The sequence below is a fragment of the Rissa tridactyla genome, chromosome 1 (assembly GCF_028500815.1).
Source record: "Rissa tridactyla isolate bRisTri1 chromosome 1, bRisTri1.patW.cur.20221130, whole genome shotgun sequence".
In the NCBI taxonomy this organism is placed as follows: domain Eukaryota; kingdom Metazoa; phylum Chordata; class Aves; order Charadriiformes; family Laridae; genus Rissa; species Rissa tridactyla.
In genome coordinates this window covers 119997762-120141940 of record NC_071466.1, presented here as the reverse complement: position 1 = coordinate 120141940, position 144179 = coordinate 119997762, and positions in this window count along the sequence as shown.

The window sequence follows — 144179 nt, the reverse complement described above, 5'->3', positions numbered from 1 at the left end:
GGCTGACCGTAAGTGCAATACAAATAAGGTGTATGCCTAGGAATTCACATGGCTTTTTTCCTAACTTACATTCATTATTTGCTACCTCTTCAGAGCAAATGTGAAGCTAAAATGGTATCTTAACGGCTGTTCAAACGAAGCCACTTGAGCAGTGAGGAATGTTGCTGACAATCTCAGCGTGATATTTCCTTTACCTTATGCAATATATTTTCTGAAGAGATGAAATACCACTGTGAAGCAAGAAGAGCGGCAGCAGGTTGCTGTTTGTGTGAGAGGGACTCTGCTCTGCTACCTGCCGTATCCGACCGAGGTGTTCCTGTAATGGAGCTCCCCTGTTGCCTTCTGAAGGCAAGAAGAGACTCATGAGATGGATGGCACCTGCAGTAGAAGTAAGCTTTGCTCAGATGAGTCAACATCTAATTCAGTGTCGCAATGAGTATATGTTGTAAGGAAGAATTTGCGGATATTTTTATATCTCTGGTTTTCTCAGCAGCTGGATTTGTTTCCTTATCTGAAGTAGTCTTTCAGCCATTTTAGGTTTTCTTCCTCCTTAGCTGTGGAAAGCAGTATGTTTCTTGAGAGTTGTTAGAGCACTACTTTGATTATGCAATCAAGCACTAATTGGATAGGCAAGCCAGGACTAATTAGCAGTTTAGCTCAAGATAATTGGTTCATAGCAAAGGCCTGGAGTGATATTTTTCTGTTTAAAGATTATGAGTCCTCCCAAAGCTTCTTAAAAATGGCCCTCCCCCCAAAAACTGGTTTACCAATTGGGTCAAAATTGTCTCAGAATTCAGGTGCATACTCGGATGGATGAAACACCATTGAAAATACGGCATCTTCTCCCTTATGACACTGTACAGAAGATGGGCATTTATACCTTTATCTCCAGTGAATAAGGACCTTTTCATAAAGCTATGTAGGAACGGGCATGGTGATTAACTCAGTCTAGAACCATGTCTTAAGCAATGGCCTGGAACACGTCTTCAAGGGGAGATACAAGAAACACCGTTTCAAGCATTTTTTTTCCATCTTGGGAAATCCTTCTTTCCTCATTCCCATAGTGCAAAAATGCCCACCTAATTCACTTGTGAAGTGTTAAACAACTTAATCTAGAGAGGCTGGTTTATGCTCTCAACGTCAATCATAGCTTCTGACAAAGAGTTTTACAAGCTAATTGTATATTATGTAAAAGAATAATTCCTTTAGCTAATTTTAAATTAATTGCTTTCATTTTCATTATATATGCTTATCTAATACTATTATAAAATGTCATTTATGTTTAGTAGTTCCTTTGTGCTTTTTTTTTTAAATTGGTGGCTTGATCATATGTCTTTTTATTGTTTGTTTGGTTTTTTTAATGGAAAATAAACATCAACATTTTGTACAGAAGTCTACTTATTTCTGTAATCTAAAACCCCCATGTTTATTCTAAAGGGACATGACCAAAATTGCGCTCTGTATCACAAGATCTACCATACCATTAGAATATTATAAATATATAAAATATATTGGATATTATATTATACAATCACTTCGGTTTGTGTGTGCTTTTTTTGAAACCCTACTTAATCTTCCTTTTTATGTGATTTTCGGATTTGTCAACTTGATATTTGCTCCATTTTCAACATCCCATAAATATTATGACAACGCTGAGTGTCACTTTTTGAACAGAAAATATTTGCAATGATGAGATGTTGACAATTGGTTCCTGTTTAGATAATTTTTTAACACCAGTTTTTGGTGTAAAATCTATTTAAGCTTGGGATGAAAATAATGTTGTCTCAAAACTCCAGACTTTTAAAAATCATGCCTCTGTAATGAAGAAACCATCAGGCCACTGCCTTGCTACTAAAAAGCAAAATATGTTGTCTATACATGCATCTATTTTAGCTGTGGATGCAGTTTCAGTGTATCCGTAGCAAGCGAGAAAGAACAAAAGAATCCACAATTGCAATATTAGTTTTCTATACTAACAAAATGAAGTGGCTTTATAAATTACATAGAACTACTGATCAAGTAACGTTTGAATGCTGTTTCAAACTGTATCAGGTCCTTACAAGAGACCATGTTCTTTAATAAACCAGAGATGACCTACTTTAAGCAGGAATCTCAGTTTCGCTTGTTCTGGTTGAAGGTAGAAAATGTCTGGCTCCACTTTCTCATTAGCAGGTAGTTCAGAGATTTCAAGAGACTGAACTGTAATCAGTTTTGATGGCTATATTTGAATAAAAATTCCTTATATCCATAATTATATTAGCAATAAAATTAATAAAATAGTAGTAAATATAAAAATAAAGCACACTACAGTATATCTGTGACCCCTTTAACTATAGGAGCATTAAAAGCATAGATAGTATTAGCTTGTGGTCCTAGAGCTCTGCTGATATTGAATATTACTTAATGTGTGTTTCAGGACTGTTAACAGACTGAGATTATGCACAAGCATATAAGAGAAAGACAATGTTTGCCCTAAAGAAATTACAGTGTTCAGATAGGTAGAGGGACAAGCAGTAGCTACAGACAAGAGAAGAAAAGGTAACAAGGCAGGATTCGGCAGCACAAGGGGCAGTAGTCAATAGCCTGCCAGCTTTCCGATGAGCACAGGCTGATAAGAGTTTGCTTTCCATGTTTGCTTGGGAAAAGAGGGGAAATCCTTGTTTAATTCCAGCTGTGTTAACAGCTGCCTTACTGGCACCAATATTTTAGCTCTGCCATTTTCTAAAAGTTCCTGTATTCTGGTATGTTGCATTATAAATCGAACAGTAACAATTTCCACAAAATACAGACTTAGGCCCTTAATTTCCCAACATATACTTATTTGAGTAGTTCTGTGCACATGAATAGTTACAGCCACCAGGATTCCTTAGCGGAATAAAAATTCATATACATATATATACACACACGTATGTATCTGTAATTGAGCATCTTAGGTTGGATTTGAATTAATTACCCTGAAAGAAAATGATCAATCCTCTATTCCACCAGTAATTACAATCTTTTATATCACCAAATTTCCTCCTTGAATTATTAAAAATTCTGACCTTTCTTGTCCTTTAGCACCTTCAATATTCTTGTAGATAAAATAAAAATAGATAAATTTTGCATAAGCAGGATTCATTTAAATAAAACTCAGTGAAGTCTTTTAAATCTTTCTGAAACAGGTGGTCAATTTATTAACACACAGTGTTGGGAACCTATGTGCATAACTAAAAGGCATGCCTGTCTAGGTAGGTATGTAATAGGAAAAATCTTTATCTTCCAAGTGTTGCCTGCCGTTTTTTCAAAGACAACTCTGAGTGGTAGATGGCAGAATCATGTTTATTTTTGAACAAAAAATATTTTCCCTGCACGATCATCATACAACGTCACATTCTCAAGTTATGAGTACAAAGCTTACATTTGAATCAAACATTTTTTAATTACAGGGGAAAATATTGGAATATATTTGTCCAGGGACATGGAAGGGGTCGTAATTATTTTTTTTAATTTGCAAAGCAGAGTGACGTCTAAGAAAAACGTGATTTAGTACACTGGACACATTAACAGACTTCACAGACTTGGTCAGAGGTATCAACTTCACCCAAAGGATAAAGATTCTCAGTCCCTCAGGCAGCTTAAAAAAAATCTTATTATTGATCGTTTTTAGGAAAAAGAAGACAAGAATAAATCTGCACCAACTTCTATCTAAAATGAATAATCACTCTACAACTTGTCCTGAAACAAGAGATTTTAAAGTTGATTTAGAATGACATGTTATCATGCTTAATGTCCTTCCTCATTCTATTGGTAAGGTGACAATATCCTTGACTACACACATACATGACTGCTTGAGGGTATTCTGAGTAGCCATGGCCTAAACTTGAAACAGCACCAAGAAGGAAAGTCTTTCTTTTGTCATTGAGAGGGGGAGGACATTTACTCTCTTCCTGCCTAATAAGTAAAACAATGATCAGAGGCCAGGAAATGCCCCAAACCCCACCCCAAAAGTCTTCAGACACAATAGTGATCCTCCTGCTGTTTGAGTCGCGAGGGATATCCTCAGTAAAAAGTGGCGCATCTTCAGTTACTGCTTCTAGTAACACTGCCAGACCCCCAAAGCCCTATGATAAAAAGGATTTTGAATGCTCAGCTCAACATGCCACAGAGATTCCTGATTTCCAGACGGTACCAGGCAGAGACTGCCTGTGACCCGAACACCCGGTGCACAGAGGCCTCAGAAAAAAAACCCAGAAAGGCACACCCATCTCCAAGCCAAAATACATTTGTTGCGTCTAAGCAGCTGATCTTCCCATCTCACAGATGCTGGTTCCCACAAGAACACCCCTCCTGGATGTACTAAACACGGAGGGTAGCCTTTTATCTGTTCTGACATTTCCACACAGCTCCATAAATTATCTTCTGCCTCCCTGGGGTAAGTGTGGCAGGACAATCGGTGTGCTGTCAGCCTGGGCCAGATATTCGGTGAGATAGATGCATTGCCTTTTGGATTCCTTCATCACCGTACAGAGATATTATCCCTCAGAAAGTCAAGAACTGCTGCAGCACCCTTCTCTTTTTTTTCCAAGTTACATAATAAATTAAAAGATGGTTATTAATATTTAATTAAAAGTAACTGGGCATCCAAAAGAGATAAAAAAAGAATGAGATAGCATGCAAGGTAAAATTAATAATGTATTGGAAATAAGAAGTAAAATGAATTGCCAATAAGGAAATAGAAGTTTGAAAATAAGGTCTATAATTCTTGTTCCGTAATGTTAATGAAAATTATTATAGTTGATGAAAATGACCATTGTGTCAAGCAGTTATTCCTAGATAATTATTTTTTCTCCAGAAAGCCTCCTTCCCATTTTACCTCTAAGCTTTCAAACCTCCTGGCAGGATTGAGCCATGCAGCTCAATTTCTGTCCAGCTTGTGAACTCCACGTAGGTGCCACCATGCTGCTGGGGTTACAGCACTTCATCTGGAAGCCAGGGAGACTTGATTCACTCTTGCTGTTCTACTTCAAAATGGGTTAAGCTAGAGGTGAAGAAAGGCTTTAGTTTTTTTTAAGCTACAAACTAGACACAGTGCATAACACTGACTAATGTTAAAAACTGTATTTTCAAGGTGAATAACCCAGCTTCATCGTTACGCAGAAAGGTGGAAGAGTGTTGACCTGCGCCGGCCAGCTTTGGAGAGGAAGAGGAAAATTGAGCATTAACTCCTGCCATGACTGGGAACAGCAGGGCCAGCGCTGTCCTTTGGTGGCTGTGCAGTACGCGTGACTGTGAGCCTGCCTCCCCAGTATAATAATATCTCAGAATAACAAATGAAGCATCCTACCTCATGTGCTGTGTGACTTCCTCTAGAGCCTTTAAGCCCTAAATTCCTTCCCCACAGACTCCTTCAGTCTTTCATGTAACGGCAAGCTACACATGAAATAATAATGAATACAAAATGCCCTAAATATCTCAACATCCCCAAATTGTGTTTTTTTAATAAATATATTATGAATTTAAATCTTTCTGACCTTCTTTATATACAATACAATTCTCCACTTCATTTTCATCAGACTTTATAGGAGAATACGATTTTAGAAAAGAAAGAGGCAACTTGCCAAGGCTGAGGGCAATACACACATAACAGTAATAAAAAACATTTTGTTTTCTGGAGCTTGAAACTATTGGACTGAACTGACATAATCAGATTACCTTTTAAGTATACCATGCTAGGAGACAAACTGTGCCTTACTACAGAGCTGTTGTGTCAGGCAAAATTAAGGGGTGAGGAAATGCCATTGCCAGGGAAAGGCAACTCCTTTCGGCATCCCCCTCACTGCCTTGGGGTCCCCGGTGCCCTCGAGGCTGTGCTCTCCTGCCGAAACTCAGCAGCCCCTGTGTGGTCTTGGGGGCAGTTTCAGCCCCTGTGGTCTCCATGGGATATGAGAGAGGAATTGAGGGGAGTCCTTGGTGGCAGTCCTGAGACACCGTGAAGTGGGAGAGCAGGAAATCTGCGGAGATTAAGCCTGGCAGAATTGTCTCTCGAAGTTTTCTCCCTTTTTCCTTCTCCCCTAACCTGTGGGGCACTGCACCTGCTTGTTTCTCCCGTTCCTAGGGGTTGCTGCAGATGTTTCTTCTTTCTTTTCCTTTTCCCCTTCCCCATCCCATCACTACAGAGGTCTCAGATCTTTGATAGTTTTTCTTTTGTACGTATGACGCTTGTGCCTAATTTCCAGTCTCGGATTTCAGAAGAGCTCAGCACCAGCTTGTACTTTCAAAATAAACTATGGTGGCAGCCGGCCACTGTAATCAAATGAATATTTTTACTAGCAGCATGGATTTGAAGAGGATACATTACAGTTCAACTCTAGAACATGTTTCCTCCTTTTGAACTTGAGAATTGGTAGGAGTTGTATATAAGAAACTGTTAAAAGCCCATTTAAATAAAACGTTGGCAAGGGGCCCAAGCCAAAGCCCAGGGATGTCAATGAGAGACATTTTCTTGGCTTTAGTGCACTGCATGTCTGGCTTTAGAGAAACAGAGTTTTTTTGCAGTTATAAGAAAGCAATTCTGGGACAGTCATTTGGTTTTCAATAAAATCAGTCTTGCATGTCTGGTAGCTTGTCTCATACAAAGCTCACAGGTGAGTGCATGACCACCCACAGGTTGCTAGAGAAAACAAAGGCCACATGTCAGGCTAATAATGAGCAGAAGTAAAGTATGTGTCACAATTCATTAAACACCCAATACTTAGAACACTTTTTTAAAAAAAAAAAAAGTAAAACAAATGAACAGTAAAAAGATTGCATGTCAGAAAATATTTTCAGAGTACACTTTAAATATGGCAACTACAGAAGATGCTTATATGGAAATATTGGAGAAATTATGCTTTTTCAAACTTCTTTGTTGAATTTGGGCAGCAGCACCTTAGGAGATGAATGTCAAAACAGGTCTGTCTTGAGCGTTCCTCCATTATTCTTGGTGACCTGTACTCTAATTGGTATTGATATTGGGACATGTGGTAGTGATATGGGATATATTAAAAGGAAGCTGGGGCTACTATGAGTCTCCTCAGGCTGTTATACACTGCTTCATGCAAGGGTTGATAAATCTAGGTGGGTCACCCTATTAATATAGTTAGACTTCTGATCACTTTTCATAGTGGCACTAAGTTAGATCCCCTCAGATATCATATTAATATTCTGGGGAAAAAAAAACCAACTGATTTTTGGAAAACCTGGAGAATAAATCCTAATGTCTTGAAGTCTTTTGACTCATTTATGCTGCGGAAAACATCCCTTTTTTGAGTACAGGTTGCTAAAACTGCCATGAAGAAATCACCTGGTACGGATCAGTAGTGCTGATTGATTAATACAACCCGTGTTCGTGTACTTTATAGCCTTTTGTGGGTAGTCTGATCTGCAGAATAGACTCCTGTGCTCAGGAAGATGAAATTACTTAATTTTGATATTCAAGTTAAGTTACAGATTCCAGTCCGTGCCGCCATTGCACTCAGCAGGCTTCGTAGTAAGGGCTGCATATGAAGGGCTAGACCTGGCTGTTACAGCGTATGCACACGGGAGGGTTGCAAATAATGATGGCACTGCCTTTATTCATGTGAAAGTAATAAAAGCAAAAGTTACTGTGTTACTGCTGGTGTTTGCCATACGGCTTACATTGCATATGCAGAATCAGAAGAACGAAACCCCTTTGTTGGTTGTACTACAAGCTGAGGAATTTTGCATTCTTCCTTGTTGCCCCCGGTGTGAAAACTGTGATAAGAATGAAATAGAATAACCCCAGTGCTTGGCCAAAAAGGCTGTGTTGCCTCAACGTCAGTTTTTCTGGCATGTACTCAATGTTTCAAACTTATCAGACATGAAGGTGAAAGCCTTTTCATTACAGCACCTTATGAGCTTTGCAGACAGGTTTATCCTGCCTCATCGTGCCTGACAAGTACTTGTAGCTAGATTATTTCTGTTACTGGGATAAAAAAACATCCCAAAGGGTCATTATGGTGAAATCTACAAACGTTTGGACTGCCTAGTAATTAATTTACAATATTATTTCATTCGCATGGTATATTTCACTCTGAAGGCACTTTGTACGTTTTAAGGACATATTTTCAAAGCGTTTTTCTACGTGTTTCATCCAGGAGGTTTGAGCAGGTGTTTTTGCAGCTGGAATCCTACTTATGGCTTTGAATATTGTCTCTTTTCACATGTGCACAAATACCCCTGTTGGGTTGGGTTATAACATCCTACAGCTGCGCCAAAATTAATTAAATGCCCTTCCTTCAGGGATTAGCAGAATAATGGTCTGAATGAAAACAAGACCGATATGTGGATGCAGAGAAAATCATTCATGGAGGGTTTTTACAGAGGATGGGTGTTGTCCCATTTTCAAATGACATTTCCTACAGTATTTCCTGTACTGACATCCGAGGGAGAAGGCATGGGGACGACACTACTCAGGTAGGGCTTCTTAGTCATGCTGGGGGGAGCAGTGGGGGACAGCACCAAATGAGACTCCCCGCTGTGGGTCTGGAAGCCCCTGTCTGCCCACTGGACCCATGGACAAGGAGGGATTTCTCACAGAGGCCAACCCTGCAGCCCCGCTGACAACATCTTGCCACCATGTGTCCTGTATCTGGGGAGGAATAACTGCCAGCACAAGTAGAGGCTGGAAAGGAGCTCTGCAGAAGAGGACTTGGAGTCCTGGTGCACACCAAGCTGACCAAGAGCCAGCAATGCACCCTCACAGCAAAGAGCCTCCTGGTCTGCAGTAGGAAGCGCATTGCCAAAAGGTCTGAGAAGGTGATCCTTCTCCTCTGTCCAGCCCTATGTGCTGGGTCCAGCACTGGTCTACCCAGTACAGGAGAGAAACGGGCATGCTGGAGTGAGTCCGTGCCCATCAAGATGATAAAGAAGCATCCATCATATGATGAGAGGCTGAGAGAGCTGGGACTGTCCAGCCTGGAGAAGGGAAAGCTCGGGGGATTTTATCACTGTGCATAAACACATGAGGGGAGGGAATGAAGCAGAGGAAGACAGGGTTCCCTCAGTGGTGCCCAGTGAACAGACAAGAGGCAATGGGCACAAACCAAAGTATAGAAAGTTTCATTTAAACATAAGAAAAAACTTTTATTTTTTTTTACTATAGAGGATAGTCAAACACTGGCACAGGTTGTCCACAGAGGTTGTGGAGTCCCCATCCTTGGTCCTGGCAAGCAGCTGCAGGTAGCCCTGCTTGAGCAGGGGGTTTGGACAGGATGACCTCCAGAGGTCCCTTCCAACCTCAACGATTCTGTCATTCTGTAATATTTTCATCAAGCATCCACAAAGAGTCTTTAAATGCTTTCCAGTTCATCGGGCTTTTTCCTGATATATGAATGCAAGTCACCCATGCAGTGAAAGAGCAAGAGGAAAGCTCTTCAGCAGAGGAGCTCCCATACCAAACCTGTCTGCATATTAAGAGGCCAGGGCAGAGATTCATGAAAGCTAAAAATCACTCATTGTCACAGAAATAGTTGTGTGTGAACTGCCTGTGAATAAAGTTATTTTGGAAACTTGAAGGTGATCATTATCACAAAAGGAAGGATGTTCACTTTGCCAGCTTGTTCAGAGAAGCAAAACTCCCTAACCATTTTGGAAATGGTGCCCACTGCGCTAATGAAGAGAATCAGAAAAGTCACTTGGTACCATACCAAAGGCTAGGTTTCACAAGCTCAAGAGATGATTTTGAGTCCTTTGTTTCTGTTACACAGGTAAACATATAAAGCAATATATAACAAAGTTGTAGAGCCACATGATGATTTGATAATGTCTTTTTAATGGTTTGCCTTCTGTATGAGAACAAATCCTCATGAGGCTTCAAGCAATCTATCATTTTTATGTAAATCAATCTGCCACAGAAATGTTAGCATTTCTATTTAAATTTGTACATTTTTTACCTCTTTGTCTGACGTATTCCTGCCCTGAGGCCAGTAAGAAGTGTGATGGAAGAGCAAGAAATTACTTATGCCTTAAAGCTTCTATTGCTTGAGAAAGTTATTTGCTTTTTGGGTTAAATTTTATCAGAATGTTGTCACTTTAAACTTTTCTCAGCACTGATAAAGAGTGCAAAACCAGATATCAGAACGAGAAATACAATCTTGACTTCAACACTAAAGGGCTGCCACAGACTCCTTTTGCAAAATGGGTCCTTGTTTCCAGTCTTGGAGGGTGCAGATGGAGGGTGAAGTTTTATATGTGTGTCCCTTTCACATGTGGATATAAAGTTTTAAGCTGCTTCTATAAGCTTTTAGAGTTCCTTCTGAGAGCTGAACACTGGTGATTATTTCCTTGTCTTTCAAAAAGGAAAGTTCTAAAAAATATCTTGAAACTGTCAGGTGCTCCTGGTTGGGTTGATTTGTTTTGTGTTGTTTTTAGAGAAAAGAAGCATTTGCAAAAGTTGTAATGTTGCAGACACATCATCAGTTATAACCACTTACTTGCAATGACCTGCATCACTTACTCTTGGCTTTAATGCTCTGGAGTATTGCATCCACCCCAAACTCAGTATTCGAAAAATTTTGCACCATGCTACAAACTGTATGTGCACTACTTATATACACACTATTAACTTTCTCATTGCCAACGTTTAGTCACCTCAGGGGAAAGAAAGTGGCAGCTGTGTTACACTACATGTAATGAAACTGCACATGCAGATTACAACAGAGATTCCAGTTTCAATATAAAGATATTTCAATTTGCTTCTTTAGTGCCTGTTGATGAGCTACAAGAACAACAGAAGTCCTCTTCTCTTTTCCCTTGGCTGATTGCCCAACAAATCTTGCTCACTCACAGCCCTGAAGACAGCTCTTGATTGTGTTTTGATGTTTCTGCCGACCTATTACTGTATTGACTGTATGGCAGCCAAAACATACATTTGTGTTCTCATTTTTCCCCTGCACTCCTTCCACTCAATCAAACAGGCACACAAACTTCCATTGAACATGAGAATGCTTTTAAGTCATGGTGGTGCTCCTGGGAACAGTGTCGTAAGAAATCTCTTTTCTCTTTAAAGAAATACACTTAGCTAACTGCTGAGACTTGCCATTTTTGTCTTTCTTTCCTTTGGTTTTGCTTCCTTTTTTTTTTGCTTCTCCCCACTCTCAGAATATAACACCAATATTCACCTTGGCATGAAAATTACCATTGTAAAAAAATATTTACTCTGTGGCAGCTCTTTCCACCCTATGAAATATTTAGTGGGAGTGGTGTCTTCCATGGTGCAAAGTACTGTATTTTTAATTTGGAGTAGATTGCTGGGGATGATTTTTTCATAAGGTGCAACTGTCCATTTGAATTATCATCGGGTGACATTGCTTGCTGCAGACATGAAGGACCCAAATATGTCTCCAAAGCATTTCTCATCCCGTGGGGCACATACAAAATTAGACCAAAGTTTCCCCTAGCTCCCTTACATAGCATTACATCCTACCATGCTTTACGTTTTTAGCACCACAAGGTTTCAGTTATGAAACTTGCGTTCCTGAGAGCTGCTGCGTATCAGCAGAATTCCTTCCACTCTATAAAGACAACTTCATTGCCTTGCCCTTGCTTTATCTCATTTTCCTCTCCATATTTAGAATCATTTGCAATATACCTCTGGCTGTATCAAAAGTCCTCTCGGTGCCTGCCTTTTCTTCTGGTGATCATATAACAGCACCAGAGAGTACCTGTGGTGACATTTCTTTTTAGATGGAGGGACTGGTCACTTCTGGATGTGGGATGGAGCTGAAGTGTCTGTGCCAAACACTGCGCACCTCAGTTCAATTTTCAGCTCTGCTACTGGTTTCCAGGGTGACCTTGACCAAGGGCACTTAGTCTTTTGGCTGGACAACACAGATTAATCCTGATCTTTCTGTTTCCCTATTTTAATATCAACGCTTTAAGGCAGGTAGAATATGCTGAAAACCAGTCCCAGCTGACAGGGTCTTGATTACTTGGGTACTGCCAACTTTCTTTGCAAAATCAGACTTTTAGTCTGACTTACACCAATATTGCAAGCAGAACTGGAAGCATTCAGTCTATCTGGAACCGTTGCAATTCTGCAGTCTCTTCATCAGTAGGCATTATCCATGGTTCATTACTAGAAAGAGTTAGACACATCTGCATACATAATGCTTCTAATAGGCACTTACTCAGTGTTTCCTAATGACTCTTTGCTGAAATAGCTAGATCTGATTGTACACTTTCATATGTTAGACATAGCTGGAGGCACAGAGCCTCGAAGCAGGCACTGTTAAACAGTTCAGCACTGACACCTAATACCACACTACAAGCTGGTTGCCTGTACACTGGGATATGTTGTAACATTAACATTTTAAGACATCTTGTTGTCAAGGTCAACAAGAAGGGCTTCTTCAAGTACATCAGTAGCAAAAGGAAGACTAGGGAAAATGTGGGTCAACTGCCAAATGAGGCACATGCCCTGGTGAAAGAGGATGCAGAGAAGGCAGAGTTACTGAATTCCATCTTTCCTTCTGTGTTTACTGCTCAGTAATGCCAGACCCTGGAGGTAAGAGAGAGAGTCTGGAGCAAGGAAGACTTTCCATTGGTAGACGACAATTGGGTTAGAGATCATTTACGCAAACTCAACACCCACAAACCCATGGGCCCTCATGGGATGCATCCAGGAGTGCTGAGGGAGACAGCAGATGTTCTTGCGAAGCCACTCTCTGCCCTCTTTGAAAGATCAGGGAGAACAGGTGAGGTGCCTGAGGATAGGAGGAAAGCCAATGTCACTCCAGTCTTCAAAAAGGGCAAGAAAGAGGACCCAGGAAACAAGAGGCCAGTCAGCCTCACCTCCATCCCTGGAAAGGTGATGGAATAACTCATTCTGTATGTCATCTCTAAGCATGTAGAGGAAAAGAAGGTTATTGGGAGTGGTCAACATGGATTCACCAAGGGGAAATCATGCTTGACCAATCTGATAGCCTTCTACGGTAGCATGACTGGATGGGTAGATGAGGGGAGAGCAGTGGATGTTGTCTACCTTGACTTCAGCAAGGCTTTTGATACTGTCTCCCATGACATCCTCATAGGCAAGCTTAGGAATCGTGGGTTAGATGAATGGACAGTGAGGCGGATTAAGAACTGACTGAATGGCCAAGCTCAGAGGGTTGTGACCAGTGGCGCAGAGGGGCCTGTAGCTAGAGGTGTTCCTCAGGGGTCAGCACTGGGTCCAGTCTTGTTCAACATATTCATCAATGACCTGGATGAGGGGACAGCGTGTACTCTCAGCAAGTTTGCTGATGACGCAAAACTGGGAGGAGTGGCTGACACACCAGAAGGCCATTCAGCAATAGCTGGACAGGCTAGAGAGTTGGGCGGAGAGGAACCTAATGAAGTTCAAGGGTCCTGCACCTAGGGAGGAATAACCCCATGCACCAGTACAGCTTAGGGGTTGACATGCTGGAAAGCAGTTCTGCAGAAAGAGAAGCACCTGTGGAGTCCTGGCGGACAAGTTGACCACGAGCCAGCAATGTGCCCTTGTGGCCAAGAAGGCCAACGGTCTCCTGGGGTGCATTAAAAAAAAAGCATAGCCAGCAGGTTGAGGGAGGTCATCCTCCCCCTCTACTCTTCCCTGGTGAGGCTGCATCTGGAATACTGTGTCCAGTTCTGGGCTCCCCGGTTCAAGAAAGACAAGGAACTACCACAGAGAGTCCAGAGGAGGGCTACGAAGATGATCACGGATCTGGAGCATCTCTCTTATGAGGAAAGGCTGAGAGACCTGCGTCTGTTTAGCCTGGAGAAGAGAAGGCTGAGAGAGATCTCATCAATGCTTATCAATATCTCAAGGGCAGCTGTCAAGATGATGGGGCCAGACTCTTTCTCAGTGGTGCCCAGGGACAGGACAAGGGGCAAAAGGCACAAACTGGAAGACAGGAAATTCCTTCTCAACTTGAGGAAAAAATTCTTTACCTTGAGTGTAACAGAGCACTGGAACAGGCTGCCCAGAGAGGTTGTGGAGTCTCCTTCTCTGGAAATATTCAAAACTCACCTGGACGCGATACTGTGCAACCTGTTCTAGGTGAACCTGCTTTAGCAGGGGGGTTGGACTAGTTGAACTCCGATGATCCCTTCCAACCCCTACCATTCTGTGATTCTGTGATCCTCATAGAAAATCAAGACTGGTGGAGAGGCGCTGATATCACAGCATAACCCATAATTTTATCTGGCTTGAAATGGTTCCTAACTGAAGTTCATCCTTTAAAGATAATGGAGAATATGGGGACTCTTACCTTCTTTGCAAACAAAAAACTAAGAAAATAAGGGAACTGGGAACAAGTGCAGGGAATATGGGGAACATTCATTTTGTCCTAAATCTTGGACCACATCCTGCTTTGCATTATGCAGGATTTCCTTTTGTAGATCATTCACGCCCAGACTGAGCACGTGTCAACTTTTCTGTAGACCTCTCTTTGTAGGCAAATGCTCCACTAAGAAAAACATCACATAGCTTATCAATGTTGTATTTTGTAACTGAATTTCCTCAGCAAAAGCACTCAATGATAAAATAAGCACATCCTTGTTCCTGCTGCATCTGCCAAGCTCACCGTAGAATTTGTTCAGTTCCTGAAGGTTTCTTGACAAATCCAGTTTCCATGGTTTATTCTTTCTGCTGAAAGTGGGAATACATCTACTTTTTTTTGACCATTTTGCTAGTCCTTGCTGTTTAAGTTGCCAGAGCTGTGGGAAAAGGCATTGATACAGTATCTTGAACAACAGAGTGTCCATGCAAGACAGGTGCTCTTTGGAGCTATTGCGGTGCAAACAGTAGCAATACTCTCACCAGCACAGAATTAAGCTTCCTGTTTTTTCCTTCATGAATATTTGAGCTTTTCGTTTGCAGGATGAACTTCTTTTTCTTATACCTTAATATCAGCTGGTCAAAATGAGAAGAAATGCCTATACATGCCTGTGAGATATGACTCTTGTCCATATCACATTTATTCAATTAAAAATAATAAAATCAATCTTTTATAATTTACTTTATTAAAGAGAAAAAATGCCCAGGAGAGAAAGAGGCACGAACCTTCTGCTGCTTAGCAACTGCTAAGTACCTGAGGGCTAAAGCAATAAATGCTTTAGAGTCATTTCTCTAGTCTATTTATCCAGGAAGGTAAATCACTTGTCGTTATTAGTTTTACCAGATATCACAGATGCAGCAGACCTAGTCTCCTAACTTTTGAATTATACAAAACCTGTGACATGGCCCATGATGTGTCTAGTAAAAACCTTGCTAGAGCTGCTGAAACAGTTTCAAACCCTACCAACTGCAGTCAAATTTCGGGGTCGCAATCTTTCAGGGTGTAAGCCCCAAGCAATGTAGCCAAAATTAACATTGTGTTATATAAACTCAGAAAGTTATTGTTAAAAATGCAAGCCTTCAGAAATCAGGATGTGTCAGGGTTAAGATTGCCTATGAGCCCCTGACTGTTCATGTTATGGTGCAAATACTGACTGATGTAGTATCGTTTCCCTATAGACATTTTCACAACAGGCAGCTGGACGTTTAGCCCTACTGAGGTGATGGTGCCTGGGTAAAGCCCAGAAACACACAAATCAGGGAATGAAATATGCTAAATAAAGCCAAAACTCCAGGTAATTCAGGTTCCAAACCTGCAAACTGCTGCTGAGAGTGCTTCTCAGGGACATTCATCACAGTCAAATTTGCATGGCAAGGTGATAGGTGGCTTCCCAGTGATAGAAGGGCTCTAAAGAACTAAAGCATCAGATTTCTTCAACAAAGTAGGCTTGGGTGTTAGGGGTTTTTTTTGTTGTTCATCTGCTTGCTCGTATCATTTTAAAATACTATCATGTATATAGGGTAGATATTTAGAGAATATTTTTGCCCTTCTTTTATATATATATATATATATATATATATGCCCTCCTATTATGTAGCTTCATTGAATGCACTTTATTTGGAAGTCCCTCAAACAATTCCACCTTAAGCAGAGTCTCCACACAGCAGATTTCACCCCCAAATGCTATGGTGTAGGAAAATGAAAGGCAACTAAAACTGTAGTTTGTGATAAGCATTAGATAGCAAGTTAAACAATCAATACTGCTTTTATATAAGATCAAGAACAGTAACTTGGTAAAAAGCTAGAATAACTGCAATTAGTTACAGTCTGTTTGAACTAGAGGCAGGGTCATGGTACGTTGTATTTATACAGCCTGATGTTACCACATATATAAATAAGGGGTTTTAATCCTGCTGATTAACAAATTTCTATCATCAGCCTTATTTTCCCCAGAATTCAACAAGGTTAAAACATGACAATTGTCCACTTTTTGTTAGAAATAATATTTTAAGTTAAGTTGTTTATGAATAGTTCTTCTTTTTTTTTTCAATCCAATGAGCTGCAATAGTAGCAACCACAATTGCTAAGTAATAATTGTATTCATAAAGCCAAGATGGAGGAATGTAAGTGTTTGAGATATTGAGCTTTGTATTTAACAACAGTTATTCTCCAGGCTTTTGAGTTATGGAATAAAAGAACTCAAAACAAAGCAAATAATAAAATACTGTGTCCCTATTTCAACCCCTTTGACACTAACATTAGGAAGTCAATTTCTACCCAGTGACAGTACAGATACTTCAGCACAGGCCGGCAGACTGATTTGAGAGTGAGTTCTACGGCCACAGAGAGAAATGTGGGGGTTTTTTTAACTTTGAAGATTTGTGGCCCTGATTCAGAGCAGCACCTCTAGGTGTGTATAAAGCAGGGGCTGATGTCCCCTTCAGGGCTGGGTAGCCTCTGCTCAGAGTCTGGCCCTCACAGACCACCCAGCACAGTCAGGTCGGAGGCCAGTGCCACCTACAGTGTGATCACAGGTCTGGCACACCATAAAAAAGGGGCTCCAGGAGAATCTGCGTGCTCTGCTGAGGTCCCTGTGCTTCAGCAGGCTGATTTGAAATACCATAAATGTAAATTCAGGCCCAATATAATTGCTTGAGAAATAGGCTCCTTGGCACGCATAAGGCTTAAGAAATCGCAGAAAATATTAGCGCATAATTATGTAGCTGACAGCCTTTTATTTTAATTTGGATTTGCCTCACACAGCTACAAAATTCTCCTTGTTACAGCACAACCGGGCGAACTGGTATTATTACTTTGCAATACCCAGGCGACAAATAAAAAAGGAAGCCTAGTAATTTTCACACAATTAGAAGAGACTACAAAATTCAGGACAGGGAAATTATGTGTTTACAGCAAAAAACAATGCAGATATGATTCTTTCTTGTGTCCCAAAGCTTACAAGAAACAATCCTGAGGCACACAGCTCTAAAATGCTGTTTCAATTGAAAACAGAAAAAAACCACAAACTTCAACAATGCTTTCAATTTCAGCTAAAAACATTTCACAAAAAATAGCTTGAATTTTTAAAACAGAATTAAATAAATTTTGATTTCTAAATTACAGATTGCTATACTCTGTTACTACTAACTACATCAATTACCACCAACTAGAGAAAAACTATACTGTAAAGTGGTGATGGTAACACAAAGATTTATCAAATCTCAGTATGACTCCTGTAATATAATTTGAATGTATTTTCTGAGGAAAATTTTCTATGCAATGTTCTTTATGATAGCATTTCAATATTAAAAAAAAAAAAAAAAAGATTTGGCATGAGATAATGAAGTTCAAGATACCCAGAATAATTTGTAGCAGTCATTATCATTTGGAGTAGTTCTTAATTGTGTATCCACTACAGAAATTGTAAAGGCGGAAGGCATTTGATCAGCAGCCAACAATAAAGTATAGGCTCCTCCAAATAAAACACAGTGTGCAGAAGAATTTGTTTTGATGCCAAATAATATTTTATTCTAATGAAACGTACTTGTGGTACGTACATTTTCTGGAACAAGTCCAAACTTCAGGTTTTCCTCTGCAGACCTGGAGGCAGAAAGTGAGATGGTACCAGAAATGCGTACTGAACCATAAAGTTAGCCTTGCTCTGCCCTCCCTTTTCAAGAAACAAACAGCTTAAAAGCTGGTTAAACCTTTTTTTTTTCTGTTTTCTGAACGGCTCTCCTCTGTGACATCCAGTCCGAAGCCTTTCATACTCAGAAACATACTGAGAGCTGAAAAAGGCTACGACTGGTAACTCCCTCCTGCTTTTATTTCAGTAGTGCAAGTCCTGGTTGAGTCAGCCACTCTGCAGAGAAAGTCCCTGCATTTTATCATTGATAATGCAAATATTTTAGGGACAGGAATATCCCTCTGTAGTGGTGTAGTTGCAGTAACAAAAGTACTCAGCATCTGCGATTAGCCTGCACAGTGCTCCTCAGGCATTTGCCTAAATCAGTGGTGGTTCTCCCACCGAACTGGCTTTACAGAGAGGCTTTATAATTTGCCTTACCTTTTGTGCTCCTTTTGACTTCCCATTTTCAGTAACATTAGTATTAAATTACTTGGTGTTCATTAGTTTTCCTTCTGGCATCCCACCCATTTAAAGTGATGCTTGCTTAAGCACTGTATTATACAAGGAGTTTAAACTCTGCTTTCCTTCTTATTCTTAACAGGGAGGCAACATTCCCAACTCCCACATTAATGCAGCCCCATATAGCTAGTATCTCCCGCTGGAAACAGACCCCAGGAAAAGCATTCTTAAAACGATAATGCTTGTGAAAAAAGCCCCACTGTGTCGTAACAAAGATTAGGGATAGATCACCCACAATTCTGAACTTTTTTTTCTATGCAGACACAGTCCTTAAATCCTTCCCAGAAATGGAGTGGCATTCCAGCAAAGCTAGCGAAAAAAAATCCTTTCCTTTGGAAAGAGACTCCTCCATTTTGCCATCTGCCTTCGTCACACTTCTCCTGGCCAGAAGCATTTAAAATAATTTCTCTAATAAAGACCCTTGGGGAAGCCCTGTCGTGGTGTATGTTTGACTTTGAAGCCAGTTTGTTGGTGGCATATAGTGAGCCAAATTAGCAGATGACACCCGGAGGGAAATTCTGCTTGTTTCCTCAAAGGTCAGTTCAGTAAAGATGGCAACATCTTCATTTGGGCACGTGACTTGGGTACTCAAAGGCACTGCAGTGACAACTTCACTGTTGCCATATGCTCTAACCATCTGGATTGATCATGTGTGATGGATGTGGTAAAGGACTTTTTTTCACTTAGTATTGCTAACTAGAACCATGCATCTTTTGCAAAGAAATATTCGTTACCAGGAAAGTATATTTAAAATCACAACATAAACCCATTCACGTTTATATCAAAAAAAGATACAAAAGACTTTGTGGTGGCTCATTGGGCATTCAGCTACTTGGGCAGAGTAGTATTGTTAAATGCCCAAAACAGAAGGTAGGAATGTATTTCTTAAAAGTTCAGTCATTTATAGGCCGTGATTTTAATTAACTTCATTAGTTCATGTAAGTTTTGTTAGCTGATGTAGGCATTTAAAATGTTGCTGTGGAACAAATACAAAATTAAAAGTTCAACCTCTCTCAAGTCCAATAGTGTGGACATGGATACTGATAGTCCAGATCAGATCAGCAAACTGACCTACAGACTTTTGGGACATTTATTACAACCACCTATATTTCAGCAGGCTTTTACACAGGAAAGAGAGAATGCAATAAAGTTTGGGGCTAATGCTCGAAGCAGAAAAGAATGTCAACTGATTTGCCTGATATATTTGCTTAACTGTGTTTCATAGTTACTAAAAAAAACCCAACAAACAACAGATTTTTTTTAAAAGGAGTATTTTTAAAAGGATACAATATCTACAGTTTTTAAGAGCACTTCCTTCCTACAAATGACAGCTGGAGTTATGAGAGACTTCAGGTTTAATAAATTAATTGAGAAATTCTTCTAAATATTATTGTCATACCTAATTTAAATTGTTTTTAAAATAAGCATTTGCATGTTTGACAGGTTACTGGTCTATGGTTCCAATCCTGATACTACGTATGTTGAACTCTACGAATCTCTCACGAGCTCTGCTGGGATTGAATAGGCAAGAAGTTGCTGCCCAAAGAATAAAGGTAAGCAAAAACAACCTGATGTGTACAACTCCGATGACCCAACCACAAATACTGATGGAACTGTGAGATTCTTAAGATTCAGTTTCTTTCTCCCTATCATTTATGCAATCATCCCTCAGTGAAATTTTATAATATTTTCTGGCAAGCCAGTTTTAATACTTCGAATTTCAAAATGGCATCTTCACATCCCACTAACTTTTTTCCCCTCCATTTTTCTTCCTTTTTTTTCAAAGATTTACTTGTCTGATTTGTTCTGTACCTTTAAGAGAATGTTTTGGTAATCTAAGATGAAAACGCTAGAAAAAATGGATGAACAGTAAAACCAGGACTTAGATCTTGGCTTCATTAATTTATCATTAATAAAGCATGCATATATAAAAGATAAAGACAAAAGGGAATGTGGTGATCTGGATGAATCATGTTCACCAAAGAAAATATTGTGAACATTATCAGTTATTCTAATTTGTATTTGAACATATTTAACAATACACATAATCTATTATTTTCAGAGTATCTGCAGGTGACATTTACAGGTTTATAGTGAGTCATCCAAACCAAAGAACGAATACCTGCATTGAAAGAGTTCATGATCAAGCTCAATCACAACTATCACGCAGATGATTTGCATTTTCAAATTATTACTTGAAATCTATGCACTTGAGATTCTGATGAGTAGGGAATAATTATAGACTGCCTGTACAATAAAAGAACCAAGGAACATCAAGAGACAACGGGAGGTGACAGGTTCGAAACAAACAAAAACAGTCTCTTCTTCATACTGTGTGCAATGAAGCTACTGAATTCCTTGTCAGAAGGTGTTCAGGATGCTTAAAGTTTCTAGAGATTGAAAAGCAATGGAGCAAGTTGATGGAGGAAAAAAGAAGCTATTGAATTTAAAAGGATGCTCCAGTGTTTTCAGAAATGCCTGAATTAGAAATTCTTGAAGCTTCAGAAAATATTTCTGAGTTTTCAAGAAAAAGTACATTAACACTCATTCTGTACTTCCAGAGGCTTCTGCAATAACCATGGTCAGAGGCAGACCTTTAGTCTGACCCTATACAGCTGTTCTTACGGGATGTCTGCCTCTCATTTCATTTCAAACGTATTGTAAGATGGTGCTTCAAAAGCAAGGCTGTGCATCATAGGCTCCTAGACTTAGGTTTATGAAACCTCAGGTGATTTTTACTAGATTCAAAGCTGCGCAGGCAAAACCTGATTTCACAGCAACCAGTCAGTTATGTGGGGCAGCAGCTAAATCAGCAAGAACCATGTCCATCTCAGCGAGAAGATCCTTGGGCATATGGGACGCTCAACTCTACAGCAGCCCAATTAGCCTCGGTACCACCAGGCAGTGACCCCACTCTTCCCAGGATAGGACAATTTTAAGCACCTTTCCTTCACAGTTTCTCAAATATAAAAGCACCTCACCCTCTGCCCCAACAAAGCATGTTGTGAACTGAAAGAAGCAAATAAACGGGTGACTCCAGGAAATCTAAGAGAATAGCCAGATGACAAAATTTAAACTACGTTTATATTGTCAGATCAGCAGAAACTACTATTAATTCATTGTAGGCTGCTCTGAGGGGATGCTAGCAGTAGGTTTAATATACATCAGGTCTTTGCTAGTTCCAAATCAACATCTCTTTGGAAGAACCGCTAAAACCACAAGCTGCAATAGCTCTTTCCTGAAATAATATAAGTTGTTATAATAAGGTGCAATAAAACATTTGAATCAATCTTTGCATGCCAAATGCACGATTAACCACATGGGAGACAAAAAGAAGCATTATATATTTGTTTAATAACTTCTTTCTTATTAAGAGAACTAAATATATATTGCAGTTCTTCTGAAAAAGGAAAAAAGATTTTCTAAAGTAAATAATCTCTTGTAACTGTGTAATATTTGAACCTTTATGATTATTTATTTTTTAAAAGTATCAGAGAAAATACTGTGCAATTTGTAAATCTGGGATATTTTGGCTTCCGATTTAACAAACTGCTTTAAAACTAAGGATCTGCTTAAGCAAAGGGGAATTTAAGAAGTGTGTGAGGAGAGGCAGGAACTGTAGCCATGCCTGATGTGATGTGGAAGTCTGAATCACACAGCTTCTCTTGTGGCCTGCCTCCAGCCCTAGCTTTCATTTTTGTCATGTAAAGGGACCTGATCAAGAAGCGAGCAGTATCTCAGGTCTGTCAAGTCTGCTGCAGGTAAATATCCTATTACTCCAGCATCCTTGGTAGAAAAATTAATCAACATCCGTGTTGGTAAACATTATTTCCTCTCGTGGTCAGCCTTACAGCACTAAGATGCTGGTTTTGCAATCACATAGGCACTCTCCAAGTCACAGGTTCCCATGCTCTGCAGTTTGCACCCAAACCTCTGGCGCTAGCAATGAATAGCTTCCTGGGTGGCAGCAGTAGCACAGCGTCTGCTCATGTGCTGAGTCACACCTGCAGCCTTACATCCCCCTCTTCCAGGGATTCAGTATCAGTTTTAGCCCTTAGTGTTATTTCCAGCTTTTTACAGGTGCTAAACAATACATTTTGGTGCAAGGGCCAAAGGTATCCTTGAGGAGGGTGTGGTGGCCATAAATATCTCCATACCCATGGCACAAAAGGGCCACAGAGAATAGATGCACCACTCCAAATTGTTCCATGTGTTTCCACTTGCATGAGATGGTTTGCAAACTCTTGTTTTAAAAGCCATGAGTATATGTGGAATATTACGTGGTTCCAATGACCTACTGGAAGTCTTTCAGTTAAACACATGTCAAAATATTTGTAGGAACATGGCATTAGTTTAATGTCACAAGAGTCAACGCTCCAGTGTCAGCAAATAGTAACCTGATTCACATCTATTTAAAGCTGAAGGAAGAAACAACTCAACACTGAAAATGTAAACCAACAACAGGAGAAAAAAAGAACAAATTGATTGTTATGGCCTGTTCCGACAACAACATGCTACTACATCCCATAAAGCTCTCACTTGCATTGCCAACAGCTATCTGACAATATGTTCCTCACCATTAAAATTTAAGCTCACAGAAAACCTTCATGTGGACATTGCATGCTTTTATACCTCTACGTATGTATATCTGACGGTCACAAACCTTTCATTTGAGAAGCTATTCTGATTTAATGCTGTTGAAGTCACTTAGCTTCTCTTAAAACAGAGCTGTAATACAATCATAACTCCAAAGCAGTTTAAACACAGTATTTCCAGAATCACAATTAATGTTTGAATTTGATGACTCGTAAAACCTCTATATTCACAGATCTCATGATGGCTCTTGATTCCTTGAAAGGGAAATGCCGTGTAGTCTACCTTAGTATTTTGCTAGCTGAGCTGTGGAGTAAAGCAGAATTCAGAATATCAGGGCAATGAGCTTCTGACTGCTTCTCCTGAAACCCACAGAAAGCCATGGAAACCCAAAAGCAGAGAGACAGCAGGCTGTGCTGAAAAGGGGGCAGCATGCTCAAAGCATTGGGAAGTAAGTAAAAATACAACTTTAGAAAGAAAAAAGAACACCTATTTATTCAAAATTAGTCAATAAACTGCCTTATGTAAATATTGATTAAAGTCATATTAATCAATGTATAAAGTCATATTAAATCAAACTTTTAAATGTTTGGTTACCCACTCCTAGGAGACGATGTCCGTAGACATGTTCAACTCTTCTGTTTTTGAACACCTGAAACAAAGTTGTTACTGGGTTTTACGACATGCCAGACCATTCAGAAACTTCATACAGTTTTTCCACATCAGTTTGCACATTGCAATTCCTTTCGCTAAAGTACCATACCAAGTGTTCAAGACGTGCATTGTGAAGGCTCTCTGCTTCATTGCTATTGCCATCAGAAACGTGCCATGGAACTTCCCGCTGCCTTCACTGACACCAGACAGGACTTACAGAGATTTCGTTGGAACCGACACCATTATAGGCAGCTGCATTTGCACACAGGTATGATATTTATTAATTGTGAAGTCAGCTCTGCAGGCCACAGATTTAAAAAGCCTTCCAGTGAAAGGCAAATTCAGCTTTTTGACAGAAATCATGTGCAGCCTACATAAGAAAAGCCTTTAATCTGATGCCCCATCATTTTGCTCATCTTTGGATTTCACTTCAAATATGATTATATCAATCAAATATGATAGCTCTCCCGGACTGCTTCGCACTTGGGAGCCTGAGGGAAGCATCTCATAATGTTGCATGGCACACCTCACAAATATGTTGCTTTCTTCTTTAGTCTGACTTGCTGGAGTCATAAAAACTTTCATTGACTAAAATAGCCAGTTTATATAGATTGAGTAGTGCCATGGAAGAGAAAAGCCTATTTCATGAAAAATAAATCAGATATGAACATAATGGCATCTCAATGGGTTTTATAAAGATTCATTTTAACCAGATGATTTAACACAGTGAATGGAAAATAGGTGGAGAAAAGGGAAAGAGATATGAGAAAAGAGGGAAATAAAGTACTTAGGTGACTAAATGAGAACATGAAAGAAATACCAGAAGCTTTGGAAAGCGGATAGTGGCACATGGGCTTACCAAACACGGGAAACCTGCAGGCATATCTTCCCTCAAAAAAGCCTTAAACCTCCGCAGCAAAACAAACATTCACATGCAATCACGCTATGCAGGAACCACTCCTGATGACATATTGCTCATTGCTTGCTACATGTTTAACAGATTTCCCTCACTTCATAAGCTCAGCTGCCACTATTACACGCTTCATGCAGTTACCTTGATAGTTTTCTTTTTTTCTCCCCATTTGAAATGAAAAAACATAACTCCCTAGTCGCAGAAATTTGTATTTGACTGCTATGTAAGGAAAATAAGTAAAAGCTATAAGAAAAATAATTAAACCCCGAGTGTTGCTTTTGGCCTGGAAAGTATCCCTAGAATCTAAATTTTTATGGACTCTGACATAAATGCCTTAGCATCATGAAATCAGCTGGCCTTTGGGCCCCGACTCTTCACACTAAATCCAACGTTTTCCCTTCACATTTGTTTTCAGCAAGTGGCTTTTTCCCTTTAGCCAAAAATAAAGATTGTCAATAAGCCTCATCTGTGTTTAATTCTCAAAGTCCATCAGCAGAAAGAAGCATATTCGAACAGTTCCTTCCCTTCCCCTCCACTGCTGGTTCATTCAGAAGGAAATATCTGAACTCTGAAAGCCAGATACGGTACTTTCGATGAGGAGCTAGAAGCATGGTAAGCACACTGCAAGCGTACCGCCCTTTGAACATATTCGCTTTCTGTTTGAGGGGTGGCTAGTTACTAGAAATCGGACGATACTTTTCTATTTTACCTCTTCAAACAGAAGCATGTGTATCTTGAGTTTTAACAAAACCAGCCCACTTATAATTTAGAGACCTCTTTGCAGGTTACTTCAGTAATTTATACGGACCTTAAAGAAAAAAATTAATCCCTGCTCCTGCAAATTCTGAGATAGGTGCCAAACCTTATGCCTATGGTTAGTCCCGTCAGTATACACATATACACCACATAAAGTATTTGAATATAACTTTTGCAGGACTGAGAAGTGAAAGAAATACAGATCTTCATATCTGTTTTTGAATTTGATGCATACGAGATGAAGATCAAGAAAAGAGCAGAGCTGATATTGAACAGTAAAGCTTTTTTATTTACCTTTCTAACCTAAATTTGAAGGTTAGAATCTTCTGCCTTGCCTTGCCTTGCCTTGCCTTGCCTTGCTTTCCTCTTCGAAGCACGGCAAGAATGATTAATATGAACAAGATTATGTAATTTAAAAAAGATGACACAAGAGAGAAGAAGTAAAATATATCATGCTTTCATTTAATAGAAATCCAAATCACAGATAAGTTTGTATCATGTTGTCAAAGTCACAGATTCCGAAGTTTTACAAAAATAATCCTGAGTTAGCTGAACTCTATTCTCTTTGAGGGAAAAATACCATTATCTCTATTTTAAAGATAAACAAATATAGAGAAAAATCAGCGGATCTTAAATGACTCATGCAATGCCACAGAGGAAGTCTATGTCAGAACGAACTAATATCTAGATGGTGCCAAAACACTATTTAAGGTACTGTTAGTGGAAAATTTCCCACTTTCCCGAGTGTAGCAAGATACACGATCCATTGTGAAATGCATCCAGCTCACAGACCTTTGTTTAATGCTAGTTTAAAGTGTTAGCTGCAGTATTACGATAGCTCTTATTATAAAAACACTGCTGTGCAGAAGGACTCCCAGATATGACATTTGATCAAAGCTGAATGTCACAATGAAGTTCTGTTCATTTCTGCACAGCGGAAAGGCATTTGAAACAAGATTTTTTGATGGCCACCTAGAGATTTAACCAAAATGATTTCTTTTGAGTCTTCTGTCATGATTTTCACCCTCAGTATCTCAAATTACTCGGGGCAGAGGAAATATGTAAACTAGATCAGGAGATTGCCAGAGGATAACTGGAAAGAAAAGGTTATTGGAAAAACTTAAGTGCTCTACTCTGCAAGAAAAGAAGTCTGGTTATAAAAAAAAAAGGTAGTTATGTAAATATAACTCGATTTAGAGATATTCACAAAATAGTTGTATCGGACAGTCACCTATGCTATCTTTTAAAGGAAACCATGCATTATAGCAAGGGAATAATTGCACAGAGTGTTTAAGTATTTGCCTATCTGCTGTAATTAACCCTATCCCCTAAACTACCACCAGCAACAGAATTAAAAAGTTTATTATTGCATAAGGATACTTCCTGCTCATTCAGAATAGCCTAAAGCTATCAGAACATGTTTTACTGGAGCGATTCCTCACAATTTTCAAGACTACTCCCTTCCATTAAGCTAAATTTGAGCTGGTAATACAACACCTGTAGATAACCCAGTCACATGCACACAGTGACTGTTTAAGAAGAATGGAGGAATAAACAAACCTTTCATTTTCTATCCACTTTCCAGAATTACAAGATGCAGAACGGTGAAGGGTGGTTTCATGGATGATTCTGCATGTTTTGATCAGCAAAGAAAACTGTATATTCACTTTCCCACCATACGCATTTAGTACTATATACATCTAAATATAATATCAGTAGTTAGAATATATTGTTTTCAAACAGGTTTAGGGAGTCACTGCTCTTCTTGCTCTGGTGTTTTTGATAGTCAGTATTGTTCTGCACAGAATTCATAAGCTGTGAAGAAAGCTTCAGTGGAACAAGAATGTTAGCCAAGACCTTGAGTCCAAAATGAGGTATTGAATCTGTTCTGACTGATTACCAATCCAGACATATAAATTATGCACTGGACCTTGTCAACAGTAGTGAGAACATGTACCGTATTCTATGTAGGACACAAAGATGATTTTGTGAATGCTGGTTTTACCATGTTCCCCAGCCTGCCACAGAGCGTTCTTCGTATCACATAGAAATTAAGCGCTGTAGAGACAAATCAGTGATGGGCAAGTGGTGCTTACAGATAACATTTACATTAACCTCCAGGACTCACCAGTCCTCTTCTCCACTGTTAATGCAGCAGTGGAAAACATACAACAAAGGCCTCTGAGTCAGGCTGTGCACCAGCACAAAATCTAAACAAGAATTTAGGATAACTAGAGGACATACATGAAATCAGGGCCTCATTATAGAGTGGCATGAGATACATTTTTATATGGCAACATTTATCTCCTTTATAAATATTTAATAGCGCCATCTGATTCATCTTTCCATAGACACCTAGACCTAAAGGGAAAATGGTTAATTTTCTCCAGTTCTCCAGTTTGAAAGAGCAGCCCAGAAGTCATCCTGCATCCCTTGACGTGAAAGGGAGACAGTTTTGCAGGCTTTCGAAAGAAGACCATTTTAGCTTCAGGCTGTTGAGTGAGGTTTGGAAAATGAAGATCCCCAGTCTGACAGTAATAAGCGAAAAGGACACGCTCCAGTTCTCTTGAGGCAGCATGGACCATGGGGTTTTTTACTCTTTTAAAAGCTGCAGTAAGAGGCAAACACTGTAAAAACCTATTCTGTAAAAGGAAGACTTTTTTTCCCACATTAAAGTGCAAATTAAAATTTTCTCTGTGGTGGCACTTTTTAGAAAGGTGTAAGGAATGCCCAACCAAGTAGGCAATGGACTGAGCATTACCAAGGGCTTTAAATATATTTCACAAGTCCCATATGGTGAGAAAAGCTCTCCTGACAACACATATAAGAGGCAGATGCTGAAAGGAACAAGTACAGATAGGACATCTGATCCTGCAGTTCTCACATGGGGAAAACTCCCTTTGAAGTCCATAGGAATGTGAGCAAGGATTACTGCTTCTATCACTATTCTGTCATCCTCTATCATGCATCTAATTTAAAAGCACAATTTCCATTTGAAAGGCTGATTCTCATCTTTCTTCGCATCCTTATACCATTTTCTCCTTTAGTTGCTATTTTTAGTGTCATTCAGCTGCCTATGTGATGTAACCAGATCATTTGGCAGCTGCCATTCAATTATAAAAGGGAAATTTATGCAGGGAGATGGGTTACAATTTAAAGATAGAATTTATACTTCTCGTCGTTTAACCCCAGTCAGCAGATAGGAGCACACAGCAACTCTCTCACTTCCCCCAGTGGGATGGGGGAGAGAATCAGAAGAATAAAGTGAGAAAAAACTCGTGGGTTGAAATAAAGACAGTTTAATAGGTAGAGCAAAAGCTGTGCACGCAAGCAAAGCAAAACAAGGAATTCACTCACTGCTTCCCATGGGCAGGCAGGCGTTCAGCCATCTCCAGGAAAGCAGGGCTCCATCACGCGTAACGGTTACTTGGGAAGACAAACGCCATCGCTCCTAACGTCCTCCCCTTCCTTTTTCTTCCCCCATATTTCTATGCTGAGCATGATGTGACATTATTTTGGTATTGAGTTTCACAGCCTCATAAGGATTTGTGGGATCATGGACTTTCTTTTCTGTCACTATTACCTTATCTGGCCAGAAGTGGATTTTCTAGCGTTTTAGAAACTGTAACATTAAACCGTGAGGACTGTAGTGCAGGGTCCAGGGGTATGTGGTAGCAAAGCAAGAATTTTGAACATAATGACTTGAAATTTCGGCACCCAATTCCTTCTGTGGATGTACTCTCTCATAAACTAAAGGCCCTCAGGAAACATTATATTCATTCTACTCTAATTAGCTTATGAAGGCTGAGTTCCCCAAGCTTGATTATCTCCACATATCAGGGTAGAGTTCACGGGATATTTTTAATCCAAATGCTGACACCATGTTGATTACACTTAATCAAAGAACAAATAAAAGCACACTCATTATTGAAAAAAATAATGCATATAAAATATTTATGCTTACTTGAAATTTCATTCCTTTTCTATTATCCATATTAAAAGCAACATTAAAAAAAGAATTCATGCTCCTTAAGATTGAATTTTGAAAGGACACCCCAGAACCTCCAGATCAGAATTCCTACATCCCCTTCTACTACAAAACTGGAGTGGCAGGGTTCTGAAGGGGTGTTTTGCTTTTATTATGATTACTGTTATTAGATGTTGTTACTATTACTATCACTAAAAATATTTATTTATTTAAGAGATGGCCCTTATCTGACAAAATGACTTCCCTGGATGTGTTTGAACAGTGTCTGCCCTTAGAAGACTGTAACCACGATAATCAACATCCTACTTCTATTATTTCTAGCACTCCTCTTGTGCTATGTGGAAAGATGAGAAATCAACTTGTAAATGGAAAGGAAAAGATGTATCTGTATTGAGCGTATCTGTAATTTTTTTTTTGGTCATACTTAGGATTTCTTTCCCACAAAAATTTCCAGATCTATGGGTGAAACAAAGCAGGCAGCAATTGTATTTGGAGTTTCTAGTGATCGATAAAATGGGGGCTTTTGACTGATACTTTCTTAATTCTACTTCTAATACAGCCATAATTGTGAGGAGGGACATTGAGTGCTGAAGATGCTGTTCAGCTAGATTTAGTTCAAGACAGATTGGAGATGCCTCTCCAAATGACTAGGTTGTCTGTTGTATCAAAACACAATAAAAGAATATGAGGCAAATTTAGCAATTTTTCTAAAATGCCAATCAAACTAAGTTTGCCAGGTTATTGCCATACTATAGAAAATAAATATGAATCAGAATCAGGCAGGCCAGACTGACATGCAGATTTCTACTATAAAAAAATTATAGGATGTACTTAGTCTTTGACAAAAGCTCTAGAATGTGCTGAAAAATAAATTCACTAATAGCGGATACAATTTAAATGGCATTTCAGTATGAAATACAAACAGCATGATGCCTCAATAAATCAGCAACCTCATATTCAAAACCAATATAATCTTCTTTTTCAGTAAAAGTTGTGATTTTTTGAGGGTATCATAGACTATGAAAATAACGCTGAGGACGATTCTCTAGCATAGAGTCTTCGTGTTGAAGGTTTTACGTTCAACTTTTAAGGTAGCCATTTTAAAGACTTTGAGAAAATGACTAAAATGTTTTGAACACATTAAATCTGGTGCTGATTATTTAAAATTGAAAATTATTTTACTTCTCAAAATTTGACAAGAAACACAAGCTTTAAGGTGTGTAAAGCTGTTCCTGTTTGAGCCTGTCATTCTCTATGCTGTAATTTCAGTGTCCTCTTAGAATAGTACCTTCAGCTCACCCTATACTGGGATAAAAATTATACAAGACCCTTTTTGGGTGTTTCCTGCAAGATAAATGAGTCAGCTTGGTGCAACATCTGCTGTAAGTAGATGATCCAGCCTAGTTTCTCTTTCCAATAATAATAAAGTGTCGTGTCCTTCACCACATTTTTAGTTTACCTAGTGGGATACTCTGTGTATGCTATGTATTGTTCAACAAAACCAAATAAAAAATACAACCAAACAGAAGCTTTCTACCTTCAGGGCTCCCACACAACTTTTCAGTAAAATTAGGGAAGGTGCAACTTTACAGGAAACACAGCACGAACTTTGCCAGCTTCCTTCCACAAAATGTATGCCGTTTGCAACATACTGTCATAGTGAAAGATGAAACTTTCCAGTAGTTCTTGTTAAGAGAAATTATCTGGCACAGCCACATGTTATAATGATATTGGCTTAGAAAAAGAGATTCAATTCTAGAAGCAATCGCTCTATTTTGGTTCATTAGGTAGAATTGATGGCCATTGCATCAGGAAGGACCTGGGCCACATCTGTTTGTCATGGTTTCAGCTGGGATACCGTTAACTTTCTCGCTAGCAGCTGGTGCGGGGCTATGTTTTGGATTCAGGATGAAAATCGTGGTGACAGTGCACGAGTGGTTTTAGTTGTTGCTAAGCAGTCGAGACCTTTTCTGGTGCTCACACCACTCTACCAGCAAGTAGGCTGGGAGTACACAAAAAGTTGGGAGGAGACACAGCCGGGACAGCCGACCCCAACTGACCAAAGTGATATTTCATGCCATATGACATCATGCTCAGTATATAAAGATGTGGGAAGAAGAAGGAAGGGGGGAGACATTCACAGTTACATTTTTTTGTCTTCCCAAGTAACTGCTATGCGTGATGGAGCCCTGCTTTTCTGGAGACAGCTGAACACCTGCCTGCTGGTGGGAAGCAGTGAATGAATTCCTTGTTTTGTTTTGCTTGTGTGCACGGCTTTTGCTTTACTTATTAAACTGTCTTTATCTTATCCCATGAGTTTTCTCCCTTTTACTCTTGCAGTTCTCTTCCCCATCCTAACTGGGGGAAGGAAGCAAGCAGCTGAGTCATCCTAGCTGCCGACTAAAGCATGACAAAGTTATATGACTAGCAGAGCGGAATCTGCTAACTAATTAATACTGTTCTAAATTCATCTCCTCAGCTGGTGGAGGAAAAATTGTGCCTGTTCCGATTTCACTTCAAACTTTGAAGGTGGTTGGGTGGGAAAGGAGTGGACTAATTATTCAGTGTAGACAGTCCTGGAATAATGACCCCAAAACAAAGTGGGGAGTTGTTATTTGAAAAGTGTAGATGCCCCTTAAATTCAAAAACCTAAAATACAGTTCCTTTCCGAGTTGACAGGTCACCCTATCTGGATCTCATTGCAGGGAACATGCTTTTTCCTTCTCTTACCCTCACCCTTGGGATAGTGTCACACTACCCCAAGGCCAGAGCACTGTAACGTCTCCAGCGTGGCCTAAAGCAGACACAAATTCAATGAAAATTTTTGGCTTTAAAAGGTTAAAACCCACTTGATCAAGGATTTTGAAGGTCGTAAAAAAAAAAAAAATCCCAACATTTTTACTGTGTAGTGTAAAAAACTCCAAACATTTTCACTAAGCAGTTTAAAAAAAGTAAGGTTTAAACAGTGATTTTGACTAACTTCAGGCCAAAGAGAGGTTTGTACCAGAGCCCCAGGCATCTCATGCCAAGGTAGACTCCCTTTTGAAGACAATATTATGCCTTATGACCTGCATTTATACTCAAATCAGGGGAGCAGTTCCTGGGAGTTTGGTCAAATTAATATTTTCTTACCAAGTTATTTGATTTCCAAGGAAATGCAGGAGAAGAAATAAGGCTTCAGCCTTTGCCAGCATGATATGTTGTACTCTTTTTAACAGGCCTGGAGTAAATAACTATATGTAAAAATAAAACACTAGCAAGAAGGTCACACGAATTCAGATATCAGATTCATCTTCACCAACTATATTAGTGACAGGGTTCGCTCCTTGAATTTTATGCTATAAACATGTCATTAATTTAAAGTAATAGAGTATAAAAATAATTTTGACATAATGAATCTGAAGCTTGGTGGGAAATAACAACACAACATCAACATTTTCTGGAACATGTTTTTAAGAACACTGAATTTCATTCTTTTAGCTTGCACTGCATGACTCAGAACCTGAAAAGAAAAATAACCTTTTTTCTTTCATAAAATAGTATCTGTAAGCTCTGTCTATTTTAGTGCTCCCATCTTGGTCTCTCTCTGGCAGCTGAAAGCACTGCATATAAAGTTATTCTTTTGTTATCATTGCTTTTTAAACTCAGGAAGAATCCCAAGGTATTTTTCCATTATCCATGGAAGTATATCTTCATTTTTTATGGCAAGATTATTATTGGTTTTTCCTTTCTTCTACTTTTAAGAAGTGTAAGATTTGATCCCGAAATTTATTTTCAAGCAGCCAATTATACATGCCATTTTTACATTTTTCTAAATCCTTTCTTCCACTATAGGTCTATTTTTATACACTGAAAATTGTCTTCCTATAGCACTGAATTTTGCTAGATGAACTTTGGGGAAAGCATATACTCAAGTGTAGTCGTCATCTTAGATACTGGACATTGATATGTTACTTTTGATTTGCAGAAGTAGTTGACAACGTAATAATGTGAAGTCAAAAACCTCATATTCTTCTGTTCTGACTTTTGTTTAGGTATTCTGTGCAAAATGGTGAGGATTGACAGTTTACTTGCTTTGAAACATTTCTGAGCAGCTTTTAGCTAAAATGCATTTTAAAAATGTTCAGTAGATAGGCAGGAATAAAGAAAAAAAACAAAGGGTGTATTTGTTACCTCAGTAATGCAACAGTTTTTCATTAGTGCTTTTCTATTAGTGAACAGTTAGTCACTGTTCATATTTTTATTCCCTATAAAAACTAAGTAACAGTAGAGAAAGCAATGGGGACACTCTTTTACTGTTAATACTGTTGATCTTGAACAGACAACACGTAACAGTAGCATGTATTTCTTAAGTAAAATTAATGTTTCCATGACTTCACAGGTATTCCCTCTTCAGAAACTACATCACTGCTAAATCACTACTAAATAAAGGTATACTTTAGATGTAGGCATGTAATTATATAATAAATTAGACTGAAGTACACTGAAAACACAGCTAACCTTCCACGGACAAGTCGGGAGATTCTGGTGAGGATTATATTGAGTGTTTAAAAGTCATGATGATGCTTCACGATGCCATTCTTTCAAGGGAGAGGTTCTCTACAGCTCTTGCCTCTTTCTATAAACAAGTGGCACGTAAAATCTTGTGCAGATCTTCTGGAGCACTGTGCATGGAGAGAACAAACATCTGGAGAGAGAGACGGATGAAAGGCTGAGCCCTGTTCACAGGGTGTTCATGACCTTGGGTTACGGCTTTCCCTGGAAGAAAGGGGAGTATATTCCTTGTGAATGCATTTGGTGCAGTTCATCTTTTGCGAATAATAGCCGAACACCATGCATGGAATAGATTTAATTTCTAACTGTCAAACGGCAAAATCTCTGAAATAGAGTAAACATGTAACAGTCATTCAGTTACATGTGTAAGGGAGAGGTTCCTGTTTTTTTATAAAAGTATAAACAGATAGTTCAAAATCATTCTTTGCTTTTCAAATATCTTTTTAATCTTATGACCTATACCTGCATTTCTGATAGAGAGACCATGAACTGAATTGTCTACTAAAATTATAGTAATCTAATGCAGCATTCTGTAATATTAATAAAGTGCACACCATACAATTATGGTGATTAACTTAAATTCCAATAAAGTTGTGTCATTAAGGAGAGTGTACTACATTATGCAATTGGTTCTTCCTCTGCTACAAAAATTATCTTTTAAAATACACATAATTATATTAAAATGAAAGCTCCGATTTAAAAAATGTATAAAGCAGCCTTTAACTTTCAAATATATTCTCTGAAGGGCTAATTTCTCAATAGTAATCTAAAATTGATAAAGAATCTGTTTCAACTTTACCATCAGAAGACTAAGGAAAGTCAGGGTTTATATTTTTGATTGTGTCCTGATTTCAGAAAACCAGAGGCCATTTATCCTCCTACAGGAATCCTGGTTCCACAGATGTCCATCAAACAATGACTGCAGGGTCTGCTAGAGCAGGTAACTGCAGTAGCTCTTGCCACGTCCGGTTGGGTTTTGAACTTCTCCAGGAGTGGAGACCCCACTGCCTCTCTGTGCAACCTTGTTTCACTGTCTGACCACTCCCACAGAAAAAAAAACAAACAAAAACAAACAAATATATTTCCGTCTGATAGTTTCACATTGTTGCCTGACAGTCTTTGGGAATTTCCTGAAAAAATTCACAGATAGTATGTTTGTGCTGGTGAAGCGGTCCCTGACTTTCAGGAAGGTGATGCCAAAGATGCCGGGCAGTCTTATGTCAAGTCTAGCAGCAGCAAAAGAACTCCGAGTCCTTAACCGTCTCAAACCACCCATGTCTATCTATAGATAGAAAACACTGCACTTTCAGAAGAAGTATGTCTGTTTACTAACCGTTTTTCTAGCCTGGACTTAGACTATGTTAAGCAAGCAGCCCTTGGCTGCCAAACCCAAGTAGCTGGCAGCCAAGTGTGGCCAGTGAGAAGGGGTGGGATTTGCTGACTGTGCTGCTGGGAGGTCGGGGACAGCTGTCGAGAAGTGGGAGAGAAAATCCCTCAGACTTTTGATAAGCAAATTGTTTTGGCCAAAACAGAGCAATGAGAGCGACCGCTAGCAGTAGACTCTGGATGCAGATAAATGGCCACAGTCCTTTGATCCTATAGTGCTAATTGAAACAGAATGAATACTGCTTCACATGTACTAGAAGTGACCACCTCTTGCAAAGGATGCATTTGAGTTTGCCGTGACTATTCCACATTGCAGGCTTATTGTTATTCTGTGACTCACCCATACATTCAGCTTCTTTTCCCTCTCTTTTGTCTTACAAGTGCAAGACTATTCTTTGCACTATTTTATTCCATCGCATTTTTTCGCTCGGATTCTTTCTGTGTGATACTTCAGTCCTTCTCTGAATTAACACTGCCTTAGAACCTAGTTTTGTCAACCAACATAACCAGTAATTACTTTTTTTTAATGGAGGTTTTTAAGGAAAATAAATGAAGATTAATTTCAAGTTTGATCTTGAGGAATTCAAATTGTAACCTTCTCCCAGCCTGAAAAGTTCTTTTTCAAAGCAGTATGCTCTTGTCTCACCTAACTTTTAGTCAATTTTACCAAACACTTCTTGTTCTGTTCTTCATTTATTGAATGTTTTCCTATATAGCACCACTTGCAAGTTCAAATACTTAGAAACAACTTTATTTTCCTATTTAGAAAGCAGCTATCTCTACAATGGAAGATAACAGGATTTCCTCATTTAGCACCTGATATGGCTTGTCTCAAGACAGAAAAGGATTTGATTATGCTGGTTTATCAAGGGCATGTGAACTTCAGACTAGGCAGGACAAAACCTGTGCAAGTGTAGAGCTTCCTATGGTAGTCATGATCTGGTAGCCTCCTGCTTCTAACAAGGGATTTACAAAGAGACAGTTTTCATCTTTAAAATAAAGAGAAAAAAAATATTAAAGAAATCCTATAACATAATGGCTGAGCCTGAGTCAGATAAAGGTAACAACACTTGGGATCCTTATTCAGGCATTTCTAGAGTAAGAAAGAAAAGAGAGAGGTCACAGTCAAATGTCTCTTTTGTATCTTTTCATAGGAATACAAGAGGGATACAGGACACCTAGGTACTCCCTTTAGAAACAGCAACAAGAAGAAAAGCAAATTCCCTCTCATCTGTATGTACTCCATTGTGGATTTGCAAACACCACATTAAGAAACAGGGATCTACATCGTACGTTAGTCTGGCTTGTAAAGCTGGAACTGACCTGTATAATGAAGTAAAACTTCACAATTGTATGGAAGTTATCTGAATATTTTCAGACCCAATAATTAAAAGGATAAGAGCTTGAGCTCTTTGTCTAATTTTCAATATTCATAGTAAAAATTGACACAAACTGTAAAGTCTGTGATAACGTTCTTATCTGATTTTTTTTGCTATCACCAAGGCTTGCCAGTAGCTAATTCATCAGTTTGAAAATTTAAGTGAGTTTCTAAATTTACCTGAATTTTTTTATTAATGCTACCTTCCTTTTTTTTTTTTCCCATGCAATGGTGAAAAATGAAACAATTTTCTGTATTGTAAAAGCAAACTAAAAAGTAAATAGAACGAAGCAGAGAGAATCAAACAAAATTTATAAATGAGGTACCTTCAACTTCTTCTTAGCAGTCCCTGATCAGCTTTCTTCTCTGCTTATGAGATTTGTACCCACACCACGCTTGTGCCCGGGCTATGTCTGAGCACCAGGGAGTTGAGTGAGGCCACCTGTGATGGCACTTCCCAAATCCCTTCTGTCAGTGAATGTCCACTTTGCACAGAACACTTAAATATGCAGCGGAGCTGAGGCTGAAGCTCAGGTGTTTCATCAGGACAAGCAGTGCCCTAAGTATTAAGTTACAAAACCATTCTCACTTTCAATCTCTGTTGGTTAATGACACTCTAAAACATTCTGCTCAGAATGGGAAAACGTCAACAGGAGGAACTCCACGGCATGGAGTGTTTTCTCTAGCAAATGGCAGCCCTAAAACTGTTCGGTGCAGGAAACTAAGGTGGGCTTTCCATAAGCTTACGCAGTCCATTTGCCAAAGCTATTGATAAGGCAAAAACAGCAGCAGAGTTTTAGAAGTCTAATGCAATCCTCTTCTTTTTCTGACCAAAATAATTTCATAGATTTTTGGTCATCTGGAAAAAAGCACTGTGTGGTTTAGAAAATAGACTATTACACAATTATTTTTAAATCATCCTTTTTTCTTCTGGGCAAGTATTACAGTACCTCTGAGTAAGCATTCTGTAAATGTTAACTATCTTTTTTTTACCAGTAGCAGTGTACCTATAATTACACTTGATAACAACACTTGATCTTGTAAAGAATTTTGTTAATATTCTAGGGAAAGAATAACGGACTACTCCTTCTCCTGGCACTTGAACAATACAGCCAGCGCAAACTTGTGCTTGCAAAATGGTGATTTTATTTCCACCGGGTCAAACTTTTTCAAAGCTCAGAGAGCCCTTTTGCCATATGATTATATCAGAATTTCAGCTTTTCTTTAAAAAGCGAATTTCTAGCCTCAGGATACCGGAGACAAGACTAAGAACTTAAACCTCAAGATCTTAAAAGATAAATAAAAAGCCACTCAAAATTATAACTTTTATCTTCTCCCCTGGGTCTGACTCATATTTGAAGGCTGGTACTACTGAGATGACTTGAAGGACAAAAGAAATGAAGACAGTATCTAGTCTAGCTTTTGCAACAAAAGAGACGTACAATTTAACTCAGTAACTCCTGTGTCTTTCCAGTTCCAAAAGCCTCGAATTCCTGTCTTCTATGTAGAGAAAAAAAACCACCCTGCATTTGTTTAGAAGTTTATGACACACACACATCTGCAACACAGGCAGTTTGAAATGCAAGTGAATGAGGTTAGAAAATGCGCTTTTGCTTTCCACAGATTTGGACTACTAAGCTCAAATTACAGGTCCGTGGTGTCCCTTTTGGAAGCTCTAACCTGACAGCACACAGGGAGTGCACCGAGAGGAGCAGACTGCCCTGAGAGAGGGCTGTGGGGCGCTGAAGAGAGACAGCTTACACGTGCCTCCCGTGAAGCCTCTCTGCATGAGTAGGAGGCATATTTGATGAGCATCACTGGAAAACAAAAGTCTGAAGCTGAACATTAAGTGTACAGGCTAGTGTGGACTAGGTACGGACAGATACACATGAAGAGCTGAAATGGGTCTGAAGAAATACTCGTTATAAAACTTATATGAGAAAAAGCCTTATTAAAGCTTTTTTGGTTACAGCTCATTGACCGTGAAGTAATTAGCATTAAATATCACTTAGGGAAATTGCTAATCTATGGTGTCTGACACAGTAAAAGAACAAAAGAGGAACTCGCTCTGACTCACGTAGCTTTGAACTTTCCTTTCTAAATACCACGCAGCTTTCCAATCTAGTAGCTAGTAACCCATGAGGTGAACTCTAGCCTGCAGGATAATGGAGTGAGGAACGGGGCTCCTGCCTTCTTCGCAAACAGGGCTACAAAAAGCTGTCACTGTGCGTAATTATTTCACTCACTCCGGTTTGGCTGAACGGCACTGCTCTCCTACCTGGCATCCTTAGCAACTGAAGTCATTGCTTCTGACAACTCAAAAGCCAAGCAAACCAGCAGGTGGAGCAGCGGAGGATGCTGAGGAAGCAGCCAGAAGAGGCTGACAGGGAGAAACATCCACTATGTCCACCACTGGATATATTAAGGGGTTCACACGTCTCACACCAAGTGATTTGTGACACATTCCATTGAATCTAGGACAGCACAGACGTCTGTATCTCACCCATGAAAGTCAAGACCTCAGATGTGACCAACGGGCCTCAAAAAGAAATCCTGCAACTTTATATCTGTAAAGGTTATATAGAAAACATATGTATTTTGGCTGTAGAGAAGGAAGGCTGACTTTAAACGAGCTAACAACTGTTTATAGAGATTAGCACCTGAGCAATTTTTCCCCCACAGGTTTGTTTGGCTTCACGGTAGTAGCTCTTTTGCTGTACCATGTTCGCAAATGACAACCTCCCTGAGATGTAAGCTGCTGTGTGTGGTTCTGAGATACTAAAACCTCACTGCTGTTTCTGCGTAAGCACGGGCATACTTCTGGCTGGTGACACTTTTGTCAATATTGCATCACCCAGGAAATCCCATTTTATCCTAGAATCACTGAAGTTAAGATCTACCAGAGTGCAATTCCTACTCATTATCACAAATAAGTTTCAACAGAGACTCCTTTACAGCATGCCTTAGCTACAACAGAAAACAAAACCAGCTTATTCTTTCTTTTGAGCCAGAGGGTCCGACAAAAAAAGCATCTGGTCTATGAAACAGACAATGGGAAAGCAGACAGTTCTTTAGAACATTACAAAATCGACTTCTGCAAGAAAAGGCTCACATGATCTACAAGTGCCTCGTATGACCTCACACTCAGAGTGCTTTTGGCGGCTATTTATTTAAGCTTTCATTTCAATCCAATGCTTCATTGCCAGGGTCCTTACACGGTGGGTCCTGTCTTGCTACTTTAGCTATTACTGACAAGTAAATGAATCTGTGCTATACAACCCCACCTCTCCCTATCACCAGCCCCATTTAGTGGGAGACGTTTTCCCTGCTTCCTGGCTGGAATCTTTTCCTCAATCGGTAGCACATTTTTTGAGGTCTCTATTCAGATTTTTTCTTGTTGGAAAAGTCCAAGAAGGAGAGATTTCTCGTACCGTATGCTTTATTTGTACAAGGGTCTGCGACCAGGCTTCTAAAATATATCTGCGAACACAACACCAATTTCTTAAAGTCACGAGCTTTTTATTAACCTTTGTGGTGGCACTATTGGGTGTTTTTTTGAGGTTGCTTACCTCATTTTAGTGGTATCAGTGTAATCCAAGGTAACTCTGCCGAAGTCAATGGAATCATCTAACATAAAACCCCCCACACGAATGGAATAAAAGCCTCTGAATCACTGGAATAAGTCTGCAGCTGTTTGACTAGGCTGCCTTCAGCTAACAACTGGGTAATAAAAATTTTCTTTGCTGTGAGATTGAATCTGTTAGAGCTTTTCTTTCTCAAATCCCATATAACCTGAATAGAGAGCTTTTTACTCTTCTGTGGTGCATTTCATCCCTCCCTCTGTGTGAATTTTTAGATGTTAGATCTTTGTAAACCATGATGACAATTCAGACATAGGACAATTCAAAGATTTTTGTACCCTCAGTACAACAGATCTTTGTTGCAGGTGTGCTGGCTAGACATTTTCCTGAGATGGCTTTTTGTATGTGATATACTGATGTGTGTGTGTGTGTGTGTGTCTATATACTACTATTTGTAGTTGTTCACCTCTCACGATGACACTAAACAAAACCAGTTGCTATTATCACTTTCTTTGCATACATTGATTATTTTCTAGAAAAACGTAGCTACTTTAGACTATTCTGCTAAAATCTATTGTAATTCACTGGTAAATTAAATATACTCATGCCTGATATATTCATGCAATATTTTTAATGGAAGACTGGGGGCAGGAAGTAGGTTGCTGGAATTCCCTTTTTGCACCAGTAGAGATGATCCTGCTCGGCTATTGTGATATCTACCACATTGCAAACTACTTCCCACAGCTGTGCTTTCTCTTTTTTTTTCTTTTTGGTGAGACACTGCAACAGGTTGCCCAGAGAGGTGGCGGAGGCCCCATCCCTGGAGACATTCAAGGCCAGGCTTGATGAGGCTCTGAGCAACCTGGTCTAGTTGAAGATGTCCCTGCTTACTGCAGGGGGGGTGGAATAGATGGCCTTTAAAGGTCCCTTCCAACCCAACACATTCTATGATTCTATGATTCTTTTATTTCTCATTTATGCTCAGTAGATATGAATGCATAACAGAGAAATGTCATCTTTGTACATTATAATGCCACTGAAATCACAGACGCTTAACCTTAAATGAGAGTTTCTACATATATTTTGAAAGGAGAAGTTAACCAAGTTGCTCAGTTTGGCTCTTTTGGACAAAATTTGTCTTTTTAAAAAGACCTCAGTGTCATTTGACAAAGATCTGAAAGTTACTCATTTTAGAAAAAGGAATACATTCACTTTATAACCAGCTGAATGTGTTAAGTGTATTAATTTATCCCTATAATACTTTCTTGCCTTCGAGGTTTCATATGCATCTGTTTCATTGTTACTTGGCTTTTCCTATATTGTGTTTTTGGAAGTAGAATTCTGCCTCTTTATTTTATTCCTACTGTTTATTTGTGACTTAACGATGATAAGTTATCAGATAAAGAATGGGAAGTCAAAGTAGGCAACTCATTTGGTTTAGAAAAACAGCAGGTGGACCACCTCACGTACTTGTCTAGAAAGAAAAGAAAAAAAAAAAAACAAAACACTGTACAAGAACTGTGCCTTTCCAAGCTGTGGTAGTATTTGCCAGATGACACATCTTCCACTAAATCCTTACTTACCGGTAGTTTCAAATAGCAAGAAAAGTAAGAAGATGCTGCAGTTTCTTAACATGTTGTGCTTTTACAGGCAATGCTCCAGTTAATGGTTCAGTACAGTAAATCTGATTTGTGCATTTGATCAGATGTCCCCCAGACACAAACACTCTCTGTAGACAAAACAAGAAGATGCATTGGCTCTGGGTCTTTTTTTGCAAGTCAGAGTATATACTTCCTTTCATCTGAAACCTCACTGCCTTAAAGACATATTCACTTCTTATTGATTTGCAAAAACTCCCTGGTAACCAACAAACTCTTAAAAAAGCTCCTCCCAACTCCCAGCTTTTGAAAAGCTTGAGGATTAGTTAAATATTACTTAAACATGATATATGAAAAACATTGCTATATTTGAATATATTTGAAACATTTTTGTCAATACTCTAAATATTGAAACTATCCAATTATGGTTTAGAAAGAGAAATATTTGGATTATTTTTCTAGCTGTATGAATCTGGTTTTAGTATGGGCTAGATTTCTTTTTTCTCAAAAATACTGTCAAAATTTGCTCCTAGCATCATTACGAAAGTGAACTGATTTTCTGGTTAGGAATGGCTGTACAGTTTTGTTGCGGCTGGGCAAAACACATATTAATCTGATAGGCTTTTCTCCCTTCTTTTTTTTTCTGGTAAGAAAAATGAAGTAGTATAGAGCTCGTCTGGTCTTATGGAACTGTGTAAGCTCTTTTCAAAAGGACTTTCCAGCACTAAATTTTTCTGCTCTAAAACTACCTAGTGTTCCATTTCTTGCTATTGTCAGAAAAAAAAAGAGTGACCTTTCCATTCACATTTTTATGCTTATCTTGAGGCTCCACAATGCTTACTCTTTTGTTTTTTTGGCCAGACATAAAATTTACAGACAGCCTTAATGAGATCTGTTTATATTTAAGAGAATCTGATTTGTTTCAACCATACATCTTTGAGTTCTGCAGTTTGTTGACATGTAATTTGTCACGGGCTTGAGCGATGTCCAGGGAGAAATATGAGGACTGAGACACACAGGCTGTGTCAGAACTCTTCTCCATGCCCTTTTGCAGTGAAAGTGCATTTCCGATGCAGAGCACACCTGCTTTTGACCACACATCCACCCACGCACATGCAGCGGCAGAGGCGTGGCGGTCCCTTCTGTATCTCTGTGCCATCACAATGATGTCATGAGGATGCAACCTGGTCTAGTGGGAGGTGTCCCTGCACCACCACCACTCCCCACCACCCCCAGCAGGGGGCTGGAGCTATATGATCTTTAAGGTCCCTTCCAACCTAAACCATTCTATGATTCTATGCTTCTGATAATTCTGCATTTTTTGCCATTTTATTTACCAGGGTCTGGCTGCTGCTGCATGAATGAGGGTTCCCAACATCTGAAGATATTCTTTCTATCTGTATTCCTCTTTTTATTCTGTCTTATTAAAACAGCTGTTTTATTTTGCCATTTGTTGTCAGGCCTTTTTTCTGAGATCTGGAAAAAACCCTGCACCATCTCTTTCTCTCTCATTTCCCACCCCTCGGTGCTGAACAGAAACCAAATTTAAGGCTAAGGTTTTGGCAAAGGACTTGGCTTTTTTCTTCCCTTTCATCCTCCTCACCGGAGTAAGAAATCCGCTATTAGCATTCAAAGCTATCTGAAATTGATTCACCCTGAAAATATTGTTATGCTAAAAGGCTTTACCCCGCACGTAGTAATCCAAAACAGCTGCTGACATGCATGTGCCCAATTACTCTAATTTCCTTCTGTCTTAATCCGTTATTTCAGAACTTTGGGGGTTTTACTTCAGGAGTCTCTGTGCAATACTTTAAAGCCGACTATTTACCAGATAATTTTCTCTGTTCTCAACAAGAAGGCTTGGATTAGTAGCAGCTAAGAGCTTCCTCCATATCATAGCATTATGCTAATTAGGTTTCACAGCCTGGTCATTTAATAGACTTGAAGTCCATGACATAGTTGTTGCCTAAGTGCTTCATTAGAGTCCTCAAAAGGCTTTACAAAAGTTAGGTAAGCGTTAAATGATCCGCTTTCATAACAGTTTTCCAAGTACTTTAGAAACTGATTTACACTGTAACTATGGTACTGTACCTCAGGAAACCAACAACATTTGTGGGGCCCAAATTATATGATATTTATGAAGATTTATGATAATGGCACCTTTCTAATATGTTTCAAATTAGGCAGCTACAAATCATTGGTCACTTTGAACATCTGAATTTAAGTGATTTCGTTAAGCCTAGTATAAAAAGAGCCTGCCAAATTAATCTCTTTTTGGATGCCAAAATTTTATGGTTTAGGAATAATATTTTAAAATATAAATTATTATACTTAAAACAATTAAAATAATCTTATGGTCCACTCATTTTAAAGACCTTTAAATCATTCCAGTCTTGAATCTAATTTAAAATTTGCAAGCGTTATTAAAGTGACTTGAAGTGCTTAATGCAGTCCGTATGGGATTGTAATGTTCTTAACTCCCCCAGGGCTAAATTGAAAACAAATTTTTTTTGCAATTTCTGCCAATAAGAACAGTGCTTCCTCCTAATTAACTGAAAACCAGAAAAGTTTCAGAGGACTGTCATTATTTTTGTCAAAGCGTTTCCGAAACTCACAATGAGCTTCTAGAACAAACTCTAAAACAATTTATTTAAAACAAAACTGCATTCATCCAATGATCTTAAGAATTTTAAAGGAAACGGCATAAGCTAAAGAACAAGAAGCAGCCGGACCAGCCTTGAAGAGGCTGTCTATGCACATCCACGTTGACAAGGTTCATACAAACCAGCCTATTATTTGTTTTATTCAGTTTTATCGAAAACTATCCCACAGTTATAATATCAATCATACATTTTCAAATAAAAGACTGTTGCTTATTTTCAATTGTTAATACATCTTTCATCTCTGTAATTAGAAGGGGTAAGTATTTGAGAACAAGAGACTCTTCAGCCCTAAAACATTGCTAAGTTTATGACTGATGACCACCTCTACTAAGTTTTTGTTCATGTTTCTGTTTTGAGTTTCTGGTTCAGTGATCATAATGTATACATTTTGCACATGTATACATATTTCCACCTTCCTGTCACTACTTCAAAGCACCTGTGATCACAGCTGTAAATGAAATAATAGAAAATAACTGTCTGGTATCTGTTGATCAATACTTATAACTATCTGGCATTACTGACCATCACCAAGGTAGGACTTTCTAACAGAGACAAGCGAGCCCTTGTTGCTCTACCGCGGGCACCATCCCAGAACACCCACTGCAACCCACACCGTGCCACATGCAGGAAGATGCACAGCTGTGGTAGCACCCGTGGCCACTCTTTCTTTCATCCCATGCAATAAAATCCTTGAGTAGATGTTTACTCTCGCTGCAGTTACAGGCCAGGGCTGCTTGTCAAGTTATTCCTTGCTGCAAGCAAGAAAGCAGGGAAAAGAGGCAGGAAAGAGCTTGAACTAGGCAAGAAGAAAACTCACACTTGCCCTGTTCCTCTCAGTTACAGTAACTAAATAGGCATATAAATGGGGATGTGGAGAAATAACAGGCTGCCTGAGCATTCCCATCCATCCCATCCTTGTTGTTTCTTCCGGGAGACCATGAAGTGGTGGAGGGAACAGTTCTATGTCAAACCTCATTTTCTGGTCTCCCTTTGCAACTACCTATATTGTTGCAAAGACAGCAGATGATTCAGGGACAGCGTATCCATATGCCATTTCCATAGGGGCAGGGGTCCCCATTTCTTCATGTCTCCAGTAGTTCTTTGTAAGATAGAGCAGGTCTCCATTTTCTCTCTCAGACAGTGTCACTCCACTGTCACTTTGTGCAACCTCCAGATTTTCAGCCTGAGAAGTTTTAAGAAATGGAAAGAACTGGGTTATCAAAAGAATTTTCAACAAACCTTCCAACAGTATTAGTTTCCTTCTTAACATTTCTCATATGTTTCTATATAAAATGTCCAGGCTTAATGTTACATTTGAAATCGCACTATTTCATGTAACTAAATTAATAAAATGTCATTTTTCCCCCCTAACTCCCAAATCATTGTAACACACCTTGAATCTGAACATTTATCTGTAATTACAAAAATTACAGACTACACAGCATTGTAAAAGAAATTACTTCTGATCCTGACCCAATATGCAACCTAGACTTGTCTTCATTCTTGACGTGTTTCACGTGGGTGTGAGTTACTTCTCACTGTTTCACTTGCAGCCTTCAATTTAATATAATAGTAACATCCACAAACAATGCTACTATTTATCTTACTGTGGATTGTAGATCATCTCCTGCAATTTTATTAGAATGTATAGTATTTTAATTCTTCTGTTGTCAAATGTTGCTGAAAATTATTTTCTAATCTATCTTCTGTTCAGCAGCATTACAGAGTTGGCTGGGATTTAAACCTTAACTCTTTTATTATTTTAATTTTTTTTCCCTTGTATTACAGCTTTCAAGTGGGATTTGGGTGATGCCAAAACATTATAAAACTTCTCTAGGAAAGTTATAACTGAAAGAAAGCATTTTGAAACACACCTGATGGAGCGTAGTTTGCTGTTCAGTTTTGTACTTCCTAATGAGAAAAACAACCGCACTTCTGCTGTAAGCGGGTAAGAGACGGCCTCTGCCGCCTCGTCACTTTCTGACAACAAACAGAACCCAGGGGATGCGGAGCTTAAGTAGGAGTCGGATTGTAACTGTTTTAAGTGCTTGTGAGACCATTAGTATCAGTGCTTTAGCTGTAACGCTCATTTTGCTTTCAGATTTGAGAACTCCGTGCTGGCTAGGGTTTGAAAAGTATACAGGCTAAGAGGATTAATTGGCTAATTTCTGTTTTTCAGCTAAAAGTAGGAGTATGTCTTTGTTAGTAAACAGACACCGGCTACCATATGGCTACTATTACAAAAGAAATTGTTCAGATAATTGACAATTTTCAGTTTCTTGTGGACTTCTTGAGGACTAAGTCTCTGAGTATTGAGTCTACCTGACACAAATATTAGCTTGATGAAAGAGTTATATTCTGTCAAAGGCTCAAAGATTTATTTTTGTTTTCCCTCTTCTCCTCTCCCCATCATTTTCAGCTGTCCCTGGTCTTCGGAAGCTGCTTGGTTGCTTCAACGTTGCTTTGCTCTGGGCTCTCTTTGTGCGTGCAGACCGTTGCTGGCCTCTGTGGAGGATGTCGGAAGTGAAAGTTCAGCTGCTTGTCTGTGATTTTGCCATTCTGTAACAAAACCAACTGGAATCTAGGCAGAAGACATTCCCAGGACTCCTCTCCATTATACAGTTTGGCCCTTAAAGATGCCTCCCAAGGTTTTCCTTAACATCAATAATGCAATGTGTAAATAACCAAAAATTTAAGCACAGCTAACTCTATAATCCAGATGTATCTACTGTGACCACTGTCCTAACCTAGGAAAACCTGCTTTCTCCTACTGGGTTTTCCCTTGTTTTCGTAACGTTTCTTTACAGTTTCTTTTGGAAACGTCTCTTTATAACATTATCTAATAAGGCTACATTGCCTTTTTGTACCAAGCATTTCCAGTTTTCTGAAATATTTGTTCATGTTAGAATATACCTTATAAAGTTATTTAATCAGTCTTGCCCTGCTCCATATGCTTCTAGCAGATCATTCATCTACTTAACACATTTCATAAGGTTGCTAGGAAAATATTAACTACAACTTTACTTTCAGCCTGTCCATCTATTTTTTTTCTACAACATAAGTACAGTCATTTATTATTAGAAAGCTGTTACTTAGTAATGGGAACTAAACAGTTAATTTTTTGCCATTTGAAAATGTAAAAAGTTACTTTTTTTTTTGTTATAGACTTACAGCAACTTAAATACTCGTTTAATTGGTCCCAGTCTTCCAAGACAATTCATTACTATTAGTAACATACTAAAGGTGGATTGCTAACTGCTTATGATGAAGTTACAGTGAAATGTTTAATAAAGCCCTACCTCACAGCGCTGTGGCTTCCTACTGATGCAGATCTGTTACCTTTATTAACTCTGCAGAGTCTGTTGCAATGAACCCCTCCTTCCTTGCCTTGCGTGCGTCTTCAGCTCTGTAGAGAAGGAACATGTCAATAATCAGTTTAAAATACTTCATGGAACTACACATTTTTCACCACAGAAATTAGGATTTTTGTGGTTTGGAAAGCTGCATGCTCTTAAGAAAATCCACTCTGATAAACACTGGTGGAAAAATACCTTTCTGTAAGTTTGCTTTCAGTGAGCCATGGCCTATATAAAGCACGATGGTTATGAATTACTAATTTAATAAGCCAGAAGGCTTAAGAAGAAAAACCCTGTGCTCCCCCTCTAGGAGAAAGTAAAAGGTAGTGTGGGAAGGCTTCATTTACACAAACTACCATTCAGCATCACTGCATTTTTTCACCCAGCATTTTGCTGTAGTAAGAGTCTGTATTCTGAGCCTAGGAATACTGTGTGATGCTTGTGAACGGGCGGAAGGGGGGAATGATTGGGGAAGACACAGCCTAGGGAAAGTGGTTGCTCTCAGCAAACTCTTAGGTAGAGAAATCAAAGTCAATAAGCAGATCATCTGATGGGGTCCTTGCAGGGGTCCTGTTCTGCACAGAGATGTCAAACACTCCACAAAGCAGATGCTGCAGGACAAAATCAGTGGTGACAGCTTTGAATACAATCTGGTAGCAGAGATTTGTTTCAACCTGACCAAGGAGAAAGAGCAAAGCCAGCCCTGAGATAATCTTCACTACTTGAATTTGCGAAAGGGGATGTAAGAAAATAATGGTGAGAATCTCATGAATGAAGTGCTGTGTTTCAGAAAGCCAAACAATTTGTAATTGGAGCAATGTAGCATCAGCCAAATCACTGTAAAATTCTTTGAATTATAGTTATTTTCATTCAAATAAAAACTAGATTTTTTTTGCACTAACATAAAATTAGTTGCAGTTACCCATTCCCAAGAATTACTAGAAGACGGCAAGTGGTGAGGGAGAGGTAAGGGCAAGTAGAGGGATCACACCCTACATTTCAAAAAATGTATCACCTTTCCAACTTGAAAATGGAGCTGCAGTTCCATTTTTAGCTCAGACTGTGTCTTCCTAGCTCTGTTTTTGAATGCAATCCAGCATACTGACATCAACATCTGGCAGGAGAGAAGATGCATGTTAACTTGCATTTATCCACACAGTTCTAGACATACTACAGCGAGAAGACATTACTACAGTTCATTTTGCCAGGTGTTAGCTGAATATCGGTAGACCATAATTCCTCTTACTTCTCGCCTCCAACAAAACTCACAGCTAGAAAACAAGTCTTGCAGCTTTCAAAGAAAAGTAGCGGTTTGTAAAATAGTTTAGGCACAAGATAATCTGGAATCCTCTCTTTTTCTTGCAGAAAGGAATGCAGATTCGGATTCCGTTCAGGGAGGGTAATTGCAGGGTGACGCTGGGTAATGGACACTCACCCTTCACACCTGGAGGCTGGGGCAGCAGCGCTCCCTTTTCTAGCAAAGATCACAGCTATGACTGGCTCGTCGGTGAAAGCAGGCTTTGTTTACGTGACTACCATGTAGTGACTTGAACCAAAGTTATTTATCCTACCTAGTTTTCACTTGTTTTCAATGTCTTGGAGTTTTTGGTGACTTCTGGCTGTCAACAATTTCTTCTTTGCTAAGCCTTTCCTGGGTGCTCCCAAAATTGTGCTTTGTGATGATTGCATATTTTGTCAGACTCAGAAATGACAGACTTTTATTCTGTGTTTAAACCTCCATCTTTCCTAATGCTCAAATGCAAGCATGGAATTGTCAGCTCTGTGGAAAAGATTACTTTACAGTTTTTTAGGATTCTTTTTTTAGAAAGCCAACATTACTTTGCCTGAAATACAACAGATACATTTTAAAAATTTCCAGTTGTTTCTGCTTCTAATATGTAAATCTGAGTATTTGCAGAACTCATTATACTTCCCTAAAGGTTCTGCAAATGTTAAAGTAGCATTATTGAATTATGTAAAGCAGCAGGAAAGCTTTTCTTCTTTGCATCTTGATATACATAATAGCATAAGTCAATATTCATGCTAATATTAATTGAAAAATTAATACCATTTTATTACTGTTGTAAGAAATAATAAAAAATAAAAGCCTGAGTAAGTGGATAGACAACACTCCAGTTCCCCACTTCATAAGATTATTTTCAGTATTCATTTATACTGCAACTGGTCATGGGTCAAAAGCAACTGTGCTAGGCAATCTGTGTTTAAAAGTTGGGCTAAAGTCTTACCTTTGGTCTCATCTTAACCCAGGAGGAAAGTAAAGTGGGCTCCTCTTCATATGCAAAATCCACTTGTATTTTAAAGTACTTCTCCTTCCCATGCCCCAGGTGCTCTTAGGAGAGACTTCATAACTGCCGTTAAAATATATAGACTCTATCAAAGATATTTCCTAGAGGCTTGAGGTTTTGTCCTTTCTGATAATTATATTTCAAATGAACATGCTCATATCATGCAGACCCTTGCCCAATTTGGATTCTGTTAAAGTGAATAAAAATACATGCATAAATCTGAGAAACCAAGGGAACATCGCAGATAAAATTCTGGCTCTTGAAGTCTAAGCTAACTAAGCTCTAACTCATTAAAATTAGTTTCAGCTATATAAGTTTATATAAGTAGTAAATGATTAACAGACGTATCCACAGCTCTTTCCATACTGAGTTTAAACACAAGTATGTTCTATGTAATCCTCAAATTATAAAATGTAAGCTAGGGATTGGTGACTTTTCACTAGGGAGCTGAAGGACTGCCTTGCCATTACCCTGATAAAATTTTACTGACCTGTGTGATGTTCCTGATTTTCATTATTAAAAGCAGACTCAAGGCCAAGGAATGAGGTGAAAGTTACACCTTGAAAGAGAATGTTAAATGGTGACATCTTGCTTTTTAATATAGATCTTAATCTTTACCCTTCCACCTTTATTATAAGGGCTATAAAAAAACACATAAATGAGATAAAAGCAGGTTTATTTCATATTGCTGCAAAATCTTGTGGTTACAACAAAAGATTATTCAGGCAGCAGTTCCCGCAAAGAAAAAAACATGAAATACATCAGTGTGCATATGCATGCTCTTTTTCTCTTTCTTTTCCTTGATTTTTGCTGCATGTGTAATGTTAATTTTGCCCAGTATCTTGCTAATTTCAAACTGCAGCATGACAGATGCACCTTTAATACTTCTCATAATAACAGCTGAAATACATGCGGGTGAATATTTTACAGAAAATGCATTCAGATATTGTAAAAACTTTTGTGCTAAATAAAAGAACATAGTAACTGGCCAAGCAACAGCTGCTTGCGATAGGTTATACTGACTGAATAACGTAAGGAATGATATACCCAGTGGGCATGGTGAGATCCAATGCTGAAGTGCTGTGTGCTCTTGGAAATGTCTTTTCAGTACTAGTCTTTTTGCTTTGTTTCCCACCTTCTGATCATCCTTTCTGTGTAAAACACATTCTCCTGTTTGCCCACCCCTCTGTATGCAGCAGCAGAGCACTTGGTACTAGTGTCTGATCTCTAAGAAAGAGAAAGTATTACTTTAGTATCATGGGTTTGGTTTGGGGTTTTTTTGTTGTTGTTGGGTTTTTTTCCCCGCAGTTATTGCACTGAAAATGACAAAAAAAACCCCAGGGCACTAGAAATTGGTGTTGATGATTGCTAATTAATATTACTTCCCCTTTGAAGGTCACCCACAGGATAAGCAAGATGTTATAAGACAGCATGGCTAAGGAAGATGCCCTTCAGAAAAGACTGAAATCCAATGTTCTTGAAGACATTAAATTTGCAGTTATTGTTGGACAAAGGAGAGAGACTAAAGGAGTCCAGAGACTAAAACTGAGTAATTCTCCTTGTCTGAATCCCTTCTCCATCGTCATCTGGATAAGTAGGTAATGGTTTCTGCAGTAAATGTATTACGTGGTATCATGAGACCTTAATCAGTTTGTGACTGGAGTGGAGCCGCCTTTCAGAATTATATCCTATTGCTAAAGTGGGTCTGCGATAACAGCACACAGGAGCAACACGAAGGGACAAAACTGCAGCGCATATGTGTTGAATGACACACAAGAGAGAGAAGGGAGACTTTCTACTCTTCATCCCATCCACATAACCCCAGGTAGCCCCCACTGTACCCCCAGGTGGCCTGTATGTCACAAGTGATCTCACTGCAGCGCTCTGCAGCCCATGGAAATGTCACACACAGCAGACGCTTTGTGCCCTGGGACCCTCCCTAGATGCAGTAGGACAGGGCAGAGTGCAGGCACCTGCAGACGTCCCAGGGCTTGGGGAGCTCAAATAAAACTCAGCCCAGCCTTGTCCCCTTCTGCCCAGGTGATATCTATGCCCCTTGTCAGGTGTGAGTAGGAGCATCCTGGCCGAAGAAATCCACGGATTTTCGTTTCTTTTACATGGGACAAGCCTAAAGAGAAAGCATTTGTCCAAAGTTTGCAAAGGTGCGTAATAATGCATTTCTGTATTACTGTGAAGCTCTACACTAAATAATCTAAACGTTACTCAGGAATCATCTTTGGATGCACTTGCCCAGCTCCAGTTAAGTTCTAACAGCTCTAATTCACAGAGGCCCTTTAAATTGAGATGCGAAGCTCACAATACATTTTAGTCCAAGGCGGCCAAAATTTAAATGCTTCACTACTGAGGTTGCACCAACTCCAGGAAGCTGTTATTCATTAACGGGCATAAGGAAACTCACCCTCTGTAATTAACATGCCTCAATGAAGACTGTATTCTTCATCACCATGGATTGTGAGAGAACATTGCATAAAAGCAAATCCCAGCTCTTTGTGACTCAGAACTCATTTATATTTCCACAGCCTTTTATATATCATTGCTGAGTTAAATTAGAAATTTTACCTTTCTTGATAGTACCGTAGGAAGAAAGCAAACTGAATAAGAAATTCATGTTGCTTTTTTGATTGGTCAGTGAAAGTTTTAAACTTTCTTTCACCGTATCCTTTCACTGCATCATAAAATGGCAGCACCTAAATAAGGGATTTGCTTCTTTGTATTCAGATCTCTCAATAAAATTAAGAAAACCAGTCTCATTTCCTTGATCTTATTTTATGTAATCACTCTTTATGATGACTAAATTACAATTCTAGTACAAATTTCTTTTATAATATGACTAATCCAGGCCCAAATAGTATTAACAATTAACAGCTGTATTTAGGGTTGGGTCAGGGACTTGAACTGGGCAGGTTCACTTCAACCGTCGCCTGAGCTTTAATAAAGCTCAGCTCAGCTTCACTGTGCATCTGCACTGTCAAAGAATTTAGCTCCTTGGTTCACTGCTGCGTCCTGTCCCTCTGAGCTTCCACACAGTATATAGGTTCACTACTAGCTTCTCTTTTGGTGCTAAACAACCAGACCTCTCTAAAATGCAATTTGGGAATGTTTTCTGGGCATAGTTAAGAGGCTGAATGAACAGCACGTTTTTTTTAATGGGAAAGCAAAAGAAGACAGAATTCTAGATAGTCATCCGGTGCCAGCAACAACCCCATACATGGCCTCGTGCCATGTCGCTAGGCATGCAATGCCTCTCCCTGCCGGGCTATTCAGAAAAAAATTGCTCTGCAAGAATCTGATATAGCTGTCAGATTATTTCAGTCATTTTACATTGAAAAGTCACAAACCAAAGTATTTTAGGATACCAGGGCCTTGCGTAAGTCCCAGAAAAGCTTGGGCCAGGCATCCTGCAGGAAGATCGCAGCTGCAGTTCACTGGGAAGGACTGTGAGCTGTGAGCGACTTGAGCACAAGCCACCGTACTAACTGATCTGGAGATCAGAGAAGAGCGGGTAGGCATCAGATATAAAAGGGTTTTTTTTTTCATTATTTATATTGATTTTATATATTTTATAGGTTTATTATTTATAAATATCTGTATTTATTATTTATATACACTTACTCATTTGTTCCAGTGAGCAAACTTGCGGAGGAAGCTCACTTTTTGGTCAATAGCTGCTTTTCATGTGTTCCAGGACAACAGGATGTTGTTCTATAATATTCACCTCTAAATCAGGGACAAGTTTCTGGAGTAAAACAATGGCACTAAAAGAACCAAAAAGCCTAAGTAAAGGATGTTTCTAAGGGGAAGACTAATGCCTCACACACTTTCTTATTCAAGGTTACAATGAATATTCAAATGAAGCTTACAGGAAAGTTTAACAGACTGCAGTTTCCAGAAGGGGTTAACAGACTGCTAAGGAAGCATATTCTGGTATGGAAAAAGGAGTTTAGCTTCATAGAAAAAACAAAGCCATATGCATTTAAAAAAAAATAATGTTTTGATCTTGGTATCTGAACTTCCGGAAGCAGACAGAAAACGAAAACAGGTCAAAAGACAGCAAAAGGTGAAAGAACATACCTGTTATGAGGACTGAGCAGGTAATCACCTCCCATAAGACATGGATAAACTTAGAAGTCAATATAGATAAGCAAGAAATTAATCTGGGAACCAAAGATGAGGTAACTTATGAGATGCGCACTTTAAACTGAATTAGGGACCAAAACAGCCTCCCTCTAGACTTTATCTTGAGTCAGTCACTTACTAGAATGTGAGCCAAGCACTACAGATCAGCTCAAATTGATTAAGTGAGAGTAAGTCTTCTTAATGCTCATGCCAATGGAATTACAAAGATAGGAATAAAGCTACAGAAGCCCCTGTAAAAGTCTATTACAATACATAAATTAAGTAGGTCAAACCCCACTCTGACCTTCTTTCATTTTTGGCACATCTTAGTGACGGAGAGAAAGAGACTTCACTGAGAGGTTCAAATTAACAATTTATTTGGACTTCACTCACGAGTCCAATACACCACTATTGCAAGTTCTTATGGATACAATGGAAGAATGCACTATTGCAATTTAAGGGGAAAAGAACAAAACAATTCACAGAATACACTATTACCACCTAACAAGTGATCCCGAAAAGTAACAACACAAACCACCAGCGCGCTAGATATGAATACCTTAAACGAGTGCACAAATCGCGATCTTAGAGCATGCTAGACATCATACGTACGTTATTAAATCACTTTCTCTCTCTCTCTCAGGTAAGGCCACTCAATCCCAGGAAGTTACCTTGCACGATGTCCTGGACAAGGGGGGGCAGAATCTCCTACAGGCCAGCTGTAGGCCAGGGACACTGAGAGACCTGCCAGGGTCAACAGAGCCCCTCCATGTCAAGAGAGCCAACAAAGTCATTTCTGAAGAAGATGGATCATCTCAGTGGTTGGTAAGTTTCAAGTCTATGGACCTTCTTCTGCCTCGTGCTTTTTCAACGAGTTAACATGAGTTCAAGGTGGAGCCCCAGTTTATTGAAGGTTGTAATTGCAAGAATAGAGGGAACAATTAGAGCTCGAAGTCTTTTAGCTGAACAGGACTGAGGAGGATCAAGAGACTTGTGAAAAATGAAGTCGAGTGACATGGTGATGGATACACTAGGGAAAAGCTTGCATATTTTTTATAGGAGGAAATTAATGGATTAAGGAAAAAGCTAAACATAGACATGTGACAACTAATGCTAGATTCAAAAGGAAGGAGAAACCAAGAGTTTATTCATAGGTGTGTTTCCAAAAGTTGGGTAGTCTTGACCAACACTAATAATGAAAACAGTAAGACATACCTGACAGTGAGTTATCAGAAACTTTGATAAGCTTGTATTTTTTTTCATATTTTTATCTAATGGCAGGCCTACACACAAAGTAGGAACTAACACAATACAGCCCAGAAGATTAATGAGACAGCGCGCTAAAGTGGGGTGGAGAGGCAACAGTTTTAGACATCAGAAGTCTAGCTTTAGCTCTCCTCTCTGCTATGCTTCCTATGTGAAATCCATCAAGCCTTTCTGCCAGGTTTTATAAAACAGTACTTCCCTGTTTCTGTGATCCTTTCTGTTGTCAGAGCATTCAGCACAAACAGATGGTCTGTTGGCTAAACCAACACCATCTTGTTCAGGAAGAATTCAGAACTGGTTTTCCAGCCAGAAATTCAGCTCAAAAACAGCACCTGCATGTGCAGCTCAACCTGGAAGCTTAGGCTGCTGGTACTGCTGAGAGAAGGAGGCTGAGATGTGGAGGCTGTTACAGGCAATGGAATAGTCTTTTCCAGAAAAAAATTCCAGCCTTCCACTCCATACAACAGCAAAAAAACAGTCTTCAGGTGGCACTACCCTTTCACAGGACAATTCTAAGCCCCAGCTTCACCTGCTCCTCCTGTTTAACATAATATCAGGGACACACCGAGGCTAATTTTTCCAGCAATTGTTCCTGTCACCATAAATGGGATATTTGTGTAGACAGGGACATCTCTTTGGAGAGTGGAGAAGAAGGAAGATGAACTCGTGGGAAGGTTACAAAACCTGGATCAAGGTACCAAACACAGACTGCTCTGTTAGATAGAAGAGGCTTCCTCCAGCCAGTCTGCTTTCTCTGGGTGGCATGGATAATTGTGAATTATCACCTCATCTTCTGTAATTAACCACATCAAACTTCTGCACTTTTCAATATTCATCCATTATTGCTTTCACTACGACACTTTGTAATGGACATACTAAATGGCAGGAAGCTGCTTCCGATTTCAGTACAGGGAATAATGTGTTCCCACCTCCACACACAGACAAGAAAATTAACAATCGGAAATGAGACGAATTATAATATGTATTTCTCATGAATCACTGACAAAATATTTTATGACCTCCTGTGAGATAAGAGGTAAGACAAAGGAGATACTAGTAGATTTGTTAAAAAGGAGACTAGTTTTGGCAGAATATCATTCTTTTCTGTTTCAAGAGTACCTATGGAGAAAAAGTTTCCCTAGAAAACAGATGGTGCCATTCACGGCAAACTCTTATCCAGTGTAAGGTCATTAATACGCTCATTTAAGGCCTCTGAATATAAATATGCTCTTCAGAATGGTACTTCAGTATCAGATCTGAGCATTTTATTGCACCATTAAGATAGATGGTAATTCTGACTGTCTCCAAATTATTTCCTTTTGTTTAGATATTTACCTTTCCAGAGTAACACTGCTGCTTTACAGCAACAGTAAGAGAAATAAAACCGTTGCCTTTGTGTTGGAAACATTATTTACCAAAGGGGGGGGGAGGGGAAGGGGGGCGGGGGGAGGGGATTCTTAGCCACCGCAATGTATATTTATTTCCCAGGTAGAAATGAATTTGAGCAAATGCATATTATTTTCATGAATGCTATTGATTATTCCATTATTATAGAATTCTGAAACTGAAGATATTTGTTTCATTTTCATTTCTGAAAATAAGAAGGGTATTAAGCATTAGAGTATCTTATTCTTCCTCCCTCCTCACTCTTTCATTATTCAGAAATCCATCATTAAACGGAAAACAGAAAGATTAGTCTTCCCTTCCCTTCTGGTAAAGAAGTTCTGAGACTTCACGTAAGAAAAGTGAAAATGGCATTTTTTTGAAATTGAATGAAATTACATTGACCATGGACTGATATGGATTGACAATGGTATTGACTTGGACATCGTTGGCTTTTTGTTCTTGGAGATGGTATTGATGACGATGGTGATGACAATGTTGATGAGAAGATAAAAAAGGTGACATTTTAAAGCAAACAGAACTTCTGGGAAAAAAACCTATCCTTTTCAAAATCTGTAATATGGAAAAAAATAATCCTTAGAAATCTCTTTTTTTTCCCGATCAACTTTAAATTTAAAAGGGAAAAAACATGATCACAAATACTACATCTGGCAAACACGTTAGCTGCCTTACATCGCTTACACTGAAAAAAAGCTGGTTCGAGATTTTCATTCAGTCGGCTCAAGGGTTCTTTCCGCACTGTATCTGCAATGAATTGTTAAAACCCTTAGGCTTCAGGAAAGAAACCACTTTGAAAGAGGCAGGCAGAAAATGCCAACATGACACCTATTCTATAGCTATACCTTGGACTTAAGTATGCAAATCAAGACAACCACTAAAGCAGGCCAGTGGTCCCGAAGAGTATGATATATACTATTTTGCCAGTCTTCAGGTGGGTAATACAAACACAAGAATGACTTTCTAGGAAGCATAAATGACTTTTTGGCAGTAGATAATAGGAATTTAAAAAAAAAAAAGTCAATTTTTGGTCAGTGCCTATTTAGAAAAGAGTTTGCACAGGAATTAGGAAACACATTACTTCTTTTTTGATTCCCTGATTTTATCAACAGTCTCTCTCAGCAGTGTCAGTGAATGCTGATGAGCCAATACATTGCCAAGCTCCAAGCAGTCATTTTCACATAATTCGGAATTTGAGGGCAAATATCAGCCAAAGGAAGGCAATTCCTTTAGTACAAGTGGGCACAAACAAGTGGTTACCCCATCTCATATTTACATCAAGAAAAATTATCCCTTGGTACCATGAGAAAACTCCTTGGAAAGCTCACTTCAGTAAACCTTCCCACAGCACCAATGGCTTAAGTCTAGGTTTGTTGAAGTACATCTATTTATTCAAATTCCTATTTGTATTTCTGTGACCTGCAACCACAGAATGATTGTGGCAAAAAAAAAACAACCCCAAAACCACTGATAGTCGACTGTTTATTATTATTGTTTCACAGCCAGACAACTTAGGGTCTTTGAAAATAAAGGGTCTTAACAGGTGCATGGGCAACAAGCATTTAAGTCTCATAAAACTGAATTTGCATTGAGGATGTAGCTGGCAGTAGACTTTAGAACAAACCTAATGTGCATTGTGCAATGAGTGAGGAATTTAGCAAACTTTACTGTGTTATTAGCTTTGAATTGAAGACAGGTAAGAGCAAAGACGATACATAAATTATAATATTTTAAATATAATAATAATAAAACCTCTTTTCCGCCTGTATGGAAAGGGAACTGGTTTAGTCCTTTCTCTACTGCTCATCACAACAACTGCCTCCATCTCTGTACAACTGGCATTGTACAGATGATGCCCACACAGCTAACCTCTCTTCCTCCCAAAATACGGTGTCTGCATTATCCACTGGGAAAATCATTGGTCTGTACTATCCCTAGACCTAGTTTTGGGGATTGTCTGAGAAACTGTAGAATTAGGCTAGGTAAGGGTCAACAATTAAACAAAATGGGCAAACACAGAGCACTGCTCAGGCAAATGCCCTGACCCTCTCCATTTACTAGTAGAAATGTTGTTAACATGCCCAAAGTCGCACCAGGCCTAAGCTTTCAAAATCTTCAAGAACAGGTCCCACATGAAATCTTACAGGTCTTGTAACAACCCACAAGTTACTCAAATATTTACCTTATCTATATCTCCCAGAAAAATTTAGCCTCATTTATTTCCAAGTTGCGTTATGGCACTCTTCTGCAAACAACAGATTCAAATTACAAGCAGGGTTCACAGTGTAATTTGGCTACACTTTCCTTCACAACCTGCTGGCAAATGGCCTGCTCTGGCCACATCTCAGTGGTCAATGGAATCCCTCTGGCTGATGAACCAACATATTTTAAAAAGCCTTTGTCTGTTACCTATAGTAACAATCCCGCTTTTGTGCTGGCTTGACAGAACAAGTAAACAACACCTTCTGGAAGGACAGGAAAGGAGGACTAAAAGAAGAGGTGCTTCTTGTGGGGGATGACTGGACAAAAGCCATTCCCTGAGGTGAAGGCTGGGCTGCTGGGGGATAGGAAGGAGTTCCAAAAAGATAAGTTGTCACCATCCATGACTCCCCAAAATACCCTGAAATCTCCAGTAGGTCCCTTAAGTAATGGTCACAACACTTGGAGAAACACAACACAAACATTGCACAAAGCAGTACTGGCATGTGACTTGCCACCACCACCTGGCTAATGTAGCAACATGGTTTCGGCCAGAAGGAAAGCCATCTGTGACTCACCCCCTCTGCCAGGTTGTGAGTTTCATGGATAATAACAGCTTCATTCAAGCTAGGGGAATGAGAGCACTTTCCCCTCACAGGTCTGGCCCTGTCTGCTTCCTGGCTCCATCCTGGAACACGAGTGATGATGACTCAGGAAGGAAACCTGGGCTCATGGTGCCATGAAAGATACCATGATGTGATACAGTCAGGCCCTCAGTGAGCATCTCAAGGACAGCCATAGTGTGTTCCTGCTCCTCAGGTAACCAGCTGCCGCAACAACTACACAAAATCGGAAATATTAGCCCAGCTTGTGGAAACAAACCTGTCCCTCATCTCTACTGAGAAACATTTAATGAGGCTGTATACAGTCCTAATAATATATATTCTTTTCATCTGTGCTGAGTTCTGTTCCATTGCTAATCAGCTGCTGAGGTGGCCTCAGCCCAGCTACAAGCGGAGAGTCCCATAATTACCTGCTAACCTGTAACTATTCAGTAAGAGAAAACCAAAAAGGTGTGTTGGCATTTTTATTATAGGAGAGGCAGCTTACAGAGAAAGAGATGGGCACAAGTGACCTGCACCCACTGCAGGTGGGTGAATTTCTCTGAGGCAAAAGTGAATGACCTCAGATAGCTCTTCCTGATGGCAAGAGATCTCCTTACACCGATGACTCCACAGTTGCCACCAGATCGTAAGACCACCTCAGATGTTCCACCAAACACCTAATGACAGCAATTTCACTCCATTTTGTTATCACACCTATGACTATGGCAAGTGTAAAAGGTAGTATGGCTCCACAGCTTTTAGGCAACAAAACAAGGAAAGCAAAAACACACCAAAACCAGAAATATTTTTAAGGACAGAATCCCTTAAGAGGTCAAAAAAAATGGCTGCTAAATACAAGTTTTAACATATGAGCTGAAATTTAGCTCCCCTTGCTGCCTTTTGGTAGATAGTCTTTAGAGTATGGCAACACTCCGCAGGGCAAGGGCAATTTAGCAGTGTTATTACCTCCTTCTTTTGTTCAAACTCAATGCCAACCTTCATTTTCAGTTTTGATGTCCTATTTTTCAGCTGAACTCATGCTGGAGGGTGGAAACTTCCTTATAATCATTTATGAAAGTAGTGAAGGATGCAATTATTGGGATATCAGCCCTGTGCATTTTTTGGTTTGCAGCTTTATGAGATAAAACCAAGCACAAAACAAAAGACAGCTGAAACTTAAAAAGCCTTGTTCCCATTAAGGAACAATGCTCAAACTTTAGCTCTCAATGTTTTATTTCCTGAAGAAACAACAGACCAAATTTTGTCCAGAAAAAAAGAATGTCCAGGAATGCAACAGAAAAAAGGGTAATTAAAATATGATCATGCTTTCAAGAGTGATTTTTTAGGGAGGGTCAGACTACAAAATAGAGAATATTAATGAACATGAGCTTGCTTGACTTGCCATTCAGGAACAGCAAAATTTGTTTACACTAGTCTTAAGACTTTTCAACCACATATTTTGTTCCTACTGTTAAAATGAACAAAACTTTAGTTTAAGGAGGGAGGCTGTCCTCCAAAACATGTAAACGCATGGCTACAGCTCTCGAAAGGAGGACCTGAAGATGCACTGGCTCAGTCACTCAAGTGCAGTTAGTACCTATCACAAGGCAGCTCTTAAGATACATCTATTCCACAGCCAAAAGTGCAACTGAAGATCAGGTACCCAGGGTAATTTTAAATTATCCGGTGCAGTGCAAAGCTCAGTGCAGCTGGGACACTTGCACATTTCGACAGTTCCTTAGAGGCAGACCAAGCAGCCTGCACAGAGCACTGCACCTTTGTAACTACAGCACCATCAGAACTTGAGCTGTCTTGTTTAAGGCTAGCTCAGTTAGATCTATGCAGGCTGTAATCAAAGGACAGAACAGACTTCCTCTTGGAGAACAGCACCTAAATGAAGTCTTAGGCTGGGTAAAGGAAAAAGGAAAACATCGTCCACGCAGAGATACTGAGAAAAAAGCAGAAGGTGTAGTCGGCCCTGTAGCTGTGTCAGACCCTTTCTGGCAGATGCACACACGAGTAAGGCTCTGTTTACCGAATGAGTTCTCAGCCTTGCATACATAAATACTGTGGACAAGAGCAGTATGAATCTTCTTTCTTTGATATCAGGAGATCAAAGCATTTCCACAGACACATTGCTTTGTCATATTGATATTACGGGACAGCTAGCTTGTGCATGAAGTTTTGTGCATAATGAGACTTAATAAGCTTAAAGAGCTACCCCTGCATTTCTCTATTTGACCACATCGGCTTATTTAATTTACCTCATGGTAGAAAGCTGCAGCTGTCAGAACGGGCAGTAGGGTTGGGTATCTCGGCACTCTGATCCTTTCATTGCATCATCACAGCGGCATTGAGTGAAACACGGGTCACAGGGGAGAAGTATTGATAAAAGATTCACTCTGTCTGATTTCTTTCTTGCTATATTATTGAGTCATCATCCTTTAAGCTGCTCACTATTTATGATGTGCACAAAATACATAATTAATTGTCCAATTCAACACCACTAGCACTGTGGCCTCTGACAGACTTTCATTTATCTAAATGTGTTTTTCTTTCTCTGGATTTATGATGTTGCTTAAGAAAATTAATTTGGTCAAATTCCCCCAGAGGTTCAAGGGAGCAAACCACTCTTTCATTTCCACTGAAGTTATTGTTATTGGACTTGAAATTTTCTTTTAACAAAGAATTAATTTGCATACATTAGAAGCTAGCCAGTTCTAAAATAAAAAACCTGGAAAAATACACTGATAAATATTCCACCGTATTTCTACATTTCTCTGCATTTCAAATAAGGTCCAGATACCCATTGCCTAAACTTTGATGTGATTACCCTCCCCTTTCCTGCAGCGGAGATGTAGAAAAACGTTATGAACCAGAGGGGCTGGATGCTATTGCTTTACGGGAAGCAATATCCACCTGCACAATGGAAGACTGTCTTATACTTCGGGCTGTGATGTTAGAAAAAATTGTTTTTTATACACAGCACAGAATAATAGAGCAGGTTTCCCAGAGACAGAGAATATTATAACTATGCAGAATGTATAGGTAATATAGACATATGTGTATGTGTGTATCTATATCTGTTGAAAGAATATTACGTGTAACACCCTAATAGCATAAATGCTGCTATCAGTTAAGCAAATTGGCCTGACATGATCTGAAATACCTGCTATTTAGCTAAAACAACCTGCCAACAGGAAGCAGGTTCTGACTATGATTGCTGTAAGGATGAAAACGCTGCAAACAGAAATCATTCCTACTATCTGTTTGATGAAGGTGGGGAAAAGGCCCTTGCGGATGCAACTATGACTTCACACACAGTGGGGAGTTACAAGACTCTGACATACAGAACTATAATTTCTGTATTTTTGGAGACAAGACAGATAAGTTTTGTTTCAGAGTTCACTTCAAAATAACAGCAGACAGCATGGAGAAGAGTGTGGCACTACAAATAATAGTAAATCAGTATAGTCAGATACTAATCACAGCTGCAGTAGTATCTCAACTGCTTCCGTATATTACCTTTAATTAAATAAATGGATCATTTCAGGTGTTTTTCTGATACTTTTATGTACTTTTTTCCCTTGAATAATTCTGTGATATGCATGAATATGCATCAAACTTATAATTTAATAATTTTATACTTCTGTTGTTCTCACCAATTCTCCACGGTCTGTAAAGTATTCAAATGATCATCTGTAAATACCAGATACTTAAAAACATGGAAAAATCTATAATCCACTGGCTACAACTACCAAATGAAATAGAAATTAATTTCAATAATTTGTTTTTGATGATTTTTCTATCAAAGACTGAAATGAAAGCAGTTCCTAACACCTGGAGCTCTGCAAAAAAATCCAGGCGTGAAGGACCGTTCTCAGTGCAGTAACATAAGAAGTAGAAAAATGGGATGGGCACATCTAGGTACAGTACTATGATTTAATCTAGCTGGTCAAAACACTTGAGAAGTCAAAATTAGTTGCTTGTGTGGGTGGCAGAGAGATGTTGTAGCTAAAAAGGACTTGTTTACATTTTTTACATCCTGTGTTCTGTACATGGTCTTCAGAAACTGCACGATACTACCCGACTAGCTGCAGATACAACTGGGAATGCTTCATAAAAAGTGAGGAATCAGTAAAGGAAGATATGTTCAGATGACGGAGCATTATGTACTGATGTGCCCTGCCTGTGAGCTTGCAGCAGGATTACAGCTGTCTGTGAAACCTACACATTTACCTTTGTTCTACAAAGGTACCAAAGGTCTACAGTCTTGACATAGCTGTAGCAAATTGGCAATAGTCAAAAAATTCCTTACATTAAACAAAGCCAACGCCTGTCCTGTTAAATGTTGATGGTGTCTGCTGTTAAAAAACAAATTGTTTGTAAAAGCAGCAAAAAACATTAGCCAAAACAGAATCTTAACTGTTTAGGTAAGGTTTTCCTGGAAAAATGGCAGCCAGGACTAAGTCCTGCTCTTGATGAAGTTAATGACAAAATCAAATGAGTTAAATGGGGACATTGGAATGTGTCCCTCAGTTTTCTGAGAGCTACTTACACCATCTGCTTGTTAATTCATATCCTCAGGACTTCTGCTCAGGCTACAGCTTGCGAGCAGCTTCAAACAAGCGACATTTTATGGCAAAAAGTCAACCTAGTGTAAGATTTAATTTTTGTTATTCCCTACAAAATCTGAGCCCAAGATTCTCTTAAACTCCTCACAAGAAATTAGAGCTCTTTTTTGTGAAACAGAAAAATGTAATATACCATGTTTATAAGTACCACTTTTTGTGTTGTGCGATTCTAGCCTGATTCAACTTTGCTTGAGATGTAGTTCAAGTTCATCTGTAAAACAACAGTACCAGTGATGTATAGTTACAACACAACATCATTCAGATTCGATCGGTTCCCCAACGTTGGACACTTTTAAGATTCAGATGGACAGGGTGCTGGGCCATCTTGTCTAGACTGTGCTTTTGCCAAGAAAGGTTAGACCAGATGATCCTTGGGGTCCCTTCCAACCTGGTATTCTAAGATTCTATGGTTTTATTTTTGTGTCAAGAAAGGATGGCATCCAGAAACCAAGTTCTGAAGATGGTTTTCTCCGTGTTTTCTATACATCGGCACTGACAGGAAAAAAACAGTAGAAGGGCACCTATACAGAGACTCAAGGTCCTTACAAGGTTTTATTTGCATTAGTACACTATAATAATGATAAATTTAAGATGGCTGCAATCCATTTATCATAGCCTCTGTCAGAAGACTGGAGAAATGAGATAGGACTCAACCACTGTCCATATAAACCATTAGTCTGAAACACAGGGCACTTTGTTCCCATAATGATAGTACTTGTCAGATAACATTGATGAAGCTTTAACATTATTGTGCCCTGAAGTACATTACATTGTAGCTATGGAGTTTGAGATGAACAAATGTCTTGCCTTGTTTTTAAAGAAATGTGTTCAGAATTGCTTGAAACACCAAACCTTTAGCCAATTATTACTATAGCAAAGTCAGACTATGATGTCTAGTCAGACTAGTCATTATGTACCTCCTAAAACCGCGGCTCCTGTGCTGGCTCAAGAGTGCATTCTTTAGGCTTAGGTAGGCTTACTTCTACCCCTGTTCCCTACCCTCTACACCAGCTGTGAATTAGGTTCTTAGAAAAGGTAACAGATGCAGCTGCAAATGGGAGCTCCTCCTTTATCTATTTAGAGCAGGGCCAGTCACTTTGCTAGTGCAACATGAAAACGTGGTAAAACCTGTAGAAGGAATGATTCCATGGCATGAGATCTCCACTAGGGTAGGGCAGTTTCAAATATTGGGCTTCTCTGCAGTACACTGTAAGGTAGTACGCTCCCATAAACAGTTATGATAAATGCTATGACCTAACAGAAAAAAATAGGAGAAAAGCAGGCAAACAAACAAAGCATTAAACACTAAACATTTTTATCTTCTGAGTTCTGTAGCACATAGTATTTTAATGCCAAATCCATGTATTTTGCTTTTCTTCATGACAACACAACTGAAAACTCCGTGATCAACTATTCAGCAAGGACACCATAGACCATAGTAAGCAGATAGATGGCAGAAAAGCAAGGTCTTGACTTTTGCAAAGTGCCAAATGCCCCAGGCGATGACCCCCCAGGTACCCAGCTCACCTTTGCGCAGTCATCAGTAAGAACTCACAGGAATGCCAGTGAAAGAAAGCCTGGCAGTACCAACAATTGGTGCCACTTACTTCAGGGTATTATGGTGTTCTAGTATCTCATAAAAGAGCAAATACAAAGCTGACTGACACAAACGAAAAAAATCCACCCCAAAATCAGTATGTCTTGGGTCAGGCTCTAGGAAAGAAAAGCTTTATCTTCTCAACATTTAAAGTGAGGCAGAACATGCTAGCCCTGAACTTCCACCACATTCAGGACCCTGAAAATCTCATTTTTCAATCACATCTTCCATACAGAAGTGGCTGCCTGAGAATAATTGCCCATCTCCTTTTTGGTGCAAATGCAAATAATGAGGGCTGACTCTCATGTCCAGTTGTTATGGAAATGGCAACATTTTCAAAGTTTTAATCCTCATTTGCATTATTCAGAAGTATCTCAATATATTCATACATCCACATTTGAATGGACCATAGCTATTTATTGAAATGATCAAATAAATATTTGCTTTAAGATGCAGTCTTGCTCTTGATTTATTGTACTCATTAAATGCTGTCCGCCTTACAGGGACAGCAGCAAAATCAACACACATCAGTATTATTTTTCTTTGGGTGTGTGTGAGTGTGCGGATAAGTGCATGTGTTGAATCTGACCACTGCCAATTTATCCGAAGGTGAATAAACTAATTCATACTGATATATGATCTTATTTGTGCTTTTGAAGTTGTCCACCTGCCTAGATAGAAGTGGATTTTATATTAATTCATTATATTCTGCCTAAAGCATAAAATCTCAAAAGACTGCTAAAACTGCTTCCCATAAAATAGAAGAGAAAAAATTTCTTTGTCTTATTTAACCTTGACTTGACTGTATCCTATTGACTATACATGTATCCTCTAAACCACACCAAAGCCTATTCCAGGTAGAATTAGTTCTTAAATTAAAAAATACTAAAGAAACCTACTGACATGTGCAGGTTATGCTACCTTTTTACAGTAACCTATACTCAATATTCTTAATCACTGTGGCTGTTTGTTGATCCTATCTGAGTCTTAATGCTAAAGGAGAGTTCATTATAGCACAGTAGGTTTATATACTGATAAGAAATCAGAGACTTTCTGTCCTCAGGAAACAGAAGTTTTGAAATCACATTTAAGGTAATGAGCAACGTGTCTTCACAAGTTACTGAATTCATGCTATTCTTGCACTGTTTTAAATAAGTGACAGACAACTTATAAAACTAAAATCACTGTGGTGACTTCTTCCCTCATTACTTTTCACTTACACATCTACAGTTGGATATGTTTTCATTTTTTGAACACAAAAATGTGGGCACAGTTCAGGATTTCCTTAGCCTTTCCACGAAGATTTACTCACTCTTTTTAGATGCAAAACTTAGCTGCAAAGCAAATACACATCTAGAGAGAAAACCTGAATCCTTCTGTTCTCTGTGTTTTTGACTGAAGCCAAAGTACAGACCTCTGTTTTTGGCAGATCCTAGTCCATTTGATGTCCACTAATTAATCCCAGACTGTATTCCTGTTCCTTTCCTTTGCATGATAAACTGACTTTCCTTTTTGCTGAAGGCATCTGGGTTTTGCTGTTGCTAACAAACATGCTGACTGTGTTTTATATGGCCGTATGCTGATGATGACAACAGAAACTCCTAGGACTGGCTTTTTTACTTTCTGTGACATCTGACCAACTTTCATAAGGAACGATCCTGAAAAAAGTTGGAGCTGCAGAACTTGGGAGACTCCACAGGTTGGCTGCACTTACCAGTGAAGTGCAGGAGAGAGCTCAGCGCTAGCAAAAATGCTGAGCAAAGATCTTGGATGCTGAAGAGAGTAGGCTTCAAGCTTAGAAAGACTGCACACAGTCAAAATACAATGCTAGTTAAACTAAATACCTCATATGCAGGAAAGAAATCTAAACAGTAGGATATTATGGAAAAAAAAAACAAGTGAAAAGGAAAATCATATCTGAAGGCAAACTTCTTTTTCAACCTTGAGCTGATTTTTGTCTTTCCAGGAAAGAAAAATCCCTTAATCTTAACATACAAATGCTCTCTGCAGAACTAAGTATAAATGAGATGATACAATTCTTCTTTGGAGTTTATTATATACAGCAGCTATGCGCCTCTTGCTTCTGAAGAAATTCAGTTAAAGCTTATTGGCATCCTTAATCACATCAATGCTGATTTCGATCTCTTCACACAGTAAATCTAAAAAAGTTTACAGAAAAGATTGCCCTTTGATAATGAAATAAAAAACAACTAAGGACACTGGGGACCGGAAAGGGTAAAAGCCTGTCTCTAATTGATTGTAAACTGACGACAAAGTGAAAACTTGAAGATGTTTGAACCAGATGTTTGTTCTAGAGCTGTTCAACCACCAAAAAAAGAATGTCTTCCGAATATTTACCAAATGAGGATTGATGAAAGAGTATTAAAGCTGCACTAAACCTCTTACCTCCTCTGCTAAATAAGAGTCCCGGAGCTTGCAAAGAGGGGTGCCACTGAAGCCACAGGTTCATGTTTTGATCACAGGCATAGGTGCGCACATTGGGGAAGAGTAGTTTGTGATCTGGAAAAATCACGCTTGGAAGCTATCAGGGAATTCACGGCTTTCATAGGGCAAAGGTTTAGAAAGCAACTAAATTGTAATTCAAGTTTTGAAACAAAAGCTGCGCATCAGAAATACAATCTAAATGGTGAACTTCTCAGGCTGGCATTCAGGAAAGCATCAAAAACCCCCGAAGTGTATGAACTGCATGCTCCTTTCAAGTCACTAAAACCAGCTGTCAGTTGTGTAAGGAAACACTGTGTTTCAGTCTCATGCAAGCAAAGGTTTAGAGGGGTGAAATGGGACTGTTACTGCTTTTAAGTTATGGTTAATGCAAAGAGAGGTTTGGGGGATGTGGAAGACAGTCTTTGAAGTAGAAAACAAAAGCAAACTGGGACATAATTGTTAAGAAATCTCCTGATAGTTCTGATTCAAAAGCCAATTGCAACTAAGACCATTCAGTGTCAAACATAGAAACAGTCCTATGAAAACTAAGGTCAGAAGTACATACTAGTAACTAAACTAAACAGAAAAGAAAAGAAAGTGTATAGTTTTGGACCTTTTTCATTCTTAACTTTCCTCTTTAATGCTGTTATGGGATGCTGTTATGCATAACACGTCAGTAACAGACATACCAAGGGCAGAAAACTTCCACTTTTAAAACCCCATTAACCTAATTTACCCTAAATCTATGCTATCGCTTAGAAATTTAAGGATGCAATTCCTTTTTCTGAGGAAATATCCCAGCACCATTAAAAAAAAAAATAAAAAAGAACTGCAAAATTATGATCTTGATAGTCTGCTGGCTTGAAACCCATTTGGCAAGATGAGGGGAACACCATGGGTGACCATAAAGAGCTCAGCCCCTCACCTCCACACTGTTCTTCTCAGCAGCTCTGCTGGGAGGATAGTGCCACTACTGGTATTAGGTACTTGCTCCTGCGCCCTGGTCTTTTCTGATAAATTAAGACACCTCAAAAATACAGAGACTGGATTTTCTTCGACAGCCACAAACAAAAAATTTTAATAAATGATTCATGGCAGCTGTCTTGTACAGTCTATTTATCTGCTGGTTTAATTATTAATAAAATAAGACAAACTGTCTCTTAGGGTCCAGTAATAGTTGGTGTTAAGGTTGAGATAGAAACAAGCATTTCTGAGGAGGTCAAAAGTCTGAAAGCGTTAATGCTTCCGATAAAAACCTGAACAAGCTTCTATGGTGAAATTGTTTCCTGAAGATTGGCTGGGAATGAGTGACTTCTGCAGTTTCTGAAATAAAGCTCATTATTCCAGCTTCTGGAAAGACTATATGCCCACTTTCCAGCAACTTAAATCAAGGACAGTCTTCACAATAACCACAGTTCTGAGGGAACTGCTGAAGTGCTTCGCCTGACATGGAGGACAGGAACAATCCAATCACTGCAGCAGACAAGAGACAGATTTCAGGAACTGTAGTCTGCTGAGTAGACACAGATGTATATTACAATTCAGAACTTAGTCGGTATAACCTAAATGGGTTTCACTTTGAATGCAAATGCACTTTTGAATGTAATCTTAAAATGGTGTCATGGGTATAGATTTGAAAGTCAAACATAGCCTAAGCACATTATTCATTAGCAATCAACTATGTTATTGCTTCACTATCTTTTCTTTGTGTTTCATTCTTTACCAAGTATAATGCATTATACTACAAACTTTCAGATTCAACTGTAATTAAGATTCTCCTGCCAGATTTCCATACATGACTGTTATTACCAGACACGATTTATTCATATAGTGGCATCCAAGGTAATTATATAGGGAAGCAACTATAAGCATTTGATGTGTTAGTAAATGCAAGATGATAGAACTGAGTGTTGCAAAGTGTGGATGTATATTGAGAACATTTGCGATGCCAGACAGTATTTGTATAGTTAGCATGATGGGCTTGTTTGCCACAGCAAACATACATGTGCAGGGTGATATGTCACACTGGATAGGTCTAGGATTTTATATTCGTTTGTTCACTAAATGGCCTGATTCTGCACCTCCTGCTGGTGCTGGGCGACATTGCTCTGTACCTCTGCCCAGTACATAACACCTTGAAGGCACCGCTAGTGACAGCCGAGTTTCATTTATAACTTTCAGAGTTCTCAAGTAGAAATACAGGTGCCAGCTTGTGAGCAGGAAAGTAGTGTTTTCCACTGCTTGGTGCTTTCAATGTTTAATTGCTAGCATTTTTTAACCTGTATTCCAAATTTTCCTTATGATGTTCCAAGTGTTCCAAGAGGACCCCTGCTGAGGTTCCATTCAAGGTGAAGATAGAACAGCTCTATTGCTAGAGGATGCCAACTGGCCACCTTGACTCAATTTCCCACAGTATTTGAAAACACAGCTTTGAAGTTAACTTGGTCCTTTCTCTAGTTAGGATGTGTCCAGCAACGAGCAGTTCACATAAAAGTGATCCAGATGTCTCAATTCTGTGCACTTTACCCAAATACAGTCAGGTTTCAGGTGTGGCCAAGCAGAGACTCACAATGACTTGCTGTTCCTGGAGGGGAACATTGCAGAACCTGATCAAAGCACAAGCTACCAAAGAGCTGTAACTATTCTCTTATGGCTGCAACACTTCTGTTAGAAGAGTTAGAACTGCAGAAAAAGAAACAAGATTTGTTTTGAGTGCTCTATAATGGAGGTGACACCAAAATTAGCAACAGCACATCTTTGGTCAGTGAAAGAAGGAGACTTGGAGGAATTCAGATACCAGCATAAAAACTGTAAAGACAAGATTCAAATGACCTTAAAAATATCCTAAATGTCTTGTTGTATCTTGCGTGTAAGTTTCCCATCTAAACGTTTTGATTACCTGGATTTCCGCCCCCCCCTTCCCCCCCCCCCCCCATTAAACAGCATATTTCATTTTGGTGTTTATATACAGGAATGGAAAGGATGGGTCAAGTGGGCTAGTGGGTCAAGAGAAGGACACAATATCACTTTTTTTTTTTCTCATATTAAATAGTCCCAGTCTTGTAGTTTCCTCACTGACTCTACCAAAGCTCTTACACATAAAAAAAGCAAGATAATTGAAGTTAAGGGCTTGTATAATCCTTTTTCTAAAGATACTAGATATGGCTATGAACATGTTGCTTATTTGTAATACCAGCTGTGATCTGCAGTCTAGCTGCAGCTTGTCAACAGGATGAACACAAGACAGAGTTGGGTATCTATTTGCGCATGACAGCTGTGAAAGGAGATTATAAAACTCCTTAGCCACCAGCCTTACGGAATGGAAGCTTTAAACGATACAGGAAAGATAACACTAAAAAGAGATTTTCGTCACAAGGGAATAGTCTGCATCAACATCATACCATTGTCTAATTTCTTATAAGTATGTATATTACCTTGAAACTTTTCAAAGACTTGACATTTTTATGGTTTCAGGTTCATTGCCCAGATTAAGCCTAATCTTCCTCCATTATATACTTAAAGTGGGATTTGTGGTTTAGGCTGCATGACTCCTATTGAAGCCAACGGGAGTCAGTACGCCAAATCCTCACATGCTATTTTGGCAGTTTTCTCCCCGTGTGTTTAAATATTCTAAATAAATGAACTTGAGCCTAATAAATAGTTAAATAAACAAAATCCACTTTGCTATTTTGACTAATAAATTAGGCTTCCAACGACACCTGATGAGACTTACAAGACTGCTGAAACAAGATCAGTTAAAAAAAAAACAATCTTAATTTTATGATTGTAGGACTGCAATGGCTCTCAGGAAATAATAAAGGAATTCCCCTGACCTACAAGCTCATTGCAGCTGGTTTAAATATGTGAAAGTTAGAGCTTATCAGGAATATTTTGCCTTTTTTTTTTTTTTTTTGGCTAACGAATAGCCACACATTTTAAACTTGCATCTTTCTTTTCTAAGCATATTTTAATTCTGACAAAAAATATCATTAAATATTCGGAATGCAATTTTTACAGGAATAGGATGAAACGTGAAAACCTCCATTCCCTCCAGAATACATAGCAGAAAATGGCTTGATGATTATCTGAGGGACAAAACTTGTGGTCAAGCACCATAATAGAAAAAATAAATGTCAAGGAAAAAAGATGTGGTGGCAATGGTGGTCTTCTGGAGTTGTTTTGGTTGAAAAACTTTGTTAATTCTCAAATTTACAGATTGGGAGAACAAACCATTTTCACCCATAACTCACTGATGATGTTCCAAAACAGAGTAAAGGATTTAGCAAATAACCCTGAGAGCAACAAACCCCTGCTTATCATGTGTATCAACCTGACTTCATCCTTGGCCAAAATTCAGTGACACTATCAAACCTTCTGGACAACACACCGCCAGAAGCCGAGTAGCTCTCTTTCCTGCTTGTGCAAATGAATCAGTTTGGTGACTAGCAGAGCATTCACCGTGTCAGAGACGAAGGGAGACAGGGGAGCAGTGTGTTACCTTTCCTAGAAGGTAATTTTCTTTTCTAATTGTCCAGTAACTTAATTCTCTCCCACTGTGACACGGCATTCGGGATCCTCAACACAATAAGGTTTTACTCTGTTGCAGAAATAGTTAAGTAAAATATTAACTATTGTATGTTCTCAAAATCGCACCTCTTGGTGGCACATCAGAAATCGAACAGTAGCATCCCTACAAAGGAATAGCAGAAGTCCACTAGGAGATGGTCATTATTTGTATGATTACAGAAAACCTTGCAACGCCTTATAACAAGCCCTAAATGAGTTCGCTATGGAAATCAGGACTCTTCAATCAAGGTGGCTCTGAGGGATGGATTTCCTTATTCTATCGTTTCAGTCACTTTGGTAACAGAGGCCCAGCTGGCATATTCTGCAGATCCGGAGTTGTATATCATCAGAAGTACATGCTTGTAATAGGAGAGACAATGGTAGATACGAGGGGCTACCTAAGGCAAATGGCACATGACAGCTCTTTAGTGTTCTGACATTTATCTCTGAGTGAGAAGTGGAGGAACAGCTCACTGGAATATGTGAAAATGACTGTCTTGGTTAATAGATTCAGTTTTGTCCACATTATGATAGTTTATTATAATTTTATGTATGTTATGTATTTTCCATTCTTCTTCTCAACGTGATGCCCAGGACATTATGAATGATTTGTGTTGATTTGGTATTAATGCATACTGTATGTGATCACCCCACCGCCTCTGGGAATAAAGGTGTAAAGTGCTGGTTAACATTCTTTCAAACATTTTTCATTGCTTCTTTACTGTGCATAATCTTTACTGACCCCCACACTAATTTCATTTTAGAATCTGCCTGAAGGGAATAGCTAGAGGTGTGAAATAGCTGGAGGAGGATAATATGGCACCTTATTATGAAGCAGCAGTTTGAAAGTTGTCAGCTTGTTCCTAGGTTTAAAAAATACAGCACCATACAATAGCTGTGCTCTGAACAGATGGACCTAGTCATACAGCATGAAACTGAGAGGCAACCCCAGGCAGATTTAATACATATGATCCCTCTCCAGATCTATGCATATTATTATTTTTACCATTGCCATTTTCATTCTATTACTGTGGTAGATAGCAGTTCCAGCCATAAACTAGATCTTCACCATGCAGAACCAACCCCAAAACATTCACAATCTATGAACGAGATGAGAAAAAAAAAACAAGAGGGAGCTACAGACAGATGAGTACAAAGAAGAACAAAGAGAGTATTGATCAGTCTGACCAAGCAGTTGGTGGCTGATGTACCCACAGCCTGAGTGTGTGCTCAGCTCCCCCTGGACAACTAATAAACCGTTGTTAATCAATTGTAGCACAAAACCACATTAAAGGGCAATTCCCTTTAGTGGCTGAATATTTCTGAATTAATACCTTAAACTTCCACTGTCAATACCTGGAGACCTGGAGACCATCTATATAAAGGATCTTTGCCATAGACATTTAGCATAGCTATGTTACTTTTTCTTGTGAAGAAGCTGAATTCCACAAAATGCAGTTGAAATTAAGATCTCCTGCAAAATTCTGTTTGAGAGCAATGATGGTCAGCACATGTCGACACCATTCCATCTCCTTCCTCCCCTTCCTTCCTTTGTCTCTTCTAGGTTCCCCCCCTCCCCCCTTTTTTTCTTTTTCCTTTTTTTTACCCTTCATTTTCTGTTTTTGTTATTAATGTTTGTCTGTGCAGCACACAAGCACTATTTAAGCTATTTCCCTGTTGAGCACATGGCCAGCCCTGCATATGAACCACTTGAGGATCACACATAAAAAGTGACTCTTCCCTTTCAATGAACCAATTCACCAGTCTCCTAATTTTCCAGTCCTAACCTCTGACCCTGTTTGAAATTATTGTCTTTCACAACACATTAGCTCATACATTTTATTTTTGCCTGCCTTTACATTAATTTCAATAGTTACAACAGGAATAAGATTAGCAAAGAGATTAGCAATGAGATGTGCTTTTGGGATGCACCTCTTACACTCCACTCAGAGCATCATTCTGAGCTCTTCTTAACATTGGCTCTGAAAAGTTAGAACAGAATTATAACTGCTATCCTCCAAAGATTAACCCAACCCTCATCCTTTACCCCACTTTTTGGAGCAGGGTCACAGTTTGCCAATGGCTGTGCTCATCGCAGCTGCATCCTGGTACATGAGAAGACATAGAAATTTACTGTTCTTTTTCAGAGAAATAATGTTTGAAAAAACCTGAAAGTTAACGAATAAAATCTTGTGGGAGGAAAAAAAAAATATCACAAGCACAAACATGGAATAGTAAAAAGGCAATCCAGAGAGAGACTGATATATCTGATTAAGACCTCATGAAAACCAACACAGACAGTGAGCTGAATAATAAAGTATTCAGAAGAAAAGCGCTTAAGCAAATTATTTCTATTTATGGAAACAGGGATGTGTTACGAGATACAAAGTCAGAAAAATCCTGGCATATACAAGATGAAACAATTAGACGGCAACAGATTTATTCGTGCCATTATAAACACAATGGGTAAGTTACTTCTAAACCCAAGTCATCTGTGTAGCCTCTATTTGGAATGATAGATTATGCATAAATCATGTTTTAAGGTACCCATCATTGTAGTATATGACTTAAATTGTAACAAATACCTCTTGCCACTGAGGAAGAAAAAGTGAAGAATCAATGAAAATTAACGAAGCTTCTACAGCACTGGTGTGCAGCTGGTACAAAACAGATACCTATTGACTTCTCTAGGGATGCATCAGATGTGACCCCTTCGTATCCAAAGCTTTAGAGTAAGTTGCCTACAAAGAATTTGCCATTTCACATGACCTAAGCTTGAGCCTCCTCTCTAATACACAAAAGGCCTGAACAGTAGAAAAGCACATAGTGTTCCTTCATCTGCTTCAGTTTACACCAGCTTTCTTCAGACATCTCATTTTTCTCTGAAAAAACCCCCAAACTTTCCCATTATTTGAACTATAAAGTATTTATTTCAAACACTGGGACAAAAGGAATATTTGAAACCAACGATGCACACACAATTTTAAAACTCAACCTGTTGAGTGGAAAATGCCATTCACGTTAAATTCAAGAGACATTTATAGAACTGCAGCTAAACAGAACTGCTACTTTCTAATAAAACCCCCTCTTATTTCATAATTAAATTTGTGTGCAGGAAGTCACTGCTCAGTGTGCCAGTGGCAGATTCATACTAGTAATTAACCATGATAATAAGGTAATGCTGAGTAGCCACATACTTCTGCTACCTGAAAACCTACGACTGGGAAACCGGCCAGAATCCCAGGCACCGAACCAACAAACCCAAAGCGTGCAAGCAGTGCAGGCAGTTTCTGATGCCTTATACTGGTTCCAGTATCAACCTGGCTCACTCTTGTCACCACTCAGCTAGGGATCAGGAGGTCTGCACTGCTTCCCCAGAAGATAATATAAAAACTTACCACTGCCAAGTCATAGCTGGGGCAAGGTGGGCTGAGCCAGTACAACAGTGCTGTCTTTCAAAACAAACAACAAAACTGCTGTTCTTACAAAAATAAAGTCTCCGGTGTGGAGAGTTAAAAAAAATATATAAAAAAATCAAGCAATACTTCCTAGTTACAGAACAAAATCCTTTAACTATTGTAGGGGCATGGGAATGATTCATGCTTGTAACTTGGACTGCGGAGTCTGCAGGTTCTGCCCAAGAACTACCCTTCTACTGCTCTGTTCTCCCACGTCTCACAGAGGGCATGCCCAAGTCAGACTCACCGGAAATTTCAGCAATAGGACAGCCTCACAAATAAGAGGTTAGAAACCTGGTGCGCAGTTCTGTATCTGCCATTAACCTGTGTCGGGGTAAGAAGGGGTCTTCTCTGCATCTCTTTTCAATCAAACTGGAACAGTGAACGTCCTTTTACCCATTGTTCACCTACCTCATTTATGTAGACTGCAAGTCAGGACTTCATTTTAATTAGCACAGTAGGCTCTGATCTAGGGAGTACCTACTACTGGAATATCAATTAGCTTTTAATGCTCCCATTCAGAAAGGCCTCTGCGCTGCAAATCTGGGAGCTCTCGGGTAATTTTTCTCAAGAGCCCTGAGTGCACCAGTAACCCTTATCTGCCCAGATCAGTTTCACCCGAGGGCTCCACTGACTCACTCTCAGTATGGGAAGCTATGCCTCAGCACAGGTGTAAGGGACGGACTGTAAATTCCCTGATGAGGAGCAGAAGGCCCTCCAAGCCTTCAATGGAATGCCTCAGACACTCGCAAGGAAATAAATAACGCAGGCCTGGTCTTCAAAGAACAGTTCTCAAGGCCATTGTGTCCGATGAGTGACCTTTGCTTCATCATCCGCAAAATGCATATGAAAGCGCACACCCCTGCATATGCTAATGAAGATTATAGAGATCATGCTAAACATGTATGACTATGGCACTCGTGTCTCCACTTAAATCATGCTAAACGTCACCTGGGAGAAGGGAGAAATCTGAGACGAGGCTGGCTAATTCAGCAAACATAAAAGGGGAAAATAAGTGCCCCTAGGGGGAACAAAGAAGGAACAATAGAAGAAGATTGTGCCTGGGAAGATTCTTCCCAAGAAAGAAGACCGTGCCTGGAAAGATTTTTCCAAGAAAGAAGATTATGCCTGGGAAGATTCCCTGAAAAAGACGCTGGAACCAGGACCGGTGATCTCTTTATCTCTGTCTTTTTTCTCCGTCTTTTCCTTTCTCTATCCCTCAGTTTCTCTTTTCTCTTAGAATTGTTAAGTAACAATTAGAGTTGTTAAGTAACAACCTTAAGTACCGCTTGCAAGAAGTTGTCCTATCCCTGTTGTTAAGTAACACAATGCATACCTCACCACTTGCCATAATTTTTTATATACCTAACCAATTATCGTGGACTTGTTAAGACCTATACTAACCATTTTGATAAGCTAATAAATGTTTCTATATGGACCTTGAGATTTATCTCGCCTTAGTCCGCGCTGTTGAGAATTTACAAATCTGAAGTCACTTACCCTCCCTCTTTACTGGGAGTGGGACGTGACAACAGGTCCTTGCCCTACTCCTTGCCCCACCTGGGCTGCAGGTAAGCCTGCCCCGAGCCTTGACCCTCTGCTACCACTGCAAAGCGCTCAGCTCGACCTCAGAGGTTCCTTGGCAGGAGGGACTTGCCTGGCCGTCATGTCAGCAGACCTGCTCTGCTCTCCTGCCCTGGGTCCAGCATGGGAACAGGCATGGGCTGTCTTCTACCTTTGGCTCCTCTTCCTCTGCAGAGCCCCTGCCCTTGCTGCTCCGCCACAGCCAGCCTGGGCAAGGACCCAGGCCCAGGCAGAAGCCCTAGGCCCACGGGTGGGAGCTACACGGCTGGGGTCCCAGGTGGGGCTGCTCTGGGTAACTAGTGCCTATAGACACATGCCATGAGGGCCCTGACAATTTTTAACAGTGACCTGTCTCCTTCTCCCGTCTTCCTCCTGTTACCATGCTGCTAGCATTTTAGTCCCAGAGTACGGAGTGCATTTCACTTATTAAGATCTCTAAGGAAACAATATGTGCAAACCATTCTTAAAATCTAGTACATTCATCATCTGGTTACATTTCGGCTCTTTCTTAACTTTACCTTGCAAACACAATCTAAACTACATGCAGTATTCAGAAAGGTGAAGACAGGAGGTCATGCGAAACACTCTTCTATGCTGCTTTAAGTACTACCAATTCCAAATGTTTTCAAAAAGCAAACCCTCTAGAATCATTAGTTAGCTGAAAACCAAGAGGGATTATTTTTCAGTTGTTTTTTAAAGCAATATCTTTGTGTTTTATTTTGGCTTCATTATTTTCAGCTGTGGTGAGGAAGAAAGGAGCTTGGTCCATTTTGATGTTTATGCAAAACACTAAACTATGTATGACAGCGGACATGATCCTTCTAAAGCTGATGACTTGACACTAGGAAAATAAATATTACTAGAAAAAGATTCAAAGTCAATACAAATACAGAAAATCAACATTTATATGTTGTGCTATTAGAGAATGAATTTTTTTGTAAAGCTTGGAATGAATTACTGCTTAAATATTGCACTGAACTCACTCCCCGAATCTGTAACACACTAGTTTTCCTTCCTTGCCTAAATGGGCAAGCAGCTTAAAGCAAGACTTTCTGTTTTTCTTTACTTTCTTATGATTTCCTATCTGAATTTATTAATGACTGGTTCACACTAATTTTTAAGTTGTGCTCACATTTCTCTTTTAAATTCAATAGCTTTTCTTCCTTCCATTTACTTTTTTGGTGTATCTGTAGAGATAAAGGTTTCGTCCCTTCATTATGCCATGCTAAACAAGCCGGATTCAGGTATATTTCTAATGCAAACTTACCCTTTCCTCAAATCTCTTGTCACCTTCCTCTTTACCAGTAACACTTTCTTACATACAGTGATGGATGCAGAGTTGGAGCAAATTCATACATGCAATTAATGACCATCAGTAAAAGTAATTCAATTTCTGTCTGTCCCCTACCTTGTTTTTATTAATTTCACTGAACCCTCAGCTAGGCAGAAATCTTCTAGGACTCTGTTTTTTTATAACTTATACTAGTCCTCATTTATTTTCAAAACACTGAACAAATATTTTGGCACTACTAACACGATTTCTTTACTGGGAATACCGAATACTTCTGTGACTTGAACTTGGTTAATGCCACTACTTTCACAGCTGCCTGCAAGCAGGCTCTACTACCCCCAGCAGGGACGGAAAAATGTTATAGCACCACAAATGCTCTTCCAAAACAGCCATAAATTTGTCACTAATACTTCTGAAGACTGAGGAAGGAGAATTCTTCCCAGTTGCAGGCACAGACATTCAGGGATAAATACTCAGATCATAGACACTGGAAGAACTCATGGGTGTCTCTGACTGAGCCATTCAGGTTTTTGTTTTTTTTTTTCTTTTTACCAAATAAGACTGTTTTTCTGCCATCTTGTGCCATTTTTAATTACATGATAAGCCTTCGGATACTGATCTTCTGATAGTAGGGATTATTGTAATATGAAAGTATTAAGGAGCACATAAAAGGACAATAATGCCAAAAGGTCCAGTTGGGCATTAAATTTTGTCAGCAGAGAAAGATTTTACTAGTTACCATAGCAGCATGGTACAGGTACAAACCTGTCACCTCTGTGACAATTCTCTTAGCCCAGTATCCTCTTTAAAATCAACCAGATACCTATTTTTTTAAAAACTTTTAAAAAAGGTTTTATTGACATAACTGTATTGGTCCAACATCATATGTAAAGTTATAAAAGAAAATTCCATTGTAGACCTGCCTTTGCAAATTTGAAATCTGGACAAGGTAAAGTAGTGGAAAGATGCCAAGCAAGGCACTGAAATAATGTCTCTTTCTTTCTGCTATCCTCTGTAATAGTTATATATTTCTAAATTCTGACGTTTCACATTGATATGCTCTCATGAATGATGAGACAGGTTCCCTTCAAGCAGTTATGTTTCCTCTTTCTGAGGCTAACAGAATAGACGCTTTTTCAACTATTGCTACCTTTATCAGCCATCTTGCTAACGATATCTCAGACATCAAAAAATCAATAACATTAAATTATTAGAAGAATTGACACTGTAGTTAAGAACAAGATGGAAAACATTTAACCAGGAAGACTCATCCTGAAGATGAAGTGATTCTTGGCACAGCTGAGGAAAGAAATATACTGAAAGCAGTGATGGATTAGAAAGGGAAACATACTGTGATGCTTCTCTTTATCAGCTTAAAGAAAAACAAAAGAAAAAAAATGTAATCAAACATAAGCCTGTTTGTATTATTTACTCATCAAAATTTCATTTTCAGACATCTTAGGGGCAGGAAAGTTCACTTGATCATCCAATTTGATCTCCCATTTACAAAGGGCACGTGATTAAAGCATAATGTGTCTCTGAATAATGCATTTTCCAGAAAGACACCCACTCCTGAAGAAATCCAGTGATGTTGCTTGTTCAGTATAAAGACAGGTACTCCTTCCAGAAGACTCCTTTACAAGTTTTCTCTGTACTGTCTTCAACTGTCCAACGGACTTCTAAAAACATACACAAATTTAATTTGTGCTTCCAAACCGCATTTTGCCAGGACCCAGCTGAGGGTTTTGCGTGTTGTTAGTCCCTCAGGGCTGTACAGATATCTCCTTATGGGGAGACATACTCTTGCGTGGAGAGAGATCCTACCACACTCTCATTACAGTGCTCACCAAGGCTCCTATATAATGCTGTCTCTGCTCAAGCCATAGCTGGTGCCAGAAGTGTCACTTGGCCATGTTGACATCTAGCCGTGCCCCTCCCGAGCCAGGGCCAGATGCTGTTAGTAAAGTCAGGGGCAAAAAAATGATTTTCCCCTGTGTTCACTTTTCTCTCAGCTTTGAGGCTGACTATAGCTGATGCAAATGAAGGAGCTGCTTCACATGTCCAGAGCCTTCTGGACGCCACACCCAGCAGAAGGCATCTTCAGCTCCTTTAGCACAGCAGGGAGCCGGGTGTCCGTGACAGCAGCAGGCTGCCACCACACCTCCTCCACTCAGAGACATTTAGGTGCCACACTCATAGGTGAGGCCAGCATCCTCCTGCTCGAGAGGCCTTGCGGGCTGAAACTGGACAGGCTGTTCCAACACTCGTGTTACTAATAACAAACATGAATAACGAAAAGTCATCCACCTACCCCTCTGCATAAATCTCCAACGCGTTAGTCCTCTTCTGTAGAATCAATGTTTTTATTCACCATTATATTAAAATAACTCCTACTGTGCTGCTGCTTTCTAGAAGGCTGAACACTCCCTTTGCATTACAGCCCATACTCCTTTTTCCTGAATGTGTGCATTTTTACAACAGGCTATATTAAAAGAGTATTTCATATGACTGGAACCATCTTACTTACAGAGTGATCTACACACTGTATAGAAGCTTTGTAAGACTTCTGCCGCATGTCTCCCATTTCAATAAAACTTCTTTACTCTCAAGCACTTTAAGACCAGCCAGTTAGCCCATCCTTTAGAAATTATTTTTATTCCCAGGGTAAAATCTAAGTAAAGTAACTGTAGCAAGTTGTTTTTCTCAGCCAGGCTCATAATCTAATAAATAAATAAAATAATGTTTATCTTGCAAGAACCATTTTCACAAAGCTGTGGGAGGTATCATTGGGTGAAAATATGCTAACAGGGAATATTGTCATTCATTGGCAATCAAAAGTAGGCTGCGGGTAGACAAGCACTACCTTTTGGTCTCCCTTACTTGACCAAGCTGATGACAAAGTAGAGTGCATATCTGAAGGACAGTAGGCTGTACGGTCAGAATACTTACCGACGTATGAGCTTGACTGCATAGATTTAAAGTGAGTTACAGTCCTGGTTGTTTAGAGAAGCTCGTTGGAAAACCAGAGAAAGAACTACGTCAACACATTCAGTAGTGACTGCCTACACACACAAATGCACAGTCACTCAATGTAAAAGTGACTGCTATCACACATGGTATTCACACCTGAAGTCAGAAGAGGAATACACTAAAAATTGCCAGTTAGAAGTGCATAATGGCTGGGATTAATTAAACTCAGGATTCAATGTGTATCCCCTGACATATTAGAAGCTTTGTTGCAGATATTCAAAGAATAATAATTTGCGTGAGGATTCTCATGGAGATTTTATAGAATAGGTTTTACAGGGTTTGACACAATGGTTTGGTTAAGTAGACCGCACAGAGAATTAGCATAATCTTTTTTCATTTGAACAAAATCCCATCCTCAGTGGAGAGCTGTATTTTTTCTATGATTTTTGACAAAGAAGCGTATTTATCAGACTATTACATGACATTAACAATCACTTTTAAAACAATTTTGAAGGAGATAGTACACTGAAAACATATCAATTAAAGCTTTTGAAGAAATTATATCCAGGACCACTTATTCTCCTTTGAGTCACTGAATTTCTATGTAATTTTCTTCAGTGGAGTTAGACAGTCAACATATTGCAGAGGAAAGTCTGATGCTTCCCATGTAGTTTGCTGGTGTGCAGCATCGTCTTTTGTGTGTAATCTATACATTAAAACTCCTTATGGTAACACCTACACAGCCATTCCTAACTTGGATGCTAGAAGTATTAAAAGTAGTGAAGATAGGGACAGCAGAGAACAGCAAATCAGTTTTGTTAAGAATTGCCTATATTTAAAAATTCCTTTCATTCAGAAAAAGAACAAACTACACAACTTTCAAAAACTATCTTCCATCTCTATCCAGCCTTTATGCACAATCGTGGAGGGGATGCGGAGGAAGGAGCTGGAAGGCACTGGGAAATTGGAATGTAAGAAGTCACGAGCCTGGAAGTCTACGCTTGGCAGCAACCCAGCAGACACTGCCAAGGAGCTGGGTGGGTGAGAGGATTGGAATTCTGCTCCGAAGGCAAACTCCTCAGCTCCATTTGAACAATCTGGTGATTGTCATCAAATTCTACATCGTCCCATGAAATGTTTACGTTTTGATGGACTGGTAAATTTCAAGCCAAAAATACTTATTTGCATGCATTTATTTACTATTTAGGTATCTTTATAAACTGCAGCTTAGAAGCACTTTTTCTGTACATTTTTAAACAACTGGGCACAGACACTAATGTAAAAACAAATAAGGGCTATGACTTTGCACTGAATTTAAGGTGTACAGATGACATAGTAAAAATATTCACAGATAAGCCTTTCAAAGTTAAAATTGTCCTCTGCCATTAACTGCCTTAGCTGACATTAAATAAGCAAAGTATGAAAATATATTTTTAAAAGTTTTCCTTCTTGCTTCCATTTGTAAGCTATCTATACTGAAGAATAACTTTAAACAACTCTGAAAGCTACTAATGCTTGTCACATCTTGAGGATGACTGTCATATTTATTAATGCTCTGTAAGCTGCTTTTCACACTTCGTTATAGCTGTGTTCGTTAACAGAACGTTCTTTCTTCGCATCCTGGACATCATTTTCATGAGTGACTTTACTTGTTGGCTTCCATTGAATTGTAAATCGAAAAATGAGATAACAAAAAATGCAGACTGCAATCATTTATTGTTAATATGAATCCAGTTTGAATTTAGCAGCTACACTAACAATATTATACTAAAATTATCAGAATGGAATTGTAGCGTAGAATATTGAAAATGAGTTTGTCTCTCCTCCTTCTTTCCTTTGTGGCTCAAATTCTTGTACCTCAGTCTTTAATGGTGAAAATTATTTATGCTATTTATGGAATCTAACAACCTTTTAAATCTTCTCAACAAACATAAATAAAGATTTGGCACAGACAGAAAATAATACTCCTTAGTATTACTAGCTTACACTAGTATAGGGTTCAATTTTTACAATACACAGGTATGCATATAAAAGTACACAAAATTTTAGTCCTGATTTAGGGATGATTTAAGTGCTGATTTAGGGTTACTACAGTGTAACATGTGCCCAGTCTAACCCTATTGAAATGAAGTACAATTCTGATTTCAGTGATTCTTCTGAGTATGAGATAAACAATGCATGAACTGAGAAAGGTCTGGGGAGGGGGACTGGGAGAAGGAAAAAACAATTTAGCAGATTTGCAGTGTCAGCAAGTGTTCACCTCTATAACACAGTGGTAGACAAGTTTTTAACTTTTGCTATATAAAATACAACATATTCTACTCATACGAGTATGGAACTAACTTTATGAGGCATTACGTATCAGACAGAAAGTCTGAATTATAACTCAGCTTCTCCTGTAGTAGTGGAAAATGGAGTCTACAGCTTCCCAACAATCTGGCTGTCAGACTGTCTTGCCCCTGCACACATTTGTGAGAACACATTTCCACCTTGTACCAACAAAGGGAATTGGCATTGTATTGCAAGGACATGGGGGCTTTACTTCCATTTGGAAGAAACAATGTGGCAACTGTGAAAGAGGATACTTCTTTTAGGTTATTTAAGAGTCATGTGCTTCCACAAGATTGAAAAACCCAATAATTACGTGGTACTACCAGTTCTGCTTAAATTGTAAGGCAGATGGAAGAAAAATTTCAAGGTGTGAAAGCAGTGGCTAGAGAGGAAAAAGCCAGTGATGTAAAGCAGATAAAAGCACTGCTTAATTGATCGGTACTGTCTCATTCCTTTGTTCTGCTCCAGAACTGCATTAGAAACAGAGCATTTCAGTACACCCGTATCTAAAAAATTGAAAAGGAGAGAGGGAAAGAAAACTACCATATATTATTACGTCATTAGAAATGTATAACAACATGGTTTATTTTAAGCTTGCTGGTTAAGGCTAAGTTTGAAATTAAAGGACAACAAAACATGAGAACTGACTATAGTTATACCGATAGTAGAGTAAGTAATTATTATTCAGTTACTATAAGGAGAAAGTAAGTCACTGGCTTATGACGCCAGAAGGGCAAACATCTTCCCACCTGACTTTACAGTGTTCATTGGAAGCAATCGGGCTGTTAGCAGCTGTGTAAAGCAGTGACAAAGGCAACAGGAAAGAACAGGTTACAGGCGATATAGGTTAGGTTTGCAGTTTCACGGCTTGCTGCCACCGAAAGAAGGGATCTTTCTCTCCCAGCTCCCCCTGCAAGCCCACTCCCTCCACTACCACAAAGTTCTGCAGCCCCTCTCTCACCTTCCCTCCCAAAGTATTTCGCACCTTGAGCCAGGCACAAAGAGCCACTGGAAGCAGGATGCACACAACTTCAAAGCGTATAGGAACGATTTATTGGTAAACCCACAGAAGATATCTAGGCCATAACAAGCATTAATTGCCCATCCTGACAAAATACTGGAATAGGCATGGCCAGTGAGGCAGGCATCAGTCAAGAGGGGAAAGGCTGATGGGTAATGCTCACTGGGAAAAATCCCTAACACTGCTGAGTTGCCATCGCCCACCATATCCGCACCGCCAACCACACTGACAACCTGCACCTTTTTTCCTATAAGATTTTACACCTCTCCAGGCTGGTGTTTTTCTTCCTGAATCCCTGAATCCCTCAGCAATCTTTCCTTTGTTCAGCTGAAGCCTCAGGAGAGCAGGGGAAGATTATGGAGAACGTTACAGACAGCTGTCCCTGGTATTTCCTGGACCTTTTTGAGATTTGACTTAATTCACGGATCTAGTAAGAGGGATGCAGGGCTTGCTTTATTTCTTTCTTCTTTTTTCCCCCTCTCTAAGTTTGCTTTCTGGCAAAGTAGTCTTTGGTTCCTGCAAAGATACTGGAATATGTCACGCCAGTGATTCATAAACACCTCGAAGAAAATAAGATTAGTAACCGCTAACATGGATTTGTCAAGAATAGACAGTGTCAAATCACTTTAATTTCCGTCCCTAAAAGAGTTCATAGAGAACTATTAGGTGTCTCTCATGTATCTTCTCTTCAGTAAGGTTTTCCTCACACATTCTCACAACCTAAATGCATGCTAGATGAAAGCTACAGCAAGAGTGAAAAGATTATTAGAAACTGTCCTTCAGTATCAAAATCAAATAATGTGTTATGTAGTGATCTTCACCTAATATTAGTCAGTCTTTTTCTTAATGGCCCAGCTGAGATTATACTTATTAAAGTCACACAGAAACTAACCAGTGCAGACCACAAATGTGTTACATTCAGTAAATGAGGGAATGATCTTGAAAAACTGAAAAAATGCTCTGCCAAATATAGAAATAAATAAACATTAGGTTCTACACTTAAGCAGAAAAAGTAAGTTGTTTGTATTCAAAATGAGTAATCACTGAGTAGGTAGCAGTTTTGCAGGAAAAGATCTGCAGGTTTTAAAGGATCATAAACTGAACATGAGTCAACAGTGTTAGCTATTATGAAAAAGTATACCAGGAGGTATAAGCACGGCCTGCAAAATATGCAGCACAATCCTTTCCATTCAGCATTGGTAAGACTGCACTGTAGGAAAGTTGTGGGCAAACTGGACACTAGGAGAGAGCAGTAACAAGCAGAAAATGTGATCTGACAGAGTTGTTTTGTCTAGCAAAGAGAGGACAGTGCTGAGACATAATAGCTTTCAAGTAGTAAAAAGCTGCTGCAAAATTCTCCGTGTCCATGGCAATAGGACAAATAGTAATGAGCTTAAGCCGCATTAGAAGAGATTCAGGTGAGACGTGATGATAAATTTTCTAATGTTGGGATAATGAAGCCCACTAGAATAGATTGCCTAGGGAGGCAGTGGAATCTCTAGCATTAGAGATTTTTTAAGTATACATTAGACAGGTATCTATCAGGAATTAGACAGGTGTTGGGCAAGGAAAGGGATTAGATGTCCTCTTGATGTCCTTTCATCCCTGTCATTGGTGATTGTGCTACCAAATTTCAAAAGGACCACATTACAAAGTAAGTACGGTTGTAAATACCTTAGACTACTGGTGGCCTTAACTGTTCAGTCCAAGACTGTAATGTTAATGCATTCTGATTTCTGATTAAGCAACCTTTACATTTCTAAGATTCAATAGGAGGAAGGGGATTAAAGCCTTTGTGTCGTATATTTCATCGACCAGTGAGAGGTACCATCAATTTTAACTTCATCATAATGTAAATGGGAATGAAAGCACTGAGATTTTTCTTTAACTAAAAAATGTTTGTTCAAGATATATCACTGCACCACGACAACCATGCTATGTGTTTATTCAGTGGAATGAATGTTCAGAAAAGTGAATAATGTTTGGAGTAAAGAAAAGGTGTACAACCAGAGAAGTCTTTAAAAGCTCTTTTGCTAAAAGGAATCATTATCAATATTTGTTCATTGTTTCGTGATTTCAGCCATTATAGTTACTGTTGAAAAAAATACTCCACACTGAGAAATACGTATATGTCATTGACTCAGAGGCTGACAATAGCAGTAAAAACACACACTTCAAAATGAATTTTTTCCTTTGGGTATGAGGATTCTATGGGGCTGAATCTGATGCTGTAAACTGTTATAATTTTTTAATTTTGGACTAAAATAGTCATATTGCCCCTGCACAAATAGGTGAGCTGTGTGTCACCGTTTAAGGTAAAACCTAAGAATTGAATATGCTGGGCAAATCAAAAGCTTTACAGTGCGTTAAGACCCTATCTTTCCGGCAGAAACACACCACGGTGGCTAAGCTGACAGTCATCTGCCACCTCCAGTGGAAAGATGAAGTTGGGTAGATAATGAAGAAAGGGCACAAAATATCGAAGAATAGTCAGATTTTACATGTTGTCTTAGAGATCTTTAAGACAACGTAACAGTTTTGTTATGATCTAGCTTTGGTATACTGGGAAAAATGTGTGTTTCTTCACAGATGCTAGCTATAGAATATAATCATCTTCCTACCAGGCAACTGGGTATCCAGCTCTCTGAACTCTGCTACATTAATTATGGGTTACTTAGGTCTATGCAAAGCATCAGACTATGGACCAGGCTGCTTGCTTCATTAAGTTTAGATTTGGCAAACGAGAAAGGGAGAGGTCGTCATAGAAACCTGTGAGAGCTTCCTCATCTGCTGCCCAAGTCTTTAAAGTGGCACAGGACAAAGACGGTGCCCCCTAGGAAACCACCCTGTGGCTCAGCAGCACTGGAACAGAGCTGAATGTGGCCATCCTGGGGTCTGTCCCTTCCTGTCTTTACTGTAGGAGCTCAGGGAAGCTGAGTATGGACTAACGGCACCGGCCCTCCACCTTCTGGAAACTGCCCTACTTCTTCTTCTGACTTGTTATTATCAGGGAAGAAAAAAATTCACTCTTGAAAATAGATCACCAGTTGGGTAAAAGCAGTAGAAGATCTCTGGAGAAAGAATAACATCATTAAAGACAGCAGCCTGGTTAGTTCAAGTTTTTTAAACTCGTTTCTGTCTGATGGACCCTGGAAGAAACCCACTGTTTTGCAGGGTAAAAGGGAATTTGTTTTTATTACTTAAACTCTATGGAGTCTTGCTAACTATGGTTCTACTTCTACAAAGGCATGGCACTAAATCCCTGACCACATACAACGAATTACACAAGAATACTGTAAGCTGACACACACAGAAAATGACTAATGGGGAAAAAAGAGAAGTTAATGATTTTGAAACACATTTGCAACTGATACTATCTATAATATCCTGAACTCTTGTTTTTATTTAATTGTTTTTTTAAGAATGTAATTATTTAAAAACTATCACATGCTCATTAGATATTTCAGATACTAAAACACAGTCATGCTATTTTAGTGTTTTACTAGCTATCACTGCAATTTAATTTGGCATTTAGTATCATTAGAGAAAGAACAATCTCTTCTTGTAAACAAATGTGCTTCTGAATTTGACCTTTGGCTATGTTTTGCAAAATGCCTCGCTTTATGATTGTCTGCAAACCATTTACTGAAGATGGATATTTGAAATTCACTGTTCTATTTGGCTAGTCACCTCATCCACCTGGCTATTTTTCTTGTGTGAGTTTCTGTTCTATAAAGATAAAATTTTCAGACAGTAGAGGATGAGGCAGAATCACAGGGCCTTCAATTTCCTCAGTAAGAATGCAGTTGAAGGAAGGATTGTTTTAGATGAAGCAGACCGAAGTTTCTTTGTGATATGAGAAATTTCTTCATGGATTTAGGTATGTATGTTGTTCCCAGACTTAAAATATTTTTGCTAACATGTCTGCCAGTATCAGATTGATAATGTGTTTCTTTGCCATTTCCCAAAATACCACAGCTGCAGTCAAACCTACAAATTCAATGCAAAATGAGAAAATGAGGTGTCTTCTCCTCCATCTTGGTCTATTACTTGAATTCTAAGGGCTGGCAATTGCTTTAAAATCCGCAGTTCAAGAAGCTGTCTTGCTTAAAGACATACTGGTCTTCACGTTAGCACACTACATCCAGCAAACAATTCCTGTCATTTGCTTTTGGAGATATCAGTGCGTATGCCCCAAAAAGTAGTGAGGCAACCTGCAGAGACAGAAAAGCACTTTGAGAAGATAATTTAGACGGGTGTTTAGGTTTGGCCTCTGGAGACCACCTTCTTTTTCAGTGACTTTACTATCAGCTAGCTGTACTTGGTCTGTAAACCTCTACAAAACTTCCTGTCAAGATACCTGTTAGCTTGTTAGGTAATTAAAAATGTCTTATTCTAAGGGAAACACACATTTACTCCTTTCATCTTTCCTGCTGACCAATTCTCTTAAAACCAGCCCACTCTCCTCCACCTTCTTGTGGCTTTTTGTACCAGACTCAATACAACAGACTTTTCATATTCATTGAGGTGCTTCCTAACTTTAGTTGAAAGTGGCTATGAAAGGAGACTTTACTGGACAGGAGTAGCCTTCTGTTCTTTTGGGCAAAGAGCCCAAAATACAAAGGTGTTTTATTAAAAGCTGTAAAATAAATGTTTCAATTAAAATAATTTATCACTAAACTTCATTGATTTCCTCACGTTCCTGTTCTGCCTCATGTAGGTTGGACCCATGATGTTAACAACTTCAGAAAGCACCTGTGTCAGGGATTTCAATGGTAAAACACCTTTGCCACTCGCAAGGTGAGACATGCAGGATTATAGTCTAATCTGCTGGCCTGCCTTTGTAGGAGAGTGAGACAGGGGAGATGTGAACCACACTTTGCAAAGGACACCCAGCAGCATTTACAAACAAACATATTTGGGATAATTAGGTCTTTTTTTTTCTTAATTTAAAAAAAAAAAAGAAAGAAAGAAAAGAAGAAAGAAGGCAAAAGCATTTTTCTGAAATCTTTCAATTCAGGTCCTTTTTGCTGTCATGCAAATGTCAATGTAATGTGTAAATACAGCAGGGAAAATAATACCCTTTAATGCTACCATTTGAAATGAAAAGGCACTGCAGGTCATAAAGTGGTGAGCACATACTGGATCAGAGAGAAATTTTTGATATTGTGTATCTAGACCAACATTGTTTTGCAGCTTTTAACCCATTAACTCATCTTTGTGGTGAAACTTGCAAATTAAACCCCAAACATTCATATTAGAACATGAATGAGCTTTTACATTCAATTACATTCAATTAGTCCCTAACTTGAATTCTCGCGATTGACATTTTACGAAGAAGAAAATGTGGGTTTACATTCTTTCTGCACCTGGTTTTGCAGGGAGAGGCACAACACTTGGGCTAAGATTTTTCAGAAACAACACAGTTGAATACTTTGTTCAGAAAAAGAAAGAATCAGAGATGATTATCATTCTACATTTGCCTTGGTTCTACAGGCTAAATCCTCAACTTCGGATTTTTCTTTAAAAAAATAGGTCCACAAAAAGAACATAAGGTGTAAATTCAGCCTGTAAATGAGGGCAAATTTTACGACAAGTGCAACAAAAGTTTCCATAATAAGGATGAAATTATAGATGAGAATATGAGAAGTGTTGTATAGCTGTTGGATGCAATGGAGGAGAAGCTAGATCAACCGAGTTAAAAGATCCCTATTGCTTCAGTCATTGATGATACGTGGTTGACCTGAATTTATGCCAATCTTGGATATTGCATCATGCATACATGTATCTTCCTCATTCACCACAGAAACAGAAATCTCAGATACCTAGTGGCTTTTGCTCCTGATTATTTATTGTCTTACAACAAACAGCAGCTTCACTGCACTAGGCACTCAACAAACACAAAAGAAAACTCTCTTCAACATAAAGAGAAAAAAAACTTAATAATGTTCATACCACTGTAAGAAACAGAGTGAGGATTTTTGGCATGAAAAGATGTCTAACATGAGGTCTTACTGAGAGATTCATGGTGACAGATCAAAGACTGGAAGAAGAAATACATATGGAACGTAAGAAAACTAAATAAAAGTATATCATTGATACAGGAAAAGATAAATTAACTTGTAGACAAATGCTAAGAAAAAGTGGGAGCAAGTGTGAGTAAAATACAAGATAAAAACTACTATACTGTTAAAACAGTCACTGAATATAAAAAAAATAAGAATAGTACCTCTGAAATTACACATGCAAATGCACAAGGAAACATAAGAGTACCAGAACCCAGCTGATACATTTGTTTCCAAAAAAGAATTCCTGCTGAGAGTTTGAGACTTCTTTGCTTATGGCATCAGTCATATGTTATGGCCTGACGCTTACGGCACTGAAACAGAACAGGCTGCAGCCGATTCAGTGTGTGAGACAACACCAAATGGAATGAATCACTGTTAAATGGGATTTACAAGCCAAAAGAGACCTGCTGGTAACTGTCAGAAAGAAATGTGTTGTAAGTACCATCAGTTTCTGGTCTTTTAAATCCTGTGCTAAAACATGGCATCTCTGGAAGACGCAGCTTGCACCACCTTACCGCCAACGTAGCCAGAAGACGGACTTTTCTCTCCCTCTCTCAGATTTGTTCTTCAATGTTTGCTGTACTTCTACTGATATGTTTGTGACCTACTGTAGTTGTAAGTGCCCAAACTGACTTCTCATTAACCATCATGTAGCGATACCACAAGGGTGAACTTCGTTCAGTAAGAATACTACTGTTATGGCTAACATACTGACACATTTCAACAGAGGGTAAAAGCACATACATGTGGAAAGTATTCTGATTGTCTCACTTTAATGTTTATGTCACCAAGTTATCCAGATTATTAACATGGGGGAAGAGCACTGATTTTCTTAGTTATGCCAGTATAAGATTAACTGAGAATACTACCATCAGTGATGAGTAAGAAAGCGTGGCTGTATAGCTTTTCTCCATTATTTCCTTAGAATAATGTACAAATTGCCGGATGAATGCCTTCCAGTAAGAATATTGTATCCTGTAATTTTACTAGAATTTGAAATACTATTTTAAATAATAAAGGAATGTCAGTGATAACAAGTAAAACCCTTAAAGAAAAAGCTAATGATGAAATTTTGCCTGAGTAAAGCCTAGATTAGTTAAGGATCATCTCTCTCTCTCTCAATGGGACTGAATGGATCTTGTGACTCAAGGTTCTTAAATCAGCATGTAGGAGAGCTCTGTCGTTATCCATAGTTCTGATAGTCTCCATGATGATTTCCAAATTTCAATTTCCTCACTGTTCTGTTTTTCCTTTGCATTATGTTGGGTTTTTTTAATATTCCACTGTATCAGTACTTCTGCATTTGTAGCAGGATTTCCCTGCTTTTTTTCTCCTGTAGGCAGATATGCTAAATGAGATGAACAAATACTTGCCTAGAGGTAGGAGAGACAACCCATATTGTAACAGAAAATTCCCCTTTGTAACACCCACCCATTCTGCAGCTGCATCAGACCCACGAAATTAACTTGAACGTGCAACTTTCCTATTTTTCCAATGCAAAACTGGTCTGCGTATTTGTCAGATGTAACCAAGACAAGTACTTTGCAAAAGTATTTCTACAGGTGCTCTTACTCTTTCTCTTCCGGTTTTCACTAAACTGACAGAGAAAGCTTTGTCATCTTTTGTATACCCACCTCCAAGTCTGGAAAACTGTGAAAAAACAAGAACCAGATTAGAAAAAGTGGGGAAGTCAAAACACTCCTCGAAAAATGAAAGGAAGAAAAAGAAAGATATCCCATAGACATGTACATGATGTGTGTATTTTTTGTAGGTCTGAGAAATGCAAAAGTTTTCTTGCTTGTGGGGAAAACTAAGCTTACTTCATTTTGTGTATGACTGCAAGACAACAGGCTCTGAAACAAGTAACATGAATTTTTTAAGCTGCAAGCCAGCTAGTGCTGAACTTTGAAGCCAGTAAGTATGTTTTAATGTACCAATGAATTCAGTGCTCTTAATCTAGGAAACAAAAAACCAAACAAGACTCATAACACCCTGCATATTTTAATGCCAAGTGCAATAATACACAAGGGAACAACTAACGAAATCTACTTACTCAGTGGATTTTCTGCTACCTAAAGTGTCTTAAGTCAGGATCAGTGTCATTTAAAAACCTGTATCTGTAGCTTAAATGCAAACTGTGATCTTGCACCATAAATTAACTGGATGAGGTACTTAGTGCAGCTAATGCAGGAAGTCAGACTTAATAATCAGCATGCTCCCGCCTGCCCTTAAAATCTATGAAATGCCGAATAAATACTTTAACAGGAGATCTACTACAGACGACAATCCCAGGAGAAAAATCTGGCCTTTGATTTTATGTATCTATCAATACCTTAAAGAGATAAGTCTTTAATATATGGTTGCGGTCAAACTAAGGCAGATCTCAGACGTAAGGAATGTAAAGGCCAAATGACACTTAATAAAAATTCAAACACTGGAAAGCAGCGAAATTAACTCTGTTTAATAAAGGGCTTCCTCCTGGCCAAAAGAATAGTTGGTTTCTACATGTCAAATCTGTGTCTTTGCCTTAGGAGCTATGACAGATGACAAACTCTCCATTTTCATGGGCTGAACACCCCAGCAAAGTAAAATCTTTAAAGCAAAAGAAGTGGTATGTGTTCTGCAATGAAAAGGAATTTTCTTTCCAACATACCAATGCAACAAAGTCTGCCGCAAAATTCCAGAGTAAGTTTTTAAGATTGAGCACAATTAACTATACTGTAGCATTTGTTTTAGGAAGATGTGATGATTTGTGGTATATCTTTCAAGTGTAAGGACAGAGAAATAACATCAACCGTGTACTCTTTGTCGCACAAATAGGTGACCTCCCAAATTTTATTTCTCTTGTCAAGACAGCACTCAGAATTGTCTTTCTGATGTTAAACAGCTCAGACTGGGAGAAACCTTCTATTGAGAGATAATAGCAGTGGGCTTTCACTTTAGATGGAAAAAGTGCTAATATCCAAATTAAAAAATGCTTTTTTAAAGTATATTTTTTTTGGAAGTAAGGCACTGCGGCATTAACAGAGGGATCACACAATGCCCACAAATCCATCCATGTCCAATTCCTAATATAAATCTGTTGGCTGAGGACTAAGCTAAAACGAAGCCTCCACATCTCTTTCATCCCTTCTACTCACTTTGGACAGGAATCTCAAAGAAAAAGGGCACAATATTGTCATTTCCCTCACGGAGCAATGGGGAAACAAATGGAAAGGAATAAAGGACTAAAAGGGTTTAAAAGTTTATTTTTGCGTGCACTGAAAGCCACATCTGTGAAAGCAGGGAGTTACATGCAGAATGAAGAACAGTATGTACCTGAACGGGTGTACAAAGCCAAGCCAGTTAACTATGCCTGAGGGGAGTGGATGCTTTACCCTTAAACAGGTAAGACTTCACCATTATAAAGGTTAAAGGGTGGAGCAAGACGTAAAGTTTTGCACGTGCATCTCGCGTGTGTGCCAGAGAGAATAAGCTGCTTAAAAGTCTCCTATGAGCAAAGACACTGTATTCAGCTCTCCCTCACACGCACCCTTCCAAGAGCTGAGATGGGATAGCTGTCAGCAACCTCTCCCAGTTAACTGGAATGGCAAAGGTGTGTGGAGCAGCACGATACAGGGCTACTGAAGATGGCTAGCAGAGCAAGGATGGAACACGGAGTGGGTGACAGAGCAAGCATGGGATGGAAAACTGTCTAGTAGAGCGAGGACCCCTGCGAGGTGTGGCCAGCAGAGAAGAAGCAGGCAATGGGAGCAGTCAGCGAAGGGAGGTTCACAGGAGCGAGCCACACTAACAGATCAGATTGGTTTAAGTCAGACCTTGGCATCCAGCAAGTCTTACAAATCTTTGAACTGTAAGCAAGTTATTGCAGAAGCTCCACAAAAAATAGCTGATGTTACCAAAGAAAACACCATAATTTTTTTTATTTGATCTTTAGAAATATTAATTATTACTGCTTACTTGCCTTGCACAATTTTCTTTCCTCCCTTTATACAAATATGGTTTGTTAGTGATTTGACTTATGATTCCGATTAGAGAAAATTAAATCTCAAGCCCTAGAAAAGTTTAGTATAATTTTTCCTGGTTTCCCACTGATAGAAGGGTCAGAGCAGTAACATGTACAAGAGGGAGAAAAGACCCCTGTATGTCGTTCTCCTCTCTGAATGCAGTAAATCTCTACTGTGTAGGCAGGCAGTAGGCAGAACCTGCTTGCCTGCAAGATTGGCAATAAGAAAGAAAATGGACCTTACAGGAATATTCAGCTTTCTTTTCAGTCAACTCAGGCAAGTTTCAAGGCAAGAGATACCCAACATTGCAGCATATGCAGAGTGAAGAAGTTTAGACAGAAAAAAAACCAACAACCTGTTCTCCTTATTGAATGAAGTTTAGTTTTGAATAATTGAAAAAAAAAACCCCACCTTTTTCATCATGGTAATAAGGCCACCTCCCCTTCAGGAAGGTTTAAGAGGGCAGCTAGTGAACCACCCATGATATAACAGATTAGGAATTAATTACACTTCCCATGGCTTTAGCTAATAAAGGAGCAGAAGAAAATAAATGATAGCTTTCCTGTGCTGCCAGCACCAGAACAAGACAACCATGGTATCTTCTTAAAAATGTCAGCCCCAGCTTTCTCTCTGCCACTGATAACACTAAATGTAGGCTAACGTCACACTTGGTGGACTGTTGCTTGCTTAGAGAATAATAATACTGCGTATTTTGTGCTGATACATTACACGTATACACACAAAACTTTTAAAAACTATAATTACTTAATGTATTGCATGTTTAAAATAGTGTAAAGTAAATGTGACTGTTAGGGTATCATTGCAGGTAATAACATTTTGTAAATGTTTTGTTGGACTACATGCATGGATAAATTACTCAAATGTTTCTGGGAAATCTTAAAAGAGGAAAAGGAAGGAAAAATATTCAAATTCAAAGAGTAAAAGATGGGAAGGGGGATCCCATTAGAGCTATTGTAGATTTAGAAAACTCGTTTTGCGATTAGGAACATCACTCGCAAGATAAAAAAATTCCCAACACCGATAAACAGCTGATCAGATGAAGGATAATGTGATAACATACTTACTAAGTATAAAGAATAGTCCTTGTTTAAACAATGGAACTTTTTACAGCTTTTCAGCCTTCTAATGCTGCCTTCATCTTTTTGCATTCCCACATCTTTATCTAAATTCAGGAGATGGTTACATCTCCGCAGGAACCGTCAGGACTGCGCTGACTCCGTGCAGTTCAGACACCCTGTTCTACTGTTGCAGCACTTGTACTCAGTTTAGGTAAAGGATCTGAATAGATTAAACAAACTCAGAGATATTTAATGACTCCTGTCCACTCTTGCCTTCGAAAACAAAGTTTCTACCTTTTTGCTTGTTCGCAATGATATTAAAAACAAAGTGAGACAACATACTCAGAACCCCAAATTCGGCAGATGTTTAAGAATGTAATTACTTTCCTATCAGGCAGAAAAGCACCTGAGCCCATCTGTAAAGCCCAGCTTGGAGGCAGTTCCAGTACAGTTAGAGAAGCTAAATATAGTTTCAAGTAATTCCTATACCTAAAGCAAACATTATGCCATACCAACCCCAGAGGAAAACCACTTCCCCTTTCTCATGCGGGTCTATAACTTTCAATATTTCTTTCCCTCTGGTTTGTTCTGAGGCAGCGGGAGAAGAAAATGGGAAGACATCTGCCTCCACTTTTGAAGAGACTGGTCAATTCTGTATATTTTACACCTATTTCTGACTATAGAAGCAAAAGGACACAGTCAAAGCCAGTGACCTATTCCTTTTTATCATCACTGCTAGGCAGCTAATTATATACACAACTCAGACAGTTTGCAGTAATTTATGAAACGGAAAGAAGCAGTTTGTTTTCAAATGTGACTTTTAGCATGAAGTGCTGATTGTTGGAGAGAAGGGGTTTTGACATGAATTTGATATGGAATCAGGGATAGCAAATAACCAGTGAACAGAAAGATGTTATTTTTCAGCATGACTTGACCAAAGTTTTGCAAGACTGATCTTCCTTTCATCATATCAAGATTGAATCAGGTAAGATGTTCTGATCCCTTCACTGCTAGGTAGTAGCATGTTGTCTACCTTCACCTGAGGATTCTCAAAAAAGAAATGGATTTCATTGCATACAGCAGTGTCTTTCAAGCTAGACAAAGGTTAGCTGGCTTAGTTTTAAAAGCAAACACTTTATTTTTCTGTCCTAATAGGATCATTGCCGATAATATGCTTGTATCTCCATAGATTACAGTATCAGGTTCTTGCTCCCTGGCTTAGAAACTACTACAATAAACATGAGGCTATTATTCCTTTAAGTAATTAGAGGAAGGTTTCATTTATTGTATGATAAAACACTGGCAAACTTTCATGATTACTGATGTAAGGATTACACCATCACCTTTTCCCTGGAAAATGTATGTTAAGCTCCATGTGACCTGAATAGTACTACACCTGCACAACTTCAAATATACTTTACACCTTGAAAATAAGTTCTAAAATATGCAGAATGTTCTTGGATTAATGACAAAGATTATTTCATGTTCTTTCTGATGCAACAATAAAGAAGTCTTACTCACTTTATACGGCCTTTGTGAACTTCAAAAAGTGGTACCTTTGAATAAAGGGAAAGAACTGCCTTTCTATTTCCCAACACTGGGAGGCCAACCTGTGGCTCACGAGCAGTGTAGGTACCACAACACCCACAGCCACATTTGCTGCATTTTTGGCCCAGCCCAGCTCCACATTAGAGCTGAGGGATCCCCGAGGAGCATGGCAAGTTTTCTGGGAACTCTTCTCCCTGTGATCTGCTGTGTGTGTGCCATATATAGCTCATGGGCACGTGAAGAATGCTATGTGGCTTGTAAGATCGGGAATATTTTCCTACCTTGCCTTATTATTTATTGGCATTGCGATGCAAAGCTGTAGCGCTCCAAACTGAAAAGCAAGCATGCAATCAGAAGTAATTAAGACCTCAGGAGGTTGTCTCTTTCCCAGAGGAACCCCACTAGCTCCCCCAGCAGGTAGCGCAATTAATATAGGCTATACTTAACTGACACCATCAATGGGGAAATCCATTTTCTTGCGCCAGTGTGACAAATAACAAGGGATATGCATCTTTCATTGCCTTTGGTGCATAATATGGGGTTAATCATGGAATTGATTAACTGGGGATGAAATGACAAAAATTGGCACCATTATAATTTCAAGGCAAGATATATATTCTTTCTGATTCTTCCTTAGCCTTCATTTATGAATGATAGATTATTTCTCAGATTCCATTTAAACTCGTTATTAAAATACAGGCATTTGTACAATGCATGCCACTCAAACTCGGATATTTTCTCCCACAAAATACTGGCTGAGACAAGACTGACCTGAATCTAGAGATCAAAATAGAGAGGGTCATTATTTTTTCTTACATTTTGCTGATAAGAATATTCAAGCTGATTAAAGAAGAATCTTTGAGCAAGATAGCTAAAATTTCCTCCTCAGATGTTTGAAAAAAAATGCAATTTCCTTTTACAGTGGTAATCTATTTAGTCCTTGATTAATCCAACTTCACTGAGAATTTCATTGTGGCAAATCATCTTTTCACATTTCTGAATCACTATATAAAGTGACTGACTACAGGCATCCAAACAAGGAGAGCATGATTATAAAAAATTGCTGAGACCAGCAAATTCTTAAGGGGGCCACTAACTCTCTGCAGCTCTATGAGGCTGAGTTTGTTTTTCCTTAGGAGCTTAAATACTGATTTAGTTATTTAACTATAGGTGCCTATATAGGAAAGGGTTGGCATACATACCAGTAAATAATTTTAAAATGCTGAACTTTGATGTGAAACGCCAGACAATGAGCTAAATGTAAATGCACATACTTTGAGGACAACCTGTTAAGATCCTGAACAAATAAGGATAAAACCAACACTCTTTCTGTTCACATTTAACTGTCTTAGGAAGCTAGTTTTTATTTAAAATCAATTTTACATGTATCAAATTCTATTTGCATAGTACGTCATTGTGACGAAATCCAGAAATCTGGTTAAACTCTACAGGCATCAGTAGTACTAATAAGCGATTTTTTTCAGAGGTTTAGCAGTATTTAACAGATACGCAAATAAAGCAGCGTATAACCATTTAATAACTACTTTATGATATTAGTTTAGGGTGCACAAATACTGCACAGCCTTGCGTTTGATTTCAGCAGTGGCTTAGGCATTCAGGACGATAAATCCCTTGTTTTTGTCCACTTAACACTCATGTTTCTATACATTTCATAGAGAAAAAATACGCTATGGACTTTATTAGCAGCATTGCTATTTGGCCACATCTGGCATTTCAGAACTATATTAGCAGAAAGTCTCACTTCAGGAAGTTAGATATTAAGAGTAATAAACATGTAAAATACAACCAACATTAAGAATAAAATAAATCATGGAACACAGTGTTAATTTAACTTGGGTCCAGTCATCTTTATTCCTGTGTTTTACGGCTTCGTATTTGTTGTCTAGAAAATAAAAGCTCAACAAGCCATGAAGTGCCCATAATCTGCCTCTACCCAGTGTTTCCAGGTCATTACCTGCTCTGCTTCTGAACGTGAACCCCGCTCCCAGCTGCACGGCCTCTGCCCACCAATGCAAAGAGCTGCACCAGCTGCGGCTGCCCACTGCACATATATGTGTATATGAATGTGTGTGTATGCCCTCATAGTGCACTCAGAGAAAAACCTTCCTTTTACCCTACTGGTTTCCTCCAGGGCAGTGCAGTTTGATGCTAGGTTTCCTGCTGTTGCTCTTCTGACACTTTTGGAAAGCCCTACCCATGCAGCTTCCTGGTTAGTACATGTTACCCGCTGGGACTTTGCAGGAGATCAATCTGTTGCCACTGGGAGAGAACCTTGTTATCACTGGGAATTCCCTTTCATAGCTACATAAGAGCCACAAGAAAAGCCAGTACAGTGTTAAGAGTCATTCAGTGCATTGACCATATAAAAGGGTTCAATGAGTGGTAAGTGAGTACAGTGCAAGCCAAAGCGTGCTGATACTACAGTTGCATTTCGAAGACACATTTCCACAGGCCTAGGAGCACATCCCATAGCGACCTCCTTCAGAAGTCAAGCTCTACTTAATTTTGCACACAACAAAGTTTGCAAGGCAAGATCTCCTTCTATTAGCTATGAAAGGACTAGGCTGGAAAGTCCAGGACAGAAGGGAAAAAGCAACCTGCGTAGCAAGCAGTGTCTAGTTCTTTATCAGCTAAAACATCAAGGCCTATTTTGAAAGGCGATTTTCTTCATTCCCTGTAGCTTGTCTTGCCCCTTTGTGTATCTGGCTACAGAAACAGCTCAGGAATGAAGGCTTGGAGGGTTGCACCTCAATCTTTCAATCTCTTCTCAAGCTAGACTACGTGGAGCCCAGCCTTATGGAGCCATGAGTAGACACATAGCCAGGGCAGCAACACAGCTCTACAAAAGCTGAGGGATACGCTAAGTTATGCTGAATTCAGAGAGGAATAGAGGGGCAGGCACAAGAGCCAGAGAAGCGACTATGCCATGTGTCTAGCATGAGGTAGGCCATGTCAAAAGAAGCCAAGTGAAAACAGACTAGGAAACATACTGAAGTCACGCTGAACAAAACCTAAGAAATTCTTTATGTACAGGAGTGTCCCACTGCATACAATTATATTCTCTCTTGCGAGACATTTTAAAAACCAATTCCCATTGGAAGTGGATGGTAAGAGAAAGATAATTGCATATGGACTTAATTACATAGCATACATCAGAGATAAATGGTGCTCTCATTTTCCAAAGAAAATAATCATAATTACTATACAGCCTTCAGAATCTTTAATTGCCTTTGAGTAATTAACCATTTCTCCTTACACTACGTTCAATTTAATTTGGGCAACAATTACCAGAAATAAAATGCAAAAGTAAAAATAGTCAGGTTTTCTCTTTAATTATTTATTCATATTGGGAAGATAAATCATCCCAGATTTTAAAAGCTGTTTTCCTCATTCTAGTTATTAATTTCCTGATATTTATTTGTATTTACTGTTGTTAGTACAGAATCACCTTATGAGTTCACATATTAAGAAAGTCAGCTATAAACATTTTAATAGTTTTATAAATTAGTAAGGTAATAAACACAAAATAAATGTATTCTGCATCAGTGTGTTCTTCATTCATTTTTATGCTGCTGACACCAGTTTAGTTTTTAATTATGATACTATTTTGTGACGCACTGGTACCATCACTGGGAAAAATAATAATGAAGTCTTCATAATAGGAGATTTTGCCGTGGTGCTGCACAACTAAAGACTCTTGGAGAAGCAAGACAGAAACTGCCACTTGCATGTGAGAGTGAGGAAGTCTATGTTTTAATGCAGTGTAGATTAGCTACGTTTTGGCGTGGATTTTTTTGTTTTTAAAAAAGAGATGGAGTGCACTCAGTCGAGTAAATTTCACAAAATCAGCTTGAGCTTTGTGTGTCCTTTCCTTTCTCCATAAACTAAATCTGGTGTAGATTTATTTTTTGTGGAAAGTCAATTTTATGAACACAGTTTTCTACTGTCATAAAGTGGAAATTGTTTTCAGCAGCAGGGACAGAAACCAATGAAAGTATGTTTTTCTCTATACTTTCAAGAGTATGTTACTAAGACTTTTAAAAAGAATCCTTTTTTTTTTTTTTCTGTTCTGGAGGTTCAAACAAGATTGAAAATCTTTTCCAGTTAAACCCCTGCCTCACTTTGCATGTTTTCTCAAATTATTTTTGTTTCTCATCGATATTCTTTAGCCTTTACAAAGAGACAGGTGTTTTAAAATCAGGCAGCTGCTGGATGCGGATCTGGCGGCTAAGCCAACACAGGACCGTCACATTCTTGCTCACAAGAGCAAAGCAGAAGGGCAGTTGCAACAGCAAGCTGCCCCCCACCCCTGGACCACTAACAGATGCTCTGTGCGGATGGAAGAGGCCCCTCTGTACACACTGACATTGTTAATGAGCATCAGCACCAGTCTCGCAGCAACAGTCTTTATGTATCAGTAAAGATACAACCATAATCTCTTTCAAATTCACCTCTTCCAGTAGTTTTGCATGTATGTCCTATACATTTGATGATCCTTTAAGGAGGCAGAATATTACGATTACCACAAAGTTGCTGTGCTCTGTCTTCAACTGGGTAAATGATTTGCATTTTGTCAGAATTTGGTGAAGCACTGGGTTAAAAAAAACATTTAATAAGTTTTCTTCTGACATGGGCTATGCTTATTTCAGCTAGTCTGAATTAAGTTTTCAATGACTGGGTATAACTGTATATATTCTGAGCATGACTTCAAAAGGCGTAACATGGGTCTATTCTGAAACAGCCTGAAAAAGCAAGGATGGGAGGGGAAAAAAACCCCGTGACTATTTGATCTGAAGCTGACATTTTGTTCATTTAATGGCCAAGGGAAGTATCGTCAGCCTTGCAAGTGTGCTAAACTGTCCGCAAAACAGGCCATGAATAAGACGTAGAAATAAAGTATGGGACAATAAAAATGTCTGCAGTTAAACATAAATACAATACAATTGAATGTCGTGCATCTCAGGAGGCACATCCATACATTTCAGCAAACGCTCAATTTCGAAGCTGCACATTTCAAAATTGAAGTTAATTGAACAGGGTCCCTTGACCTCACCATAGAGCTAATTCAGATGCCCTAATTCCTAAATTTCATTTTATGACAGAACTTTTTTTACCCTCTAAGGCCTGTAAGTATTGCTTTATCATGTTCCTTTTGAACAAGCTGAGCATCTGGACAGAAAATTCACCAGTGTGTGGAATTTCTTCCTGTTCTGTGAAAGCATCCAACACTTAAACGATCTTACAGAGGTAAATGGCAGAGAGATCATGAAACGTGGTATTAAGGCAGGTTTCTTACCCTCGTTTTAAGAGGCAGAGTATCTGAAGATATTTCTAGTGCAATTAAAGGGTTACATTGTACCCTGAAGCACAGCCCTGAGCAAGGGTTAATGTTTAAACCATTCTACCTCTGTCCTTGAGACGACAGTACACTGAAACTCCTGCAAATCGCCTTTTTCTCCCCTTGTCACAGATTTGTTGCTAATAGCGTATGAGAAGGAAGATAGGATAAAGTCAGAGAGGAAGTGAGAGCCTTCAGATGTTACTGATTACACAATCCTGTTGCACATTTCTCCCATTTTTCTATACTTTTCAGATTTTGGGTGGGTGAAGCGATCCTATTATGAACTGAGATTAGCACTTACAGTTTTGTCACTTGAGTCCTGTATCACCTGCTATCAAAATTTTCATCCTGCATTGCACAAAGAACCAAAAACCAAAAAGGCACCAAAGAAAATGGTATTTGTAATAGATCATTTAACTATTTCTACAAAAAGTACAATGTACGGAATATAAAGTGGCCACAGAAAAGAAAAAAGTCAAGTAAGATCCTCTTTCTATGGAGGAAAGAAATAACCTTTCCTCCCTCATGTGTGAACTTGTACTTGATACATTATTCAGTAAATTCATGCAACATTTCTAGGTATTAATGACAACTCAGGGAAATGCCGAGCTTCTTAATTAATTCAAAGTAAGAGAAATTAAAGACACCTTAATGATCTGTACTGTTGAAATGATCATCTAAGGAAGGTCGTGTACTGTACTACTCCACGTCTCACACTAAGGAGGGCCACCGCAGCGCCTGCCGGAGGACCGGTGATGGCAGGTGGAGCAGCTGCCAGCTCCGAGGTGGGAATGCCTGCAGTCTGACGTGCGGCCCCATGGCCAGATCCCTTCACACTTGCCCCTCAAGCGCCAGGGGAGTCTCTCAGGGAAAAAAGCAACTTTCAAGTAAAGCAGCACATCTGCCCCAGAAGAAAAGTCATGGTTCAGGGAACCTCTGTTACCTATTGCCTGTCCTTAGCTGGTGATAAAGTCCGAAAGTCTGAAGTCTGAAATTACAGGAGGAATTAGCTTTTCATATGTGGGCATTCAGTGCCTGCAGCATGATATTCCAGTCTCTGCAACGTCTTCTAGGCACTTAGGTAATAAAAAATGGTATCTGCAATTGCCCACAAAAATAGGCATGCTGGTTTTTGATGCAGTGTTAACATTCATCTGGGATGTTAAAGCAACAGGTATAACCAAGTGTAGAAAAACAGCGTAGAATTTTTTAGTCTGATGTGCAAGGTAAGGTAGAAGAAATGATCTAGCTCCCCTTGATTATTTAGTAAAATCACACCATATAGCTGTAAAATGAATATAGGCAGCACAGAGATCAATGAGCAGAAATTGTCAGAAACTCTTTTAGAAAGTGGTAGGAATAAAAATGAAAGTCGAGGAGCTGAATTCTGAATTTTTAGCTATCTTATCAAGAAAGAAGTCACAGATGGCCTGTTGAGGAATCAATTATGGATGTAAGGTCCGTGATCCAAAAGCTTTGTGTCAGTGAGATGAATCTTAAAGGTATGATAAATGATTATAATATTAGGAGGGAGATATGTAGCACAGGAGAAAAGATAAAGTGAAAATGGCCTGTAGGATGGAGGCTTACTCATTTGTCACAGCTGCTACAGAAGACACAAAAATTGCCAGCTTATCCCCCTCCCCACCCCACCTCCTAGCCCCAGTCAGGTCCAGCTGCTTCTGTATTCTGAAACTCTGCCTGAAGTAGCTGTAATTTCAATATACTTTGGGTAACGGCCACTATCAGTTTTGGTAGCCTGCACTTGCCAGGGAAATTCGGGCAGGCCCAGGTGTGGAAGTGAGGAAATGCACTCTGACACATGTGCTCTATTTCCTTGCATTTTAGGATAACCGGAACTGGAAAAGCTTTATATGCCGGGTTATTGAACCTGCTTAAAATTATCTTTTTGAAATATGCTCTATGCCATCTGAGCTTCTGTTTGAGTTGCAACAGTAATGCAGGTCATCTAGACTGTGTGTAGTATTGAGGTAGAAGCTTACAACAGAGTTATCCCCAGCAAAACTCTATTTTCCCGTATAGATGGGACACGAATATGTTTACTTTGCCTTGTTGGCAGTAATGGAGTAGGATCCACCCAGTGAGTAACCAGATGCATGCTGCCGGGACAACTGTTTCTGGGCTGGAGGTCTTCTTCTGTAAAATTGGTGGGTTCCTGTAACACAGACCATTATTCAAATATTATCAGAGAATGATGGCAACTCATATAACAGAAAAACCTGTATAACAGAAAAGCTACAATTTTCTTTTGTAGGCAGCCTAGAGAAACCCTGTGAAAACAATTTGAAAGTGCTAATATTAGAAAAATACATTTGGAAGTAAGTGTAGTTGACAAGGATGAAACATCATATGACTGCCTTCTCCAAAATGGAGAAAAATGATGGTTAAGAACGTTATTCTATTCTGATTCATCCTGCTTGCTTTGTGCATTCAGAAACCTCTACCTAAATACAGATAAAAATAATTTTTAAATCAATTTCACCTCTGTTCCTTCATACAGCACATATTTTCATAGACTAGAACAACAATCTAGCTTTGCAAAATACACTTTATTAAATGGCGTAGCCCTCATTCCAAATCTTTGTTGCGCTCATCTGCAAGCTTGCATTTTTTACTTTTAAACAGTACTATAGATAATAGAAGGTTGACTTTTATGACTAGAATGTGTCTAAGAACAGTAACATTGCCTTTGACATAATGTTTTTCCCCCTGTTCATTAATATCAGTTACCCATTAACTATTCTCTTACTTCAGTGAAAACATTTTGGAGTCTTTTGGTACAAAGCAAAAAAAACGCAGTTTCTCAAGTCATCAGGGCATGCTCCAGGAATATATAGAAGACTTTCATTCCAATTCCCCTTCACAAGGCTATCACAAAGTTATAGTGGCTCAATACATACCTACATAGTCTATGCAGAAATGGAAAGTATCACTAGGTAAGAATAAGGACAACCCTTAAGAGTTCTAACACTAATGGAGAGTGAAAAATGAGAGGTAAGAGCACTCTCAGACATACTAGTTTCTGTTTCCTTAGCCATTAATTTATATGACCCCGAGTTAAGATTTCAGAAATGCTGGTAACGTTGTTTATGGAAGATTCCACTTAATTTCAGCATTTGCTAAATTGTTAAGGCACTGCTTACACTCTAAAATGCCTAATTTTCATTCCACCTGAAATCTGAAACTTTTCAGTAAATTTAGCCTGAACTGAGTATAAATTCTGGCAATTCTGAAATGGCACTTTTCAATAAATAAATTATTTGCTGATTTGTATTTTATTTTGGCTGCCCAGTACTGGGCATGCAGCTTTACTGGTGATGACTGTGAATGGGGAATAGTGGGAGCAGATAAGACTGGAAAATAACATAAAATAGAACCTTTTCATAGGAAATATATTTTCTTATACAATGAAATCCGAGATGGGATTTTCTTCTGGAAAAAATTGCCTGAATACCATATTGCTTGTTTTTATCCTCTCTGTCAAAAGTAAGTGTGGCTGTTTACACCTTATGAATAGCAACAGACCAACAGAAGATATTTCAAAGTCTGTGCAACTAATTTCTTTTCAACTAAGAACCTGATGTACTGTAAAGCCCCAACATCTGCTGCAATTCGACACGGGGGCAACAATAGATTATTTCTGCTGCTGCTTAGCAAGGAGAAAAATTTGTAATTCCTGGAGTCTTGCAACTGCTACTGCTTTCATAGCCTCGTTTCTTCTACCACAGAATGAAACTGGAAATTCTCCAGTATTAAGAACTGAGAATATATAGGCAGCACTGAACAGGGACTTTCTGAAAAATCACTTCTCTTTCATTTCTACAAGCCAGCAAACCTTTTAGTGAAAAGGTTTATGAAGCCTCAGGTTAGCGTTACATAAAATTAGCGCCCGGAGCTCGAAGGAATCACGCAGGCTGATGGCTGCATTCAAGCACTGGCTCCACCTTCTCTTTTGTGCAAAGATTAACTGAATGTCTCAGTTAGGTTCAGTAGGAAGACTGCTAGAATCCAGCAAGTGCTGAGGTAGTCAGTAAAAATAGGAATAACAAATAATAGCAGGTATGTGGGAAAGCACTGAGGGAGGCTTAGTCTGCCCGTACAGGGAACAGCACCTATGCAGAGGGGGTGTGGAAAGGAAGACGGAAATCACAGGCTGCAAGGGAGCAGGCAACACATTTTCCATTTAAAATATCTTGTAAATCGCAGCTGCCTTTGAAGCAATGGTTCAGAGGACAAAATAAGAACAATTCATTTTAAAATGTATTACAAGTAATGTGGAAGTAGGAGTTCTTATACGTAACCTTCTGACTGCAGCACACATGTTTTTGCCCCCTCTCTCCCCCCAGTTACATTACGAGAAAAAAAATCTCAAAATCGTAGGGCTCTGCTAAGCTATGCATCCTGAATTCAATTTATAGGAACATAATACGAGGCAAGCCCACAGAACTGTGTATGATTTTAAGCTACATGTAAATAAACCTACAACGCATCCAAACACTCTCCAGTGTAGGAGTTTAGCAATTTGAAATAAAAAAGCTTTATTCTAGGAAGCTGAACTATAAAATAGAAATATTTAATGAATATTTTTATGGGATGTAATAAGTGGTAGGTGGTTTCTTGCATCGAATAATGCCAGCTGTAGTAGAAAAAATTAAAAAACAACAACCCCAATACATATTTGTGTTTTTATCTAATTTTAGTTTCAGAAGCTGACTGCTTTCATATTATCTTGTGAAAAATGCTTTAAAAGTTACAATCTTTTTTTTTGGACTGTCTAATTTTTGTGTGATTATTTCAGTTCCTTTAGGAGGTGTTTTATTATGCACTTTGCTAAAAGGATTGTAGAGATTGCCATCTATATTTTTACTCTTCTTCACTCCCCACATCCCTGCTCTCACTGAACATGCTTTATTTCTTCTCAACTTCTAGCACTCCCTGGAAAAAAATATACTTCCATTCCTGGAAAGTAACAAGTCCACAACAGCCTAGGACTACTCTTGGCTAGCAAAAGGGAAAATAATATTTGAAGACTATATATCATCATATACCTTTAAGGAGGACAAATTAGGGTGTACAGACTGCAGCCTTATGCTGATCTTGTACCATCAGGATAGCAGATACAAAGGGCTCATCGCCTCGCTGTTCAGGGGAAGCTCCATTTAGATGAGACAAGTTGCACAGGACTTTGCCCAGGTGTCCTCTGGGCCCTCTGTGGTGAGTCCCTGGCCCTAGCAATTATTATTTCAATTATTATTTCGTCAATTCTAAGTGTCTGAAATAATGCGAGGGCTGCACTGCTGCCCACTGGAACAGCGCTGCTTTTTCACCATGACGTGGGGCACGGTGCAGGAGCAATTGCTTTGTCTGGGGGTACAAAGCCCCATGCAAGAGAGCAGGAGGGCTGTGCAGGTGGGGGGCGTTGCTCTGGTGTCCTCTCCCCACAGGGTGGGTCAGAGTCTGTCCTCAGTGCTAATGTGCCCCCAAATTATGTTTAAGAGGCACAAGAAACATCAGTCCAAAACGAGATGTCAAGCATGAAATTATATATCTGAAGTGTGGAAAATCAGGGAACCATGAATAAACCAGGGACTAATATTTGATAGTACAGATGCACTCTTAGACAGTGTTAAATATATTACCTTCTCAATTCTGAGTATCTTCCTGCAGGTTTTTTTTGATATTTATAAATATCAGAATACCTGTAGCCTGGCTTGTTGAGAGTGCTGGGATATTTACCTCCCCCCTGCTATGGGGAGCTAAGTGTTTTAGAACGGGTCGCTTCCTTCCTTGCTCAGCTGCAGAAAATCCCGTTTAACACCGTTCTCCCCTAAATCGTCTCTCTTAGCCCTGCCAGTCTTTCTGAGTCTCACCTTACTGGTGTCTAAGTCAGTGACACTGCTTGAGTAGTAACCCAAAAATTAACAGATTTCAGCACAGGAACAACACAGCCCAAAAGGGGCAGACTATAAATCCTAAAGCCGACTCCTAAACTTTCATGTACTGCCTTCTCCTAGCCATGGCTAGTAGGTGAGCAAAGAAGCCTTATTCCCCTCCTGCCTGTGGCATGCTGAAGAGGTACCATTCTCCTTAGGGGCTTCCACAAAGCCCCAGAAAGCACTCTGGCCAGGCTTGGATGCCACGTAGCTTTCAACATTAGGAGCAGGACTATAACCATTAGTGGATTAATGGAAGAGGAGGGCAGTTAAAACATAGTAAAACAATTTATTGATTTATTTCCACAGTTAGCATTAGCTGTCTCTCATATCCCTCCATATAATACAGTGTCATGGTTTAACCCCAGCCGGTAACTGGGACCACGCAACTGCTTGTTTACTTCCCCCCAGTGGGATGGGGGAGAGAATCAGAAGAGTAAAAGTGAGAATAGTAATGAGTTAAGATAAAAACAGTTTAATAAGTAAACCAAAAGCTGTGCACGTAAGCAAAGCAAAACAAGGAATCCATTCACTACTTCCCACCAGCAGGCAGGTGTTCAGCCATTTCCAGGAAAGCAGGGCTCCATCCCGCATAACGGTTACTTGGGAAGACAAACGCCATAACACCAAACGTCCCCCAGCTTTATATATATCCCACAGTAGTTCTTCCCCCAGCTTCATATACTGAACATGATGTCATATGGCATGGAATACTCCTGTGGTCAGTTGGGGTCAGCTGTCCCAGCTGTGTCTCCTCACAACCTTTTGTGCCCTCCCAGCCCGCTCGCTGGTGGGGTGGTGTGAGAAGCGGAAAAGACCTTGGCTGCTTAGCAACAACCAAAACCCACAGTGCGCTGTCTACATCTCTCTCATCCCAAATCCAAAACACAGCATTATACCAGCTGCTAGTAAGACAGTTAACTCCATCCCAACTGAAACCGTGACGTAGAGGCAACACGTATTTCCCGACTGGAAAGTTAAGTCTTACAAACTTACTTGTTTTTCCTAGGGTTTGTACTGGTCATATGGCTCTCCATGCTCAGTAACATTCTCTTTAGATTAATCTCACAGCGTTTTATCACCCCTGTTGTCTCCTGACTTGTCCTTCCTAGATACTCTACACATACTACACTCTAAGTAGTAAGAAGTAAGTGAAGTCAAACCAGTGGCCATAAATCTTGATAAGTAAGACGTATAGCCTATACTGAAAATTATTATGATACAGAGCAAATAGAGGAATGTCTACATGAAATAGCTACATGAGTTACCAGGAAGCAAGCTAGGCTGTAATTTTACAGCATGTCAGCTACTCTGCTAAAAGCAGTCTGTGTGTGTGCTCTTTCTCTGTGGTGTAGGAGGGTTTGCCCACCCTAATTTCATTGAACTACCCTGCACTTACCATGGGATAAAAGCACACACACAGGGTACTGCCAAATATCTACATGCTATAACTACAGTCCAGTTTAACTCACAGTAATTTGTTTCTCCAGCAATGCTTATAAGTATTTTTCTTGTCTGGACCAATGCCAAGACAGTTGGAGGATACTTTTCAATAAAATGAAAAGCTTCTGGAAAGTCAACAATGCAGTGCTACACTTAGTTTTTGTATGTGGTAATTTTAATAGGCTCATAGGGAAATCCCTCAATATCTACAAGCAGTTCTACATTTTTTCCTTCAGAAAAATGCTCTCATCACACACACAGCAGCTGTCATTCCTTCTTTTTTACTATGTGTAATAGAAAGCTTACTTTCCATAGAATGGGCAGTATCAGTAAAATCAGTCTACAAATATTACGCCAGAAGACTTTCCATAATATTAAGTATCTCTATAAGACTAAAATGAGCATAGTTCTTTGTAGAAAAATTTCTTTACTATCAACTATTGTAAAAAGGTAAGTGACAAGAATCCTTTCTAATGAAAAAAAGCAATTCACTCAATATGGGAAGAATCTCAGTAGCAGTGATGCTGAAGGAGACTACAGGGCTAGGGGACAGTATGCAAGAAACATGGCAGAAAAAGATAACAGGTGCAGTGTTGGGCTGCTTAGAAGAAGATATCAAGAAGAAAAGTATTCCATTTTCTGCAACCTTAGTGTATTTAATATACCCAGTCATATATAACTCCAGAAAAAAGAGTGATTCCTCAGGTACTTCTTGGGTATACACCAATTTCAATCTGATTTTTACTAGGAGCAATTTTTCAGTTACTGGTACCAGGATTTTCTGTTTAGTGAAATTTAGCAAGGAAACCTTCTCTACTTATGTGTTCCATATTCTAAAGAGTCAGCAGCAGGTCAACTTTGCTCTTTTGTAAAAATTTTAGTGCAGAAAGTAATAAGCTGGGGACAAAATCCTTGTCCTACCTGAAAAGAGATATTAATCTCTGAATTGGCATTACCATAAAGTTATTTAGAAGTGACTGAGAGAATATTCAAATTCCAACAAATGGTGTATAAAGCAAGAATAAATGCATGAAATATGTATACGTTAACGTAGCAGTGGTTAGGGGACCAGTAAGTATTGGTATGTTGCTTCAGATGAAACATCACTGTATCAATAGTTGAGAGGCAGGCAACTAAGTCATGTTTAACTTCAAATGGCAGGACACATATATAGGTTAGATACATTAGCTATCATGACCTCTTTTCAGTAATAGTAAAAGGCCTTTATTTCCTGATATAATTTCACATTTTGAAGAACATCATGAATTCAAGCATTTCATTAATACTCCTTCTCTTCAGGACTTTTACCATGTTAGCAAGCTTGAAATATTCTTCCATTAGTTAAGAGGCATGAAGCCAACAAACAGCTTCTCTCCTACTTTCTCACCTACTTTGTTATCTACCTTCTACAGTACTTCCAAGAAATGCTTCACGAACAACTGGGCAAAAACAACAGCAGTATTTGGTAGGTTCCAATAAAACAAAGGTGCATCAAACACCCTGATAAAATGATGCATAGCACACTGCACAGCAGAGTGTAGTATGGAAACGCGGAGTGACTGAGGACTGACCTGGCAGCACCCCAGCCCCCAGCACTTGTGCTGACGTGAAGGTAGCGCAGCCTGGGGCTGAACTAGGTATTTCAGAACAAGCCTGCCTAGCTTACTTGGAGAGCTGCTACATGAGCTATCGTAGGCTGCAGATAAGACCTAAGTTTTCTCATTGATGCCAGTGCAGTACAAAATTAAAATAGAAAATAATCTCCCAGTAAACTCCCTACTGACCAACCAGTCCATTTCAGAACACACCTGTACAGATGCACTTCATGTGCAATCAGGCCAGCAAGTGTTACTAGATGTCAGGACTGGCTGGCTTTTTGTGCCTGAAAGACAGCTGAGCAGATACCTACAAATGCCGTTTCAGAGTTGAGAATAGAAACATTTATTTTCCCACTGAATACTCCTAGCACAGTATCCTATTACTTTTTTTTTTTTAAATAATATCATCTGCAGGACCATCTTTGAGTTACAATACACAAGACATTACACAAAAGAATAGACTGCTCAAATGTTTTATAGACTACATGGGTAATACAGACAAGAGATGCAACTGCCACACAAAGGGATGGAGTGTCTTGACTATGGCAGGCTTTCACAGGGCAGGCCAGGGTGACCATTATGTCACACTCTGGAGGAAGACGCACTGCCAGATATATTTCAGTAACGGGTTAAAATATATCTATTGCTTTTTTGACAATACTGAAGGAGTGAGATCTCTAAAATTACCCGAGTGATTTCCCTGGGTTTTTTTTTTCCCCACTATGAATCAGCAATATTTGTGTTGCTAAATTACTTAAGATTTTATAAAGCACAAGCATAATAAAGCAAGTTCTTCATAAGGACTTCTAGCATTTTAGATATACCACTCGTCATTGCTGCAGGACCAAGTCCACGAAGTCAGCCAAATGCCCTTCACTAAAACATCATGTTACCATGCCTGCAGGAAACAGAAACAGACTGCATCTGAGAAGCAAACACACCAAGAAATGTTCATCAGTTTTTCTTAGGTCTCTGATTCTTCATATATTCTATAAGGCTTACAATTTTTAACAAACACATTGAGTAAAATCCTTCTGCTCATTGACAATTCTTAAGCAAAAATACAGACAATACTCCTAGAAAGAATTAATGGGGAAAAAACTAATAATACTTACCCATAATATTATGCTTTTCATTAGTAGCTATGAAAGTAGTATCATCATCCCCCAGCCGCCCCCCCCTTTTTTCTTTTCAACTAAGAAACTGAGAGAGTTAAAAAGATTTCTGAAAAGCCAGAAATGCATAAACAATCTCAGGTCCATGCCTGATACCTACCCATAGCAACAAAACCTCACTGTCCCTTCCTGAAAAGGCTAAAAATACCAAGGGGTAAAAAAAATCAATTAATACACTATCTTGGATATCTTTTGCACTGTGAAGTGCAGAAAATACTGAATAAAAATAACTGGCTTTTTTTTTAATCTGCACACAAGATTTAAACAATTATATTATTTATTACAGCGATCATTAACATTTTACTAAAAACTTCATAAGTATTCATACATTCATGTTTTTTCCCTGGAGGATTTTTAACGAAAAATGTTGGCAAGACAGTGGGTACAGATAAAAGTGCATGACTCATACTCCCATGACAGAAAAAAAATACTTTTAGTTACTTCCTCTCATGTCTGCATTTCAGTATGCAACTGGCTCAGATAAAGCAATGAATTAACTTACTTTTCACTAGTTAAAGGAGAACCATGAGACTACTCAGTCTTCTGTGATGCGTAATAAGTGTTGAAAACAATAAATTGATATATAAAGTAGTTCATTCGCTTTTATAAACCACAGAAGCTGGTGGCCATGGATTTCTCTATGGCCATTTTTATATTTAACACTATACATAACATGTTTTAAAATTTGCATTAAAAGCTACATGGCATCACCGGTCAGACAGAAAGACACACAGGACACTCCTTTCACAGACAGAGACAGAGCTCCTTTCACAGCTCACTCCAGGGCTGGAGTAAGACCTTTATTCCTGCCTCTCAGCAGGTGGAGATCTCTCAGAAAAGAGGTCCTCTGTAAAAGCAACAGCAGTGTCCTTCTTTCTCATCAGCTAGAAGGCTCGGGGAAAGTGCAATGCACAAGAACAAGGCAGCAGCAGGAAAGTGCTCTGAGATCTTCTAAAAAGGGAAGGAGACTTGATAAGCAGAAAATAGGTTAAAACCCACACTGCATTCCCCAGCTACGCTCGCCTGCACTCGGGATTAATGCAGAAGAGTGGAGAGTGTTCTGGCACATTCAACCAATGGACAAGCAGCTGTGAGACTACCCATCCCTTGTGTGGCCTCTGAAACACCCTCCAATGGAGAGAAGCGACGCTGCCAGTGCACAGAGGGAAGCTAGCAACTGCGGGAGACCGCGAGCCAGTAAAGTGCATGGTTGGATATAGCTCCAATTCTGGCATGTGTATTGAGTCTATGGTCCCAAACTTGCCTTTTTCAAACCATATTCAAAGGTCTTGATGGGGAATAGGATAAAGTGTATCTGAGGACAGATTTGAAGTAAGAATTCCAAAAAACAAAAAAGCTTTGAACTGTGGATTCTGTGCATGATGCTAGAAGAGAGAAAATCCAGCTCTTGGGAAAGACCTTACAGGCATAGCTTCATTTCACTTTGAGTCCTCACTTATCCACACCATCAGGAAAGGATACATTCGCACTGATCTTTCATATGCTTTTAGTACGAAAGGTACAGGGAGGAGAACAGCATTCCATCTGCTTCAGCCAGCCCAGACCAAAGGCAGTTCTGCTGGCAACTAGACTGGGTTTGAAACTGATCTCTGTAAGCAGTCTTTTAACAGTTTGACTTTTATCGCTTCTTCACTTTACTTAAATCTCTTTCAGGAACTAAAGAAGATATTCTGTAAAGGAGAGAATTGATGCCACTGATCTGGCAATCCAATGTAGATGCCTTGGGTGTTTTTTTCAGTTGTTCCGACTGCATTTCTTCCTCTTTTTATGCAACCATTTTATACCACTATATAGCAAACTTCTATGTAGGAACAAAAATAAAGAACACAGTCTAGTCACTTAATCTGCCTCTTACACCACAAAGAAAAGTGTTATTTAACCCATTTTCAAATGCCTGTTTGGGGAACTTCTCTATATTTCTGCTATGTACAAGGAGGTAACAGCTCTCCCTGCTGTAGCATACTTACAATTTTTAATGCAATTATCCTCATAAGACTTGTTAGAGATGGCAAATTCACGAACATTTAAAGTGGAGAACTTCCATTAATCCAAATTTACCAATGGTGGGCTGAGGTCCAGTGAGGTTAAATAATTTACTCCAAATAATAAAGTAAATTGGTAAAATAGTCACTTTAACAAGTGATTCATAATACTTCTTCAAATTTTCTATTTCATTTGAAAAAAATTATGAACTTGAAAACTAAATGTTCCATTTCTGTATGAAAACTGTTTTGCAGCACCTATGAAGATTATCAGCTTTTGAATTTGACAAAAATAAATGGGCAATAATAATTTTGGATTTACTGGTGTGTGATTTAAATTGGTTTAAATTTGCTATTGATGAAAAAAGTTATTCACATACTTCTATAAGCTTCAGAGCCCCTCTGAGCACTTTCAATCCTGAAAGATAAACTTGTGCTATTCCAGTCGGTTCTTTATGACTTTGTGTACTGCCAACCAAACTACTTGAGGAGTTCCATTTCCACTAGCAGAAATACTGATCTCAAGATAATTGTTTGAAATAAACAACTTCTTACCCTCTCTCCAAAAGGCTTTTTAATCCCTTTAAGATCTTATTAGTCTTTCCTTGATGCTACTAAAGAGACGAGGCCAAGGATGCCACATTTCCTACCCAGTATCTGTTGCATGGGTTGTCAGCATCTAGATGTAGAACTCTGATCTACGGAGTTCTCTTCTAGACAGAAGGGATTTGCACGCATGTGCTTAAAAGATAAATAACTGTATTTGTCTCAGCTGCACACTGTGTTAAGTTAGCAACGTGCTACTGAGAAGGCTTTTTTTATGCAAAACTTAAAGATTCTGTTAGAGCTTGAAATAAATGCCCCTGAAGTATATATATGGTAGAGAGTGCTTACTGCAATGAATTTGGAGGAAACTCTTAGGAAAAACAACAAGATTTTTCAAAGAATAATCTTTGTTAGAGTCCTAGCCTTATCTAAAAATCTGCCTTAACTTAAAAATACCTTTTTTTTTCCTCCCAGGATACTAAGAGTTTATAGGCAGCTGAACCATGATACTTTCAAATCAGTAAGATTATGTGGCATCCATGGCTGAGCTGGGAGCTGAAATTTCTCCAGTCATTCCTTTGGTCAGCCTATTTCTGAAGTCTTGTGAAAGCTGGGGACTTGTTTTCCCATCTCTTACTTACTGGCTGGAATGCAGCCAAACAATAAGCATTAACTTATTTCTGACTTCTCAAGAACCATGTCCCAGGTACAGAAAAGTCCCAAGGCTGCCCAGGCACACACAACCAGCAAAGTAAATGCACCCTAACTGTGACAGAATAAGGAAATCCAGGCAAGCATTAGAGTCATATTAAGCCTAGAAATATTCCTAGGTTTAATGCCAGTTTGTTTCAGTAAACTGATATTTATTCTTTGTGTGTCATTACTTCCATTTAAAAATCTGCTGCAGGCCATGTTTTCCTGTTTTGGTAGTCCTGCTTCAATATTGTGTAGATTAATTTAAAGCTTTATCCTTTCCTCTGCTATTTAGGAAGGCTGTTCTATTTTAGCCCCTTATTCACATAATATATTTGAGGGAGTCTGGTGGGCTGTCTTTGCACATTAGTTATTCTACCAGGAGGAAAAAGGGAGATAAAATATACATGTCAATAATGGATGAGAAATTTAATGACAAGTATAATATTTCTGGAAATCTAAGTTCAGTTCAGGTATTGTTAAATTCCTCTTCAAAGCTTTTCTGAAAATACATTCAAGTAAAATATGATGCTGGTTTTCTCATACCAGACTTGATGTCCTCCTCTTAAGAACGTGGTAGTTCAAGTTTTCAGTGACACTCAGATCTGTGTCAGCCTTGTGCTCTACCTAGGCATGCGAATACTACAACATATATATGTTATCCCTCTTTAAGCATGCACAGAACTCTTAGGAAAGACACCAGTAATTTTTAACGGTTGGACATTCCGAATTTCTTTGCAAGCTGGCGGTACTACTCCAGCATTAGAAACAGCAAATTATATACATATTGCATTTTCTACATAATAGATGCATGAAATGAGAAAAAAAAAAGGAGGAAGGCTTAAAATTTCAGATGCATTGATTCGGTTTTAGTGCTTTAGCTTTTTATGGAGACTCAGAGACAGATAGGCATGTTGAACTATTTGTAAATCCCATGAACTTGAATGAGGATTATGAATGCTTAAACCTCAGAAAAAGGAAGGCATTAGAATCTTGATTTTTGGAAGCTGCCACTGACACTGAGGTATCTCCACACTTGATGATAATACCAGGCAAGTCTTCAGATTCTGAGTCTTAACATTCTTTCTTAACTCTGATTAAAAAGTGACGTAGCTTTGCTTAGAAACTTCTGACTCAATAAAGCTTTCCTTTATGGCCTGTTAATCTCCCTTCAGATTACATATTACTTGTTATTATGTAACACTGGCAATAGACATCCAAAGTGGAACTCCAAAATCTGAGGCATCCAACGTTTTTAGGAAATGTAAGCAAAAGGATTTCTACAAGGTCCCAGAGAAACCCTAACTTTCTAGCTATGAACACGCCATACTTGCATTCTCTGGCCACTCCAAATGATTTCTTGGTAGCCCATTCCTAATAATAAGTAGATTATCCAAACTTCAGAGCTCTCAGAAGTGACAGACGCTGGAAAGTATGGAAGTTAGAAAAAAATACTTTTGTTTTAAAAATGCAGTGCTTAGGCTTTTCCATCACAGAGAAAACCACAGAGAAAACCTACCTCACCTGGAGGTAGGTAAATGCCAAATCAGACAAATCAATGTTATTAATATTAATTTAAAGTTATTTAATAATTTATTGTTTGGATCCTTCTCTGGGTTTTCTCCTTGCAATGCATAGGACTTCATTATGGCGGCGATTCAGAACAGAGAGAGGCAAAGCAGTTTCCCTGACAACAGAACTACAATTTGATGCATGAGATATAATTAAAAGGTCCAGAACATCTCCCTTGCAACCCAGCTCTCTTCTCATTATAACGCTTCACATCATAGATCACATGGGTGACCAGGCACCTGTACTCTGTTTACTTTTTGCTTTCCCTAGTCATGCTGAAGAGCAGCAAGTAGGAATTGTGTTCCCCTAATTAGGGAGTTCACTCACCTTTCAAATAGCAGCCAAGCTGCTGAGGCAGAATCTGTTGTTATAGAGCTGCCTCTAAAGAGGGAAGGGTGGGAAAAAAACATTAAAAGCCAGAGAGAAGCCGTAATCAAATATTTTCTTAAGTGGCCTGCCCTTTGGGGAATGCGGTCTTTGAAATATTTCACTTGATTCTGGAGGCTGAAAAAATACATGGCTTTTTCCATCTGCTTCAGCCACTTCTCATCTTTGCATGAAAAAGCATAGGCTGCGCAAGTTCCCGACACTTACAATACCATCCACACAGCATCACACTGCAAGGATTGCAAACTCTGACACCTGTGGGGTTTTTATGCTTCATGGAGCATCTACTACTATTTCTTAATTGCACAGACATCTACATTCATTAAAATTGCCACAACACTCGCCTACTGTGTTATTAAAAAAAGGCTAATTATTAAAGTCAAAATTTTCACTTCTATTTAATTTCTTTTATTCCCCAAGCAAAAAAGCTAAAAAAAAAAAAAAAAATAAGAAAAAAAAGGACAACATTAAAAATTTCCGTTTGGGGCAGAAGAACTTTCCAGCTGAGTCAACTGCCGGCTATTTACCATGTGACATCAAACTAATACAGTGTGTTCAGAGGAGGGTGACTGAGGTGCTAAAAGGCTTTGGTTTGTTCAGCTTGGCCAAGAGAAGGCTGAGGGGTAACCTCATCGCAGTCCACAACTTCCTCAAAGGGAGCAGCAGAGGGGGAGATCTCCTCTCTCTGGTGGCCAGCGGCAGGACACAAGGAAATGGAATTAAGCTGCATCAGGGGAAGTTCAGATTGGACATTTGAAGAAGGTTCTTCACCGAGAGGGTGGCTGGTCACTGGAAGAGGCTCCCCAGGGAAGTGGTCATGGCACCAAGCCTGTCAGAGTTCAAGGAACATCTGGATGAGAGTCTTAGTCATATGGTTTAGTTTTAGGTAGTCCTGTGAGGAGCAGGGAGTTGGACTTGATGATGCTTATGAGTCCTTTCCAGATTGAGATATTCTACGATTAACCCCTGCAGGGAGCAGGATATGACTGCTAATATTCCAAGTATGTGACAAAAGCTCTTGGAAGTTTTCCCACAAAAGCAGGATGCTTCCATAATTTAGACATCCTTTCCTGTGTACCTTCAGAAATGTTGCAAACTGTCCCTGCTCATAACATCAGAAGAAAGTTTACATTACATAAAACCTCATATCTCCAAAAGCTCTACAACTTATTGCTTGAAGATGCAGTTAAAACTCCCATCTTGCAACATCCTTTTGGATATTTGATAATGCGGCATTATTGGTTAGCTGTAAATTCTCATAACCTTATGCTGTTATTTCATGTGAAAATTGTATCATGAGTGCATATAAAAATAAGGATTTGTGAATATTTATATCTGTAACTTGAGATCCAAAACCACTGGTAAGTCAGCTCCATGGATCCATGTAAAAGAACATCATCAGCACACACATTTGGGTTAAAACAAGTTCAAAAATTGAAGGAAACTGTTAAAAATATACTATTACAACACTCTTGTTGTATTCTGTGGGCTCTAAACAAGCAGCTAAGCCTCTTAAATCTTCCTCGCTTTAAAAATACTGTGCCTGTTTCCGAATACAGCTGACATCCAGAAAAATTTGAAATAAATTAGAAAATATGTTTGTCTCCTTATTCGCAGAATTTCTCCTGATGTAAGAAGACCCAAAAATTTGCACTGACTTTGATGAACTGTCTTTTGCTGGGGTCTGCAATCAAATTAACTCAGAGTTTTTTTTCTATCTAAATGGTAGGAGTAGTTGAAGTTTTTGAAGTGACTCCTACGTTACTACTTCTGAGTAATGAGAATCAGATGCAAAGTTCATAAAATTCACAGTAGTAAGTTTATTTTTAGGCTCTCAGATTTTTAGTTTTTCTCAAAACTGCAAGTTCTCAGCAGTGTAGATCAGTTTTGCTGGAATGCTCCCTGTCTTTCATTCTCTTCCATTGGCATTTTAATGAGATCATTTTTGTTTAAATTAGTGACAATTACTTCTGCAAGACCCTAAAAAAATTAAAGCATTTTAAAAAAAAAATCTTATAAAAACATCTCATGAAGCAAATACAAACACCACTTGGAAAAAGAAGCAACAAGAAGACTTCCATAATGATCCCTAAATTTTGAAAATTGGCTCCCCAGGTACTAATTATGCATTTTTTTCTATCACCCTGTACACAAACTAATATATTAGACACAAATGCCGTAATCACTGCTGATTGTTTAAAATGGTTTTCTTGCTAAAATGTTTGAGGCCTTCTTGATATTGTCATTGAATACAGTCTTTTAAAAATATACACAGGAAGATAAACAAGCTACATCACTGGAAGTATACACTAGGGTTATTGTTGATGTGTATATTTGTTTGGGTAGGTTCAGGGCTTCAAATTAGGCTCAAGATTTGCCAAATACCAGAGCAGTATTTAGTAGCACAAATCTACAACCAAGGCACTACACTGAAGGAAATTATTTTTGCTGAATTCAAAAATTAAAGGATGCTGGATTAAGCAAGACAGGCTTCCTAAGGAAGGGCAATGTGATCATACTAAAATCAACATACAAATGCATACGTAAACCCCACAAATTTGTTATTTCTTAGCATTAAGTGCTTCACTTTCCAATCTAAACAATGCTTTTGACCACAGCCCTTTGCACATCAGGGTTTCTTTTTCCTCGAGAGCAGACTTGAAGAGTGATTCTATTACTGTACCTTTCACGACATATCTTCCAAGTACCTCAGCTTTTAGGAGAGATATATTACTGCTACGTGTACTGGACTAATTTCAGTGAATGGCAAGGCAGGAGAGAATGGGTGCTTTCTCTCCCTGCTGCCTACTAACTCTAGCAGATGCAGCATCGTCTGCTGCTTCCCTGAAGCCAGCAGAAAACGTGCTCTTTCAAAGGCCCCTCCCCAAACTGAATGGATTTCCTCTGTCTAAGGGCAAAGGCTTTTTCCAAACACTGCATGGATTAATATTGTTCAAAGAAAAGGTCACACAAATCCTATCTAATGGGAGAAGCATTAAGTGACTTAGCTGCCCCAGTTGATAAACAGCAGCTCCCATAATATTAGTCAGCAGTGGTTTCAGCTTAGTTATTAACAGTACTAAAATATTCAGTGGTATTTTACTGTGTCTTCGCCTGGGGATAAGTAGGGAGTAGGGATACTACGATTCCTTACTGGAGTCTGAGCACAGACCTTTACCCTTTTTAAGCCTTACTTAGACCTTAAGGTGTGAATAATGTGTGCTGGATCCCTGAACATCTCTTAATACCATGGTTTTGGGTTAGTGGGAAGCTGTCACTTTCAGTTTTTAAATAAAAGCTTGCTGACTTTTCTACTTGAGCACACTGTAGCTCCAAGTTACATTTGTCCTCTCTTCCTATTCATTACAAACTGTTTCCTGTATATTCACTTCCTTTAAAACAAAAGCATGTGTATTCCACTCCTGATTTATCTGTGTCACTCTGTTAACAGGAGAGCATGAAAGTAACCAAGGACAAAATCTGAATTAATATGCAGTAAACCCCTTAACTTACATCTTGAAAATATGAAAACATCATCACAGGTATCTGTCTATAGACCACTCTTTTCTGTCCTCATAGATGACATAGCAGATGCTAGAGTGAGGTCTCATTAGGAAGACTTCATTATCTTGACAATCGATTACCAACATTTATTAGCAATACAATGAAATATAATCATACTATGTATTATATATATAAAAAATAAGGTATATTAAAATTATAACTTTCGTAGTAAAGAAACACTGTGATGCAGTAACTTTGACTTTTCATTATGCCTGTTCATTTATTTGTTAATTCACAAAATTCAATAAACCTCTGTAAGTCTCCAACTGGGTTGTGAGAATTAGCGACATTCTAATGTATAGTAGTGATAGCATTGTTCGCTGTGTAATTAAGGAAAAATTAATCAAGCAGTACTTTAAATATATGGTCAAGCTCACTTATCAGCTGACTTAATGAAACAGTCCTTTTAGATGGTGGATATTTTTTTCCACACACCAAACTATCTTGCATTAGTGTAGTGTAAATCTGCTCATTTAATATCATTTGTAATAATAATGATTTCTGGTTTTAACGTCAAGAGAAAAATCACTGGATGCTTGCTCCAAAGAGCACTTAATGTCCATTATTGCACATGGCACAAATGAATTTGCAAATTTAAACAGACTTTTCAGCAATAGTTGCTGTCTCCAGTCTAGCTGGACTGTGCACGCGTGGTAAGAGCTATTGTATTTTATTCATCTGCATAAAAGTCTGTAAGATACCAAGAATCTTTAAGTTTTTAAGATAATCTTTTTAAGACTGCAGGGCTATTTGAACATACAAAAAGCGAAACTTGCCTCTATGCACTGTACTTCAACTGCCATGAATAAGCTGTGTTGATGCTGACTCCTGTCCTCAATTATGTGCCCACTTCTTCCCTGAGACTACCAAAGAAGTGAAAAGAGTATCACAGAGTTGATGTTGAGCCTAGCACATCTGAATGGAACTTACATAGGTGAAGGAAAAAAAGCTAGCAATTTTTACGAGGGCTCTAGGTACGTGTGTCTCCAACAAAGCCAAGTGAGCAAAACTACTGTCTTGCAAACTCAGAAAGTGCTTAAAGAAAAGGTGGGAAAAATATAAACAGTAAGTGCTACATCAAGAATGTATACAAGAACAGGCATAATTATTAATGACGCACAATTTGCTCTTAACCTTATAAAAAATCAGTAAAAATGTGTTTGAGAACTGAGTGGCACCAGGTAGCCTTAACATAGTAGCCTTTTATATGCTTATTCTATCTGATTCTCAGTATTGGTTTCTCTGGACACCAGTGATAACTCGTTGCATTCAAACATCTTGGTACCCTCACTGTGTAGCAGAAACCTGTGAGTTGTTGAACTCCTGGTAAAGAACAACTTCAGATAGCGCTATATGATCTGCAGTGATGGTAAAGGCCTTAGCACGTTTGGATGGCATCATGATAAATCTGCATAATGTTTCCAAATCTCACAAAACAAACTGTGCTATTTTATCAGTCCAGGAGTCCATGTGAAGTGTGCTGTCACTTAGTCCTAATCCAACTTATTCTGTAGTACCCCATGATCCTAGAATAATTTCTGGTTTCTGGTGTGGGGAACGTGTTGTATTTAAACAGTGGGTGCAATCCATCTGGAGCTGACCATATCAAGTCAGCCATCCCCACTGCCTTTATACAGGGACAGAAACAGAAACTTTTGGGACAAAATTCATCTCACTTTAAAGTAGATGTTGGAAACAGTCTGGATGACTTGCCCCCCAGTGTTTCTGCTGTTGACAGCAGATTTGACCTTCAGGCTTCAGTATGTGTCAGTACTACGAACATTATGAGTGAGTGTATTTACAACATGTTATGGATCCTTTTCCTGTTCTGATGGTTATCCTTTGAATGTCTGAAGTGTCAACCATGGCCCACGCGTTTCCAGAGCACTGGCACAGGCTTCTCAGAGAGGTGGTGGAGTCTCTGTCGCTGGAGACATTCAAAACCCGCCTGGACGCGTTCCTGTGCAACCTGCTCTAGGTGACCCTGCTCTGGCAGGGGGGTTGGACTAGCTGATCTCCAGAGGTCCCTTCCAACCCCTATCATTTGTGATTCTGTGAACAGGTGTAGACCCCTGAATACTACATCATAGAGATCAACTCAACACTATGTAGCACACTCTCCTATTGCAACTATGTAAGGCTCAGACCCTCACTTACACTTCATCCTGATCAAAAGAGTTACTGGAGACCATCTATTGAGAAACAATAATGTAACCCTGTAAGCTCATCTCACTAGGTCATCTTTCTTGCCAAAGATCAAACATATATCAAACAATCAACAACTTTATATTCCCAAGGTACATACTGTTCTTAAATTATAGTATATCTTACATCTATATCTTAGATGTAGAACTTATTATTATCATCTAGCTGAATGATATTTTATAGATCTCATTTATATAATCCTCCTCTATCAATTTAAGGTCAGGAAAAATATATTTTCTGTACTCTTCTTGTGTGGTCTTCCTTCCCCGAAGTTTTTTGTTATGTTCTGCATTCTCATTATTCCTGCCGAATAATGGATTTAATTTAAATTTAACATTATGGTGTCAATTTTACCTTCCCAAAGAGCTTTCCACTTGATCTTTAAACAGCCTTAGCAAAGCTGTGCTTCTGCCAACAGATGAACTTTGGTGTTGTTTTTACAGTACTATTATGTTCTCCATGCATGAAACATTAAGTTTATGACAGGCTGCCAGTCTGAAGGCAACAGACTGGTTTAAATGCCTCAAGGGTGTCATGCCAATCAATTCTCTTGTTTCGTTCTTACTGTCCATAGAAATACGTATTAATGAAAGGTGAATAATGAAAGAGAGGGGATGAATTACAAGGGACAAGACAATATCACAAGAATGGGAACTCAAAAGAAAGGAGTTAAAAGAAAGGTCCAGTCTGCTGAAAAGAGGTCTCCAAAACACAGTAAACATACACAGTGTGCCACTTATGAACAGACACGTGTTTCCTCCTCATCTGCCTCATTTTGGGTCTTCAGTGCATCTAGTTGGATCTGAAGATGTCAACAGCTGATGTGAAGGGCTGCATTTCTCCACGCAAGTCATACAATATTCAGGAGTAATTCTATCTGCTGTTATTGACTTCACAACAGAGTAGCCCTCCCAGTTCTTTCAGAAGTATCAGACAAGAAAGTTCTACGCGCTCTCCAAATGCTAGAATGAAGTCTCTAAAGAATGCATATTTCAAGTATGTAAGAGGAGTGTCTCCTCCACCTGTTCAGTTGCTTTAAGAACACAGAGTTCCTCATATCTCCAAGGAATACCTGAGAGGAAGAAAGTGACAAGGAAATATTGCCAAGCAGTTTCGGCCTTCAGATGGCCTATTCATCAGGGTCCTCTCAAGTTGGCATGTCTGTCTAGATACGTGTTTAGAAACATGTGGATCCACCTGGAGTATGCATCTGGAAAGGACAATAATCATCTGTTAGACAGCTAGCATCCTCAGTAAATCTCAGTTTTATTTATTATTCCTTGTATCAAACCTCCTCTTTCATTCGCTCTTTCTTACTGTCCTTCCCTTCTTATCTTCTGAATTGCACAGTGAAAGGCTAAACAAATTCTGTAACGAGTTCTCTGTATTTATCACCATGTTGAGCTCTGTGTTTCTACCACTCTCTCAGGTAATCAAGAAAGCATATCAACCACCTCTCAGAACAAGTACTGGATTTTCTTATCTCACTTTGAAAATAGAAACATCTGTGTCAAAGTCCGCAGAGGCTCAATCAGAGCCACTGTCATGGTCAGCTTAATGCTATCTTTAAGCACGGCTCCTTTCCATATTCATTGGGCCAAATTAGATACTGACTTACATGGAGTTGCAAGGTAATGTCATCTCCAAGAGCGAATTCATTAACAAATAAAGTCAAGGACAATACAAAATACAATACAAGGATAATATAATTACAGACAGATAGGTTCAGATAATAAAAACAGCTTAATAAGCCAACTAGAATCAGCTTGCAGTTCCAAATGAAGCCTGTATAAGTTTTATACACAGAACCTATAAGATTTTGTACTAGCAATTGTCAAAAATGAAAAGAAAGCTTGATTTGTGTGAAATACCGATTAAAGTAATAATAAAAATGCTTTTCCAGTTGACAGCCAAACCCTTTTTTTTCTTTTCACCCACTACGAAAACAAAACCAGCATGATACTATACAGATACCTTAAGAAAAATTACATTTTTCAGGGTTTTTTTTTTTTAGTTAATCACACGGGTTGGCACCTTCTAAATTTAGGAAGTAAAATTCCTATTTAGATCCTGACACAAGACAGACATTTTATGAACGCAGAGTACAATGTCTGCAGTATATGAAACACACAATATGAAACACAACATGGATGCCATTTACTAGCTGGTGACTAGATTAGTGGATATTGGGATATGGGATTCAGAGAAAAGTAGAAAAAAAATTAAAGTATTAAAGGTGGTGATTTACAGTAAGATTAGTTTGCAGCAGATAGAGTTAATATGCTAAGGTATTGCACTGTGGCAGAATGGAAAACAAACTTTACTTATTTCTAAGAATACTAGCCCTTATTTCCAACGAGTTTCTAAAATTTAGGCCATTACTTGCTAAAAGGCTAGCAGTGTTCTCAACCGCTATCCCAAGATCACAATTTCATACAGAACATTTTACTGTGTCCTGATGCGGATTTAAATGTTTGTTTTTAAACAGCAGTTAGTTGCAGGAATCTCAGATAACGGATTCTTTCATTCACAACCAGGTAGAAAACAGTAGTCTTCTTTAGTGGATGCTTATTACCCTATGGATTGTTTTCCAGCAGTTGGTTACAATTATATGGCATTGTTAGCAATGAAATTATGATAATTTCCACAGAAAATGGACAATTGAATTTCTCAATAACTGAAGTCTTAGAGCACTCAAGGGTAGTCAGACAGTGCAGTGCTGTTGAATGGCGAGTGAAATTCCTCTCTTTTGTGGTTAAAGTTTCGCTCATACACAAAACTTCAACCTCTGGAAATGACATTTCAGTAATCTTGCTTTGAACAAGCAAGATGTACAGGGTTTTTTTTGCTTCAGTTTCACTTGCATTTGGAGCAGTGGATCAGTGACAATATTAGTCAGATTAGTTAGCCACACTTTTCATTGTAATCCCAAAAGAACAGGCAGCAGCATTCTAAACCTTGTTTGCCAGCATTCTAAACTCTAGTGAGCAGCTTACTGAATATCTAGTAATTATTTATAAATTGCATGTAGGTCCCAAATACTTTTTATTCCAAATTAACATATACAAGAATATGCCCAAATTCTAAATTACGAAAAAGTAATTAAGACCATGATAGCAAACCTGTAGATTATCCCCAGTTGTCTACGAAGTTTTCTCACTTTCCTTATGTCCTTTTTTGATAGGTAGTATGTAAGGTGTATCAGGCTTTCCACAAATGTATGAAACACAGACTGTATAAATGCATAACACAAAATGGAGCTCAAAGACTATAATCCCATTGCAGGAGCTACCAGGGATTCTGTAAACACTTACAGATTAAACCAGAATTACAACAGAATTCTGCAGCAATTATCATAACTGCAGAACAGGGCTGTAATCAGATGTAAAAGATTTTTCCCTTCTCATTTACCAAGCTTCAGACTACTTTGGAGATACGTGGTCAGAAGTATTACCCTGAGCAAATACTGCTTCTGGCTCTACCCCCTGAAGAATCTGAATCTTGATCACCTTCAGCCCTTCCTCTAATCTCCATATATCTTTGGGTTTCTGAATTTGAAAAAAATAATTACATTTTGTTATAATTATTTTCAGGCTATCCATTTTCTGTGTCCTTCTCAATTTCCTAGTATCCCACTGTACAGCAATACAAATATCTATATCTATATGGATATATCTTTTTAATATCCCTAGATGCAATTTAGTACTAAACTATGAGTTTAATAGTCCATTTTTTATTGCTCTTGTCAAGTTTATGCATATAACTTAGAATATCTGTTAAACTTGCAATTAATTTTAATTAACTACAAGCTATCAGTGTTCAAGATATAGTGTCATTTATACCTCCACTTCAAGCCTGCAGAAAAATAAGTCTAAAGTTGTCCGATTTAAAAAAGGTTATTATTGAAGTGCTTTACTTGATATGGTGATCTAATTCTGTGGGAATAGTAAAGCTGAAGCAGAGGGTAAATGTACTTGAAAAGCGTAGTTTTATTTCCTCAGTAGGATAAAAGGAGGACAGTGATGTGTTAAAAAAGATGATGTTCTTTCTTACATACTGAAAAAATTTGAGAGAATCACTGTGTTTAACAGTTTTCTGATTTTACCTTTGACTGTAAAATAAAAGGAAAAATATCAAACCTTTCCAATGTAGCATAAAGTTAATCCCTGTAAGAGGTAATGAAGCTGCTAATGTTTGGCTAAGTATCATCCTTAGCTAACACACTGCTATGCAGGCATAGAAGAGCAAATGACTCACCTCAGCGTCTCACACAAGTGAACATTTATTACAGCAGGGCAGCAAAGGCCAGTAAGAATATCAGTCAAATGACTCTGATGAGGATTGCCATTGCACAAGACACAGTGGAGCAGAAACCCAAAATACCAGTTCTAATTAAAAGCAGAGGAGACACCTACTCTTATGATGGAATGACAACAAGTTTTCTGCCTGCTTGACCCTCTTCACTCTCCACTTAAAAGTGATTTTCCGTATGCAGGCTTGATTATTCATCATCCTATGCCTAGCCTTGGCAGTTGAATGAATAAATGAATACATGTTTCTAGTAAGTTCCATCACAAAACAAAGAAAAACAAGCTAGACACCTCAAAGCAAAAATATATACATCGATACTCTTTTGATTGCTATTAACTGTTACTGCACATTTTGTAGTGATTACCTGATGTATCTTGCAGTATTACAAGACAGCAGGGGGCCACATAATGTAAGACATCGGGAAAATGTCTGAACTCAAAATGGGTTATAAAAGGTGGTCACAAGAGGAGAAGAGAGCAATAAAAATTTTGAGGATAAAAAAGTGAAAGAATGATAGTGGCAAGTAAGTTAAGATTTGAAGGTTTACAGTACTATAATACAACGTGCCTAGAAAAGCAAATAACTTGAAAACCTTTAAAGTCTACCAGTCACATAAAATTAAAGACTATGGCAAAACAAACTAGAAAACACTATAGTGGAAATGTGATTATATTATGTGCGGTAAGAAAAAGTCTTTTAGCCGAGTTCCCGCACAGGGAATGAGGGCATCTCATACAAGATTTTTTGCAAGTTAGCTATTTCCTTTCGGAAATAAATATTTGTTCATGTCACAGGTTAGTTCAAAATGACCACCACTGATAATTGACTATCATAAATGAGAAATAGCACCTATTTACAAACCTGACAATTTTCTTAAGCTAATAAGGAAACTCTGAAGTTGGATGGACTGTAATCGATGAATACACCCCAGCAATTACCACTATGAAATCAGTCAATGCAGGCATAATTACCATGGTTTCCCATGGTTTCCAAGAAGTTATCTGTTAGAACCCCTTTCTAAGACAGACCCACTCTGGAATAATAAAAGGTCCTACAAAAATTGTGCACCTCTCAAGTGTGATTTTTTAGTATATATGAGGACTCCTAACAAAAAAATACATCCTCATCTGTTCAATCCTTCATCCTGTTTCATTCATTTAACAACAGTTTTTACAAACAACGCAAGACCTGAAGAGAATTACTATGTATTTCTTCGCCATATTCAAATCTTCCACAAGGTGATGCAGGCTGTGTTTGATATTTGTGGCAGGATTTTGTCTATTTACTTATTTTAGAAAAATGAGTAAGGATATGTAAAAAAAAAAGAAGAGATGCAACTTAAAAACACTGTCTAAAAATAGAAAAAAAAAAGCACCAAACCAAAATTATATGCAAAACTTTGATTTATAATGCACTTTCTTAGAATCCTGAGAAAGCGCAGAACATGCTAAAAAAAAAATGAGCAATCATTGTACACTAAGGTGGATAAGTGTTCATGATGAATTCAACAGAGCTACGGGGAAAAATAATTGTTGCCTTATGTTGGAGCAATGTAAAAAACATATCTTCTGAGAGATACGAGATGTTGCAAGTAGTAATGAATAACTTATGTCTTTGAGGAAGAAGCATGATATAACCAGAGATAAAAAAATTCTAAAAATTTGGTTGGAAATAGGTTTCTAAACAAAGAATTGAGTAAGCTTTGGAAAAATCAGATATCAAAAGACTTGGAGCCAGACAGAATACTACTGTTGGTATTTTGATGTGATCCTCATAAAAATGGAAGTGATTTAATGCTCTACTTACACTCAAAAGGGAGATAACAACACTAAGTTATTAGAAAAGTGAACAGCCATCATGTTCTCTATTAAGTAGCCTGATAGTCCATGTGCTATTTCTGCCTGTAACATCCACGACCGGCAAGCATCTGTATAGTTTATTTCGGAAAATTGAAGGAAAAATGAATTTGGCTATATCTACTCCATTCTACTGCAATTGCAAAAAGCAACACTTCTGACACTGAAAGAAAAAGTGTCTGGTCTGAAAATGTAATGGAATCCAAACATTCAATTTCTTCATAAATATCTTATTAATTTTCTGCTTTATTCTGAAGTTTAAAATAGATTAATTACAATTTTATTTATTTTTCTGCAGGTGCAAAAGGTGGTACACTATGGGCAACTATTCAAATGACACTTAATAATATTTACCTAAAAAAATTAAAAAATATTTCCATATGATATGCTGACTGTATTTTCACTAGGCAAGTACTAAGTATACAGTATGAACTACAGTAAATGTAGTTCTTCCATGCATTATATTTGTTCACATTTACATAAAGCTTCATAAAGTCATGGCATTTGTTTAAATATGAAAAATGGCATGAAACTTTGGCATGAATATTCAAAATACATGAATTTTAACAATCAATTATCATTAAAAATACATGCTAAATTCTAACAATTCTTTATTTTCTGCTATGTTTCTATGATGTTATTATTCCTGCTCTCAGAATATACCAGGGTAACACTCTTTATCCAAGCATCTCCTACAAGGGTTAAAATGTTCTCTCTCCTACGTTGATGGGAAGACCAAGATAGAAACATGAAAAGATGTACAGTGCTCGGCAAGTCAATTTTGCAAATATAAATCATATCTAAATCCAAGTACCTTTGCAATTTCCAACCTATACTATCCTTCCAATAGAAAACATTTTCAGACAAAGCTCATCTCATACTTCCATCTGTGGCTGAAAATAAAACAATTCTGTGGTGATTCATCACCACAAAGCACAAGCAAGTCCTTTGTTACATAATGTTTTTAACTTCTCAGTTTCGACAAAAAAGCGCTACTGGGCTTCAAATTCAAAAGGTCGTCACAGACTTCAGAAGAATAAAGTGAAACTTTTAACACAAGGAATTATATCATAGTAAAATGTGACATTAATAGTAGCAAATAGGGACAGGGAGTATCTTTCCTAGAAGTTAAAGCTGGAAAGCTGTGAAGCAAAACCTGAAAAATCCCTGATAAAACTGAAGCATAAAACCACTTGTTTTCTAAAAAGACAACAATTGGTACTGTTTAGGTCACTGAAGAGGCACTAATACTGCTTTAAATTTCCACTAGATTGTATGTTTTCTATATATTTAATTTGATGAATGAAAAAACCCAGGTGTCAGAGGAATCTGATTTGATGGCGCTGCATCAAAGTCTGTAATTACAGAGTCATGTCTGACGACTTTCCCAGTTCTCTGATATGGAAAAAACAACTTCGTTTATTACCATTCCTTTGAGGAGTCAGTATGACTCAAGGAATCTCTTGAATTTCTGCAGACTAGGGAAAGAAGAACCCACGTGTAAATATTTCACGAAGGATCTTCTATTTTTTCTGAGAAGTATCAATATTTTGTATACGACATCAACATTCAAAAAAGCTTGATGGCTGTGATAATATTTTCACAGCTGAGAGCACAGTGTTTCCAGCAACAATGCACATCAACCCAGACTGGGTACTCATTTTTCTAGTACACTCAAAGGTCACGTAGTAATTCTGCAGGAGTAAAAGTGACAGAATTGGACAGATGGACAGGCAGGATAGGTCGATATTGTTAGGTATACTTAGATGAAGAATAAAATTAATAAAATAACAGAAAATGCAGAAACATTACCTGTGGGGCAGCAAATCCCTGGCCAAAAGCTTTCCTTACAAAAACTTATAAATGACTGATTCAATGTACTAAAATTAGATGAGAAATACTGGCTGGTGTGTATTTCAGTACAGGCATTGTTTTTCTGCCGGTGAAAACACACCTACAGGCTTGTAGGATATTAGAAAGTTCAGATATCTGGCAAAAGTAGCTATGAGATCTCAGTAGCATGTTTCTTGCTAACTCTTGCCTTAGAATTTGAAATCACTGCCACAGTACGAAATAATGTAGAAGTCATTTTTAGCTAAAATTTTCTCACTTCCCCAAGAAGCAAGACAACCTTTATTCGAAATAAACAGATAGGGTTTTATTTGACATTGACATTGCAAGACTGATGGGCCACATATAGAAGTTCCAACACAGGAAAGTCCAACGATATTAGGAAAAAAACCACCATGAGGATAGACAAACACCGGAACAGATTGCCCAAAGAGGTTATCAAATCTCCCTCTGTGGTAATTTTCAAATTTTAACTTGTAAAATCATCTGATTTAACCTCAGAGCTGTTCAGGCTCTGAGCACGGATTTGGACTAGATGACCTTCGGAGGTTTTTTTCCAACCTAAGTTACTATACGATGTCTCCAGGCAGGATGATTTCCCTGCCAGGCATGAGTATTAAAAATCAGTGCCAGTTTCCAACACTGTCTCTTTAATGACTGAAAACCAAAATCTTTTCTTTAAAAGAACAGGCTCCTGGCATCTTATTAAATACCCAGAATTTATCAAGAAGAAACTAAATTTTATCAAGGTTGAATGTATGTAAAGAAATAAAGAAAAAGGGTTTGGAACATTTACGTATTATGGCTGCAAATAAGATAAATACATAAGAGGATACTGCATAAATAAGATTTCTGAAACCAGAATTGATTTTAAACCTAAGTACAGCAGGACACAGCCATTTTGTCATGGCCCTTCAGGCCCATATACCTGCAGTGTTTCCAAAATTTAGCATTTTCCCCAAAGTTTCATGAATACATTTAAAAAATGGTTTGTTAATATGCTCAAAAAAAAAAAAAAAAGAACTGATGCTAACTGATGTTATGTAATAAATATTTTAAAGTGTTTGCACTGCTGCTAGTATTTGTACAGCACTTGAAAATACAATCATCTCCTCAGAAGTTGGCATAAGATATGCACTTTTTAATTACTGAAAATGCTTAAGGCATCTATTCAGGCATCAGAAGCTACAACATACAGGTTAGGTCCTTAAACATACAAGGTGCATCAACAGAGTATGTGATGTAAAAGTTCTGTCATGAGTGGACAGCGTAAATAATTTTAATCCAAATTACTAAATTATAAATAAAACACATTCTAAGGAAATCACAGTATCTACAAAGCACTACTTATTCAAAAGCGAGGCTAAATTTACAGAGCTGTTATTTTTTTTGTAAATGGTTCTGCCTTAGCCATCACCTTCATTTCAAGTAATATTTAGGCAAGTGTGCTTACTGCTTAGCTATTTTTTTTCAACAAGCGTCCATAATATGAAAATCAGCCGTGCTTATTTGTTGAGAAGATTATAACCTCTGGAATTTTAAGATTTGAAAAACGTCCAAAGGGAAGAAATCACGGAGGCTGAAGACAATTGCTTAGCACTTCCCTTCTGCTTGTCTTCGTTGGGCAAAATTTTTTAGGGGCGTGAATGGGAAATAAAGGGTGTTGAGTGCCTTTGAAAACCTGTGTTTCAAGGCCTTCCCTTATTTAGTAACATTTCCAGGTTGGGATCCTAATCTTAACTTTAAGTTCAAAGCATGGGTGACTGAATGGACTGGAATGGGGATAATCTACAGCAGTGTTGGGGAGAGAGGTGAAAATATGAGCTTTAGGGGCCTGGCATCTTCAGTAAATTCCCGTTTCCCCTAAGGACTGAAACAACCAAAGAATTCTCCTCAATCCTGAGGAAGCTGCCCAGAATCCCACCCTTCTTTCAGGCCACATGTAAACAGGCTACTTTAGACCTTCACCTTGGACATGATTAAACGGCAAACACTATTTTCCTTCTTACTGCTGCTTCTAAAATACATTAGTGCAATAGGAATGCCATGATAATGCTGACAACTTATTTCAAGGTAATGGATGTACGATGTCATTGACACTTCCTCCTTAATTCCAATTATGGACACTAGCACTAGTTTCCACTCCTATTATGCCATACTGATAATTATTCTGCCTTTGCACTGCTTCTGCTCTGCCTGTTCCTGCAACTTGGCTGAGCTTTGTTACCTGGCAAGCAAAGTTTGGAAAGAAGACTAACGCGTTCCAAGTGTCAAGATTTCATTTGTTAGTATTGTGTCTCTAATGTAAAGGATTTATCCACTGAAATGTTGAAACTTTTCATCAAAGCAAGCACCGCTTCTGAGTATCAGTCTTGGATTGTAGAACCCATCCATACAACTGCTTTCAACAGAGAAATCTGCTTCTTCAATCTTGCATTTGCTAATAAAATTCTAAGGTACAGCAAATAAAAACAAAACAAGTCAATCAAAGTGACACTGCATCTCCACATTGTAATTCACATGCAATTGCTCTGTCACACATTCTAAGGATTTGTCATAATATCTTGATATTGTATCATGCCTTGATACTAACTCCCAATAACAGAGCATGTTTGAATGCTGCTTCTTTTATATCACCGTGTCATTTAAAGTAAAATAAAGCCCGTATTCTTCCTGGTTCATCTGTTTGTTTTCCTGAAATAGCAATAAAACTACTACGAGTGGTAAATAACTTAGAATAAAATTTAAGGCACATTAATTTTTAATGATTTTCCCACAGTTCATTTTAATTTGTCTGTATGCATCATTTGCCTTCTTAATTTTTCTGTTTAGTGAATTTATAACCAAACAAATCTATAATGCTTCTTTTATAGGGGAAAGATATTGAGTTAATCTTTTCTTGCATGGAAATCATTGATCATTTATTTACAAGTTAAGTAGTAGGTAGTGGAAGAAGATTAACACAGAATGCACCCTGTTACATCTAAATACATGATTATTTTTGTCTTCTACAACCTCTCTTCTTGTTGAAGGTAATTACTTATGGGTCTACTATATTAACCATAATTAACAGCTAATGTGTGGGAACATGCATTTAATTTGTAATTAAATGGTACTTACCAAGTCAAGCCTATTAAGTAGTTAGTATTTAAAGGAAAAGGTCTTCTATTAAATCTGTGATTTTAAGTTTTCAGTATTAATCTAATATTGCACTGGTTTTCCAAACTCTTTGTGTTCACAAATTCATGCTAGAATAAGCAGGTGTACAGTGGCAGAGTAAAAGGTTTAGAGGAAAAAAAACCTCATACAATAAAGATGAGAATTTCTTAAATGTCCTTTTTCCTCTCTAGTGCAAAATACATAAAAATCAAGATATCGAGATCACTTACCTAGTTGTACAAGCATGACTTACAAGACGACTTCATACCATTCTTACAAAATTGCATCTGGCACTCAGCTGCAAGAACTTCTATTTTGACATCTTGAAAGTACATAATATCACACTGTTCTCAGTGTGCAAAAGTGTTTTCTAATCAGCAGATTTCATTGTTACACATTCCTGTCTGCACTTCTCAGCTCCTTCCAATCCTTGTAGACCTTTTACTCTTAGCTGTAGAATAGTATTAAATGCATTACAGATAATTAAATCTAAAGGTCTCCAAGAACCAGTAACGTTGGTTTGGCTGCACACTAGATGATACCTGAATGGTTCCTTTAGAGATTTTTTTGTCAACGTTATTTTTATTAAGAACTTCCAACCTCCAAACAAACTCCGTATCTTTCATTCTGTTATCTTTTCTGTTCCTCTTCATAAATTACAGCGTAACATGTAACGAAAACAGAAAGATCATTCAAAACAGTAGTTTGAGCTTGTAGGTGGTATCCATCAAACTTTTTGAGAGTCCTGTGTCAGCCTGATTTCCCCTCTCTTCATCACGAGTTTATGTGAAATAATTTCTTGAAGTGTGGTCTTGATAAAATGAGCTATTTACTATGAGCCTCCTCTTTTACTTTTCATTACTCATGCTTTCATCATTTCTTCCTTAGTCTACAGGCATGATACGTTCCTTAGGATAAAGCTTTCTACACTTTCTGCCGCAGGAGAGTACGGTACCAGACATCTTCTCAGCTATCACCTCTGCTTTGAATCAAGTTCCAGCCTTTATGCTTCATCTTCAAAGATCCTTGTGCTCCTGGTTACAAGAGATTTGAGAAGCTACTTAAAGCTCAAGACCATGATTCACGCTGCCACACTATTTGCCTCTGGTGCAAGGGAACTCCTTCAAATGGTTAAACTCATCTGTGTGGCAATTGTTAGCTTCTTCCGATTGGGTCTAAGACTAAAATAATTCCGTCTTCGACTGGAGAAACAAGCTTCCTTATTTACCACTCCCAACTCAGGATTCTTTTCCCTAACCCTGCTTTCTATACCAAATACTTTGAATTGAAATTAAGAAAAATCAGAACTATTCCTAAAAACATCAAAGATCTCTTCCTCTGTTCTAGATCTTAGAGGACAGGAAAAGAACACAAATCCATTACAGATGTTATGCATGCTCTACTGAACAGTAATTAAATGCAATACCGAACAATTGTGATTACTGTTTATGACCTGATATAGAAGAGATCTTACCCAGTAGCAAAAAGGGAGGGAAGTATGCTTGATATATCTTCAGTAAGCCACATCCCTAGGTAAGTATCCTATTTTCTGTGCCTGATATTTTACCAAACTTGGATCTTTCCAACTGTAATCTAACTGAAAAATGACAAAGATATTTGATAAATTTAAGAAGGGAAAACCTGTGCAACAGAGAATAGTGAAAATGTGACAATTCTGAAAACTAGGAATAAAACAAAATTCTGTGCCCAACAGGAAAACACTCAGCTAATTCTAAAATGTTTATATTTTATTACACGTTGACTTGAATTTCAAAATGAAATTCTGAGCAGGTAATTATTTTATATTTATTTTAAGGCTGCTACAGTGAGACAAAAGCAGTTTCTATACTTTTTGATATGTTTTCCTAAAGGGTAAAGCTGACCTTTTCTTGAGAAAGGTTTTGATTTTGATGAACTGGGTTTTTTTCAACAGACAAGCATCTTAAAAATAATCTCAAACACCCCAAAAATATAAGCTATCAGAGCCAGCATCTCTCCTGTATGAGTCAGTGCAGTTCTGTAACCAGGCAGAGCTTGGTAGAACACGTTCCTCACCAGCAGTCCTGAATGGAGGTTCAGCTCCACTGAACACTTTGGGATTATTTCTAACCTACAGATTGATTTGTCATGTTCTGCAGCATCACCTTTGAGCTCTGAAGACTGAAAGGAAGGATAAAATGTAATATTCTCATAAATCTTGAAGGTTACACCCTTCTTAAAGATTTTTCCACTGTGTACTTGAAATTTTCTGTATCATAATACTGAAGAACACAGCACTGAACTTTACTCATTCAATCTGCTCTGCACGAACAGTCACACGACATTCATTAAAGTGAATTCTCCAAAGTTTTCTTCAAGCATGCAATTTGCAGCTTGGTTGTACACCAAAGAATTCAACTAAGCTTGACTTTCTGACGTTTATCCAAATCCAAACTCTTAAACATTTAAGGATTTTTTATAAATGACTAATTTAAATCCTTAAAATTCCAGCCCAGGTTATTTTCAAAACCAGGTTTGCTGTACAATTTGGCAGCGCCATTGTCAATGTCGCTAAGCAATGTTAGTAATATTTCTAAACTAGATTTCAAAGCCAACACAAATGATTGACTTCAGACAACCAAGTGACATAACAAAGACCAAAGTCTTATACTCCTTGAAGGAAAAGATGGTGATACATCACTGAATCTGTTTTACAAGTCATACTAAGTACCATATGTTTTAGAATTAAGCATATTTATAAAAGCACTCATTAAAATGCAGTTTCAGAAAAATCTGCAAATTATTGACGTATTTTTGAGTGTTTTTGCACATGTATTTATACACTTCACCCACAACTGCATATGTGTATGCATGTATGTATGCACAAACACACACACATTCATAAGCACATGTGAACATGTGACCTATTGCCCTGCAGGATCTTATCAATTTCTCATTCTTTCCACTTCCACCTCCTTCTCCTCCAAGCAACATCTATTATTACTACATCACACTGCCTAGGGATTTTGACTCTCTTAGAGCCCCGAAAGAAAAATATTCCTGGACAGCATATTTCTATTGTTTTTGTTTGCTCCAAACCTGTGCAGGCTTTGTGATGTAAGTGGAGAGCAAAGGTAAAATTCATTATTTCCAGAGCCATCATTTTCACAGCAGAAGGTGCTCTTGATATAGAGTGAATGGTTTGGTTATTAATGTCTGAAAATTAGGTGGGTATAGGAAAACATTTTTTTTGTAACACATTTAAAACCTAAATTCATACTGAATCATACGCTGAAAGCCATAACAATTTATAAATGGCTACAAAATAGCTATTACAAAGTCTTCCATCACTGAGTCCACTATTAATCTCTCAATAGTACAGCACAAAATGTGTCAATGAGGTATTAAAGAAAAAAAATCCCAACATAGTTCTACCAATAAACTCATGGAGTATTTAAGCAGTTTCATAATGTAAGGGTGTAGGATGTGTCCAGGCAGCACACTGAAAGTTGCTGAGGTGTATCAGAAAGAATCAGAATTATCAGCACTGGTACAATCTGATCTACTTTAGCAGAATTCTACAATGGATTCAGTCCTGCAGACACTTATGACTTTTTTTACTGATCTATGAACTGCTACTGAAATCAAAGATCTGAACAAAAGGTAGGCATCTACAGGATCACCCCTTGAGCATCTAGCTTTCCAGGACAGGCTATTATGCAAGATGTCATTAAGCACCCTCATGAATATTTCTTCAGCTTAGATGCTTAAATTTGGCTCCTACATCTATACAAGCGACCTAATGTTTAAGTATGCTGAGTGCCTGCAATTCCCAACAATTTATGCTATCAATCATCGTTAAATTGTATGAAAATACTGATGAAGCCTAAGTTGCCTGCAGGCATTTATTTCTGCTCATCGTTATTATTAAAGCAATAGCATTTATTCTCAGAAACACTCCTGCAAAACTAAGGAACAAAAATACATTTTTAAAATGTTGAAAAGTTGCATACCAACTTTGTTTTGGGAGGAAAGAAAAATTCATTTGTTACTTGACTATAGTGTATCACTGAATAATGAAATGGATCACATTTTCAAAATTTAAAATATATAGGAGTCTTGAAATAAAGTATTTTTGGACTGCTCTGCTTGGACTGAGAGAGACATATTTGGAAGAGCAGGACAGACTGTGGTTCAGCTTCCTTAAGAAATACCATCACCTTCTCTCCTCAGCATCTTAAGCGCACTAAATTTCCCTTCTCCCTTTGGTGAAAGCAACTAGAGAACAGACAGAAATGTGGATCAGAGAAATGTCCCAGGTATTCAGTTTATGGAGGAGCATTGTTCCTATTCACTGTACTGTAATGCGTTGCTTAGAATAGGTTCATATGCTGAAACATTAAACATTCAAACAAGAGGTTTTGGCCTGAAAATGCATCCTCTAAAGGGTGAAAGATATAGACATGTGTTCCTATACCAAAGCAAACAGTGCTCTTTCTACGTTTTCAAACATGTATGTTTCAATTGATAAAACAGAAAATTGAAACTGGACTTTTTCAGGTCCCTGGGAAAGCAGTTCTTCAAAGCATAATATGATTACCTGTGATGCGTGCAGTTTTAGTAGTAAAATCATATGCATCCTCATTTTGTATAGACCTGATAAGAACCCATTTCCTTGGTGATGTGAGAGGCTGACACCTCTGAGACAGCCTGAGCAGCCAAGTGAACTAGGAGGGTTACTGAGTGGTTCGAATCCTCTCCATTCAGGTGTCTGAATACCAGCACATCTCGGTCCTTGTGGATATACTCTGAATACAAAAACAAAGTTAATGACATTTATTTACACCTATGCTGACATTTTTCTGTATGCAGGGGAAAATCATCAACATATTTTCTTAAAGGTCAAAAGCCTTTGCATAATATATTTCACTGCATGGAATGGATACCCTCTGATATAATTCAGTTGCTGTGATTACCATGCGTTACCCCTAAAAAACAAGTATTTAACCTTTTTAATATACTGGTGTATTTTCTTTCTTTTATTTCCCATTTTTTAAGGACAGCAGAGGAATCATATTCTTTATAATCTCCAGTATGTAGCATATGTTTACTGTTCAGTTTGAGTTGACATATTTTAATTTTCATGGTTACCCTATCCAGTTTCTCCACCATAATTTACTCTACTATGATGAATAATATAAGTAATGGATATTTGTGCCTTGGGTGCCTTCAAAGCCAGCTTCTCTCTGCATATTTCCTTATACTTTCATATTCTTAGATATTAACGCCACCACCATTTTTTCCCTGCATCTGGATGGAGGCGACACTAAGAGCTTTTTAATTCACGCAGCATTTTTCTTTAAGGATCTCACTTCTGTGCCTGTGTTTCTGAAAAAGCAGACTGCAGTGAAATGTTCTGTAGTAAGCAGATCATCAGGGGAAAAGACTTTACTGGGGTATGAGTACAAGGATGACGTTAGATATTTTTATTTTAATCAGTTGTATTGTGAAGGATGAAATTTCCAAATCTGCTGTGATATCTGCTGTTCAATCACAGTCTGTCATAATCAACTTTTGCATGTAAAACAACAGGGACAATGTTATTCCGGACGGCTCAGAGATAGAATTTATCCGAGATCAGAATTTAACAGAGGGAAAAAGAAAAATGTAGTAGAAATGACACCATTTACAATATTTGTCACCCTCACCAATTTTGATTTAAATACAAAGGATTAGTTTACAACAGCTTTAACTCCATGTTTATTCTTTTGTATTATTAGCTTTTGTCCTTTAGTTCTGTCTTATTTCATTTAACGTTTGTTATTTATGGGGTTTTAAAATATTTTTATAAGATACACAATGTAGTATGATTTTATAAGGCATACACATTTAATAAAGCTCTTCAAAGCCCTTTTCCCAAAGAGCACTGAGAATCTTGTGACATATACAGCCCTCCTCTCCTAAAATCTAAGTACAATCAAGATACATTTGGGCATTTTCACGAAAACAAAGCAATGGTTAGTTCATTCTGCCTAAGGCATATTTCTGGAGAGAGCATACTGTTACAGAAACAATGAACACAGTAATTAACTGGTGACTGAAGATCTTATTTAGGCCCAGAAATTAGATACAGCTCTCAGGCTGGACTGGTCCTTCACAAGTGCTCAAAATGTCTGTGCCTAAAACCACTGACTTCTCCCTTTTCCAGTCTCTAGGCTTTTGCTGCAAAGAGAATTTCTGTGATTATATTCAGTAACAAAGTTAAAGACACCCAGCTTTAAACAAAGCTTGCTCTTTTCACTAATTCTTCCCTTCTGCAGTGTACATGTGGCAGTTACTATGGTAATTGCTTTGGTATTAAGTAACAGTAGAAGTAAGTGCATTAAACTGATACTATTTATAACTAGCTAAGTTACATAGGCTCTGATTGTGGCTAAACAAGTAGTTGCATTGGGACAATATTTACAGAGTCTTGAATGAATGAATGTATTCAGTATATTAAATGATTTCTCATCTGACTTCTCATCTAAAGGTGTTCCTTGATAAGGAACCACCTAAGAATCAACTCTTTGCCAGAGGGGGAGAGAAAAGACTTAAGGTTGCAATAAGACAGTTTTGCTCTGTGATGGAATTTAGAAACATCATACAAACATTGTGTAATCTCCACCAAGCCTGAATAAGCAGAGAAAAAACTAAGTATTTGAGTTCCTATGTGCCAAGGCAGAATTAATCTTACAGACAGAGTAGCACAGGGAATTTTTTCAGACGACATGCATCTTCACACTCACAGACGCTAGTGGCACCAAGCACTTCTAGAACCAGGAGAATATTGAGTAAGAGTTAGAAGGAGACACATGAAGGCAGTAACACAGCTCTTTCAAGTAGAAAGAAAAGGGCGTCTAGGCTTGAAGCATCCTTCATGTTTATGAACAGTGGTTTGGGCCAACAGAGACATTTATATTAAAAGAAGGATCATAGAGAGGTGTTACACTAAAATCCTGCCATGAGATAAAAACATACCTTATAGGTAAAGCCAAGAATTTACTGCTATAATCCCTGAAATTTTAATAGTTCAATCAATTAATTACTATTAATTCACATCTAATTAATACAGAAACAGAAAAGGAGAGAATACGGAAAACAGTCTTACTAATAGTGCTAAAATTGTTACATGCACTTGCCCAATACCTATACTTTTGTTCTGGTGTCCTTCATTGTCCCTATGGACACTAAAATTAATCACTTTGATGTGTGGGGTGAGAGGCATACAGTGACTCCTCAGCACCCTGAGTCCCCTTCTCTGGGAGGAGTATGATGTCAATGATTTCTTCTTCCTCCTCATTCTAGGATATGCTTTGGGTCATTTTTTGATATTTTTTAGTACATTTTTACACCCTGATGTTTCTTCATTGGTATGCAAGGTGACATTACACCCAAATGTACTATATAAGGCATGGTTTACATATGCTGGATGGTGGTCTTTGTTTCCTTTCTTTGGACTCAGTTTCATATCTGTATTTCTTTAACTGACCATTGCTAACTACAGTCCCAAACTGTTCTTTTTTTCCTACCATCCCATATCTGTACTCCTCTACACTGCATCCTGTATCCCTACTTGTACAGAGTTGGTTATAATACCAGGACTGTTTTCCTCCACACTACATCATTATAATCATTATAAATATCTCAGTCCACACCAAATGACTACATATTGCTACTATCTATGTAAAAATCATGGATATACCACACTAAGATAAGCATGCAAGAAATGCAAAGTCACGCACCTTGGGAGGAAAAGTCCCAGGCACCAATGCATGCTGTGGGCTGACCAGCTAGAAAGCAGATCTGCAGAGAAGGACGTGGGGGTGCTGGTGAACACCGAGCTGACCAGGAGCCAAGCAATGCACACCTGCAACAAAGGCGGCCAACAGCCCTCTGGGCTGCACCAGAAAGAGCATTGCCAGCCCGTCGAGCAAGCAGGTCTTCTCAGCACCGGTGAGCTCGCGTCTAGAGTGCTGGGTCCAGCTCTCAGCTCACCAGTACAAGAGAGCTACGGCCATACTGGAGGGAGTCCAGGTCCAAAAAGATGATGAAGGGAC